General features: G+C 36.4%; 1 protein-coding gene across 1 annotated transcript; it reads left to right on the top strand.

Annotated features, from left to right (window-relative positions):
* Nucleotides 1-18,434: 18,434 nt before the first annotated feature.
* On the top strand, nucleotides 18,435-134,765 carry CWF19L2 (CWF19 like 2, cell cycle control (S. pombe)). The gene is made up of 18 exons (XM_025358338.1): nucleotides 18,435-18,563; nucleotides 20,177-20,287; nucleotides 21,370-21,489; nucleotides 32,636-32,746; nucleotides 34,024-34,143; nucleotides 36,473-36,566; nucleotides 42,289-42,404; nucleotides 46,896-47,548; nucleotides 59,743-59,836; nucleotides 61,727-61,816; nucleotides 81,742-81,858; nucleotides 84,445-84,582; nucleotides 106,619-106,831; nucleotides 111,276-111,392; nucleotides 123,377-123,532; nucleotides 126,204-126,284; nucleotides 131,102-131,203; nucleotides 134,067-134,765. Exons 1-18 carry the CDS (start codon nucleotides 18,459-18,461, stop codon nucleotides 134,208-134,210), a joined length of 2,682 nt encoding a protein of 893 aa, XP_025214123.1. The 5' UTR covers nucleotides 18,435-18,458; the 3' UTR covers nucleotides 134,211-134,765.
* Nucleotides 134,766-138,480: the final 3,715 nt, after the last annotated feature.

Below are 138,480 nucleotides of genomic sequence, written 5' to 3'. Positions count from 1 at the left end.
CTTATTTTTTGGTGGGGGAAAAGAGGCCATAAATGAATTTAAATAAATTCTTGTAACATAGGACACTATGCAGCTATAAAAAGGAATTAGGATGAGATATATATCTTGCTATGGAGTGATCTCAGGATGTATTATTTGTCTAGTAGAATTCTGGGTTTGGTCAATTGCTTCCTCGTAGTGTCCCTTAACCTTTTTCTCTAGCTCCAATGTTTCCAATAAAATAGGTCTAAAGGCTGGGTTGAATTCACTGTTTTTTGTTTTTGATAAAAATACCTTTTCAGTGATTCTATATATTTCCTATTGTATCATAAGGTACATAATGTCCGGTGTGCTTCCTTTTGTGCTTATAGTTTTAAAAAGAAACCAAAGAAGAATTACCAAAGGTTAGTAACAATCATTACCTATAGACAAGTGAAGAAAGAGTGGGAGAAACAAGCATGGAAACAAAACTTCTCTGATTCCATTTTGTTGAAACTGTCTAGACATCATTCACATGACTTAAAAAGAGCATTCCAGGCTGCGGAAATAGCATGTGTAAATGACCTGAGGCAGAAACATGGTAGGTTTTTGCAAAGAACAAGGTTGGTGATATGGTTTGACTGTGTCCCCTTACTCTTCCTTTTTGTCCCCCTTGTCCAGGGCACTGAATGATTGAATTCAAATAACTTTTTCCTCACTTATTCAACCAATATGTATCAGACATAGAATATGTGCTGGGCACTACATAAAAGCTGAGTCTCCAAAGAGACTAGAGATTTAAGTCCCCATCCAAATCTCATCTTAAACTGCAGCTCCCATAATTCCCACATGTTGTAGGAGGGACCTGGTGGGAGATAATTGAACCTTGGGGGCAGTCTCTTCCATACTGTTCTCATGGTGGTGAATAAGTCTCACAAGATCTGATAGCTTTTATAAGGTGAACCCATTTTTCTTGGTTCTCATTTTCCCTCTTGCCTGCCACCATGTAAGATGTGACTTTGCTCTTCCTTGCCTTCCACCATGATTGTGAGGCCTCCCCAGCCAGGTGGAACTGTGAGTCAAATAAACCTCTTTCTTTTATAAATTACCCAATCTCAGATATGTCTTATTAGCGTGAGAACAGACTAATACAGTTGGTGAGTAACTTCTGGTTTACTTGTTTGCCTTCCTTGCAAGATTCTAATCTTTTGAAGATGGAGCCAAAGGCTTTCATCTTTGGAGACTCAGTTTTTATGCAGTGTCTGGCACATATTCTATGTCTGATACAAGTTTGTTGAATAAATTAGTAAAAAGTTATTTATCCAATCATTTAGTACCCTGGACAAGGGGGACAAAAAGGAAGAATCAGGCACTCTTACAATATCATTATCATAAAATCATCAGTCTACAATTTTCCCTGTCAGTCCTCTCTGATGAATCAGAAGATTGGAAATTCTCTAAAACAAGATAACAGAGGCAAAACAAAAATATCAGTTTGCTATTAAATATCTTCTATGTATATCAAAACCCAAAAGCCATACTGTTCCTTGGAAAAGAACATTTCAGAGCCATCTTTTTTTCCATTAGGCGTATCTATATTTTACATTTACAAACAACAACTTAGAGTCAATAATTTAATACAAACACAAAAACTTACCATATAAAATAAACATTTTAAAAATAAATAAAATTAAAATTATAAATAAATTAGAAACTAATGATTTTAAATAGCAAATCATTACAAATGCTTTGTAAAAAGTTACAAATAAATAATAATTTAAATATATAAATAAATGTATCTATTTCCTAGGTGAGGAAAAATGAAGATCTTAGTCCTCTGCTCTTTCTCCCCTCTCCATCCACATGTGCAAACATTGTGCATCATCCCTGCTTGTCTGTCTATAGTAAACTATTTCATTCACAAGCAAGAAGTGACTCATTAAGAAAAACAGAGAAGAGGTGAAGGAGGTGGGGTTCAAGATTACTGTTGTTCTTTCAGTTTATCTTTGTCTGAGTTGAGGCACCCAACTTAATGGATTTGGTCAATTGCTTCCTAGTAGTGTCCCTTAACCCTTTTCTCTAGCTCCAATGTTTCCGATAAAATAGGTCTAAAGGCTGGGTTGAATTCATTGGTTTTGTTTTTGATAAAAATACCTTGTCTGTGATTCTATATACTTCCTATTGTATCATAAGGTATGTAATGTCTGGTATGCTTCCTTTTGTGCTTATAGTTTTAAAAAGGAACCAAAGAAGAATTACCAAAGGTTAATAACAATTATTACCTATAGATGAGTGAGGAAAGAGTGGGAGAAACAAGCACAGAAACAAAACTTCTCTGAATGTATTTTGTTGAAACTGTCTAGACATTCACATAATTTAAAAAGAGCATCCCAGGTTGAGGGAATAGCATGAGTAAATGACAGAACATGTGCAGAATAAAGGGGAATGTATTATTGGCCTCTGATGTGTTGAAGATGCATATTTAGAGTTTCTAGATATAAGTGACTGGTTAAACAAAGGTGGAGGAAGATGCCTTCTTTCCACTAGAATCTAAGCTTAGTGAGGGCAGGGTCTTGGGGCCTATCAGATAATTTGATATAAAGGACCTCAGTAAATGTTGAATTTATGAATGAATTTAGTCTATCCATTGGTGGCACTCTTTTATATTATCTTGCCCCCGTATATTTTATTCAAATGTGAAAAGCAGAAGAGGAAAAATCAGCAGCCCTTGGGGGTGAGCTGGGATAAGGGAACTCATTTGTTTGGACCTCAGTTTCCTCCTCTTTGAAATTACTGGGTTGGAGCAGATTATCTCTAAAGTTCTTTCTTTCCATATCTAATGGTCAAATTATCAAGGCACCCACTTAGTACCAATGTAATCATCCTCTCTGTGTTCCCCCTTAAGTTGATGATGGAGAAAGCAACACACTATAGCAATGTGTGAAAATTAACAGCCATATGCCATGCAAATGTGTATAAAAGGGCTAACAAAAATTCCTAGACCAGCATTGTCCAATAGAACTTTCTGTGATGCTGGAAACATCCTATATCTGTGTTCTCCAATATATATTCTCTAGCAACATGACTGAAAAACTTAATTTAAAATCAAAATAGGCACATGTGGTTAGTGGCTACCAGAGTGTCAATTTCCGACTGGCAGAAACATTAGTCTGGGAAGGCTTTTTGGTGAAGGTAATTCTTGAAAATGAGAAAAAGGAGTACTCTTGCAGTGAAAGATTAAGTAAATCTGAATTCAATCAAGAAAAGATTTATTGAGCACGTACCATGGCACCATGTTAGGCGCTGGGGATAAAGGTAGATTTGACATGATCCCTATCAAGGGTTTATGTGTCCAGGAGGAACATACATAAAAAATAAATAATTACAATGATGTGTCAAGTGTTCATGGTATGGATGGTTAATTATCCCCCAATATCTATTCCACTTTCTACTTTTTATGTATAGAACCTCCGGAGTTTTAGCTGAGCAAATGTTTGCTTAGCCAGAAACCACATTTTCCAGACTCTCCTGCAACTCAGTGGTGGTCATGGGACTAAAGTTCTAGCCAATGGGATGTGCACAAAATGATGTGTACAACTTTGGGATCACATTCTCTAATGAAACTGCTTGTCTGCCATCTGCTTATTCATGCTCCCTGTGGGCTGATATACAGATGTGGTGGCATTGGGCCAACTTTGAACTTGAATATGAGGAAATACTCTAGAGGCTGGTGGAGGCACAAGGAATCTGGGCCCCTGGATGCTAGAGGAGCGCCATCACCTGTCTCTGACTATCCTCCTGTGGGTGGACCATTAGCCAACAGTGTTCACACCTGTCTCATTTACCTGCTGTATTTTGGGGTTCCTCTGTTACAGCAGCTTAGCCTATAACCCACTAAATACAGTGATTTAGCAGAGGAAAGGAAAAGTGGTGTGGGAACAAATATTGCATCCCTGTGGAGTCAGTCAGATTCATCTGAAGAAGTGGTTTTTAGCCGAGTCTTGAAAGTATATAGATAGAGTGAGTGATCGTATGTATGAGTAATATCAATGAAATAACTTGTTTCTAAAGTTTGGGATACTGGAAATGAAATTTTAAAATCTCTGTGTAAACTTTATATTTTATATACACAGCAGCTGTCAAATCTTACTCAGAAAAAATATGAGCGTTCTGGTGCCAAGAGAGCAACACTTCATAGACTATGGTCTTCAAGAGGGAAAACGTACCACTGTGGTCATTTTGTTGCTATAATTCTTTATTGTGATAAATGCCATCATCAAAGAACCTACATTAAGGAAATCAAGGAATACCATGAAAAGATGATTCGCTTTTGGCCCCAGTATCTGAGCCCTCATTCTCCTCCCAGTGCCTGGTTCTAAAACATGCATTAGTTATGATCTTAAAGAAACGTGGATTAGACATAATCATCTGTTCCGTGTGGTCATATAAAAATAGAACAAATATAAAATAACATTTATGCACTTTAATTTTGAGTCAAAGACATCAAGTTTTATAGGCTTTATCTGTGGCTCATAATTTCGTTTTTTATCATGCAAGTCTTCCAAGTGAATTTTACAATGTGAAACTCATCTGGCACAATTAAGATTGATTAACTCATTTCTGTATCTATTAAAAAGCAGTAAAGAAAAACCTGGGTAATAACTTGTACATGGTGAGTCCCTCAGATGTTTTTAGAATAAGTAAATTAATCCTTTATTTTGTTTAAATTATTATCAAACCACTTCTACTCATTGATAAGAAAGAAATGACTTCATTTAAGACTGAAGTTTCTCATCTGTCATTGAAAAGTGATGCAGAATAGTGGTTAAGTATGTATATAGGGGGGCTAGACTACCTTAATTCAAATCCTGGGTCTATAATTTACTAATTGTGTGAACTCTGGCAAATTATTTAACATCTCCACACCTCAGTTCCTCGTCTAAAAAGTAGGTATTATAATAATAACACTTATAGCATCTAAAAAGTGGGCATTATAATAATAACACTTACAGAATTCAAATGAAATTATGAGCCACAGATAATCATTTATGGATTAAATGAATTAAGTTTTATAAAGCCCTTAAAACACTGCCTGACACATATTAAGCCCTATATGTTTTGGTTAATAAACTACCTTCAGGAACTATTATTTTGAAAATACTGATAGAAACAAATTATGTTTCTCTGTGGTATGGACGGTCTAAGTCAGGAATACTTGATCAGATGCTTGCAATTCAGGGGAGAGCATGTCAGAATCTCTAGTCTTAAATAGATTGAATAATTATATTTAATATTGTAAGCATACTTAGTACCACAACATATTTCCATATTTGGAAAACTTAATCTAGTTTTCTAAAAATAAAAACTATTTACATAAAATGTGATAGTATGCCCAGCAAGCAATTTTGAAGATATTGACAAGCTGATTCTTAATTTTATATGGAAGGAAAAAAGCCTCAAATAGGCAGCACAGTAACTGAAGAAGAACTAAGTTGGAGGACTCACATTACCCAATTTTAAGACTTACTATAGGAGAGGCTGGCAAGATGACCAAACAGAAACAGCTCCGGTCTGCAGCTCCCAGTGAGATCAACGCAGATGGTGGGCAATTTCTGCACTTCCAACCGAGGTACCCAGATCATCTCATTGGGACTGGTTCGACAGTGGGTGCAGCCCATGGAGGCAGAGCTGAAGCAAGGTGGGGCATTGCCTCACCTGGGAAGCGCAAGGGGTCAGGAAACTCCCTCCCCTAGACAAGGGAAGCTGTGAGAGTCTGTGCCATGAGGGATGGTGCTATCCAGCCCAGATAGTACACTTTTCCCATGATCTTCACAACCTGTAGACCAGCAGATTCCCTCTGGTGCCTATGTTATGAGGGCCCTGGGTTTCAAACACAAAACTGGGTGGCTGTTTGGGCAGACACTGAGCTAGCTGCAGGAGTTTTTTTTTCATACCCTAGTGGTGCCTGGAATGCTAGCAAGACTGAACTGTTCACTCCCCTGGAAAGGGGTCTAAAGTCTGGGAGCCAAGTGTTCTAGCTCAGCGGACACCACCCCCGTGGAGCCCAGCAAGCTAAGATTCACTGGCTTGAAATTCTCACTGCCAGCCCAGCAGTCTGAAGTCAACCTGGGATGCTTGAGCTTGGTGCTGGGGTGGGGCATCCACCATTACTGCGGCTTGAGTAGGCGGTTTTCTCGCAGTTTAAACAAAGCAGGGGGAGGTTCCAACTGGGTGGAGACCTCCACAGCTCAGCAAAGCCACTGTAGCCAGACTGCCTCTCTAGATTCCTCCTCTCTGGGTAGGGCATCTCTGAATAAAAGGCAGCAGCTGCAGGTGGGGGCTTATAGATAAAACTCCCATCTCCCTGGGACAGAGCACCTGGGGGAAGGGGCAGCTGTGGGTGCAGCTTCGGCAGACTTAAACATCCCTACCTGCCAGCTCTGAAGAGAGCAGTAGATCACCCAGCACGGTGTTTCAGCTCTGCTAAGGGACAGGCTGCCTCCTCAAGTGGGTCACTGACCCCCGTGCCTCATGACTGGGAGACACCTCCCAGCAGGAGTCGACAGACACATCATACAAGAGAGCCCCAGCTGGCATCTGGTGGCTGCCCCTCTGGGACAAAGCTTCCAGAGGAAGGAACAGGCAGCAATCTTTGCTGTTCTGCAGCCTCCGCTGGTGATACCCAGGCAAACAGGGTCTGGAGTGGACCTCCAGCAAACTCTAGCAGACCTGCAGCAGAGGGGCCTGACCGTTAGAAGGAAAACTAACAAACAGAATGGAATAACATCAACATTAACAAAAAGGACGTCCACTCAGAAACCCCATCCGAGGGTCACCAACATCAAAGACCAAAGGTAGATAAATCCTTGAAGATGGGGAGAAATGAGCGCAAAAAGGTGGAAATTTCCAAAAACCAGAATGCCTCTTCTCCTCCAAAGGATCACAACTCTTTGCCAGCAAGGGAACAAAACTGGACAGATAACGAGTTTGAGGAACTGACAGAAGTAGGTTTCAGAAGGTGGGTAATAACAAACGCCTCCGAGCTAAAGGAGCATGTTCTAACCCAAAGCAAGGAAGCTAAGAACCTTGATAAAATGTTACAGGAACTGCTAACTAGAATAACCAGTTTAGAGAAGAACATAAATGACCTGATGGAGCTGAAAAACACAGCACAAGAACTTCATGAAGCATATACAAGTATCGATAGCCAAATCGATCAAGCAAAAGAAAGCATATCAGAGATTGAAGATCAACCTAATGAAATAAAGCATGAAGACAAGATTAAAGAAAAAAGAATGAAAAGGAACAAACAAAGCTTCCAAGGAATATGGGACTATGTGAAAAGACCAAACCTACGTTTGATTGGTGTACCTGAAAGTGACTGGGAGAATGGAACAAAGTTGGAAAACACTCTTCAGGATATTATCCAGGAGAACTTCCCCAACCTAGCAAAACAGGCCAACATTCAAATTTAGGAAATATGGAGAACACCACAAAGATACTCCCTGAAAAGAGCAACTGCAAAACATATAATTGTCAGATTCACCAAGGTTGAAATGAAGCAAAAAATGTTAAGGGCAGCCAGAGAGAAAGGTCGGGTTACTCACAAAGGGAAGCCCATCAGACTAATAGCAGCTCTCTCTGCAGAAACCCTACAAGCCAGAAGAGGGTGGGGGCCAATATTCAACATTCTTAAAGGAAAGAATTTCAACCCAGAATTTCATATCCAGCCAAATTAAGCTTCATAAGCGAAGGAGAAATAAAATCCTTTACAGACAAGCAAATGCTGAGAGATTTTATCATCACCAGGCCTGTCTTACAGGAGTTCCTGAAGGAAACACTAAACTTGTAAAAAAACAACTGGAACTAGCCACTGCAAAAACATACCAAATTGTAAAGACCATTGACACTATGAAGAAACTGCATCAACTAATGGGCAAAATAACCAGCTGGCATCATAATGACAGGATCAAATTCACACATAACAATATTAACCTTAAATGTAAATGGGCAGGCCAGGCGCAGTGGCTCACGCCTGTAATCCCAGCACTTTGGTAGGCTGAGGCGGGTGGATCATGAGGTCAGCAGATCGAGACCATCCTGCCTAACATGGTGAAACCCCGTCTCTACTAAAAATACAAAAAAAAAAAAATTAGCCTGGCATGGTGGCAGGCACCTGTAGTCCCAGCTACATGGGAGGCTGAGGCAGAAGAATGGTGTGAACCCAGGAGGCAAAGGTTGCAGTAAGCCANAAAAAAAAAAAAAAAAAAAAAAAAAAAAGATAAAAAGTAAACGGGCTAAATGCCCCAGTTAAAAGATACAGACCAGCAAATTGGATAAAGAGTCAAGACCTATCGGTGTGCTGTATTCAGGAGCCCAACCTCATGTGCAAAGACACACATGGGCTCAAAATAAAGGGATGAAGGAATATTTACCAAGAAAATGTAAAGTAAAAAAAAAAAAAGCAGGGGTTGCAATCCTAGTCTCTGATAAAACAGACTTTAAACCAACAAAAATCAAAAGAGACAAAGAAGGGCATTACATAATGGTAAAGGGATCAATGCAACAAAAAGAGCTAACTATCCTAAATATATCTGCACCCAATACAGGAGCACCCAGATCCATATAGCAAATTCTTGGAGACCTACAAAGATACTTAGACTCCCACACAGTAATAGTGGGAGAATTTAACACCCCACTGTCAATTTTAGACAGATCAAGGAGACAGAAAATTAACAAGGATATCCAGGACTTCAACTCCGCTCTGCACCAAGCAGATCTAATAGACATCTACAAAACTCTCCATCCCAAATCAACAGAATATACATTCCTCTTAGCACCATATCACACTTATTCTAAAATTGACCACATAATTGGATGTAAAACACCCCTCAGCAAATGCAAAACAATGGAAATCATAACAGTCTCTCAGACCACAGTGCAATCAAATTATAACTCAGGATTAAGAAACTCCCTCAAAAAAAAAAAAAAAAAAAAGAAACTCCCTCAAAACTGCACAACTACATGAAAACTGAACAACCTGCTCTTAAATGACTACTGGGTAAATAATGAAATTAGGCAGAAATAAGTAAGTTCTTTGAAGCCAATGAGAACAAACACACAATGTATCAGAATCTCCGGGACACAGCTAAAGCAGTACTTTGAGGGAAACACATAGCACTAAATGCCTACAAGAGAAAGCAGGAAAGATCTAAAATTGACACCCTAACATCACAATTAAAAGATCTAGAGAAGCAAGAGCAAACAAATCCAAAAGCTAGCAGAAGACAAGAAATAACTAAGATCAGAGCAGAACTGAAGGAGATAGAGACATGAAAAACCCTTCAAAAAAGTCAATGAATCCAGAAGCTGGTTTTTTTTGAAAAGATCAACAAAATAGCTAGACCACTAGCATGACTAATAAAGAAGGAAACAGAGAAGAATCAAATATACACAATAAAAAATGATAAAGGGGATATCACCACTGATCCCACAGAAATACACACTACCATCAGAGAATACTATAAACACCTCTATGCAAATAAACTAGAAAATCTAGAAGAAATGCATAAATTCCTGGACACCTATACCCTCCCAAGTCTAAACCAGGAAGAAGTCGAATCCCTGAATAGACCAATAACAAGTTCTGAAATTGAGGTAGTAATTAATAGCCTACCAACAACAACAACAACAAAAAACTCCAGGACCAGATGGATTCATAGCTTTCTACCAGAGGTACAACGCTGAGCTGGTACTATTCCTTCTGAAAGCATTCCAATCAATAGAAAAAGAGGGACTCCTCCCTAACTCATTTTATGAGGCCAGCATAATCCAAATACCAAAACCTGGCAGAGACACCACAAAAAAAGAAAATTTCAGGCCAGTATCCTTGATGAACATCAATGTGAAAATCCCCAATAAAATACTGGCAAACTGAATCAGCAGCACATCAAAAAGCTTATCCATCACAATCAAGTCAGCTTCATCCCTGGGATGCAAGGCTGGTTCAACATATGCAAATCAATAAACGTAATCCATCACTTAAACAGAATCAATGACAAAAACCACATGATTATCTCAATAGATGCAGAAAAGGCCTTCAATAAAATTCAACACCCCTTGATGCTGAAAACTCTTAAAAAACTAGGTATTGATCGATTGTATCTCAAAATAATAGCTATTTATGACAAATACACAGCCAATATCATACTGAATGGGCAAAAACTGGAGGCATTCCCTTTGAAAACTGGCATAAGACAAGGATGCCCTCTCTCACCACTCCTATTCAACATGGTATTGGAAGTTCTGCCCAGGGTAATCAGGCAAGAGACAGAAATAAAGCATATTCAAATAGGAAGAAAGGAAGTCAAATTGTCTCTGTTTGCAGATAACATAATTGTATATTTAGGGAACTCCATCATCTCAGCCCAAAATCTCCTTAAGCAGATAAACAACTTCAGCAAATTCTCAGGATACAAAATCAAAGTGCAAAAATCACAGGCATTCCTATACACCAATAACAGACAAACAGAGAGTCAAATCATGAGTGAACTCCCATTCACAATTGCTACAAAGAGAATAAAATACCTAGGAATCCAACTTACAAGGGATGTGAAGGACCTCTTCAAGGAGAACTACAAACCACTGTTCAAGGAAATAAGAGAGGATGCAAACAAATGGAAAAACATTCCATGCTCATGGATAGGAAGAATCAATACCACAAAAATGGCCATACTGCCAAGATAATTTATAGATGCAATGCCATCCCCATCAAGTTACCATGGACTTTCTTCATAGAATTGGAAAAAACTACTTTAAAGTTCATGTGGAACAAAAAAAGAGCCTGCATAGTGAAGACAATCCTAAGCAAAAAGAACAAAACTGGAGGCATCACACTACCTGACTTCAAACTATACTACAAGGCTACAGTAACCAAAATAACATGGTACTGGTACCAAAACAGATATATAGACCAATGGAACATAACAGAGGCCTCAGAAATAACACCACACATCTACAACCATCTGATCTTTGACAAACCTGACAAAAACAAGCAATGGGGAAAGGGTTCCCTATTTAATAAATGGTGTTGGGGCAAAAAACCCTTCAAAAAATCAATGAATCCAGGAGTTGGTTTTTTGAAAAGATCAAAAAAATTGATAGACCACTAGCAAGACTAAAAAAGAAGAAAAGAGAGAAGAATCAAATAGACACAATAAAAAACGATAAAGGGGATATCACCACTGATCCCACAGAAATACAAACTACCATCAGAGAATACTATAAACACCTCTATGCAAATCAACTAGAAAATCTAGAAGAAATGGATAAATTCCTGGACACATACACCCTCCCAAGACTAAACCAGGAAGAAGTTGAATCCCTGAATAGACCAATAACAGGCTCTGATAGGCAATAATTAATAGCCTACCAACCAAAAAAAGTCCAGGACCAGACAGATTCACAGCTGAATTCTACCATAGGTACAAGGAGGAGCTGGTACCATTCCTTCTGAAACTATTCCAATCAATAGACAAAGAGGGACTCCTCCCTACCTCATTTTATGAGGCCAACATCATCCTGATACAAAAGCCTGGCAGCCACACAACAACAAAAGAGAATTTTAGACCAATATCCCTGATGAAAATCGATGCAAAAATCCTCAATAAAATACTGGCAAACCGAATCCAGCAGCACATCAAAAAGCTTATCCACCATGATCAAGTGGGCTTCATCCCTGGGATGCAAGGCAGGTTCAACATATGCAAATAAATAAATGTAATCCATCATATAAACAGAACCAAAGACAAAAACCACATGATTATCTCAATAGATGCAGAAAAGGCCTTCAATAAAATTCAACACCCCTTCATGCTAAAAACTCTCAATAAATTCGGTACTGATGGGATGTATCTCAAAATAATAAGACCTATTTATGACAAACCCACAGCCAATATCATACTGAATGGGCAAAACCTGGAAGCATTCCCTTTGAAAACTGACACAAGACAGGGATGCCCTATCTCACCACTCCTATTCAACATAGTGTTGGAAGTTCTGGCCAGGGCAACCAGGCAGGAGAAAGAAATAAGGGGTATTCAGTTAGGAAAAGAGGAAGTCAAATTATCCCTGCTTGCAGATGACATGATTGTATATTTAGAAAATCCCACTGTCTCAGTCCAAAATCTCCTTAAGCTGATAAGCAACATCAGCAAAGTCTCAGGATACAAAATCACAAGCAGTCTTAAATGCCAATAACAGACAAACAGAGAGCCAAATCATGAGTGAACTCCCATTCACAATTGCTTCAAAGAGAATAAAATACCTAGCAATACAACTTACAAGGGATGTAAAGGACCTCTTCAAGGAGAACTACAAACCACTGCTCAATGAAATAAAAGAGGACACAAACAAATGGAAAAACATTCCATGCTCATGGATAGGAAGAATCAATATTGTGAAAATGGCCATACTGCTCAAGGCAATTTATAGATTCAATGCCATCTCCATCAAGCTAAAAATGACTTTCTTCACAGAATTGGAAAAAACTACTTTAAAGTTCATATGGAACCAGAAAAGAGCCCCCATTGCTAAGACAATCCTAAGCCAAAAGAACAAAGCAGCTGGAGGCATCACGCTACCTGACTTCAAACTATACTACAAGGCTACAGTAACCAAAACAGCATGGTACTGGAACCAAAACAGAGATATAGACCATGGAACAGAATAGAGCCCTGAGAAATAATACCACACATCTACAGCCATCTGATCTTTGACAAACCTGACAAATACAAGAAATTGGGAAAGGATTCCCTATTTAATAAATGGTGCTGGGAAAACTCGCTAGCCATATGTAGAAAGGTGAAACTGGATCCCTTCCTTACACCTTATACAAAAATTAATTCAAGATGTATTAAAGACTTAAATGTTATACCTAAAAACATAAAAACCCTAGAAGAAAACCTAGGCAATACCATTCAGGACATTGGCATGGGCAAGGACTTCATGTCTAAAACACTGAAAGCAATGGCAACAAAAGCCAAAATTGACAAATGGGATCTAATTAAACTGAAGAGCTTCTGCAGAGCAAAAGAAACTACCATTAGAGTGAACGGGCAACCTACAGAATGGGAGAAAATTTTTGCAATCTACCCATCTGACAAAGGGCTAATATCCAGAATCTACAAAGAACTCAAAAAAATTTACAAGAAAAAAACAAACAACCCCATTAAAAAGTGGGCAAAGGATATGAACATACACTTCTCAAAAGAAGACATTTATGCAGCCAATAGACACATGAAAAAATGCTCATCACCACTGGCCATCAGAGAAATGCAAATCAAAACCACAATGAGATACCATCTCACACCAGTTAGAATGGAGACCATTAAAAAGTCAGGAAACAACAGGTGCTGGAGAGGATGTGGAGAAATAGGAATATTTTTACACTGTTGGTGGGGCTGTAAACTAGTTCAACCATTGTGGAAAACAGTGTGGTGATTCCTCAAGGATCTAGAACTAGAAATATCATTTGACCCAGCCATCCCATTACTGGGTATATACCCCAAGGATTATAAATCATGCTGCTATAAAGACACATGCACACGTATGTTTACTGCAGCACCGTTCACGATAGCAAAGACTTGGAACCAACCCAAATGTCCATGGATGAGAGACTGGATTAAGAAAATGTGGCACATATACACCATGGAATACTACGCAGCCATAAAAAAGGATGAGTTCATGTCCTTTGGAGGGACATGGCTGAAGCTGGAAACCATCTTTCTCAGCAAACTATCATAAGGGCAGAAAAATCGAACACCACATGTTCTCACTTATAGGTGGAAATTGAACAATGAGATCACTTGGACACAGGAAGGGGAACATCACACACCGGGGCCTATCATGGGGTTGGGGGAGTGGGCAGGGATAGCATTAGGAGATATACCTAATGTAAATGATGAGTTAATGGGTGCAGCACACCAACATGGCACACATATACATATGTAACAAACTTGCATGTTGTGCACATGTACCCTAGAATTTAAATTATAATAAAAAATAAATAAATAAATAAATAAATTGTATTGGGAAAACTGGCTAGCCATGTGCAGAAAACTGAAACTGGATCCCTTTGTTACACCGTATAAAAAAATTAATTCAAGATGGATTGAAGACTTAAACATAAGACCTAAAACCATAAAAAACCTAGAAGAAAACCTAGGCAATACCATTCAGGACATTGGCATGGGCAAGGACTTCATGTCTAAAACACCGAAAGCAATGGCAACAAAAGCCAAAATAGACAAATCAGATCTAATTAAAGAGCTTCTGTACAACAAAAGAAACTATCACCAGAGTGAACAGGCAGCCTAGAGAATGGGAGAAAATTTTTGCAATCTATCCATTTGGCAAAGGGCTAATATCCAGAATCTGCAAAGAACTTAAGCAAATTTACAAGAAAAAAACAACCCCACCACAAAGTGGGCGAAGGATATGAACAGACACTTCTGAAAAGAAGACATTTATGCAGCCAACAAACATATGAAAAAAAGCTCATCTTCACTGCTCATTAGAGAAATGCCAATAAAACCACAATGAGATACCATCTCACTCCAATTAGAATAGGGATCATTAAAAAGCCAGGAAACAACAGATGCTGGAGAGGATGTAAAGAAATAGGAACAAGTTTACACTGTTGGTGGGAGTGTAAATTAGCTCAGCCATTGTGGAAGACAGTGTGGCGATTCCTCAAGGATCTAGAACCAGAAATATTATTTGTCCCAGCAATACCATTACTGGGTATATAACCAAAGGATTATAAATAATTCTACTATAAAGACACATGCACACGTATGTTTATTGCTACACTGTTCACAATAGCAAAGACTTGGAACCAACCCAAATGCCCATCAATGATAGACTGGATTAAGAAAATGTGGCACACATACAACATGAAATACTACACAGCCATAAAAAAGGATGAGTTCATGTCCTTTGGAGGGACATGAATGAAGCTGGAAACCATCATTCTCAGCAAACTAACACAAGAACAGAAAACCAAACACTGCATGTTCTCACTCATAACTGGGAGTTGAACAATGAGAACACATGGACACAGGGAAGGGAACATCACACACTGGGGTCTGTCAGGGGGTGGGGGGCTAGGGGAGGGATAGCATTAGGAGAAATACCTAATGTAGATGACGGGTTGATAGGTGCAGCACACCACCATAGCAGGTGTATTCCTATGTAACAAACCAGCATGTTCTGCACAGGTACGCCAGAACTTAAAGTATATATGTGTGTATATAAAGTATATATATAGTATATATATAAAGTATACATATAGTATATATATATAAAGTATATATAGTATATATATAAAGTCTATATATAGTATATATATAAAGTATATATATTGTGTGTATATAAAGTGTATATATATAGTGTGTGTATATATATAAAGTATATATAGTGTGTATATATAAAGTATATATATATAGTGTGCGTATATATATAAAGAATGTGGGTACATGTCTAAAGGACACAGAAACCAACTTGAAAGGGCTCTCACTGGCCTAACCTGGACCAATTTGAGGATCAAAATACTGATAACTAATTTTTATGCCACTGAACAAAAACAGGAATCCACTGAGAAATTATGAATCCATATTATATAAAAATAAATAACTTGAAAATTTGGTACATAATTTACATAGTTTCAAAGAACCAACTTCACAAAATACTTACTAATTATAGAAGGAAAAGAGGTACTTTACAGCAGAGAAGTTTGGCAAATGCCACTTCATTTAAACGATCAGAATTAACACCACCAGTAATGGAACAAATAGAAATTATGAGCTACCCAACAGGATGCAGTAAGACCACCTCACTTCTGTGATAGTCCTGCTTAAGAGGCCTAACTTGAATTTAATCACAAAAGAACCGCCGACAAACCGAGTTGAGTGACATTCTATAACACAACTATCCTGCAATCTTCTTGAAACTTTTGTAGTTAATTGTGATCATCTGACCTATTTCTGGATCATAAGATTTAAATGAAAGAAACTGAACTAGGTTTTAGGAAAAGCCATCATTTTTCTAATAAAAAATGAGGCCAGCTTAGCTAGGATTCACTGTTTACCCTTTGTCCTTTCTCTTTATTCTTGTTTATCAGATGCCATGAACGGATGTGAAAGAAGGTGATACTCTGCTTGTGACAACATAGACTTAAGTCACAGACTGCAACAAAGCAAAAAAGGAGAAACAATTTGGCTCCTTCAGCAATTGCACCAAACCTGGACCAGCTACTTTAGGCTCCTTGTTACGTTATCCTTTATTTGATTAAGCCATGTGACTGGATTTGCATTAGGTGGGGCCAAATGCAAAACTAGCCAAAATAACCTGCTTTTTCTTTCTTTTCTTTTTTTTTTTTTTCTATTTTAACATATCTAGTTCCCCTCTCTAACCCCAACATTTTTTGGGGGCAATTTTATTTGTACTGCATGATATTTACAAATTCATTTATAGAGAAATGATTTTTTATGATGTTGTCTTCTTTAAGCACATAGCATACCTCTCTATTTATTCTAGTCTTTTTGGGGAGCTTACGCAAAATTTTAAAGTTTTCTTCATATAACTCTGCACGTTGCTCTAGACTGAATGCTTGTTTCCCCAAAATTCTTATGTTGAAACCTAATTCCCAATGTGTTGGTATATGGAAGTAGGGACTCTGGGAGGTGATTAGGTCATGAGGGCAGCACCCTTATGAATTCCTATAAAAAGAAGTTCTAGAGAGATCCCTCTCCCTTTCCGCCATATGAGACACAGCAAAAGTACTGCCCTCTAGGAACCAGGACACACCTTCACCAGGCAGCAAATCGCCCAACACCTTGATATTTTCCAGCCTCTGAAACTGTGAGAATTACTTGTTTGTTATTTATAAGCCATCCATTCTATAATATTTTTGTTATAGCAGCCTGAACTGATTAAAACACACGTTTCTAATATAATCAGTTTATTTTTATTGAATTGATGCAAAACAGTGAAATGGTTTTTCTGCATTCCAAGAGAATCTGAAAAGACGTTGATGCTAGTTATGACAAAAATCAGTTAATGTAGTCCGTTGATTAAATATTACAAGGTCAATTAGTAAATTACATTTTAAAATAAAATGAATACTTTCTATTGCATATCAAACAAGTAAGCATTGGGTGCTCAAGATTCAGACTGTCATAGAATGGTAGTGAATGTGAAACTCTTGGAAAGCTTCTTGCAAACACACATTAAATTTTATGAAACCTGAAGAGAAAGAGTATTCACCTTAACCTGGTTTATGTTACCTATTTTTAGCGTCTTTAAGGTACCGTTTATAATTAATTCCCCAGCCCTCTTCTTTATAATTATAAATGTAAGCTTAGTGTCTTTTTTTTTTTTGGAGACGGAGTTTTGCTCTTCTTGCCCAGGCTGGAGTGCAATGGCACCATCTCAGCTCACCGCAACCTCCGCCTCCCGGGTTCTAGCGATTCTCCTGCCTCAGCCCCCCTAAGTAGCTGGGATTACAGGTGCCCGCCACCACGCCCAGTTAATTTTTGTATTTTTAGTAGAGAAGGGGTTTCACCATGTTGGTCAGACTGGTCTCGAACTCCCGACCTTAGGTGATCCACCCGCCGTGGCCTCCCAAAGTGCTGGGATTACAGGTGTGAGCCACCACGCCCGGCCAAGCTTAGTGTCTTTTATTCTCAAAGCATTTCATCACTTTAGGATGTCTTATTCTTCTGAACTTAGAAGTTTCATGTTTGGGCAATACATCCGTAAAACAAAACAAAGAAATCCCCACACAAATAAGTAATTGCCCATCGTAATGAAAAATGCTTGGACGGATAAGTATGAGTAAATAATATCAGGTCAGAGGAAAAAATATAATGTAAACTTCTAACAACTTAAGTGAGCACGGATAAATTGTGAAGTGCAATGCAAAATTCACGAGTGTTTCATACATTAAATAAAACCCACGAAAACAAAACACTGAATCTTCAAAGCAATTCTGCCCTTCCTGCCCGCTTCCACTACGTTTTTGGTAGCCTCCCTTCATTCCATTCCTCCAGCACAGGGAAACGATGCTATGGCGACAAAGGGTACTTCGACAGAAAACTTTGGAGAGGTACCAACTTAACTTCCAGGAGCTTGCAACTTAGGGGATTTAAAGACGAAATCGGTGAGAAAGCTGTTAATATAGTGCAAAGTACATAATAAATGTATTCGGGTATTAATCCTGCTCACAGTCGAACCCAGCACCCGAAAGAATTAAACCCTCCACGATTCTTGGGGTCTTTAAAACCCGGGGGGCAGTAATCCTAACCCTAAAAGCCCTCAGATGTGCGCATGCCCCGTTGGTGGAGTAGTGCTCCTCCTTCCTCGGGTCCGGAAGTCCCGGTTTGTTTATTAAATTACGACCGTCGTAAACTAGAATTTCCCTACGGCTTCTTAGCTTTACGATGGCAACAAGTATGGCGGCTGCTAGTGGTAGATTTGAAAGTGCGGAGAGTATCGAAGAGCGGAAGGAACAGACCCGAAATGCCAGGGCCGAGGTGTTGCGCCAGGTACCTCTGTTTTGAGGCCTTTGTAGTTATTTAGCGTTGTGGGAGTTGAGGGTTCCCTTAAGCTAGCCCACCCATCCCTTCCCTCACCTCGTCAGTACGGAATCTCACCTTAATTTGGGTGAGGTCTCCCTTTGCAATTCCGGTAAACCCTTTTGTAGCTACCGGTTTTTTAGATGTTCTGGCAGGTGCTAGATGCTCATTCTCTTTTCAGGGAGATCTTTTTTTTCCCCAAGTTTCTTTACCTTTTAAGTTATCCATTCTTTATATTTCTGTCACTCGGACTGCACACTTTATAGGTCCCCTGCAGCTTTTAAGGACTCTGCCAGCATGTCTCGCAGCCTCAGCCATTGCTACTACCGTATCTGAAATGAAATTTTCCTTTTTCAGGAACACATACAAGGCACACTTAAATAGACTCAGTTTGACATTTCCTTCTCCTGTCTCTATTAGTATCAATTCCAGACTTACTGTAAGCTCTTACCAATCCAAACAAAAGTTAATACGAATCTCAGTATATTTAGCCTCTCACAAAAGATAGCGAAACATTGTATTTCCTTCTAAACTTCAGATACATAGAGGTAACATACAAAGAATGGAGAAAGTAAACTACTGAATTATCTGACAATCTATTCAATATGTAAGAAATGTGGCAATGAAAGAGAAAAGTTGTAGTTGGAGAGCAAGAGAGAGTTCAGTGAGGATTTTTTTTTTTTTTTTTAAATTTAAGTTGGAAGAGTTTTAAACCAGCTTAAATGCAAATGAGTAGGAGCCAGCAGAGAAGAGGGAGAGGAGACTCTAAAGAGAAAATGACTACAGCCAGATTTTAAAGCGGAAGAATGGGCGATTAATCTTGGATAGGTAAAATGTTGGTATTGTTTCCTAATTTCAACATATGTAATGTGTGTATTTATATACACACACACATATATATACACACACACATATATATAAGTCATCCTTTTTGGTATTTCAAGCAGTTTTTGGAGGGAGTAAGATTCGTAAGCTGAGATAAATCTTATAGTAGAGGTATGCGTATAATTTGAAAAGGATCAAATTCAGCTTTGGAATTACAGGGAAAGAAAGAGAGGGTAGGAATGATTTCCTAGGAAAAACTTGCTTTGTTTGACTGTCATTGAAGAATGAATAAAAATTACCAGTATGATCTTTTTTTTCTACAAAGATGATTCTTCCTGAAGCATTTTGGGGGCTGAGTATTGGGGTACAGGCATTGCATATTGAAGGCATGGAGGTCTAACTGTTGCAAAAGTGCAAGTGTAAGGCATGGGAATGGTGAAGGGAAAAGGGATTCCAAGTCATATTGAGGTAGGGAGCTTAGAGAGAGGGGAGGACGTGAACTCAGTCCCTCGATTCTCTCTGCTTGGTAACTCAAATCACTGGAGATTGGAAATGCAGAAGGAGAGATTTTTGCTTTGTTTTGTTTTTTAATGTTTTTTTTTCACACTGGAGAAGCAAATTCCTGGCAAGGAATAGACATTCATTCATGAGTTAATGTTTTTATATAAAAATGCCAGAGGTTTTTGTTTTCCTTTTTTTGTGAAAAGCAGTTGGATCAATTGCTAGTTTGTCTTTTTTTTTTTTTTTTTTGGTTGTAGGCCAAAGCCAATTTTGAAAAAGAAGAAAGGCGTAAAGAACTTAAGCGACTTCGAGGTGAGGATACATGGATGCTACCTGATGTGAATGAGCGACTCGAACAATTCTCACAGGTGAATACTAACAGGTTTACTTGATGTAAGGGTATCTGTCCTTTTTTGCACTTATTCAAGTTAATATTGGAGGAATAATTTTATAGAATGTTTTCATGAGTTACAGAATATCAATCACATAGTTGGCATTGCTGAATAGTTTCATTTCTTTGGCAGAAGGAAGATATTGTAATATTTTGGACATTATGACTCAAAATTTGTTGTTTGAGTTGGCTAGTAGAAGACTTAGCTTCAAATTTCTGGCCCACTATAGCAAGCTTATAGGCCTAAAAATTTATGCATTTTAAGCTTTATGTATTTATTGTATCTTATTTTTTTAGGTCTCAAGTCTGTTTTCCTATAATTTTTTAAAAAATTATTTTTAATTGACAAATAATTGTGTAAATTTATGGGGTACATGTGATGGTTTGATCTATGTATACATTATAGAAAGATTCAGTCAAGCTAATGAACACATCCATCACCTCATCAACTTATTTTTTTGCGGTGAGAACATTAAAAGTCTATTCTTCAATGGTTTTGAAATAGAGAATACATTATTATTAACTGGTCATCAGTAATAGATCACTAAAACTTATTTCTAGTGTCATGAAAACTTTGTATCCTTTGATCAACATCTTCCCTTTCCCTATCCCTGCTCCTTCCCGTCGCCTCTTCCTATAATTTTAGTTTGTGCTATCTTGTTATATTTTTTATGGCCTAATAGTCTTGTGTAAAATTTTGGGGGGACCATAGAGGGATATTATATGTATATGTGTTTGTGTGTATATAGATGCATATGTATACATGTTTGTGTATATGTGTGTTTATTTGATTATATTTGTCACATAAATCTACAAATAAAGCCAAAATTTTCCCAGTATTTTTCTGGTAAGAAGGCTCAGTTATATGATTTATTGATAGTGCATATATTATAGAAGGTGTGTTAAGATTTCCTGAAATATTTTATTTATTTAGACATATTCTTGGTCTTCATCAAAGATTTAAAGTTTTTTAGAATGTGGATTTTTTTCTCTCAAAATACATCCTTTTAAATTAAGATGAAATTAAATTCTTTTCTTGCCTGTTCAAAATGATTGTAGGAACACTCTGTGAAGAAAAAGAAGAAAAACAAGCATTTAAAAAAAGCAAAGAAAGAGAAGAAAAAAAAGAGCAAGAAACAGAAGTATGAAAAAAACAATGAGTCATCTGATAGCTCATCAGTAAGTGTGTACTAAAATTAATCAAAACAGCTATTTGAGAACATTGTATTTGAATGTATAACTTATGGGAACTTAAAATACAAGAAAACTTAAAAAAGATAATTACTAGTTATGATGTGAAAATATCTGGGAGACATCTACTTGGAGATGTCCAGGAAATATTGGAAATATTGATCTTGAAGTTCAGAGAAAGCTTAAGAGGATAGGGATGTGATTTGGGAATTATTGCTAAGCACAGCACTGGATCTTGCCCAAGGCCTGCTATAACAATTACCTGGCTACAGCCTGTGTTCACTCAAGGCCCTGGGGCTCTGTGATGAGCAGGTGGTGAAGCCAGCCAGGCCTGTGTCTTTCCCTTCAGGGTGGCAAGTTCCCCCAGGCCTGAGGTGGGTACAGAGGTGCCATCAGGGACCCAGGTACTGGCGTCAAAAACCTTAGAAGTGTGCCTGGTGTTCCGTTGAACTGTGGCTGAGCTGGCATTCAACCCATGAATGGCAGTTCTTCCCACTCTTCCCTCCCCTTTTCACAGGCAGAGGGGGTAGCCATTGCCATAGACCCACAGGTAGTACTGGCAGGCTACCACTGATGTTCCCTTAAGGCCCAAGAACTCTTCAGTCAGCTGCCTGACCTGGGACTCAGCCTTTAGGGCAGTGGGTCGCCCCTGGGCAGATCCAGAAATGCCATCCAAGAACCAAGGACTCGGGCTGGGGACCCCAAGATCCCTCTTGGTGTTCTACCACCCTATGGCTGAGCTGGTACCTAAGGTGCAAGACAAAGCCCGCTTTACTTTTCTCAAGCAGAAGGAGGCTCTCCCCATAGCCATCACAGCTGGGAATGTGCTGAGTCTCACCTGAATCCAGCAAGTCTCATGTTCACAGTGAAGGCCACAATGTAGTACTTGGTTATTGGTGCTGGTTATTCAGGGCCTAAGGTCTCTTTAGTGGATGCCAGCTATGGCTGAGCTGGTATCTAAGATGCAAGACGGAGTCCTCTATTTACTCTTCTGTCTCCTCTCCTCAAGCAGAAGGACAGGGTCTCTTTTGGAGCTGCACGTTGTGCAGCCTGGGGTTGGGGGAGAGGTGGTGCAAACACTCCCTTAGCTACCCCAGTTGCCCCTCCCCACCGCCTGTCCATTTGCTCTGAGGCCGTTGTAGCACTAGGAGTCACCCAGGAATTCCACATCCTTGCTAGTACTTGGTATTGTCAGTCTTAGTAATTTTTAGCTGTTCTACTGTGTGTTATATCGTGTGGTATTTCCCTGAAGAAAAAGGATGTAGAGCATCATTTTAAGTCCCCATGGGGCATTCTGTGTCTTCCTTTATGAAATCTGATTTATTAAATATTTTCTTTTTTGTTTTTCATCATTTTTTCTTAGTGCTTCTGGTATCCTAATTTTTGCACACCTGAAGATTGTGATTTCTCCTGTGTTTATGCTATTACTAAATTTAAAAAAAACATTTTTTTTTTTATTTTAGAGATAGAGCCTCACTGTGTTGCACAGATTGGAGTGCAGTGGCACCATCATGGCTCACTGCAGCCTCAAACTCGTGGGCTCAAGCAGTCCTGCTGCCTTAGCAGCCCAATTAGCTAAGACTACAGATGAAGTACAAAAAGTTGTTTTTGTAGACATAGAGTCTTATGATGTTGCCAAGGCTGGTCTCGAACCCCTGGGCTCTAGTGATCTCCTGCCTCAGTCTTCCAAAGTGCTGGGATTACAGGTGTGAACCACCCTGCTTGGCCTCCTATTTTTTTTCCCTGAAAGTTTTATAGCTTTGGCTTTTTTGCTTATTTATAATCCATTAATATTTTTAATTTATGTTATGTAGTGTCAGTTTATTTTTTTCCTACATGGATTTCCAGTTTTACTAGCATCATTTGTTGAAAAGGCTGAATTTTCCCTATTGGAAGGAATTTTGGGAGATAGATATGTTAAAATATTCTTTCAATCCATTATGCACATTGGTACATCTCTCTATCCGTTTATGTCTTCTTTGATTTTTCTCAAAATATTCTGAAGTTTTTAGTGTAGAGGTCTTACATTTCGTTTGTTGTATTTCTTTCTGTTTTGTTTTCTGGAAGTGCTATTGTAAATGGAATTTTAAAATAAATGTGTTTACAGCTAGTATATAATTATAGAAGTGATTTTGAAACATTAGGGTCAGAAAAAAAAAATGAAAAAAACTGCTTTTGATGTATTTACCTTGCGTCTTGTCACCTTGTTAATATTACTAATACTAGTGTTAGCAGCTTTTTTAGATTTCTTAGGATTTCTAGGTAAATGGTATGTCATGTGTGAAGAAGACTTTTACTTTTTTCTTTTCAATCTCTGTGCCTGTTTTGTTAATTTTTGTTGCCTTATTTCAGTAGCTAGGACTTAAAAATAGTGTTGAATGGAAGTGGTGAGAGTGGACATAATTGCCTTGTTCCTTATCTTAGGTGGAAAGCATTCAGGTTTTTACATTTAAGCATGATGTCTGCTGTGGGACTTTCGTGCATGCCCTTTCAGATTAAGGAAATGCCATTCTATTTCTAGTTTTCTGAGAGTTTGTATCTTGAATGAGTATTGAATTCAGTAAGTGCTTTTTTTGCATCTGTAAGTGTTAAAATTTGCCAGTGAAACTGTTTGGTCCTGGAGTTTCTTTGTGGAATGGGTTTAACCACAGAGTTAATTCCTTTAATAGGTGTGTTAAATGTTTTCTATTTATTCTTGAGTTAGTTTTAGTAATTTCAGTTTTTCTGGGAATTTATTCCATAGAAATTGTCGAATTTATTGTCATAAAGTTGTTTGTAATATTTCCTTTGTTCTTTTAATGTTTACGGAATCCACAGTGACATCCCCTGTTTCATTACTGATTTTGGTAATTTCTATTTTCTCTTTGTTTCCTCCATCAGTCTATCTTGAGGCTTATCAGTTCTATTAATCTTTATTTATTGCCTTTTAGTTTCCTTGAATTTTCTCTGGTTGTGTTTTCTATTTCATTGATTTAAACTATATTTATTCTTTGTGAATACTCATTTTGTGTTTAATTTGCTCTTTTTTTTCTAACTTTCTAAGATGAATGCATCGCCATTGATTCGGAATCTTCTTTTCTAATGTGTGTTTATTTTATGAATTTTTCTCTTAGCATTGTTGTATCTCTATGAAACTTTGATGTTATATTTTCATTGCTGTCCCATCCAAAATATTTTTTACTTCACTTTTTCTTACTCATGGATATATATGAGTTTTTAAACTTCCAACTATTTGATTTTACTAGTCTTCTTTTGGATTATTGACTTTGAATTTAATTATTTTATTATACTCTGTATAATTTCAGTTTTTAAAAAGTTTTTTGAGACATTTTATTTTCTAGCCTATTATCTTTCTTGGTGAAAATTCCGTATGTATTTGAAATGAGTATGTATTCTGCCGTTGTTAGGTATAGTGTTTTATAAATGTCAATTAGGGAAAGTTGATTTATACCAGTAAGTTTAGTGTTAATGATTTTCTGTTCACCTGTTCAGTCAGTTACTGAGAAAATAGTATTGAAATCTCTTAATTGTTTTGTGGGTTTTACCTACTTCTGCTTTCAGTTTTGTCAGTTTTTGCCTTACGTATTTTGAAGCTTTGTTAGGTACATAGACGGCTCCTTGACGAATTGACTATTGTTATGAGTTTTCCTCTATCTTTGGTAATACTCTTGTCTGAAGTCTGTTGTGTCTCATATTAATAAAGCCTCTTCAGTTTTCTTTCTTTGTGTGTTTTCATCGTCTTTTCAAAATTTTTTTAGTTTTAATGTATCTTTTTTATATATTGAAAGTGTATTTCTTGTAAGCAGTGTGTAATTGGGTCTTGCTTTTTTTAGCTAGCCTATCAATTTCTTCTTTTTTATTTTATTGATTGATTAACAGAGTCTTGCTTTGTTGCCCAGGCTGGAGTGCAGTAGATCACTGCAGCTTCAACCCCTCAGGCTGAAGTGACCCTCCCACCTCAGCCTGGTGAAAGCTGGGACTACAGGGGTGCACTACAACGTCCGGAATATGAGTTTTAAGTATATATGAGTTTTAACATTTCCAGATATTTGTGGATTTTATTAGGTTTCTTTGGTTATTGACTTTGGATTTCATTATTATTTTGTTATACTCTGTATAATTTCAGTTTTTAAAACTTTTTTGAGACATTTTATATTTTAGCCTATGATCTATATATATTTTGTAGAGAGATAGTTTTGCCATGTTGCCCAGGCTGGTCTCAAATTCTTGGCCTTAAGCAATCCTCCTACCTTGGGCTCCCAAAGTGCTGGGATTACAAATGTGAGCCACTGCACCTGGCCTCTTTTTTTTTTTTTTGAGATGGTGTCTCACATTGTCACCCAGGCTGAAGTGCAGTGGTGCAGTCTCGGCTCACAGCTCTTACTTTTCAATTAGGTGTTTTTTGTGCTCTCTAATCTGGTAGCTGTATATGGCTTTTAAATTTTTAATTAAAATTCATTAAAATTATATCAGCCAAATTTATGTGGCTACTATATTGGACAGTATAGGTATAGAAAAATTCTGTTGAATAGTACTGGTTTGGATTATTTATGTTTAATGTAATAATTGATATGGATGACTTTAAGTCTACCATCTTGTTATTCCATATCTATTTTTTGTTTGTTCTTTTTTCCTTTGTTCCTTTCTTTTCCTGCCTTCTTTTGGAGTGTTTTTTAGCATTCCATTTCATCTCTGCTATAGGCTTATTAGGTATACCTTATTTATTTTTAATGACTGCTTTAAGTCTTATGCATATTTTAACTTACCATACTCAACTTTCAAATAATATATAATTTTACTTTTATAATTAGACCTTCTCCAAAATATATTCCATTTTCTCCTACTATATTTTTTGCTATTGTTGTCATATATTTTACTTCTACATTTGTTATAAACTCACATTGTTTATAATTTTTAATGTCATTCTTTTTATTTTTACTTTAGTCAGTTATCTTTTAAATAAGTTACACACGTGAAAAAAGTCTTTTATATTTACCCACAGATTTATCATCTCTGATATTCTTTATTATTTTATGTAGGTCTGAATTTCTGTCTAATACCATTTTCCTTTTGTCTGTAGAACTTCCATTAATGTGTATTATAATATAGATATGCAGACATTGAATTCTCTCAGCTTTTGTTTGAAGATTTCTTTTATTTCATCTTCAGTCTTTATTTTTTTCTTTTACCACAAACTCAGAAGTTCTTACTAGCAATCTTCATTTTTCAGATACTTTGCTAGACACAGAATTTTAAGTTTATAGTGTTGTCTTTTTTTTTTTTTTTTTCACTGTAAAATGTCATCCCATTGTCTTCTGGTTTGCATTGTACATATTGAGAATTCTGTAGTCATTTTAATCTTTTTTTCTCTGTATATAATGTGCCTTTTTATTCTGGATGCTTTTAGGGCTTTTTTTTATCATTATTTTTCAGTGACTCAATTGTGATATGTCTTGGTGTTGATTTCTTTGTGTTTATTCTGCTGTCTTAGTTCATTTGCGCTGCTATTCCAAAACAAACTGGGTGGATTATAAGTGACAGAAACTTATGTCTCACAGTTTGGGAGGCTGCTAGAAAGTCTAAAATCAAGGTGCTGGCAGATTTTGTGTCTGTTGAGGGTTCAGTTCCCCATAGATGGCTGTCTTCTCAGTCTAACCTCATGTGGCAGAGTGCTCTTGGGCTATGTTTTATAAGGGCACTAATCCCATTCCCAGTCATCTCCCAAAGGCCTTACCTCCTACTGTCATCGTCTTGAGGGTCAGGATCTCAACATAAGAATTTGGTGGGGGACACAAACATTCAGAGTGTAGCATCTGCCTTAGGTTCATTGTGCTGCTTTGATTTGTGAGTTTACAGTTTCCATCAAATATGAAACTTTCAGGGTATTTTTTTCGAAGTATTTTTTTCTGTTCCTTCTGATTTTGGTAGTCTCCTTAAAATAATGTCTCACAGGTTGATGAGCCTGTGTTCACTTTCTTTTTAGCCTTTTTCCTTTCTATGCTTTGGGTTGGGTATATTTTATTGCTATGTCATGAGCTTCAGGTTCACTGGGCTTTTTTTTTCTTTTCTTTTCTTTCTTTTTTTTTTTGAGATGGAGTCTCACTCTGTTGCCAGGCTGGAATATAGTGGCACGATCTCAGCTCACTGCAACCTCCACATCGTGGGTTGAAGTGATTCTCATCCCTCAGCTTCCCAAGTAGCTGGGATTACAGGTGCCCGCCACCATGCCCAGCTAATTTTTTGTATTTTTGGTAGAGACGGGGTTTCACCATGTTGACCAGGATGGTCTCCATCTTCTGATCTCGTGATCTGCCTGCCTCAGCCTCCCAGAGTGCTGGGATTACAGGCGTGAGCCACTGTGCCTGGCCCACTGGCCTTTTCTTTTGCTGTGTCTAGCTTACTGTTATCACTATCCAGTGACATTTTCATTTCAGGCACTGTTATTTTATTTTATCTTTTTTTGTCATTAGAAGTTTCGTTTGGATCTTTTTAACGTTTTTCAGTTTATCTCCTCATTATGTTTACATTTTCCCTTTCCTGAACATATTTATGATAGCTGTGTTATAGTCTTGGTTTGCTATTTTATTCTCTCTTGTTTTTTCCTATTCTGTTTCAATTATCTCTTCAATCATTTCAAGAGAATGATTTTTCTCTTGAATATGGGTCACATTTTCTTGCTTCTTTGAATGTCTAGTAACTTTTAATTGGATTCTGAACCTTATGAAAGTTATATTGTGACTGCTGGATTTTGTTGACCTCTTTAGAGGGTATTGAGTTTTCTTTTGGCAGACAGTTAATGACTTGTGAATTAGCTTAATCCTTTTCAAGGCTTGTTTTTAAGTTTTGTTCATGTGCATCTAGAATAGCTTTACTCTAGGGCTGGTTTAACCTTTCTACTAAGGCATGACTCTTGTGTGTTCTCTGCTGATTGTCATGGATGTTCAGCGAGGTTTCTTTATTCTGGATGGTAGGAACTAGAATGTCTTCAAGCCCTTTGTGAGCTCTGGGGATTGTTCTCCTTACAGCTCTTTGGTAATTGTTTTCTCCATGGTAATTTTTCTTTGCCTGACCTTGTGGACTCTCATCCTCAGCATGTTCAGCTTGGTCTTTCTTTAAAGACTCCACGTGTCCTTCAAGTAGATTTCTGGCACTCTTTCTCTGTGTAGCTTCCCAACTGTACTTTGTCTCAGCCTTCACAGAGTTCGAATTCTGTTTCCTTGGCTCAGTGATGTTTTCATGTTCTGCTTGGGTTACCCCACTATGCCACAGTCTGGAATGTGCCTTTAGACAAAAAGCTGTAGAGATTGTAGTGTTCATTTTTATTCCAATTTGTATCTATTTCTAGTCTGATGCCATTCACTTTGTCATGGACAGAAGCAGAAGTCCTCAAGGTCCCTTGATTTTTGCTGGTAGCACTTTCCTGTCTTAGTTCCACCTTCTAGGTTTTGACCACTAGATAGAATTAGGGGTGTGGTTAATTCTGAAGGCTGCACAAGAGAAGGAGAGCCCTGAAGGCTGTGTTAGGTCAGGAGGCGTATTAAGCTTGATCGTTAATGAGTTCAAGGTAAAATGGAGATAGAAGCTAAAATTAGCAAGAGAACTGAAGTCGTAGCATGGGGAGCATTAATTTTGCTGAAGTGGTAAGGTGAGTGCATAATTATGAAAATGAGTATAGGTTACTGCTTAAAGTTTCTGACTGGTGCTATTGAAAGAGTAGAAAAAGGCATTTCATTTAATTTCAGCTTGCATTTATCAAATGCTTATTATTTGCCAGACACTGTTCTAGACATGGGGAATATAAAAACATTTTTTAAAAACCTTTGGGAAACTCATTTCCTAATTGGATAAATAGATACATAATGTTAATAATGTGATTTTGTAGTAGATTTTGTAGAAGATGATGATGGCTTTATTTTCTGTTGTTACTGAGTTTAGCATGCCATCCAACATGATGCCATGGTAGTACAGGGTATTAAGAGGGATTTCATTTGCTAACTTGTTGAAAAAATGATGCTTGAATTGAGACTAGATAGATTAGTAAGCATTAGGCAAATAAAGGTGTGCTTGGCATTTCATGCATAAGGAATTGTGAGAGCAGAGACATGGAAGTATGAAATAATATGAATGTGAGTATGTGTGTATGTATGTAAATATAACTATAAGCAATTTGATAGTACTAAATTATAAAACAAGAGGAGGGGGTGAATGGAGATGAAACTGTAAGAATTGATAGGGCCTTGCAAAACAAGAGCTTTGACTTTATTCAGTAGGGAATGTATCATCTACTTAGGTTCAGCTGCATTTATTAGAAAATCTCAGAATAGCCATTGATTATACAATATAGAAGTTCATTTTTCTCTTGTATGAAATAAGTCAGGTAGAAAGTCTAGGGCTAGTATGGTCTTCTGGAACCCAGGCTTCTGTTGTCTTGCTTTTCCATCATCCTTACAATATTGCCTCTTAGTTCAGATAACAGGAAAGAGGATGTTCTTTTTTTCTTAACTTGACTTCCAGAAAGTCCCATAAAATACTTTTGTTTACATCTAAATGGACACTTGATCATAAGGCTTCACTTTCTAGCATGGGAAGTATATTACTTCTCCAAATAAAATGAGATTCTGTTGGTAGGAAAGAAGAGGAATAACTAGCAGTCTTTGTGCTGGAAAACCCTAGAAGAGAAGTATAGTGGTCAGATGTTCCCTTTATATTACTCCAAATGTATTTGGGGTGAGGGGTTGGAGAAAGAAGGGGAGCAGGAAAGACTGGAGTCCAGAGACTAATTTGGTCTCCTGGAATCAATTGTCTAAATGAGAGATAAGATCTGATCTAGGGCTGCTACTTTAAGGATCAAAGAAGAGAATATTGGTTTGGTATTTTGGTTACAGGTAACAGAAACTAAATTTAAACTGGCTTTTGCAAAAAGGAGGGTTTATTATTAGAGTACAAAATTCTCATAGGGCATATAGATGCAGGAATGCAGCTAGGCTTCAGAGAATAGCTGGAATTAGAATTGTGAATGGTTTTTGCAGTTTTCTTGCCATTTTTCATTTCCCCTACCCTGAGTTCTAGTTTAAAAAAATTTTTTTGCTGATTTCTATTTCTCATGACAGAAATGGCCTCTTCCAGTGCCTTTCCAGTTCTTAGTTTTAGATAAGCCCATTCAGACCTGATTTCAGATTCCTGAGGAATGGCTCAGGTTGATACGAATCGGGTCGGGTGCCTACCTTTGAACTAATCAGTAGTGGCCACGAATAGAGGTAGGCTTCTGTGGTAATCATGTATTCACTGTATAGTATATTTGATAAATATTTTAGAAATGAAAATGGTAGGCTTGAATGTGTGAGGTAACATGATCCTGAGTTTCTGACTTGGTTAAGTGGGTGGTTGTTCCAGATAACTCAGTTCAATAATATACAAGGAGGAGTAGATTTTGTAGAGGAAGATGATGGCTTTATTTTCTATTCTTAGCATGCCTTCCAACTACAGTAGATAATTAGTCAGTGAAACTTTGGTTAGACAAATTTGAAAGATACTAGCACAATTGATTGTAGTTCAGGCCATCAGAATGGATTTAACGACCCAAAGGGAATATTTAGAGATTAAAAAATCTCATGGGCAAAGAATGGAACCCCAAATAACATGGATATTTAAGGGCTGAGCAAAGGAGGAAGAGTTCATGAAGGAAATGGAGAAGAAACAAAGAGTGGGAGAGCTGAGAGGTGTCATGGAAGCCAGGAAAGTGAGTCATCAACAGAGTTGTATTGAGCAGAGAGGTCTAGAGAGCTGAAGACTGAAATGTTTTGTTGAATTTGGCACAGTGGAAGCCATTGGTGAGTTTGGAGATGTTTCAGTAGATTAATGGGGACAGTAGATATATTGTATGGTTTTGAGAAAATGTATGACAGTGAGAGTGTGAAGGCAGTCCATGTAGACTACTCTTTCAAGAAATTCATCTTAGAATGGAAGCTGGAAGATTAATTCCTGCTAGAGGAGGAATATATAGGGTCAAGGAAGGTCCCTCTTCCCTCCTTAAAAAAGAAAAAAAGGATGGGAAATGCTTGAGCATATTTCTAGGCCATTAGGGATCTTTGGTTGATGCTGTGAGAGGAGAAGATAATGGATGGAGCAAGGTCCTGGAGGAACAGAAAGAGTTGATATCAAAATCTTTAGAGCAGGATCTGCCTTAAATGGGAGGAGTTAACCGGAAATAAGGATAGGCACAGCCATAAATGTGTTGGGGGTGAGTAGGAAGATAAGGTGGCCCCAGTTTTCTTGATGAGGTAAGAGAAGACATCATTTGCTGAGAATATGGGAATTGGTATAAAGCTCCAGGAGGGTGTTGAAGAAGATAATGTTATCTGCAGTTTTAGATCAAGGGAAATCTCAGAATGTGAAACTTAGGGGCAAACAGCAAACTCATTTACCTGGGTGTTGTTTCCCCTGTTCTAGTGAAGCAGAGATGTGAGTAATTATTTGATGTTGGTAGTCTCTGAAGCTCTGTGCTGAAGTGTGTTCTGTACTTGGCAGTTCCCATTTTTGGTTTTTTTTGTTTTTGTTTTTTTGTTTTTTGTTTTTTTTTGCCTTCTCTTGGCTTGATAATAAATGGATAAGAAAATAAAAATAATTTGGTTGTGTTTTGTGGGTTTAACTCAAACTAGTGGGTTTATATGCTTTTTTCCTTTAAAATTTCTTTTTTTTTTTTTTTTTGAGACGGAGTCTCTGTGGCCCAGGCTGGAGTGCAGTGGCACGATCTCAGCTCACTGCAACCTCCGCTCCTGGGTTCAGGTGATTCTCCTGCCTCAGCCTCCTGAGTATCTGGGATTACAGGCGTGCGCCACCATGCTTGGCTAACTTTTTTGTATTTTTAGTAGAGATGGGTTTCACCAGGTTGGCCAGGCTGGTCTTGTACTCCTGACCTCAAGTAATACGCCTGCCTCAGCCTTTCAAAGTGCTGAGATAACAGGTGTGAGCCACTGCACCTGGCTCTTTAAAATTTCAATGTCATTTTGTAAAGGGGAAATACAGTGTAAGAATTTTTTTCTAGGATGTTGAATTTCTACCACTTAACAGCACAGAATTTTTATATCAAAGTATGCAAATCTGAGATTTTCACTTACATGCTAAATGTTCTTAGAGCTCTGAAGATGAGTGGGTTGAGGCTGTTCCATCCCAGACTCCTGACAAGGAAAGGGCCTGGAAAGTGAAAGATGAAAAGTCAGAAAAAGATGACACCCAAATTATCAAGGTAAGCAAGCCACTTGATTCCCTTTCCCTTTTCCCTTTCCCTTTCCCTTTTCCCCTCCCCTCCCCTCCCCTCCCCTCCCCTCCTCTCCTCTCCTCTCCTCTCCTCTTTCCTTTCCTCTTTCCTTAACTTTCCCCTTTCCTTAACTTTCCTCTTTCCTTAACTTTCCTTCCCTCTCCCTCTCTCCCTCTCTCCCTCTTTCCCTGTCTCCCTGTTTCCCTGTCTCCCTCTCTCCCTTTCTATTTTAGAGACAGGGTCTCACTCTGTTGCCCAGGCTGGGCTGCAGTGGCACAATCAGAGCTCTCTGCAACCTCAACCTCCCAGGCTCAAGTAATCCTCCCACGTTGACCTCCCTGGTAGCTGGGTCCACAAGTGTGTGCCACCACCCCTGGCTAATTTTTTATTTTGTGTAGAGATGGGGTCTCCCTTTGTTCCTAGACTGGTCTCGAACTCCTGAGCTCAAGCAGTCCTCCCACCTCAGCCTCCCAAAGTGCTAGCATTAGAGATGTGAGCCACCACACCTAGCATACCACTTGATTTTAAAGAAAGAAGTAGCAACTTTTGAGAATAAATGAATATGAAAATGAAAGATGATTAAATTTCTTCAGGAGAACAATTAGATTTTGAAAACAATATACTTTATGAATAATTTTGGCAGTAATGCTGTTTGCTGAATGTTTAGAACCCCCTTTCCCTTCTGCTGTGAGAAAGTCAGTGCTTCTCTCTATTCTTGTACTTTAGAGTCTTTCATGCTTTTGATTGTTGATAGGAAGTGGCACTTTCCCCTTATATCTCTGAAGCCTTATACTGTTATCTCTGTCTGACCCTTCCATAGTGAGTAGAGTTCCATCACAGTTTTTCTTTCCCTTCACCTCATGCCTTAATTTTCTTAACAATACTTAACAGTTGAATAGTTCACAAATTTTGGGTTGTAGTTCATCTGCCTAAGGAAGAATGTAATTTGTCCACTGTTAGCTACAGGTGAAGGAAGAAAGGTGAACAGGAACTAAGTTTGATTGCTGTGTGCCAGGCCTTGGTTGGATGCTTTAGATCTGTTATCTGGTTTACTCTTTAAAACAATCCTGAAAGGTAGGGATTTTATACCTTTTTATAGAGGCGAGACTAAAGTATAGAGAGATTAAGAAACTTGCTTCAAGTTATATAGGCATGTAGGACTTGATTCAGATTTGATTGCCTCCAAAATCCCTGCCCTTATTACCAAGTGTTTATTAAATTCTAATCAGTTTGGATTGAAATGGCTGCCTTTTTTTTTTAAACAGAGGGATGAGTGGATGACTGTTGATTTTATGTGTGTTAAAACTGTGTCGTCATCATCACTCAAAGCTGAAAAGGAAACTATGAGGAAAATAGAGCAAGAGAAAACCCAAGCACTTAAACAGGTAAGAGAATATTTGAAATGCTTTAACTTTCTAATTTCCCTTTAATAAACTTATAAGACATTTATATAAATGCAGTTTAACTTGTAAAATAATATTTTATTTTTTATAGTATTTAATACAATTAGTGAGAAGAACTATGAAATATATCAGTTTAAGAAAAATAAATTTCCTATAGGAAGTGAGTTTCAAGGTTTACTAGATTTATACATCTAGGGCATATATAAAGTTGAGTGAACATTGAATTTAGGTTAATATCATTAAATTGAAAGTGAACTTACTCAACTTTTGTTTCAGTGTACATACTGAATTAGATACCATAAAAATACTTCCATTTCAAGACATCTAGAAGTTCTGGTGGATAAAGTGTAAAATAAGCATGCTTATTTTATACTTTTTGGTTGTCACCTTGCTTGTAAGGAAGCAATAGGAAATCCGTAGAGACCAAAAAATGAGGCAAAAGCATGAATCCAGAGAAGTAAGGAAGTGCCGTAGCTGATGACTTTCCCAGGTGCATCACACAATCCTGGTAATCTGGAATCCAGTTTATACTGTAGCAGGAGCATATGTTTCTTTTCCGATACTCAATATCTGTAATTGTCAAACTTTATTTTTTTATCAGCCTAATAAATGGGCAAGAAATGGTATTTCATTGTTTTTGAATGCATTTATCTGATTGCTATCAGAGAGGTCTTTTCATGTTTTTTGGTCATTCAGATTTCTTATACTATGAGCTGCTCATTTATGTTTTTTGCTTACTTTTCAACTAGGGTTGTTTGTCTTTTTCTAACTGATTTATAGAAGTTCTTTATGTTTTAAATCCTTTATCTTTTGTACATTTTCAGATAGTATCTCATAATTTGTTTAGCCTCTTGTCAATTGTCCTCCTCAGTATGCAATTCTAGCCTTTTTTGTCCTGTTGAGTATCTTATGTGTATGTTTTTGAGAGTCTAAGACCATTGGAAGAATCCTTGACTATAGATATTGAAAGATTTTGTGGTAAACTAACAAGGGAGGTGACAGAACCCTTTTTGATACAGACTAAGAAATCAAATCCTTATGGTTTTGCATATCCCTTTAGGTTAACCTTTAACTTAAATTTTGTCCTTTGAAGCTTCTTTACTTTTTCGTCAGCTCATGGATACATTTAAAAAAGCCCTTTTAAAAACAAATTTTACACAGCATTTTAATTTTCAGTAGTATATTGTATTCCCGGAAGCTAACGTTCCTGACATTTAGCTCGCTCCATTTCTTGCCATCCTCTTGCCATTATTACTTCTTGTAGGAAGGATTTTCTAACCCCCTACTCCCCAGGGTCAACTTAGGTATCATTAGTATGTAGTTCTTTAGCACCCTTTACGTTGATCTCACTTACCTATATTTATGTAGCTTGATTGTCTTTCCCCCTTCTCTAGACCATAATTTATTTAATGGCAAGGACCATGGCCACCTTACACATTACAGTCCCAGTGCCTGGCATTGTGCTTAGAACACAGGAGGCACTTGCATTGTGATTAGGCTACTATCATCTCTTGCCTGGATTACTGCCACAACCTTCTGACTGGACTTGTGCCTCTAATCTTGTTCTCCAGACTTTCCTGCATGCTGAGAGCCCAGTTTGCTCTTTTTGATATAAAGCTGATCACGTTCATGAGTGTCTTTTGGCCCCAGCATGAAACCCTCACAGCAGTTCAGAATGGCTCACATGGCCCAGTCCCTGATTGTTCTGCAACGTAATCTCTTGTCATTAGTCACAGTTCTAAGTTTTAGCCAGTTAGAATTACTTTAAGTTTGCTGAAAGTGCTGCACTGTCTCTGTTGTTTTAAGAACATGCTGCTATTCTTTCTACCTGGAACATCTTTATGTTCCCTGCCTCCACAAAAAAAGAAAATGCAGTTAATTTCTGCTCATCCTTAGGCCTAAGACTGCACATATTACTTCCTATAGGAAGTTTTTGATCCTTCAGTGTGATAGGGATTTGAATTCTTTGTGCATCCTCAGTACTGTATATTTCTGTCTTCAAAGCACATGTCTGTTTTTATTGCCTGTATTCCATACTATAGTAAAAGCTAGCAAGGGCTGACCAGGATTTTTGACAGTTAAATCTTCTGCAACTAGCACAATTTTGAGATATAGTAGGCAGTAAATAAAAACATTGAATGAATGTGAATTTAGACATTTCCTGTAAGTTACAGAACAGCATGTCTTAAGAATGTTTTAAATGATTTGTCCAGGGTTATGACTGTTAACTGGGTCTCAGATTCATTATTTGTTAATTTTTAATAATTTGTTAATTTTTTGAAATTTCACCTCTGAAAATAATTTGTTCTAGTCCAAACTGATGGAAAGAGAATTGAATCCGTACTGGAAGGATGGTGGGACAGGTCTTCCACCCGAAGACTGTGGTGTGTCGTCGATTACTAAAGGTATTTCTGCATTTTGATTATAGACACACAGGGTTTTTTTTTTTTTTTGAGACAGAATCTCGCTCTGTCACCCAGGGAATACAGTGGCACAGTCACGGCTCACTGCAGCCTCCACCTCCCACTCAAGTGATCCTCCCACCTCAGCCTCCCAAGTAGCTGGGACTACAGGTGCACGTCACCACTCCCAGATAATTTTTTGTATTTTTTGTAGAGATGGGGTTTCACCATGTTGCCCAGACTAGTCTTGAACTCCTGGACTTAAGCGTTGACCTAACTGCCTTGGCCTCCCAAAGTGCAAGGATTACAGGCGTGAGCTACCGCACCCGGCCTCAGGCATTTCTTTGATATTATAATGAGTTTACATATGAGAAAGCATTGATAAAAATTTGCAGTCTTTGGAAGCCTAATTTAAATTATTCGTCCTTTGGAAGATTGTCTTAATTATGTATTTGGGAGCAAGTTAATTAAATACATAGTTTTGTGCTTGAAAATATTCTCATATATGAGTTTCTACTTAAAATGGATTAATATAAAGTATGATTCTGTGAGTACATAATAATGCATTTGGTTTGTTATATTCTCTAACAAAATGTAAAAGTATTATCTGAAATTTCATGAAAATAATGTATAAAAACTAAAGATGTGGTTTATATATTCAGAATTTCCTACTTTTCTAGAATTCTTAAAATTTGTATTGACCTTAGGAGAGTGCTATTATTTTCCAGCAGATGGAGACAAAATATTTAAATGTCACATAAGCATACTTGATAACAAAATTTTAAAAATACTTATATTCCCATTAAGTGTTGTGTTGACACTTCAAAAGTTTATTACAATTAATCCAGCATACAGATGGTAGTATTATAAATTATGATGTTCTCTTTTTGTCTTAATGATTTATCAGTAGGATGTTTTCCTGCTTTTTATACATAGTGGATTTTTATTTTGGTTATTTGTTAAAATTCTTCTGTATTTTATGTAGAGATGACAAGTAGAGTCACCTCACACGTCCCTTCTTAATTTAGCAATTTTACTAACGTTATTGGTAATAGTTAACAGTTTTTTTGTCTTTCAACTTCAGGCAGAAGTGTCCCTGCTGAGTTATGTGATAGTAACTGTAGTCATACAAGGTTCTCTTTGAAATACTGTTTCATAGAAACTTAAAAGTTTGGGGAGTGATAAGTTAGCTCACTCAACCATGACTATGTAGGGCTGTTTTTATGATCTAGGCTTTTACCATCCCTAATGTCAGAGGACAGTCAATAAATTTCTTTGAGGAAAACCTAGAATTGACAAACCCAATCTTTGGATCTTGCCAGTTGACAGGTTCTTTACTGAGTGGAGAAGATCCGGAATTTTACTTTAGGTGGTATCTTTTAGCAGACTGAAACAGCAGAATCAAAGATTCTAGGAGAAAATGACCTTACATAAAGCTTTTAGAGAGCCCTTCTCCCTTCCTCTTCATATCATGCTTTTACCACTTCTCTTTCCCATCTTATGTTTATTCAGAAGGAGAAAAAATGACAGAAAGCTTCTCTCTGTCAGAGGCTAAGATCCCAGAGTTGAAATTAAGTTTTAAAAAATGATTGACAGGTTTTACTGCATATGTAGATAGTGTTGTCATTCTATGTAGACCAATGGTAGGAGTGGAACTGTTAGGCATCTAAAAGTATTACAATATCTGTATTAAGAAGGTGGAGGTGACATAGTGTTATTGTTAAAGGACTAGACTTTGGAGTCAGTGTACTTGGGATTAGAATGTTGGCATTTCCACTAATTAGCTTCATAATTTTGGCGACATTTTCTGGCCTCTCAGAGCCCGATTTATTAATATGTAATAGGGAATAATGATATTACGTATCTTATATAGTTAATGTGAAGATTAAATTAGAAAATGTTTTAGCACGGTGTCTGGAATATGGTGACTACTCAATAATGATGATAATGTCAAATACTTTTATGATTAAATCTTTTGGGAAGGCTTTATCAACAGGTTTTTGTAATGATTGAAGTGACATATTTTCAATAATTAATGCGTTAATCTTGATTTTTTTTCTTAGAATTCAGTGGAAAAGTAGGTTAATCATTTTCAGAGCCCATACAAAATTATTTTAAGTCATATTTTAGTAATGGGAATATTTGTACAATTTTAGAGTTTATATGGCACAGTTATATATCAGCTTTTTTCTTGGCAGCCATGTAAAGGAGAGCAGTGTAGATGTTATTTTAATATTATAGCTCAATAAACCAAAGCTTAGAGTGACTAGGTAATTTTTCCTGTAGTCATGTTAGTACTAGAACCTAGGTCTTCTGATTGCTAGTCTAGCATTGGTTACTCTAGATTCTTTAGTGGACGACTATTTTTATTACCATGTAGTTAGTAGGAATTCTTGCTTACAGACTCCTTCGATGTGATTTTGTTCTTCCTATTGATTTCTTCCCCCTCTTTATTTTTTGGCTTTTTCTGCTAGAATCTGAGTTGAAAAGACTTTGAAAGGTGGTTTAAATCGGCTGCCTTATCTTAGAGATGAGGGAGCAAAGGTCCAGAGAAGTTAATGACATACATAAGATTTTACAAATATTTAATAGTAGCAGCAAGACTAAAATCTAGGTTTCCTGTTAGTTAGTTTATCACTATTTTTATGTTAATCTGGTTTCTGAGAGAATTGGGGAATATAACCCAGATTCATTTGGTTGTATTAATATTTTGTCTGTAACAGTATAACTTTGAGTTATGATGGAAGCATATGATGGAAGTTTCTTAATTTTTTTTTACTTATAAATAACAGATTTGAAATCTAGGTGTAAAGTGCCACATATCAGTGAATTTATATAATTATTTGATATATCTTTTTCTCAGCATAGAGGACCTGAACCATGTTACATTCATGTTTGTACTTCCTATTGTACATTCATGTGTGTGTTTTTTTTCTTGTTTTGGGAGGGGGGGCATGTGGAGTCTCGCTCTCTCACCAGGCTGGAGTGCAGTGGCGCGATCTCGGCTCACTGCAACCTCCGCCTCCTGGGTACAAGCGATTCTCCTGCCTCAGCCTCCTGAATAGCAGGGATTACAGGCGCACGCCACCACGCCCAGCTCATTTTTGTATTTTTAGTAGAGACGCGGTTTCACCATGTTGACCAGGCTGGCCTCAATCTCTTGACCTGATCCACCCACCTTGGCCTCCCAAAGTGCTGGGATTACAGGTGTGAGCCACTGCACCCGGCCTTGTACATTCTTGTTTGTACTTCCTATTGTAGGAGGGTTTTTATATTCATAATAAATATTCACTAAATTTTTTTAATTGAATTTTGGGATGGTACTGCAAGTTGGTATTTTTTGTTCCCTTTTTAAATATTAAATTTGGTGATTTTTTTCTTACCAAAAGACTTCATTATTGCCATCTCTGATTATAAGATTGATAGGACTATTGAAATAGAACATATTGTCAACTGAAGGTGAAGTTATTATATAAATATTTCTAAAATTGTATGGCTTTAACTAGTGAAGGAATTGGCTGAAAATTTGTACTGCCATTGGATTTCCTTCATAAATGTCAACATAGAGGAATAAAAACAGTCTTACTTTTTTCTCTGATTTTTTTTTTCTCTGTACTATTATATTTTGGTGATTGTTCAGGAAATTTTTACTATGTCCATCAGCATTTTATCAGTTTCACATATAATTCTATGGAATAAACAATTTAGTTATGTAGCTGAGACATTCATATAGGTATTTATTACTGTGGATTTCTTTTACTTATCACTGTGTAGATTGCAGATTTAGACTAACTTCTTCAAGTGGTTACATAGTTATTTTTGAAGTCATCAGCTATATAAATAGCAACAAAAAAGCAAGAGTAAAATAAGCTTTTGAATAAAAAGTGAAAATCGTTGCATTAGTTAGAGATCTAGGTTTTGAAGTACAAAATATTTTTGGCCTATAAAGAAAAGTCATATTAGGAGAGATTGCTTAGTAAAGATAAACTTTTGAGATCTGAATGGGGGAATGGAATTAATTTGAATGCAATTAATTTGAGTCTTGAAAAATCTGTTTTTTCTTTAAGTAAACATTTATTGAAATGTGACATATATATAAAAACATTCAAAAATATTTAGTGAATATTTACTATGAATAGAAAAACCTTCCTACAATATATGTAAAAACCATCCTACAATTATATGTAATATATTACATATATATGTGTACATAAATATACAAACCATAAGTGTATAGCAGCAGACTGATTATTTTCATAAAATGAAAACATTTGTGTACTCAGCACACAGTTTGAAAAATCTTGTTAGCATCCCAGAAACCCCCTTTGTGACTCTTCTGGTCACTACCTTGCCACCAGAAGGGTAACCATTATTCTGTTTTCTAGCACCAGAAATCAGTTTGTCCTCCTTTGTGTCCAGCACCTTTTGCCCACATTTTGAGATTCATCCATATTGTTGTATATAGTTGTAGTTTTTCCATTATTTTTGCTGTATAATATTAAATAGTGTATTTTAGAAATATGTCACAATGTGGGTGTCCTGTGTACTGATGGTAGACATTTCCTGGGTTGTTTCCAGGCTGGGATTATTGCAGTGTTCTGCTATGAATATTCTTGTATATGTCTTGGGGTTAATGTGTGTGCATTTTTGTTGGTTATAGAGCTGGGGTGATCTTAAAAGCAGTCGTGTTCTGGGGCAAGGAAAATCAGCAACAGAATTTTTATTTAAGTAATTGATTTGATTTCCTCTTTACACTATCCAAAGTGTGATGTGTAAAGAAGAAAATAAAGCCAGCTTAATAAATTTGTTGAAGGCCTTCAAATGTTCATGGTTGGTAATTATGACTAAAGTAAAATAATTTGTTTTAACATCCACTTGGGCATTATCTTCCATAGCTTCCTTATTTATTCTTTGTTCTGCAGCTGAGGTAGCTTTTTTCCTTCTCCCTTTCTCTGTGTGTCCTTTGTTTTTTGAGATGGAGTCTAGCTCTATCACCCAGGCTGGAGTGCAGTTGCACGATCTTGGCTCACTGCAAGCTCTGCCTCCCGTGTTCATGCCATTCTCCCGTCTCAGCCTCTCGAGTAGCTGGGACTACAGGCGCCCGCCATCATGCCTGGCTAATTTTTTTGTATTTTTAGTAGAGACGGGGTTTCAGCGTGTTAGGCAGGATGGTCTCAATCTCCTGACCTCGTGATCCGCCTGCCTCGGCCTCCCAAAGTGCTGGGATTACAGACGTGAGCCACCACGCCCTGTCCCTCTGTGTGTCCTTTTATTCCTTAATTATTTCTTGGAATGTTCTCTCTACTCTTACCTTTTTGAAATAGAAACCCAACTCATTTTTTTGAGCCCGGTTTGTGAAATTTTCCCTGACCTCCACTTAGAAATAAACCTTTACTTTTTTTCATTTTCTAAAACCCGTTATATCTTTTTATAATAGTGGTCACATTATTTTTATTGTAATTAATTATGTCCTTTTATTCTTATTCTCTTAGATTGCAGTTTTCTTATAGATAGTTTTATTTATCTTTTCCTTCTTCCTAGTGGCAAAACTCTGTGACTTACATATATAGGCACTCAAATATATATATGTTGAGTTCCAAATGCACTTATATATTTAAAGAAAAATATTTATTTTTGTATTTTAGAAGTCGTTATAGAAGCAATACATATTAATTGTATGATAACCACATTAAAAGTATAACTAATATTTAGTATTGGAATTTAGTTTCAGTGGTAGAAGATGGTGGATTAAGCTGGCTAAGGAAGTCTTATCTAAGAATGAAGGAACAAGCTGAGAAACAAAATAGAAACTTTGAGGACATTGTAGCCGAAAGATATGGGGTGAGTATCTGTATTAAGGAGATGCCTCTTATTTTCAGAATTAGGTGAAAAATTAAGTGCCTTTAACTTTGTTTTGTGCCATGAAGAATTGAATTAATATTAAATTTCATGTCTTTATACTAAAGTAATTTTCTGTTTTTCGTTATTATTAAACGTGGCATATTTTTATTGACATAATGAATGTAAAACTTAAGTATATAAAACTTAAATGTGGGTGTATTTAATGTAAAAATAACATTTTCTCATTGTGAGAAAATTTAAACAATGCTGGAAATCTGCATGGTACACTTCTGGAGGTAACCACCATTGAAAGTTTTGTATATTCCAGAGTTAGGTGTATTCTACAGTTTGGGTACTTTATGGAATTTTTTTAAAGAGTGTATATATACTCTTAGTGAAACTGTGCAACAGTATATATTTTAGAAACAGTTTCCCCATTTTTCTGGACAATCTTTCTATTGCAATAATTATTGATGTTCTTTCTTTTTTTCTCTTCAATTGCCGGAGGAAAGCAGGTTTAGAAAGTAGTAAGATTTCTGGAATATATTTTTCCAGATATTTTCCCCAGAGTTTTATTTATTTTTTTTATTTTATTTATTTATTTTTTTTGAGAGGGAGTCTCGCTCTGTCGCCCAGGCTGGAGTGTAGTGGCCGGATCTCAGTTCACTGCAAACTCCGCCTCCCGGGTTCACGCCATTCTCCTGCCTCAGCCTCCCGAGTAGCTGGGACTACAGGCGCCCGCCACCTCGCCCAGCTAGTTTTTTTGTATTTTTTAGTAGAGACAGTGTTTCACTGTGTTAGCCAGGATGGTCTCGATCTCCTGACCTCGTGATCTGCCCATCTGGGCCTCCCGAAGTGCTGGGATTATGAGCTTGAGCCACCACGCCCGGCCTTCCCGAGTTTTAAAGTAGACTCATGGAATATGCCCTGGCTTTTTAAACTTAATAATGTACACATAGTTGGTTGCCAGTAAATACAGACATTTTAATGACCTCTTAATGTTTTCTTATACATTTACAGGCTTTTCCTTTATCTATCAGTTTGTCAGTAGATGGACATTTATATGCTTTCCCTTTCCCCTGTTAAATAGCGCTGTGCTATGTCCAATGCATTTTCCATATTTTTCTTGGTGAATTACCAAAAATGACATTGCCTGTTTAAAGGATATAGACATTTAAACCAAGGTACATATTCCCAGATTTCTCTACAGAAAGAATGAACAAATTATACTTATAAATATCTGTTTATCACATAATTTTCAACAGTAAGATTCTTCCTTTTAGTTTATGCTGTTGTGATTGGCAAAGTTTTTAAGTTTTGCTTTTGTTTTTATACATTTGTTTACTGGTGAATTGGAATTTTTTTTCCTTTTCTTTCTTTTTTTGAGATGGAGTCTCACTCTGTTGCCCAGGCTGGAGTGCGGTGGCACGATCTCAGCTCACTGCAACCTCCACCTCCTGGGTTCAAGCGATTCTCCTGCCTCAGCCTCCCAAGTAAGTGGGACTACAGGAGCATGCCACCATGACTGGCTAATTTTTGTATTTTTAGCTTTTAGTAGAGGTTGTGTTTCACCATATTGGTCAGGTTGGTCTTGAACTCCTGACCTCGAGATCTGCCCGCCTCGGCCTCCCACAGTTCTGGGATTACAGGCATGAGCCATTGCTCCCGGTCGAATTGGAATTTTTTTTTTACATTTATTTTGGCCATTTGTACTTTTTAGTGAATTGACTATTGATATTATTTGCCCATTTTTCTTTTGGGATAATGATTTAAGACTTTTTAATAAATCTGTTCAGATTTCTCCCCCTCAATTTCATGTTTGTTTTTTACTTCATTGGTAATTTGCTATGGATAAATTTTGAATATTTTTACCTATCAAAATCCCTCATATTATTTTTTCATGAATTAATACTCTTGGTATAATTCATTGACAGGCCTTCCCCACTCTACAGTCGTAAAAATGTGCAGCTGTACTTACTTGAGTACTTGTTCAGTTTTATTTTTTATGTTTTATCTTTAATTTTTCTGAAATATGTATTTGTGTATGATATGTAATAGGCATCAAACTTTTTATAAGTCTTATATAGTTGTTTACTATATATTGAATGAATTTTTTTCTCACTAATTTGAAATGACACATTTGTTATACATTAAATTTTCTTATATACATGGGTCTGTTCCTTTACTCTCAAGTCTGTTTCATTGATTTTTCTGTCTTTTCCTGGAATTTGTATCATACTGTTCTAATTATTGTGGTTTTCAGTAAATTATTCAGATAGCAAATAATATACACCTACTATGTGGTAGTCACTATGTGACTAATAAGTCTCTTATTAGTCACTAAAATATTAGCTTTGCTTTCCTATGTGTTTATTTTTCTTAGTAAATTTAGTTTAAGCTCTACAGAAATTAACATTTTTCCAAAATTTGTTACAAATTTACAACTTTTTGGAATTTTGATTTAAATTTAACTAAATGTATAGATAAATTAAGGACAACTAGTATCTTTATAATATAGAGTCATCTCATCCCAAAACACTGAGTATTTATTTATGCTCTTCAGTATTTTTCTCTGTGCATTTATTATGCATATGCCATTGAGGTTAATTGAATTTTAAAAACGTTTTCTGACTTGGTGTTGGTGCTGTTCAGCCCTTCTTTTAAACTTTTATTATTCTAATTTTTAAAATTTTGGGTTATGTGGGAAGGTAGTTATATGCAAATAATTATTTTGCTTTTTTCCTCTCTGTTAATATTTAAACTTTCTTTTCTTGAAATAGTTATAATTTTAGAACTTTGGTAACAGGATTGGAAGCCGGTATTCTTGTCTTTTTGTCTTTAAATAATGACTTTTGCATTTAAGATTAAGAGTATCATGTTTAAGTATCCTTGTATTCAAAGTTGAGTAAAAGGTGCTTGTTTTTTTAATTTTTATTGTTTTAATTTATGTTGTATATGTTTAAGGTATGTATTCCATCATGTTTTGATATACATAGGGAAATAATTACTAGAATTAAGCAAATTGGTGTATCATTTATCTCACATAGTTATTCTCCTTTTTTGTGTGTGGTAAAAGTACCTAAAATCTACTCTTAGCAAATTTTTGGTATATAATGTGATATTATTAACTGTAGTCCTCATGGTGTACATCATATCTCTGGACTTAGTTATCCTAAATAATGGAAACTTCTCACTCTTTGACCTCCATCTTCCCATCCCCTCTCCTTCCAGTAACTACCTTCCTACTTTCTGTTTCTATGTATGATGCATCTTTTCCTTGAAAATTGTTTTAAAGTTTGCAACTACAAGAACAATTATTTAAACTTGACCAGTGCATTTGCCATTTGGTTTTTAGTATCTGTTCTTTTTTTCAGAGATCTTTGCCCTAATTCATTTATGGTGTGACTTAATCATCTTGAGTAATTTTTTCCCTCAGAATTGCTAGTGATATGCCCCCTGATTCCCTGCATTTTTGAAGATGATTTTCTTTTGCCCATACCAAAGAAGGATAATTTGACTGTGAATTGAATTCTCTATATAGAATTATAGCTTAATTTTGTTTTCAAAATTTAATCTTCATTCTAATATTTATTATTATAGATGAACAGCTGTAAGTCTGTCTTTCCTTTGTAGATAATTTGTTGTTTATCTACCCCTATCCATATACAGGCTCACACTTATTCACTCCTCCGATCTAGTCCTTGTAGTCCTTGTAAAGGTTTTTTTTTTTTTTCCCCCTTGAGTTTTGAGATTCTGGTGTTAGGGTTTTTTTCTGTGTTTTTCTTCTTTCTCTCCCCCACCCGAGGCTATTGGATGAGTCCTTCTGAGAAATTGGCTGGGGAAATTTTCTTATATATTTTTAAAATTAATGCTTTTCTCCCATCATCTTTGCTCTATCTTTCTGGAAGTACTAATAAATGCATATTAGATTTTCTAGAATCAATTGTTCATGTGTCTTTTTTTTCTTATAACTTACATTTATTTATTACCTTTTCCTAAAATGTAGAGAATTTCCAGGTTAATTTAGTTTTCAGCACTTTCTTTTCTTCCTTTTGGTGTATCTGTACAGCTTTTTGGGACACATGATTTTTTATTTCCAAGTCTTTCTTGTTCTTGAACTATTCTTTTTTTTTTTCTGTGAGAGAGTGTTTTAGCAGTTTAACCTCTTGAATCTCACAACCAGTAGGAATTAATTATTTTTTGAAAAGTTCGTTTCTACTGTTTTCTGTGTTATACTTTGTGTTAGTGCAGAGCATTTGGTCTAACTGGCCATCCTTTTGGAATCTTTTTTGTTATTTAATAATTTTTAATTGTTTACACAAGGTTTTTAAAAGTATTCGTTTCAGTGTAGGTTGATTGTATGGGTCTTCTTTCACCCCCTTAGTGGGCTTTTCAGTGTGCCACTTGGCAGTGAGTCGTGCGGTACGTGGGGTGCAAGTCACTGAGCCGTTCCTAATTTTACATATCTTGTTTAATTTTTCTCCTTTGTAGTCAATGGAAATATTTCAGTCGAAATTAGAAGACGCTGAAAAAGCTGCATCCACGAGAGAAGATTATAGACGGGAGCGGTGGAGGAAACCCACATATTCAGATAAAGCACAAAATTGTCAGGAAAGTAGAAAATCAGACTTAGTAAAATATGATAACAGTTCAAGGGATAGATACGCTACAACAGATACTGCAAAAAATAGCAATAATGATAAATTTATTGGTGATGAAAAGGATAAGAGACCTGGGTCTTTAGAAACATGTGGAAGAGAATCTAACCCAAGGCAAAATCAAGAGTTTTCTTTTGGCAATTTGAGAGCTAAATTCTTAAGACCCTCTGATGATGAAGAGCTGTCATTTCACAGCAAGGGCAGAACATTTGAACCACCTAGTTCATCTTCAGCATTGGTAGCTCAGGGCTCTTTACGTAGTGGTTTTAGAAAACCCACCGAGAACAGTGAAGAAAGATTAACATCATGGAGTCGCTCTGATGGGAGAGGAGGCAAGAAACATTCAAATCAAAAGCCACTGGAAACCAGTACTGATGAATACCAGCATGTTCCAGAAGATACAAGAGAAAAATCACAAGATGAAGACTTGAGAGGTGACCCTCCAAAAAAAGAACATCTACAGGACACAAAGTCTACATTTGCTGGGTATTTTATCATTTTTTAACCTAATAAGTGAATATTAAGATCCAGAGTTCAAAGAACAGAGCTATATTTTTAGAACATCAGTTATTAGCTATGACTATGGTCTCACATTTCTTAAAATTGATAGAAGGGGTAAGATATGCAGATTTAACAATGCAGTATTGTGTTATGGATTGCATTTTATTTCATAGGTTTTTTTTTTTTTTTTTAAAAAGAGCTGAAACAATTCAGTAGCTATATTTGTTCAAAATATGTTGCTTCTTTGCAATTTAAAAAACTGAATGAGTTAATGTTTTAAATGTATGTGCTGCTGGAGATATTTTGGTAGATTTTGTTGCCAATGCTATTACTTTCTAAGGAAATTATCTTATTGTTGAGTATAATCATGATCATAAATACTGCATATCTACAGGAAGTCTAGGAGACAAAAGGAAAACATGCTGCCACAGCCCACATATAAAGTGACACATACATGCCAGAGATCTTGCAGAGGGGAGCATGAATTATGGTTGTTATTTTGTACAGAGAAAGAAATAATCCACTTTGGGCAATTGACAGATTTTAAAGATAATGTTAGAGTTTTAAATGTAAAATATATGTTGCACTTATGTAGGGCTGGGTCAGAAGGTGGGGAAACCCAGGTTGAACGGGACTAAACCTAAGAGAATTTGCTTTAGAAATTTGCTGGTCCTGTTGGAGATAGCCAGAAAAAACAAAACAAAACAAAACAAAACAAAAATAAAAACAAGTGTCCAAAGGGTAATAACTTACACTTGAATGATCATTAAAATATGTTTTAAAATAGCACCAAATGAGTGGGACACTAAAGGAAGAGGTTTTAGGAAATAATAGAAACCCGTGGTTGTAGTAGATAAAAGCACTGTGGTTTGGGGTTGTGAGTCTGATAAATCACTTTTGTTAATGACTCCATCTGAAGCAGTGGATTAGAAAACTCAGTGTGTAATTTTCAGTGGGAGGAAGCTGGCAAAATCTGAACTGAGTGATTAAGCCCCAGTCAAATGGGCTCTGGTTCACGTCAGGGCTTTCCTCCCAGGAAATGGAAGGAGAAATCCAATTGTATTGACTAAACAAACATGGCAGGGATTAGTGTCTAAGTCTGTGTGCATATATAATTGTCCAGTCTTCACTCCAGGTACCCTGGGTGGTAGACTGTTTCCAGTTCCCAGTCGCTACGGGAATGAGGCTGTTATTTCCTGATACCATTAGGATTGGATTAGAGTTTGGATGATCTGAAGGCTACCTTCTGTGATTCTAGCTAAGCAACATGTCTGCAAAGTAATACCACACAATTAGTATTCCAACTGGTTGTCTGATTGCTGCATATTTGTATGTCTTGTTTAAGTTGTAAGCTTCTGATAGATACACTATAATATAGGCACTCACTGAAAGCTGTGTATGTACGTGTGTGTGTATATATATATAATTTTTTGGTTTGAAGACAGCACTCACGAAAAGCTATATATGTATGTGTATATATGTATGTATATATGTAATTTTTCCTTTGAAGACAGTATTTTCTGTTCGCTGTGTTGATTTGATAGTACAGAGGGTTTGAAGCTTTCTATGAATTCTGCGATGGGCTAGAGAGGGGAAAAAAAATCTAGGAATCATCCAAAAAAAAAAAAAAAAAAAAAAAAGATTCCTGAGAATGTAGAGTGGTTGTAAAGTAGGAGACCAAGACGACAGGACCTTGAAGAATGCCTAGAGAGATCCAGTGAAAGATTGTTAGAAGTTATTCATTTGTCTGAACATTATCCTGGGAATATGTTGCATTTTTTATAAAATGCTAGAATTCTAGAGAGTTTTAGGACTAATGAATTTTAGAACTAGAAAAAAAATCATAGAAATGATTTAGAACTAGAAGAAATAGACTGAGCCCCTGTATTTTGCAGATGCAGAAACTGAGGGGAACTCAGGTTATGACTTACACAGTGTTTATGTAACTAGGGTTTCCAGATTTTTTTAAAATAAAAAATAAATTCCTTGTAATATTTGGATATATGTATGCAAAAAAAAAATTATTTACCTGAAATTCAAATTTAGCCAAGTGTCATGTATTTTATCTAGCAATCCTGTGTGTAACACTTAAGCATTTCCTGGTCTGTCACCTTTTGTAAGAGTTGACACTTGACCTTGCTGTGCTTCAGTTTCCTTATCTTAAACCAGGATACCAACGGGATCTATTTCATGGGGTTGTCGTGTGAGTTAATGTGTATGAAAAACTTAGCATAATATCTGGCACTTAGTAAGGGCTCCATAAATCTTAGCTGTTATTGTTACTATTGATATTATTATGTAATTAGTTATTTGCAGAACTTAGGCTCTGTATTCTGATGTCTATTTAGCTTGCTTGCAGATAAGGTTAAAAATGGAGAACCTTGAATTTGCTTGGAAAGAAAAATCTTTTTCTTTTATACATTGATTATGGAAAAGTTATTGATACGCTCCATGAGAGTAATTTTGTTAGAATACAAGAAAAGTTGATCAGTTTAGAGGCATAGGAGAGAGGAAAAAAGATAAGCTGCAAGAAGGGAAGAATTTTCAGTGAGGGACTAGGAAATAACTTTGTGTCTTGTAAAATGGATATTACCATATATCATGGGTCAGTCTACCAGACTGTAAGTTGTTACAAATCATCTTTATCTTATATGAATGGTCATGATTGGAAAAATTAGTTGAATTGGTTTTTACTTACTTATATGTATTGTTTATATATCTTTAACTTTCTTGCTATATACACCAGTATTATTTTTTAGAACATGCCGTTTGTAATCTTAATAAATATATATGTATAAAATTTAAACAATGTAGACAGAAGAGTATAAAACAAGAATATAAAACATAGATGAGTATAAAATGAAAATGTAAATCTACCTTTCATGTCACTTCTAACCCTAATCCCATTTGCCAGGTTAACAGTGTCAGTAGTGTCTTTCTAAATTTTTTAGTGTATTTGAAAATGTGTAATATATATATTTAACTTAATGTATAAAATTTTATAAAAAACATATAAAAACTTACATATGATGTATTTAGTATATGTGTTAAATAGCTATACAATGCATATACCATTAAAAAATCTTGGTTTTTTTCCCCAATATCTTAAAGATCTTTTTACTTTAGCCCATATGTACCTACATTTTTTATTTTAAAGGCTCTTTAATACTCCATTGTAAAACTTAGGCATAACCTAATATTTTTCACCAGTTTCCTATTGATGGAATTTTAGGTTGTTTCCAGTTTGTTGCTCTAAGAAACAATTCCGCATTTAATTTTTTGTGTGTATCTTTGCATGCTATTTAAATATAGCTGTAACATACATTCCAAGGAGTGGAACTGTCAGGTCAAAGAGTACATGCATTTTACTTTTTACATATTTTGCAGTATTAACCAATTTAAACTCTTATAGTCATATATGGGAATGACTTTTCTCCTACTTCCTGCTGATAGCATTATTGAACTTTTAAAATGTTTGCCATATGTGTAATTGAGAAACAGACTATTTCTTTGATTTTTATTTCTTTAAATGTGAGTAAAGTTTGCCATACTTTCATGTGTTGTTTATTTGTAGTTTTTTTGTTAACTAGTCATATGTTTCGCCCTCTTTTTGAATTATTGTTTGTGAGAGCTCTTTATATTTGTCATGTAATGCAAATAGATTTTTCATCATTTGTAATTTCCTATTTTTCTTTTTTCATTCATTCTTTCTTAAATATGTTCAAATTTGTCACTCTTTCCTTTATTCATTTTAGGCCCTGCGATTATGTTAACTAGCAGAAAAACATCCACTGCAGTGGCCTATGCAATTAAGAACCTTAAACTTTTTATTAGAAATGAAATGTGCTTTTGCATATATTTTTCTTTTGTTAGAAAATATATTGGCTAAGTATTTCCAGGAATTTCAAACTTAGAGTAGTATGTAATGTGAACAAAAATTAATGAGAAGTCTTTAATTTTGATTTTACAAGTTTAATATCAGAAACTAACCCTTTTTATATAATATTTTAACCTTTGGATGTCATTCTTGGCAATTTGTTACTGTAGCCCAGAAGGGCAAGCAAAGGATGCTAGATTCTGAAGACTTTGAGTATAGTTGTGAGATCTTTAAGCAAGGAAGCAAATATGAGGGCAATTGGTAAGAAAATAATAAGGGGGATCTGTGAACACTGCCGGCACAAGAATAATAAAATCATATGTGGCTTAACAATGGGGATATATTCTGAGAAATTGTTGTTAGGCAGATTCATTATTACGTGATTTTGTCATTGTGTGGACAGCATAGTGTGTACTTACACAAACCTAGATGGTATAGCTTAGTACATACCTTCACTATATAGTACAGCCTATTGCCTCTAGGCTACAAAGTAGAGCATGTTACTGTACTGAGCACTGTTGGCAGTTGTAACACAATGATAAGTATTTGTGTGTCTAAACATGACATAGAATAGGTACAGTAATAATACAGCATTATAATCTTATGGGATCACTGTCGTATGTGGTCTGTCATTGACTGAAATGTCGTTATACTATGCATGACTAATTGCAGGTTTTAAAAATGTTATTGGGCTAGAGCTCTTTTAATTACTTATTTCTCAAAGGTTTTCAACCTCTGTCTCTGTGTGTGTTTCAAAGAGTACATTTTAATGTGAAAATAGGGTTTGCTTTTTGGAAATTAATTATAAAAAGGACTTCAGAAATATAGCAGTAATTCTTGAAATTGAGACATGTTTGGGCTTTTTTTTTTTTCTTTCTTTTTGCAGGATAATTGCAGGTGTCATGGTGATGTTTCTTTCAAAGCATTTGCTCATCATTATAAATGCTTAGGGAAAGAAAGGAAGAGCCCATTCCCTGATTTTTGCTGTAGAACAGTGTCTTTGCTGTGGTGTTCACAAAATAAAATAGAATAATATTTTCTTCAGTTACTTTGTGCTCAACAACATTCATTTAAATGTCTTTACTTGACAACTATTACTGTTATATTGTGTAGAAGTAACTGTTAATGTTGAAATTACTAGTATAAAAGATGTTCAGAATTCTTGTATATTTTTTGTCGTTTATCCTCATCTACTAATAAACAATTTAATTCTTGTTAGAAAATACTAAAAAAACTTGTGTGGAGTATTCCATTTCATGACAATGGAAATCACCACTTTTAAAGATCCATTGAGATTCTAGTTATCGTCTGGAAATGTGTGGGCTTTAAATGGACTTCAGCTACCTTCATTGGCCTTCCTTGATTGAATCTCTAAACTTGCATCCTGGGAAGTGAGGGGAAGAGGAAAGTAAAATGACAAAGATGTGCCCCTTGGATGGATAATAACAAACTTCTTTGGCTACTTAATCTGGGATTTTTTTTTTTTTTTTTTTTTTTTTTACATAAAAGAGGGTATAGAAGCCAGATTTTAGTAGACTAAATTATTAAGAGTTATGGAATGGCAGAGATGGAAAGTATATTTATACTAGAACATGTTTAATGGAAAAGAGTCAGTATCCATTTTAGAAGAAGCAAGACAGATAGGCAGATGATAGATGGGGCAACTGAGCAAGATCCCTGAGGTTAATGCGGGTGAATGTGGGGTCCAGTTTACTTATAAAAGTAGAAGGATTAGCTTTGGGTGGAAATAGTTAAAACAAAAGGAAAAGTGTGGCTACAGATTGTAGGTGGCAAGGGAGAAAATTTAGGAATTCTTTCTTAATGACTTAATGCCAGTGTTGTTTTTTTTTTGACACATGATTCCCAGAATATCTGTGATCCTCTTGATCTATATATGGAGAGTCAGTTATGATTGGTGTTGGTATTATAAAGAAACAACTTTTAGTTCTTCATGAGAAGCTTGCATTAGAAACTGAGAATTTGATTAGTACCCTGTTTTTAGGTATTTATACTTTTATTTTTGGTCATATCTATTAGTAGGCGTGAATCTATTGCCATATTGACATTTGATATAGTAGTTTGTGTTGATAGTCCTGAAACATTTCTCCTTGAGAGGAGATGGATTGATGGATGGCTTGGTCTTTGATTCTTCTGATCCTATCAGACTTAAGGTTGCTTGCAAGGTGACTTATTTCTGGATATGGAGCTCAATAGAAGATTATGTGTGAACTTGTTCTACATCTGGATTATAGTAAGCATCTACTGGAATAACAGAAAAGATTGTAGAAATACTGGGTAAATCGCTTCCTTATCCTAAAGAACCTTTCTTCGATTCTTTGGTTTCTCAGTTGGCTGATATTGAGATGAGAAATGGAGGAACTAGACATAACTTTAGTTGGAAAGAAAAACCTGGTCAGGTACAAATAGCAGAAGGAAAAGAAGCCAAGAAGTTTCTCACTTAGGAAACAAGAATTTGAGAGACAGACCCTGGAGAAAGCGACTTCATAGGGGAATAATTGCACTGGTGCTCTTTAGAAAGGGCACGAACTGTGGTTATTTAATTTGCATTATACATACATGTAAAAATATAATATCTATAATTCCACATAATAAACATAAGTTTTTAAAGCAGGGAATGTTGGAAAGTTGAATGGGAAAGAATGCAAATTGAGAAAAGTTGTTTTGATTAGTAAGTAAAAGAGAGATATGATTAGATTGCCAGAAATTCTGGTAAATTATATTTGCAATACAATGAAAATGACATGTACCTTAGCATTTAATTTTAAAAAGTACTGAAAAATATTTTCCATACAAAAAAGTACAACTAATAAAACAAGCAATAACTCAGCCCACGGATGCATATAAAAAGCAATAATGTTCTCCTGCTTACATGAATGCAGTGTCCCTACTGTTCATTTTAATTGTTTTTTAAAATGTAGACTGAAAGAATATGAGGGGAATGAAAATATGTTACTTTCTAGTGTTGCTTTACCTCACATATTTTAGATTTTTTAAACACCAGAGTATTGTCTTTCCTTTCAACAATATGGGAAGAAATGGCTACTATAGATTTTCTGTAGAGATTGTTTTTTTTTATTCCACTGCTGTCTATCTGTTAAAAGATTCCCCTCCCAGAGGAATTAATTATTTAAAAATAATTTCCATATATTGTTGGTAGATCATGTTTTGATTTGGAAAACCAAATTTGTAGAAAATATGATTAAGGTTAATTTTCATAGAGTATTATGGAATCTGGGAATTCAGGAAAACTAATAATATCAGATATATCCTTTATATTTAAGATTATGACAAATTAGTTATACTCTAGTTTTAAAATGTATTACTCCCTTTGAGGGTTAAAAAACTTTGAAGTATGATTGACATATAGTAAACTGCAAATATACAAAAGTGTACATTTTGGTATATTTTGAAATGCATGTATTCTCATTAAACCATCACCCCCCCAAAAGCCTTTGTGCCCTTTCATCATCTCTCTCTCCTGCTTTCCCACACCCCTGCTCTCCACTCCTAGGCAACCACATCTGCTTTCTTTTATTATAGACTACATTTGTCCCTTGGAATTCGTGGGAGTTGGTTCTAGGACCACTCAAGTATACCAAAGTCGTACATACTCAAGTTGGAACCCACATGTATGAAAATGTCACTCTGTAGTTTTTGCATCACATGAATGCTGTATTTTTGATTGACGTTTGGCTGAAAAAAATCTGTGTATAAGTGGACCAGGGCAGTTCACCCCTGTGTTGTTCAAGGGTCAGCTGTAGTTTGCATTTTCTAGAGTTTGATGTAAATGGGATCATAGGTTATGCACTCTTATTTTGGTCTGTCTTCTTTCACTCAGCATAATTATTGTGAGCTTCATTTATGTTGTTGCATATGTCAGTAGTCCATTCCTTTTTATTGATGGGTAATATACTATTGGTGGGTACATCACAATTTGTTTTTCCATTCTCCCGTTGGTGAATATTGAGATTGTTTCCAGGTTTTGGCTGTTATAAATTATGTACAATTCTGAACTTTCATGTACAAGTCTTTGTATTGACATATGCTTTCCTTTCTCTTGGACAAATATACCTAGGAGAGCAGCAGCTAGATCGTATGGTAACTGTATGTTTAAATACTAAGAAACTGCTAAACTGTTTTCCAAAGTGATTGTACCATTTTACATGATCAGCAACAGTGTATAAGAGTTGCAGTTTCTCCAGATCCTTGTAAGAACTTGAAATGGTCAGTGTTTTAAATTTTGGCTCTTCTAGTGGACGTGTGGTGGTAGCTCATTGTGGTTTTAATTTTTATTCCCCTAATGGCTAATGACTACTGATGCCGAACATCTCTTATGTGCTTATTTGCCATCTGGATATCTTTTTGTAAAGTGCTTACAACGTGTAGTGCTGTTACCTCTCTATTAGTAATTTAGATGTCTTTGTTTTATGATCAGGCTATAGGTTTATCAATTTTATTGCCTTAAATATCAGCTTTTGGTTTCATTGAATTTATTGTTTTTCTATTTTCTATTTATTTTACTCTGATTTTTATTGTTTTTTGAATTTATTTGTACTTTGTTTTAATTTGCTCTTTTTCTGTTTTCTTAAGGTGTAAGATGAGGTCATTGATTTGAGATCTTTTCTAATATAAATATTTAGTGCTATGAATTTCCCCCTAAATTAGCAGCATTCCACCAGTTCGAACATGTGTTATATAGTTTTCCTTTGGTCTTATTTTTGACCAATGGGTTATTTACAGGTGTGTTATTTAGTTTCCAAATATTGTAGTTGAGAATTTTCCAGAGACTTTTGTTAATGATTTCTAATTAATTTCATTGTGATAAAAGAATATAGTTTATATAACTTGAATTCCTTTAAATTTATTGAGACTGTCTTTATAGCTTAGAACATGGTGTATATTGGAAATATTTTGTATGTACTTGGAAAGAATGTGTTTTCTACTCTTGTTGGGTGGTGTGTTCTATGAATGTCCATTTGGGCGTGTTAGTTGATGGTATTATTCAAGTCTTCCATGTGCTTGCCGATTCTGTTTATAGTAGTCCCCCTTTACCCATGATTTTGCTTTCTGAGGTTTCAGTTACCCATGGTCAACCATGCTCTGAAAATATTACAGTATTTTGCAAGAGGCACCACCTTCACATAACTTTTATTACAGTATAATGTTGTAATTGTACTATTTTGCTATTAGTTGTTGTTAGTGTCTTACTGTGTCTTATTTATAAGTCAAACTTTAACATAGGTATGTATATATAGGAAAAAAAATGCTATAGATAGGGTTTGGTACTATCCAAGATTTCAGGCTTCCACTGAGGGTCTTGGAACATAACTCCTGCAGATAAGGGAGGACTGTTATATTTATCCTATCAAATATTGATAGGTATTGAAATTTATAGCTGTAATTGTGGATTTGTTTATTTCTCTTCTTTCAGTTTTTGCTCATGTATTCAAACGCTCTTGCTGGATTGCCTCCTTTTTCATATGAAATGACCTTTGTCCCTGGTAATATTTTTTCTCCATAATCTTGTTTGTTTGATATTAATGTAGCCATTTCAAGTTTCTTTTGACTAGCATTAACATGGTATATCTTTTTCCATCCTTTTATGTTTAACATACTTATGTCTGTGTGTTTATAGAACATTTCTTGTAGTTGAGTTTTGCTTTTATATCAATCTGATAATTTCTGCCTTTTTTTTTTTTTTTTTTTTTTTTTGAGACGGAGTCTCGCTCTGTAGCCCAGGCTGGAGTGCAGTGGCCGGATCTCAGCTCACTGCAAGCTCCGCCTCCCGGGTTCATGCCATTCTCCGGCCTCAGCCTCCCGAGTAGCTGGGACTACAGGCGCCCGCCATCTCGCCCGGCTATTTTTTGTATTTCTTAGTAGAGACGGGGTTTCACTGTGTTCGCCAGGATGGTCTCGATCTCCTGACCTCGTGATCCGCCCATCTCGGCCTCCCAAAGTGCTGGGATTACAGGCTTGAGCCACCGCGCCCGGCCAGTTTCTGCCTTTTAATTTAGGTATTTGGACCATTTATATGTAATGTTATTGATATAATTAGGCTCAAATATGTAACTTTGCTGTTCGTTCTCTACTTTTCCCATCTGTTCTTTGTTCACTTCGTCCTCTTTTTCTCACTTGTTTTGGATTATTTTTATGATTCCATTTCATTTCTTTGGTTGCTGTAATCTTTTTAAAAAAGCATAGTGGTTGCTTTGTCTTTGATGGTGTACTACACCTTTAACTTGCCATAGTCTGTCTTCAAGTGATATGCTGTTCCTGAATGGTGTAAGAACTTTATCATTGTTTATTTACATTTCTCTCTTTCTTTCCTGTCTGTTAGTGCTGTCATACATTTTACTTATACTTTTTATAAACCTCAAATATATTTTTAAAATAGTTATCTTCAGTTACATGTATGGTGGGATACTTAAGGTTGCCCCACAGCCCTCTGATGCTGTTTTCATTTTTACAGATTCTTTTCTGTGTTCCATTTTTCATGCAGAAAATTGCTTCAAGTTCACCAAACTCTACTTCTGCAGTTTAATTTTCCATTAATCTTGTGCAGTATATTTTTTATCTCACACATTGTAGTTTTCATCTGTAAAAGTTTATTTTGGATCTTTTTTATATCTTTGTTGTGTCTGACTTTTTGAACATATGGAACACAGTTATAATAATCACTTTTAGTATCCTTGTCTGCTGTTTTTTACATCTGTGTCAGTTCTGGGTTGATTTTGACTGATAGCATTGTGTTCTAATTATGGGTGTTTTTCTACTTATTTGCCTGTCTGATCATCGTTGATTAGATACTAAGTTTTACAGACTACCTTGTTGAGTGCTAGACATTTCTGAGTTTCTATAAATACTCCTGAACTTTGTTCTGGAATATGGTTAATTGGAAACCATTTGATCCTTTTAACTTTCGTTTTAACATTTTTTTAGGTGGGCCCAGAGCAGCATTTAGTCTAGGGCATGCTGTTTCCCACTAATGAAGCAAGACTGTTAATACTGTGTCTAGTGCTTTTTAAGTTACATGATTTCCTAGTCTGGCTAGTGCGACTGAACATGCAGTTCCCAGGAGTGCCAAGTACTCTACCTCCAATCCTTTCGGCTGGTTCTTTCCCTGACTGCAGGTAGTTTCTTGCTGAGTACTCAAGGGGAACCCTGTGCAGTTCTCTGGGATTTTCTTATGGTGCAGCTTTCTCTTCTTTGGTACTCTGTTCTGTGAATTCTAGCTGCCTTGGAATTCTTGGACTCCTGGCTATGTCTCCTTTACTCAGAAGTCCTTCAGGCTCTTGACTGAGGTCACTGTCCTGCACTGTAGCCTTGAATTATTTCTTAAGGCAGTTAGCTAGGGAAATCTTTTTATTTATTTATTTATTTATTTATTTATTTATTTATTTATTATTATTATTATTTTTTGAGACGGAGTCTGGCTCTGTCGCCCAGGCTGGAGTACAGTGGCCGGATCTCAGCTCACTGCAAGCTCCGCCTCCCGGGTTCACGCCATTCTCCTGCCTCAGCCTCCCGCCTAGCTGGGACTACAGGCGCCCGCCACCTCGCCCGGCTAATTTTTTGTATTTTTTAGTAGAGACAGGGTTTCACTGGGTTAGCCAGGATGGTCTCGATCTCCTGACCTCATGATCCGCCCGTCTCGGCCTCCCAAAGTGCTGGGATTACAGGCTTGAGCCACTGCGCCCGGCCAGCTAGGGAAATCTGACCTTGGCTGGCGGTTTCTTTTTTTGTGTGAGACTTCCATAGTATAGGTTTGGCACATGGTATCAGTTTTAAACTAGTTTATATTATTTGACTATATGTTATGTTCTGGACTGACTTTACAAAAAAGCACGTGATCATTGCTTTTATTCTTTGAATGCAGTTAAATATAGTTTCTTAGATTATTAACAACTTATCATGTCAAATGAGAAAAGTTTCCAAAGATGTATAGAATTATGGCCTGGTTTTAGTTTTTTGTTTGTTTCCTTTTTGAAATAACGAGCATGGGGATATTAAATAAGAAGAGTTGATAAATGCTATTTATCTCATTGTTATTGAGATTTTGATCAGTTGTTATAACTGCCATAGTTGATTGTGGCATTGTAACAGAGAATTTTAAACTATCGATTTTTGGAAGAACATTTAGTTTAATTTACATGTATTACAATCATGATCTCCTATTGGTGCTGAATGCTTTGAGGTCAGTTAAAATAACATTTGAGTTTTGATGTTATTGCTTGCATTACACCTATATTTCATATGCTGTTAATCTGTCCTGTTCCAATAGAAGTCCAGAGCATGAGTCCATTCATATCCTGAGTGTTGATGAGAAGAACAAGTTGGGAGCCAAGATTATCAAAGCAGAGATGATGGGGAATATGGTAAGACTTTTAGATGTTGTTTTGGAGAATAGTGATCAAATATTTAACTTCTTATGAGTAATTTTAGAAGTTCCTTAGTAGTGTGGATATAGCACACTGTGAAAGTAACTGTTGATTATTGATTCCTTAAAGAAATTCTCAGGCCTGTAATCCCAGCACTTTGGGAGGCCGAGGCAGGAGGATCACTTGAGGTCAAGAGTTTGAGACTAGCCTGGCCAAAATGGTGAAACCCCGTCTCTACTAAAAATACAAAGATTAGCCTGATGTGGTGGCGTGTACCTGTAATCCCAGCCACTGGGGTGGCTGAGGCAGGAGAATCGCTTGAACCTGGGAGATGGAGATTGCAGTGAGCCAAGATCATGCCATTGCACTCCAGCCTAGGCGACGAAGTGAGACTGTGTCTCAAAAAAAAGAAAAAAAAAATTCTTGAACCTTTCTGTGAACAGTACTATCTGCCTACTTGTAAATAAATGATCTACTTTCTCTGTCAGATCTCTGAAATTTAAGATCCTAAGGAACTTCATGCTTTTAAATTTCTGTTTTTACTTTGTTATTTGCTTTCTTCCTGCATTTCTAACTCATTGAGCATATTTAAGGGAGATAAAGATGTCACTTTTTCCACCTCATTTTTGTCATGTATTTTTAAGAATGTTTTTTACTTTTCCAAATTACTTAGGAACCTAAAAAAGGAGGATTAAGTCATTCAAGTTTTCAGTAAATGTGCTGTGCCTGATAGCCTGATACTGTGTTAGATGCTTTGTGTAGGCTAACTCATTTAATTCCTGTAGTAATGTTTGATTTACGACTAATTTACCTCAGAATTGTAAGAAATAGGGATGATTTGGTAAGAGCTGCATTTATCCATTCGTCCATTCATTTATTGTCACATGCATATTAAAATAATATACAGTGAGACGTATATATTAAAGTGCACATAGCAGAATAGCACAGCCAGATATTCCACATCTTGATAGAATAGATTCGGTCATGGTCATATGTATGCACTCATCTCAAACCCAAATATAAGGGATCTTTAGGTAATCTTATGTTTTGGCAAACTATTAGTACAGTACTGTAGTAGAACAAATGGTAACCAAACAAGATATTTCTGTGTTATGTCTAATAAAGGGCATATCTTGCATATGCTGCTCTCTTTGAATCTGATCCTTGGAAACACTGAATTTCCACTCATCCTAGAAATTGATAAGGAAAATAAACAACAATAACGATAGCAAGAAAATAAAGTTTGAGCTTTGAAAGTACGGAGGAATTAGTTAAAATAGTGAAAGAGAGGTCATCTAGGTAAAAGGGTAAAATATGTGTTCTTGTATTCAAGAAGAGCACTGTGGTGGCGCTTGCTGTTCTTTGCATGTCACATAAATCTACTTATTTAATTTATTACTTCATGGTTTATTGCTTTATATGACAGTTGTTTTATATAAATTTCTGTAAGTTTCCTAGAGTAAAAATGAAATATATTCAGAATTTTCGTCCAAATTATCAGCAATAAAGAAGGTAACATTTTAAATCTTGTGATAGCTTTTTGTTACCAATAACTGAAGTTGAAAGTATTGAACTTTTATAATATTTAGTAATTATTAAAATGTCATTAAGGTTATGTATTTCCTTCATCTATGTCCTCCAAAATATATGTCCTTGTAATTATTTATCTTTGAAGCATAAACACATCACAGGTATTCAAGGAGTTTGTAACTGAGATAAGTTCATTAAAAAGTAATACACTAGGCTGTGGGTTGGTAGTTGAAATTAGATGGTGGCTACATGAGTGTTGGTTATACTATCTTTCCTTCTGTTGTGTAAATTTGAACATTTTGTTGTAAAGAATTAAACTACATATTGCACATATTTTACTTGTTTTTTTTTTTGAAGGAATTAGCTGAACAACTTAAAGCTCAACTTGAAAAGGCAAATAAATTCAAAGAAACTGTAACACAGACATCAAAAAAATCTGGGGTAGAGGTAAGTAATAAAAGTTTGGAGAAAATTACCTTGTATAACACTACTACTGGGCAGTGGTAATATTTTATTTTATTTATTTTTTTGAGACAATGTCTTGCTCTGTTGCCCAGGCTGGAGTACAGTGGCGTGATCTTGGCTGACTGCAACCTCTGCCTCCCGGGTTCAAGCAATTTTTGTGCCTCAGCCTCCTGAGTAGCTGGTACTACAGGTGTATGCCACCATGCCTGGCAAATTTTTGTATTTTTAGTAGAGACGGATTTCACCATGTTGGTCAGGCTGGTCTTGAACTCCTGACTTCAAATGATCTACCCCCCTCAGGCTCCAAAAGTGCTGGGATTATAGATGTGAGTCACTGTGCCCAGCTGGCAGTGGTAATATTTTAATGTGAGATGTGTCTGTATATGTGGCTGTGTGTTTCTGTGTATGCATGCTTGTTTAAAAAAATTTAGTTTTCTATGTATTCTCTTACATTCTATCAGTGTGCCCTAGTGGAAAAAAGCCTCAGGCTGAGACCAAGGGGACCTGCTTTTATTCTGGACTGTGCTGCTTACTGATTGCTTCTGTATGAGTCAGACTGCTCCTTAACTTGTCTCCTTCAGAATGAAGGACTTGAATTAGATATTCATTTCATATAAAACAAATTACTGGCTGGGTGTGGTGGCTCAAGCCTGTAATCTCAGCTCTTTGGGAGGCTGAGGTAGGTGGATCATGAGGTCAGGAGATCGAGACCATCCTGGCTAACATGGTGAAACCTCGTCTCTACTAAAAATAAAAAATAATTAGCTGGGTGTGGTGGCGGGCGCCAGTAGTCCCAGCTACTCAGGAGGCTGAGGCAGGAGAATGGCATGAACCTGGGAGGCGGAGCTTGCAGTGAACTGAGATCGAGCCACTGCAGTCCAGCCTGGGCGACAGAGCGAGACTCTGTCTCAAAAAAAAAAAAAAAAAAAAAATTACTTTGGTCTATGATTAATTCATCTATCTGTTAGTGAACAAAACAAAAACACCTACCTGCATGGAACTTTCATTTGAGTAGGGAGGGAAACAAATTATAAAAATGATAAGCAAGTTAAAAAATAATACAGTATATCAGAAAGTTACTCTATGGCAAGGTAGTGGCAATTTTGAGTGACAGGTGGGTTGGTGGCTTGGGATGCACAGGCCAATTCTCTTGAAAAAGTGTAAGGACTTTATGTAAGGACTTGTAGTTAGTGGAAGAGCGAATTTCTGTGTAGTTGAGTGAAGAGTGCTGTAGTCATAGGGAACAGATTTAAAGGCCCAAAGATGGAAATATGTCTGATGTGTAGGAAGAATAGCAAGGAGACCAGTGTTGCTGGAGTGGAGTAAATGAGAGAGGTTAAGTAGGAGATACAGGTTAGAGAGACTATACGTGGCCAGATCATGTTAAGCTTTGAAAGTCATAGTAAGGAGGTGGGCTTTTTTTTTTTTTTTTTTTTCTGACTGAGATGGTGAGAAACTATTAAATAGTTTTAAGCAGAAAACATATTTTGACAGGACCGTTCTGGATTCTCTATTAAGAATGGTTTGCAGAAGCTGAAGTAGAGGTGGGCTTTTGTAATAATGCAGATAAGAAATGATAGTGGCTTTGACCAAGATAGATAGTAGCTATGGAGATGGTTAGAAGTGATTGCATTTTGTATTTTATAAATACTTGCCGTATATATTTTGAAAGAAAAGCTGACAGGATTTTTATGGTGGTTTAGGTGGGGGGTGGGTAATGGGATAAAGAGAGGAGGCAAAGAGGACTCCCAGGGTTTTTCGCTTGAGCAGCTGAAAGAATAGCCGTTATTTGAGTCGTGGAAGAAAGAGGAAGAGTAGGTTTTGGGACAAATCAGAGGTTCTGTTTTGGATATGAGTTTGGATGCCTGTTAGATATGGAACAAGTAGAGATGTCAAGTAGGCAGTTGGATGGTTGGGAGTAGGGAGAAGATAGAATTGGGTAGTTGGGGAAAAGTCCTTTGTACTGGAGATAGAAATTTGGGAGTTATTAACATATGGTGATATTTAAATCTATGACACCACATGAAATAATCACAGGCATAAATGTAGATAGAAGTTGAACAGTTGAGTTCAACTTCTGCATGACAGATTTGGATGTATATGAATAACTCTAGCTGGGTGTGGTGATGTGCTCCTGTAGTCCCAGTTACTTGGGAGGCTGAGGTGGAGGATTGTTTGAGACCAGGAGGTCCAGGCTGCAGTGAGCCATGATTGCACCACTGCACTCCAGTCTAGATGACAGAGTGAGACCCTGTCTCTAAAAAATGAATGAATGAATAAATAAATAAAAATAAAAACACTAAAAACAAAATCCTCCCCCTTCCCCCAAAATAACTCATGCAATTTTCACAGTATCCTTTGAGATAGTCCATGTCATTATTACAGATTTATAGATCAAGAAACTGAGGCACAGAAGGTTAAGTAACTTGTCCAGGTATACAACTAATAAGTGCAGGGCAAGGATTTAAACCCACGAAAGTACTTGTGTTTACATGATACCTCTTTTTGATGGTTAAGGACAAAGTCAGCAGCTCTTTTGAGAATCAGGTTTGGGATATAATGAAGTTTGTAAATGATTTTAAAGGTCTGTTCTCAAAGATTAATTTACATAATTTACTGTCAGTGTGGGAGGACATGAGAATGTATCAAGTCAACTTTCCTAGAATTTTCTTCAGGCTGAAGTCATTCATGACTTAGATAACATTATACAGAGTATGTTTATGAAAATGGCTGTTTACACTGAGTTGTGGTACCTAAAAAGTTTCTCACACAGATTAAATGGAGAGTGAGAAATTACTGGTAGGATTAAAAAGTAGGGACTGGGAGAATAGCTAGAACTAGGTGTACTGTGAAGCTGATCTTACACACTTTTGCCAAATTATTGTTTTCAGGTGTCCTTGTGGTTAACTAATTTTGTACTCTGAAACTTTAAGTGGTTTATTGGTGCTAACCGTAAGTACCAGGTCTTCCTGCAGCATAGTCTTCCACAGTATGGCCCCGTTTTCCAGTCCTACCTCCAAGACTGTCTTACACATAACCAGTGTCTCTTTCACATTTACCTATGCTATTTATTATTTGTGCCAGACATCACCCTTCTTCATTATGGCTGCTTTCTAATCCTCTCATGTAGTTGCAACATTTTCCATTTTTGAAACCTCAAAGACATTTTTCTTTTTAAGATTTTATTTTTTAGAGCAGTGCTAGGTTCACAGCAAAATTGAGAGGAAGGTACACAGATTTCCCATATACTTCCTGCTCCTACATAAGCACAGCCTCCCCCATTATCAATATCCCCTAACGGAGGAGTACATTTGTTACAATTGATGAACCTGCATTGACACATTATATCACCCAAAGTCTATAGTTTACATCAAGGTCCTCTCTTGGTATTGTACATTCTCTGGGTTTGAATAAATGTGTAATGACATGTATCCACCATTGTAGTATCATACAGAGTAGTTTCACTGTACTAAATCCTCTGTGTTCCACCTGTTCATGCCTTCCTATCCCTTAACCCCTGGCAACCTCGGATCTTTTTATTCTCCATAGTTTTGCCTTTTCCAGAATGTCACGTAATTGAAATCATACAGTATGTAGCATTTTCAGATTGGTTTCTAATATATATTTAAGATTCCTCTCTGTCATTCCACGGTTTGATAGCTCTTTTCTTTTTAGTGCTGAATAATATTTCATGGTCTGTAGGTGGCACATTTTACTTTTTCATTCACCTGTTGGAGGACATCTTGGTGCATCCAAGTTTTTGCAGTTATGAATAAAACTGCTATAAACATCTGTGTGCAGTTTTTTTGTGTGGATAGACGTTTTCAACTCCTTTGGGTAGGCTGGGCGCGCTGGCTCATGCCTGTAATCCCAGCACTTTGGGAGGCTGAGATGGGCAGATTGCTTGAGGTCAGGAGTTCGAGACCAGCCTGGCCAACATGGCGAAACCTTGTCTCTACTAAAAATACAAAAATTAGCTGGGCATGGTGGTAGGCACCTGTAATCCCAACTACTGGGGAGGCTGAGGCAGGAGAATTCCTTGAACCTGGGAGGCGGAGATTGCAGTGAGCTGCAATTATGCCACCGCACTCTAGCCTGGGCAGCAGTGAGGGACTCTGTCTCAAAAAACAAAAAAACAAGAAGACAAAAAACTCCTTTGCGTAAATATCAAGGAATGCAGTTGCTGGATCATTTGGTAAGAGTATGTTTGTCAGAAACCTCGAAGAATCTTAAAGTATCCTCTATGGCATGTATCTTTTCAAATTATATATATGTGTGTACACTTGTTACCACCTTCTCATTTATTTCTGTTTCTTTCCTGGCACTTGTCAGTTTTATTAAAGGTTCTAAAGCTGTGGCTGGACTTCAGGGGATTCCTGAACAGGCATTTTTTTTCCCTTTGATTTGGTTGGTTGAAAAATTATCTTTGTAAGAAAAATTTCTTTATATCAAATGCTGTTCGTTTCAGACAACTGTAGTGACGTGACTGTTCCACAGCCTGGTAGCACAAGCTTCATGGGAGCAGTGCTGAGGCCGCTAGAATGACTTCCAGTCGATGGGACTAAGAGACCATTGTGACATTTTGATCTTTTGACAGTCCATCTCTGCCTTTGTCCCTCTCTTTAAATATTAGGCCTATTGAAGAAAATATGAATCATAAATACTCTTCTATTTTACTTTGATTGTCATATATTCTAGAATAGAAAAAACAGTATTTTTGATGATCAGATTTTTAAAATATCTGAAGGGCATTAAATATGTGTGAGTATAGGAAGGAATACTTAATTTTAATTAGCATATTTATTAAATTTATTAGCTTAAATAACCTGCCCTTCCTTAAGCATTAAATACTCTTGGTAAATTTAGCAAATCACTCAATTATTTTAATAAATATATCAGACTAAAATTCTTTACCATTTTCATGGTTAGCTTAATTAAATTATAAAATTTAATTAAATTTAATAATTTAATTAAATTGTAAAATTTTAAGCTGTTACTAGCTTTTTTACCACACTCTTGTAAAAGAATAGACCTCAGCCTGAGATTTTTGTGTTGCTTCTTGTAGTCAAGCTTTGCTGACCCTATGAAATGAATTGACCGTTTTCTTCTTATCTTTTGACTAAGGTTGGCCATGTCCCACCAGATTTTATTCCATACACCTCCTAACGTGAAGTGCTTTTTCCATTATCCTGTGCAGTTGTTTAATGTAAAATCAGTTTTCAAAGTATCTCAGGCAAGCAAAAGGAGCCACATAGGGAAACCTTCCTTGAAATGTTTGAGCTGGTTTGCGGCTTGGAACAGAAGGAAAAAATTTGAAGCAGATATTCTGTTAAATAACATTTCTCCTATGGTTTTGAGGATATGACACAATAATTGACAGGCTATATCTCATCTCTTGTGCACATGACTCTGATATTACTCATGTTTTTAAAATTTCTAGCTCCTCCTATCTTTGAGCAGTGGACTTCAGTACTCAGTAGATTAGTATTTGAAGTATCATACAAAATATAATTTCTGTTTGTTAGTCTCTTTGGGGAACTGTTTAGCCCTTTGAGACTTCAAATAGAAAGTTTTTTTTTCCTAAGGATTCTTTGACCAGAAAGGCATGTTTTCATCTTCTCTGCAGAGAAGGTTCAAGCACATTTGCACATCTGGTTCAAGCTTTACTAAGTATATATATATATATATAAAACAAATCTTTGCCAACAATTCTGAAAGAATTCTCTACTGCAACTAAAGTAATTTATTCCATCAGATCCAGGGCCTTGATTACCTTTCAAAGTGGTTTTTTTAGAAATTAGAATGGAATACAAAGTTGTTTACTACTATGGAGATTTGATGGTGTTCTAGAGGAAAATCATGTAATACTTCTGATGGAAATTTTGCTCTTTGAGAGAAAAGAAAACCCCATGCATAGAACGCTTGAACAGGGAAGAATTCTTTCATTGCTTAGCTCGTTTGTTGGAAGTATTAGGTTACAGGAATAAGGTAAATCTCTTCATTCGTATATCTATGAATATCATTTTGGCTTTAGTGAAAAACCATCAGCACTTTTAATTATTAGTTTGCTTATCCCTCTTCTCCTTTAGAGGGTGAACTGTTTAGTATTTAGGACGAGAGTTATTCTTTCAGTTCATATCTAGTACGTAGAGTAATATTTGGCATCTTGTAGACAACCAAGACATACTGAAATACCTGTTTCATCAATGTCTTTATTTTATTCTCTATAATATTTTATTGTAAATCTTAAAAATGATCCATGATCTTCGACATCATCTAGTCTGGCCATCACACAAGTGCAGCTTCTTTATTTTAACATTAAGCCAACCACATAGCTTCTCCATCTAACTTGTGCTTGAACACTGAGGTATGAGGTCTCACTGAGTTTTGGATATTGCTAGTTTTATATCAGGAAAAATCTAATCCTAATTCTTTAATATCTTAGTCCTAATCTTCCCTTCCATAACTTGGGCCTGTTAATAATTCTTCAACAGAGTCACATTATGTATACATTTAATCTAAAGGAATTTAGCTCTGTACTTTATAAGAAAAGATAATGCAGGAAATTAAGCTCAACATTTGTAACAAAGAATGAAATAATCTTTGCCTAATGGTGTAGTAGCTTTAAAATTTTGTCTACACTGCTGGTAAGGAAGGGAAATGCATTTTGATCCCTGTTCATGTACGTAGAGAGGGTTTACGGACATTCTCTTTAAAGAAATTGAAGAGTTAACTAAGGGCCATAGAGAAACATTAATAAATAGATACATTCATTTTGTATATAAATCAGGTGCTTGACTAGTTATTTGAAGTATTTCTAGTAGTAGTTTGACCATATTCAATTACTGCTTTAACACTGTCTTTTAGATCTGATTCTTGGGTGCATCATTCGCTGTGTTCACAAGTTCACTTGTCATTGCTGTGATTCCCAGAATATGTGAACTCTTAGACTGTGTCTTTTAAAAAATGTTTTAGCTTCCCAATCTTTGCAGTCGATCCCGTAAGCATAGTACAACAGAAAAAAAGTTACAAGACTATAAAAAACTTGCTTGTGGTTTACTTTTAATATTTAAACAGTGAGATTTGACCTTTACTCAACGAATACTTTGCAGTTCCTTCTTTGTAGAAGGCCTTTGCACTCTCAATTTTCTAGGTCAAATATTTTAAATCTGAAGTAAACATTATTGTAGCTTTGCATTTATTCTATTTACCTTGCCGTGTTACTGTAGGCACACTTTACTTGAGGTATAGTCTTGCTTGACACAGAGTAGGTGTACAAAAGTATTATTTCCTTTTAGTCATTTAGCTAGTTTTTCCCCAGCCACGTAAATGTGGTCAATAGATGTACCTATTTTCTATACAGTTCAGCTTGTATTTTTTAACCCTCCTTAAAGTATCGCTCATTTCTGTGCTGTGCAGTTAGAAATATCATCTTAGGCGTTACTAGAGGGCTTATTTCTTGAAATAGAGTATTACTATAGGAGCAAATATTTTAAGCAAAAATGAATGAAAGCAAATGATGTATAAATAAGAACTAGTATTAGCATACAGAATCTATCTGTTCTCTAGTCTCATACCTCACATGAAATTCATCGTGAAATGGTGTCAATTTTACCTGCTAAATATTTCTCAACTCTACTCTTTGTGTTTTGTATCTACCACACTAAGATGACCATCATCTCTTGTCTTGACGTCCTCAGTAGCTGTTTTCCCTCCTGCCTCAGTGCCTTTACACAGTCTTTCTTTGCCTAGAATATTTTTCTTGTAGTTACCTTCTGTATATCCTTGAGATCTTAATTCAGACATCATATACTCCTTATAAAAGCTTTCTGTCAGGAAAGAGAACATACAAATAAGATTAATTATACAAATATATAATTACAGTCCTTTGACGGTGCTTCAAAGGAAAAGTATAGAAATATGGAGGTATTGAATAGGGCCTAGTGCAATCTAGGCATCCAGAGAACGTTCTGAGGCTATAGCCATTATTTTGGGATCCTATTACCATTTGTAACTTTGCCAAAGAAAAAGCTATACTATTTATGACTACTCTCTGTAAGCCTTATTTGTTTACCACAAAAATAATCTTTAGCATGGTATTATCCTAGCTAGGAGTGTTGACCTGTAGGCTTCAGTCATGGAATAGGAAACACCCAGTCGTATGACTATAGGATGTGTTTAATTCTCAATGCTTTCTGGGGTAGTTAAAAATTTTTTTTATTGTTTTATGAACAGTATTTTCTCAAGTATAATAATTTAGAGAAATTGTAAAGTAGTTGTTTTGGATAGTTATGATTGTATATTTATTAATGATCTAATTTTGGGATGAAGAATTACGTCATAGACTATCTCAAACTCTGAACAGGGCTCTGTAACAGATACTGAAGCCACAACTAATTGATTTCCTTAGAGAGGGAAGAATGACCCAGCAGCAGCCTCTCTCCTTCCCCAGTTTGCTTCTATTCCCTCAAATGCTCATTATTTTTTTTTTCTCACTAACTCTACTATTAGCATTTAATTCCCTTTTCTGTTGTTAAATTTAAGGGGAAAATGAAATATTACTGCATATGAAAAATATTGAGTCCTTATGCTGTTCAGTAGCATTTGAGACTTAGGTTTTGTCTTGGAGGGATGGATTCATACATGTTCTGTTTCCAGATTTTTTTTTTTGTACGGGGAAGGGTTAGATGGAGGGACAACATCACACAATTATATATTTTCAGTTTAAAGGGAAAACATTTTAAGTGGAAAAAATACAAACCCAAAGTAAATTTTCTCCTTGTACATATTTTAAAATTAACCATATTGTAGAATGCATAACGAATTGTTGAAGATAGAAATCAAATTTAATGTGATTTTAGAAAAACTGAAAATACAGTTTTCAATTTCATAGTGTGTAAATATGCAGGTACCAAAGAGGTTCTGAGTAGAATAATTATAGTAGACAGTTGTTGATGAAGATTGATGAGGAAGAGAAATAAAATTAGTTGAGTGAAACTCCACAGTACTGAAAAAAAGGAAAGAAAAGAAAAACACTTGCTATACCACAGTGAATCATAGAAAAATCTTATAGTATTTATTATGTTCTTATCTACTCAAAAATAGTAAATAATCTGTGTGTCATTCTTTGATTTAACAGAAAATTAAGTTATAATTAGTATAGCTATTTATTAATAATTAGTAATAATGTCTGTGGCATTAGCCAATAGTAACACAAAAGAGATAAGAGAGAACATAGAGTAGATACGGTATACAAAGGATAGATTAAAAAAACTGAAATTACTAAAATAGAAAATAAAAAATAAATAGAAATGATTTAAGAAAAAACCTAAGAATTTATTCTTTGAAAAAAGTTAATAGGTAGCCTCTAGGAAGGCCAATCTAAAAAAAAAGGAAAGCACAATAGTATATTAAGAATTTTAAAAGTGAGACAGTATGGACAAAATTGAGAATTTAAAAACATTTTTAAAAGGGCTGCATTGAGCCTGTATGATGCCTTCATGGAGTTAGAAAAAGATGTCTTCTTTGGGCAGATGCAGTCCTGTGAATGCTTTTGTACAAATTAAATAGTAGCCTTGGGTTAGGACATTCGTCTCAGTGATCAGAGTGTAGCTTGGTGTTCAGTCCACCCACTGCCTTGGCCAGGTACTTGTGTGTAGGGAACAACTTGTGAACATAATTAGAGATAAAATAGAAATTATTCAAAAGCCATGAAAATACTAAGAATAGTAATAAGTGATTATGGAAATTTTAAAAGATAAAAGTTGAAGCATGCTTTATGGCATTCAGTGATAACAAACTTGCAGGCTACCATCATGAACTCTGGAAGTTTGTAGACTACTGATAGGAAAATCTGATTTAGTAGGAGAGTTTTGCTTTATTTCCCAATGCTAGAAAGGCTTTCAGACATTTACACTTTTTAATAATAGCTTTGAATCAAAGCAGTGTATGCTTTTTCCTTTTCTTTTTAATCAACGTATTACATACAAGTAGCGCTAGGCCTGCCTATACCAAATAATAACAATGTCGTGAGCTCTTTCCAGACCTTCTTCCAATCCTGGTGGAAGCCACTTTGGTTCTTAGTTGTTTCTTTGCTTTACTTCTGTATTTTTAAATTAAGTTATCTCTTGATCCAGTAAATAGATACTGTTAGGCCAAATAGTATTTTATAATTGCCTTTCTTTTATGTAAATAAATAAAATTTCTTAATTTGCATTGTTTTCTTCTTCTTCTTCTTTCTTCTTTCTTCTTTCTTATTCTTCTTGTTTTTCTTCGTTTGTTTCATATTCTTTGCTAGTTTTTCTCTTACTTCCAGCAGCTTGTTAAATATATCCCAATTCAGTCAGCAAGGAAGCTGAGGTCTGATTAGATTCCTTTGTACTGCAGTCTATAAACTGCCTCTTAGTAGAAAGCTGTGGCCATCCTAGGGCTCATCTCATTTGTTTCCCTTCTTTTAGGGATTACACTCCTCTAGAGGTCAATGTCTAAAAATGGTTGTTTCATGTATTTGTCCTGTTGTCTAGTTTTTTTAAACAGCAACAGGTTATACTGTTTTTTTGTTAGTCCATCATGGCCTGAAATGAAAGTCAAGCATAGATATTTTAACAAAATAAGAGTACCAGGTCCTATTTTCTTCCCCTCATTGTTACCAACATGGATCTTGTGTAATACTATTAAGTAATTGCAAGTTTTAATCTTGTTTGTTATTAGGTAGTAGGAAAAATCAATAAAGTGATTTTGAATTAGTTTTATTAGCTAGATAATAATATAGAACCAAGACTGGCAGACTTTTGTAGAGATCAAACAGTAAATGTTTTAGATTTTGTGTGCTGTACAATCTGTGCCACAACGATTCAACTGTTACTGTATCATGAAGGCAGCCACAGATAACACATAAATGAATGAGCATGGTTGTGTTCCAATAAAACCTTATTTGTGGACACTAAAATTAGAATTACATAGAATTTTAATTTGTCATGAAATACTCTTGTTTTGATTTCCCCCCAGTCATTTAATAATGTAAAGACCATCCTCAGCTTATGGGCTGACAAAAAACCAGCACAAGACTGGAGTTGACCTGTGGCCCATAGTTTTTTGACATTGATACAGATTCTGTATTCATATTCTGTATTTTTTCTAATTCTGTGAAGACTGATGGTGATATTCTGATGGGGATTGTGTTGAATTTGTAGATTGCTTTTGGCAGTATGGTCATTTTCACAGTATTGATTCTACTCACCCATGAGCGAGGGATGTGATTCCATTTCTTTGTGCCATCTGTGATTTCTTTCAGCGGTGTTTTGTAGTTTTCCTTGTAGAGGCCATTCGACTCTTTTGTTAGGTGTATTCCTAAGTATTGTATTTTTATTTTAATTTTTGCAGCTATTGTAAAAGGAGTTGAGTTCTTGATTTGATTCTCTGTTTGTTCACTGTTGGCGTGTAGAAGAGCTACTAATTTGTGTACATTAATCTTGTATCCAGAAACTTTGCTGAATTCATTTATCAGTTCTAGGAGCTTTCTGGAGGAGTCCTTAGGGTTTTCAAGGTAAACAATCATATTGTCAGCAAACAGTGACAGTTTGACTTCCTCTTTACCGATTTGGATGCCCTTTGTTTCTTTCTCTTGTCTGATTGCTCTGGCTAGGGCTTCCAGTACTGTGTTGAAGAGGAGTGGTGAGAGTGGGCGTCCTTGTCTTGCTCCAGTTCTCAGAGGGAATGCTTTCAACTTTTCGCCTTTCAGTATTATGTTGGCTGTGGGTTTGTCATAGATGGCTTTTATTACGTTAAGGTATGTCCCTTGTATGCCGATTTTGCTGAGAGTTTTAATAATATAGGGATGCTGGATTTTGTCAAATGCTTTTTCTGCATCTATTGAGATGATCATGTGATTTTTGTTGGTGAATCACATTTATTGACTTGCGTATGTTAAACCATCCCTGCATCCCTGATATGAAACCCACTTGATCATGGTGGATTATCTTTTTGATATGTCATTGGATTCGGTTAGCTAGTATTTTGAATGTTAAGGATTTTAACATTTGTGTTCATCAAGGATATCAGTCTGTAGTTTTCTTTTTTGGTTATGTCCTTTCCTGGTTTTGGTATTAGGGTGATGCTGGCTTCACAAAATGAATTAGGGAGGGTTCCTTCTTTCTCTGTCTTGTGGAATAGTGTCAAAAGGATTGGTACCAATTCTTCTTTGAATGTCTGGTAGAATTAATCTGTGAATCCATCTGTTCCTGGACTTTTGTTGTTAATTTTTAAATTACCATTTCAATCTCTGCTTGTTATTGGTCTGTTCAGGGTGTCTAATTCTTCCTGATTAAAGCTAGGAGGGTTGTATTTTTCCAGGAATTTATCCATCTCTTCTATGTACGTAAAAGTGTTCATAGTAGCTTTGAATGATCTTTTGTATTTCAGTGGTGTCAGTTGTAATGTCTCCTTTTTTGTTTCTTAGCAAGGTTATTTGGATTTTCTCTCTTCTTGGTTAATCTTGTAATAGTGTGTCAATTTCATTTATCTTTTCAAAGAACCAACTTTTTGTTTCATTTATCTTTTGTGGTTTGTTTGTTTCAATTTCATTTAGTTCTGCTCTGATCTTGGTTATTTCCTTTTTTCTGCTGGGTTTGGGTTTGGTTTGTTCTTTTTTCTCTAGTTCCTTGAGGTGTGACCTTAGAACGTCACTTTGTGCTCTTTCAGACTTTTGATATAGGCGTTCAGGGCTATGAACTTTTCTCTTAAGCGCTGCCTTTGCTGTATCCCAGAGATTTTGATAGGTTGTGTCATTATTGTCTTTCAGTTCAGAGAATTTTTAAATTTCCATCTTGATTTTGTTTTTGACCCAATGCTCATTCAGGAGCAGGTTATTTAATTTCCATATATTTGCATGGTTTTGAAGGTTCCTTTTGGAGTTGATTTCCAGTTTTATTCCCCTGTGGTCTGAAAGAGTGCTTGATATAGTTTCAATTTTCTTAAATTTATTTAGGCTCATTTTATGGCCTATCAAATGCTCTATCTTGGAGAAAGTTCCATGTGCTATTGAATAGAATGTGTATTCTGCATATATCTGTTAAATCCATAGTTTAAATTCATTGTTTCTTTGTTGACTTTCTGTCTTGATGACCTATCTAGAGCTATCAGTGGAGTATTGAAGTCCCCCACTATTACTTTGTTGGTGTCTGTCTAATTTCTTAGGTCTGTTAGTAATTGTTTTATAAATTTGGGAGCGCCACTGTTGGGCACATATATGTCTGGGATTGTGATATTTTCCTGTTGGACAAGGCCTTTTACCATTATGTACTGTCCCTGTTTGTCTCTTTTAACTGCTGTTGCTTTAAAGTTTGTTTTGTCTGATATAAGAATAGCTACCCCTCCTCACTTTTGGTGTCCATTTGCATTTCCCACCCCTTTTTTTTAAGAGTATGTGAGTCCTTATGTGTTAGGTGAGTTTCCTGAAGGCAGTGGATAGTTGGTTGGTGAGTTCTTATCCATTCTGTGTTTCTGTATCTTTTAAGTGGAGCATTTAGGCCATTTACATTCATTCGATGTTAACATTGAAAGGTGAGGTACCATTGCTTTTCTCATGCTCTTTGTTGCCTGTGTACTTTTGTTTTTGTTTTTTCCTTTTAACTTGTATTTTTTTTATAGATCCTGTGTGATTTATGCTTTAAAGAGGTTATGTTTTGATGTAAAAGATTTGCATCAGGATTTAGAGCTCTTTTTAGCAAAAGGAACCTTCAAAACCATGCAGAAGGTGGTTTGGTAATGGTGTATTCTGTCAGCATTTGTTTGTCTGAAAACGGCTGTATCTTTCCTTCATATATCATGCTTAGTTTTGCTGGATACGAAATTCTTGGCTGATAAATTTTTTGTTTCAGGAGACTGAAGATAGGTCTCCAATCCCTTCTAGCTTTTAAGGTTTCTGCTGAGAAATCTGCTGTTGTTCTGATGGGTTTTCCTTTATAGGTTACCTGGTGCTTCTGTCTCACAGTTCTTAAGATTCTTTCCTTCGTCTTAACTTGGGATAACCCGATGACAGTGTGTCTAGGCAAAGATGTTTTTGTGATTAATTTCCCAGGTATTCCTTGTGCTTCTTGTATTTGACTGTCTTCGTCTCACAAGGCTGGGAAGGTTTTCATTGATTATTCCACCAAACATATTTTCCGGGTTTTTAGAATACTCTTCCTCAGGTATACCAGTTATTCTTAGGTTTGGTTGATTAACATAATCCCAGACTTTGGAGGCTTTGTTCATATTTTCTAATTTTTTTGTCTTTGTCTTAGTTGAATTGGGTTAATTTGAAGACATTGTCTTCGAGCTCTGGATTTCTTTCTTTACTTGTTCAGTTTTATTGTTGAGACTTTCCAGAGCATTTCGCATTTCTAAAAGTGTGTCCAAAGTTTCCTGAATTTTTTATTGTGTTTTGTTTGTTTAAGCTGTCTATTTCCTTGAATATTTTTTCCTTCACTTCTTGTATCATTTTTCGAATTTTCTTGCATTGGGCTTCGCCTTTCTCAGGTCCCTCCCTGATTAGCTTAATAACTAACCTCCTGAATTCTTTTCCAGGAGGTTAGAAATCAGGGATTTCTTCAATGATTTGGATCCATTGCTGGTGAACCAGTGTGATTTTTGGGAGGCGTTGAAGAGCCTTGTTTTGTCATATTGCCAGGGTTGGTTTTCTGGTTCCTTCTCATTTGGGTAGGCTCTGTCAAAGGGAAGGTCTAGGGCTGAAGGCTATTTGAAGGCTATTGTTCAGATTCTTTTGTCCCATGGGGTATTCCCTTGATGTGGTACTCTCCGCCTTTTCCTATGGGTGTGGCTTCCTGTGACCCGGACTGCAGTGTTTGTTGTCTCTCTTCTGAGTCTAGCCACCCAGCAAGTCTACCAGGCTCGGGGCTGGTACAGGGGGTTTTCTGCACAGAGTCCTGTGATGTGAACTGTCTATGGGTCTCTCAGCCGTGGGTACCAGTGGTTGTTCTGGTGAATGTGACGGAGTGTGCAGTGAATTCCATGAGTGTTGTTAGCTTTGGTAGTTTAATGCTCCATTTTTGTGCTGGTTGGCCTCCTACCAGGAGGTGGCACTTTCCCGAGAGCATCAGCTGTAGTAGGGTGGAGAGGGACTAGTGGTGGTTGAGGCCCTAGAACTCCCAAAATATGCCCTTTGTCTTCCACTACCAGAGTGGATAGGGAAGGACCATCAGGTCAGGGTGGGGCTAGGCCTGAGCTCAGACTCCCCGTGGGCACGTCTTGCTGGGCTGCTGTCGGGGATGGGATGAGATTCCCAGGTCACTGGAGCTGTGTTACCTAGGAGGATTATGGCTGCCTCTGCTGAGTCATGCAGGTTGTCAGCGAAGTGGGGGAAAGCTGGCAGTCACAGGCCTCACCCAGCTCCCACGCACACTGAAGGGCCGGTCTCACCCGCACTGTGCTCCCACCCACACTGTGCTCCCACCAACAGCGCAGAGTCTGTTTCCAGGCTGAGGGCAAGATGGTCTTGAAAACTTACCCGAGGATATCTGCCTCCCAGCTGCGAGAGAAAAGGGCTTTAGTTCTTCCCCTGCCTGTGAAGTCTGTACACAAGATTTGTGCCCTCCCGAGTTCTGACCAGGAGGCTTCTCACCCTGTTCAAATGGTTACAAAGTTCAGCTAGATACTTCCTTTTCCCTGTGGAGTTTTACCCCCTGCTCCTCTGGCCACCCTCCTGTTGGATCCCTGTGGTGCTAGGCAGGAACGGGCTGTTTGGGGACCCAGCGAGCTCCCAGGGCCTTTCTGCTCCTTCCTCTACCCCTGTATTTTGCTTGGCCTCTAACTTGACTTAGCTCCAAGTAAAGTCAAAAACTTATCCTGAAAACAACTTCAGCTTCTCCAGTGGGGTGTGTGTTCAGGAGGAAGTGTGTTCCCACTTCCACAGTTGGAGCACTCACAGTATTTGGGGTGTCTCTCAGGTCCTGCAGGAGCAGTCTGCTTCCTTCAGAGGGTCTGTGGGTCCTCTTGGGATTGCTGGTTTGTTCTGCAGTCGATCTGGAGCTAAAATTCACAGTGCAAGCCCCTGCATGCTGCTCTGTCCAGAGCTACAATCTAGTCTTGCCTGTGACTGCCACGATCTCCTGAATCCTCAATTTTTTATTTCTGTAAAAATGATATGCACTTGTGGGAGAAATTTATGATCTCACAAATATGATAGATACCAACAGGGAAGGTTTATTCTGGTTATGTTAGCAAATTGATTTTGTAGCTTTATATGAAGTGTTTTGTTTTCTCCTTTCTTCCTTTAAAATAAGAATCCATGATTTTTGTCATCCAGAAGGCTCTTTTATGGATTAATGAGTAAATGATCCCAGAGCATTTTGGGATTTGTTAATTAAAGTGTTCGTATAAAATGCTTTAATAAATTATCAGTTTTGATGTTTTTAAAATATAAAGTCCTCCAGAGCAAACTGTAATTGTTGGGAATAATTTAAAAACCTGGAGCATTTGGCATTCTTATGAAAATGGAAAGAGTTTATAAATGCTTTTTAGTTATATCAAGAAGTGCTTCTGGTTTCTTTTGAGATAAATTGCAAAATTACATGGATGATGAAAATGTTTTTGCATATTTTCTGTGTAGAGTGAACTTCTCATTTCTGTCTTGTATTTTAATGCCATGTAGATGGTTAGATGCACTCTGTCTTGGGTACCCAAAATAGAACAACTTGGGGTCTTACGTATTGGCAGTCCTAAGGAACAGAAAGTTTGCAAAGGGAGGAAAGAAGGAGCTCACTGAAGGGGAGAGTGGGTTAGTTTTGGGGTGCAGTTAATCCGTCTGAGGCGCCAGCTTGTTAGTGACATTTATCAAGCATTTATTGAATTCCCTTTATTGTTTGACACTGTGACAGGTCCTATAGGTACCAAGTAGTGTATAGCTTAGTCTTTGTCCTGCAAAGAGAGATAAATATAAGTAGACAAATAGTTACTGAAAATATTACAGTCTAGGAACATACATGTGCCGAAAATTATTGGGAACAGAGCATTGGCTGTGACTAAATTCTTAATTTCCTAGTTGAGCAAGAAGGGGTAATTGTTCTGTGCAGAGGAAATACAATTTACAGTATGTTTACAAAAATTACAAGGAACTAGAAAAGTCTAGGGCCAGAATTTGAAGGCTTTGTATACTGTGTGAAAATGCTTTACCTTTATTTCACTATTTAGACTGTGTTGTAGGATCAGGGTTGTTTATATATATTTTAAAATTTTACAGACCATGATAGATTAATAGTTTTATAAAATACAATAAAAAGTAATCATAGAAAAATGAAATATTTTCTATGAAATAAAGTCCCAAGTTTTTATTTAGATTGAACCAACATAAAATGATTCTTACTATTCTTGTATTTGTCTGTTTTCATGCTGCTGATAAAGACATACTTGAGACTGGGCAATTTGCAAAAGAAAGAGGTTTAATTGAACTTACAGTTCCACATGGCTGGGGAGGCCTCACAATCATGGCTGAAGGCAAGGAGGAGCAAGTCACATCTTATGTGGATGGTAGCAGGGAAAGAGAGAGCTTGTGCAGAGAAACTCCCGTTTTTAAAACCATCAGATCTCGTGAGATCCATTCACTATCACAAGAACAGCACAGGAAAGACTTGCCCCCATGATTCAATCATCTCCCACTGGGCCCCTCGTACAACATGTGGAAATAATGGGAGCTACAAGAAGAGATTTGGGTGGGGACATGGAGACAAACCGTATCACTTCTATACAGTTTTTATAAAACACTCAGTTTCTGTAGTTACCTCATCATGGATTAGTAACAAATATTTAATGTCTAGTAACTCTTGGACTTGTGATGGCCTGTGGGCCATACTTGCAGTGGTGTTGATCTTCCGGTGATAAATGGTCCCTGCAGATTTTTAAGCAAAGAATAGCATGATTGTATTTGTTTTTCACACAGTGAATTATTTTGCAATATGGGTGATGATTAGGTTTCAGGCTGAAGGGCTGGAAACCAAGGAACCCTGGAATCATCAGTATTTGAGGGATAGCTGGAAATGGAGGAGACAGTGAAGGTGACTTTGTTTATATTAATAATTCACCTGGGGAGTAGTTTCACCACTAGGCCATAAGCTTATAGAAGGCAGGGGTTATATTTCTTTTAGCTCCTAAGATTAAATAGACATTTCAGAAATATTTGATGAATGAATGGATAAATGGATGAATTAATAAATGAATGAATGTGTCCGAGAGGTAAAGGCAGAACCAGGAGGGAGTAGAGTGTTTAAAACTGGAATAAGAGGAATTTCAGGAGAGAGAATGTAATAAACAGAACCAAATGCTTTCAAATCAGGGAAGATGACAATTTAATAATTATGTATTAGACTTAGTAATTTGAAAGTCCTTAGGGAAGAGACCAGCTTTATCAGTGGGGCAAAGTTAGAAGCCACATTATAATGTGTTGCCTATCTCTACTATCTGGTAAGGGAGTGAGTAGAAAGATCTTTTAAAAGATGGCACTTCATTAATTAATGTTCATTTATTTATTGAGGAAGAAAAGTAATGATAATCTTTTGTATCAGTTTAGTATTGGGTGTGAATGTAAGATCAGTAATAGGTATATATTATTTTTCTTCCATTTCAGCAGGGAAACTAACATCTATTAAATGGAATTGGGTTTGATTTTTTCTATATTTGATTCCGATTGAGAAGAAAACTAAAATGTGAATAGTTTGCTTGGTCTTGTTTCCAATGGATTTTTAATGAATTCATCCCTTAATATTATTTTTGTTTTTAATTTTTTAAAAATAGATTCAGGGGTTGCCTATGCAGGTTTGTTGCAGGGATATATTGCATAATGGTGAGGTTTGGGCTTCTGTTTTACCCATCACCTGAATAGTAAACATTGTTCCCAATAAGTAATTTTTTCTATCATTACTCCCTTTCCATCCCCCCTGCTTTTGGAGACTGCAGTGTCTCTTATTTCCCTCTTTATGTCCATGTGTATCCATTGTTTAGTTCCCACTTTTAAGTGAGAACATACAGTATTTGATCACTTAGGATAATTGCCTGTAGCTCCATCCATGCTGCTGTGCAAGACGTTTCTTTTTTTGGTGATTGTGTAGTATTCCATGACATATATACACCACATTTTCTCTATTCAATCATCCGTTAATGGACACTTTAGTTGATTCCATGACTTGGCTATTGTGAATAGTGCTGTGATAAACATACAAGTGCAGGTGTCTTTTTGATATAACAATTTCTTTACCTTTGTCATTCTCTAATATTCTTTATTGATTATTAGAATCCCTCCAATCACATTCCATTTCCATCAGAGAATAAAATTTACTCTTATTCTGTACTGTGCAAGGCTTATATTTGTCCAAAAGTTTGTAGGGAAAATATTATGGCTTGAAAGTATGTGGGATATAATTCCTTCTGAAGAGTCAGAAAACTGAATAGCATTTGAAGGCTGTTAATAGAAAGAATAGAAGTTACGGGTAGTGTCATTATATTTGCTAATTTAGCAAGTTTGTCTTTAGTTGCTTTATTCTTATAATCAAATTTTAATAGGATCTTTAAGAAACGTTACATGTGCTGTATAAGTGATGGGCATTCTCATACAATGCCGCATGGACTATTGATACTTCGTCATCTTTTAACATTGTCTAGATGAAAACTTTATTTGAAATTTTCTTCTCTTGGTTACTTTTTAAAAAATACTAAAATAAACATTGGGTATTTTTCACTCTTTCCCCAAACGATTATGTTCATTTTATAGTATAGAGAGGAATGAAAATCCAGGAGATTTAAGGCAATCCACAGTATTATGTGAAAATGTTAATCATTTTAATGCTTTTTTTTGTTATTAAATAAAAACGTTCAGCATTCTTCACAATAATTTCAATAGTTATCTCTAAATCTTTTTATAGAATGAAGACCAGCAAGAAGTAATCCTTGTCAGAACAGATCAGTCTGGAAGAGTATGGCCTGTGAACACACCCGGAAAATCTCTGGAATCACAAGGAGGAAGAAGAAAGAGACAGATGGTATGTTTAACATATGTCTTTGTTTATTAATTCAGAATTCCTTCTTTCCCTTGGGGCTTTCTTCATATCAGATTACAAAATATTTTCTGAAAAGTAACTTTTGAATGCCAATATTGGAAGGTAGTAAATGATGTTGTTCTTACTTTTATTCTTAGTTATATCTTTTTGCCTTTTACAGAATGGAAAGTAATCCAACTGTGTTTTTTCAAATAGTTGTTAACATTGAATGTTTAAGGCAATTTTAATTTTGGTTTACATTTCTTTGATGTTGTTTTCAGCTGCTTTTGGCATACTTGCTATAGCTCTTAGGGAAAACTTTGGTCTCCCAGAGCTGTTACTAGTATTAGACAGCTTGAGACCTGGTGATGGGGTATCCATACACAATAATGGCTTAATTATGTAGGTGCCATAATCCTTTATAAAGCTAATTTTCTTTTCCATTTTCCAACTCTAGTAATTAGTTTTTAGCACTACCTTGAGGCTCTTGAGATGGCAAAAACAACATATTCAGCTTTCCCAAATTAGGTTTTTTATTTTAAATTTGGAAGATCAGACAAGTGATAATTGCATATACAAAAGAACTGTTCATTCAGAATATTTCTGTCAAATGTTTATTTTTTGCCTGTTCAGTGCCTGTGTTGCTAGAGATTCTAATTAATTCATTCAACAGATAGAAGTGGGATAGATATGTCTTCTAATGTAATGGGAGGAATTTGGTGGTTGGAGAGGAGGTACAGGAGGAGAATAGTAAAGGTTTGAATTATATGAAATGGTGGAACTGACTAGGGATCCATAAATGCATTGTCAGAAGGCATCGAGGGCCCTTTTTGAGTTGCATATTACTTAACAATTTAGGTATAGGAGTAAAGAAGGTAGACACTTTCACAAGTAAAGTTTGTTCTTTGAGTATGATGAAAAGACAAGAGGGCCAGAAATTAAGTGTCTGGAGCCAGGGGGTGATTGAAGTCAAGGGATATGAGGTTTAAGCTAGTAAAGACAAGAATAGTAATGTTGGGAAATGTAGTTGCACCCCTGTTCCAAAGATCTCAAAGAAGTTAAAGATGAGGTTTTATTTGGATAAGGGAATGTGAGAGCAGCATTAGAAAGATGTGATTTGGGAGGAAATAAATAGTATTTTTCTGTTCTACACCAGGGTATGGAACCAACTGATAGGAACATCGGGACTGAATTAGATGGAGACCAGAATATCAGCTTTGCTTTTGATAAAGCTGTTTACAGAACAAGGGTTTAATAATTAGAAGTTGGTGTCTTAGTTCGGGCTACTATAACATAAACTGGATGGCTTAAACAACAGAAATTTGTTTCTCACAGTTCTGGAGACTGAGAAGTCCAAGATTAGGGTGCTGGCAGCTTCATTGTCTGATTAGGGCATGCTTCTGGGTTTGTAGATGATAGTCTTCTTGTATAATCAAATGACAGAAGAGAGAGAGAGAGAGAGAGAACAAACGCTCATGTCTTTTAATAGAGGTACTGTATTAGTCAGGGTTCCCTAGAGGGACAGAACTAAGAGGATAGATGCATATATGAAGGGGAGTTTATTAAGGAGTGTTGACTCACATAATCACAAGGTAAAGTCCTGCATAGGCCATCTGCAAGCTGAGGAGCAAAGAAGATAGTCCAAGTCCCAAAACCTCAAAAGTAGGGAAGCCAACAGTGCAGCCTTCAGTCTGTGGCCAAAGGCCCAAGAATCCCTGGCAAACCATTGGTGTAAGTCCAAGAGTCCAAAAACTGAAGAACTTTGAGTCTGATGTTTGAGGGCAGGAAGCATCCAGCCTGAGAGAAAGATGAAGGCCAGAAGACTCAGCGAGTCAAGTTCTTTCAGCGTCTTCTGGCCACCCTGGCAGCTGATTAGATGGTCACCCACCCTGAGGGTGGGTCTGCCTCTCCACTAACTGCCAGTCCACTAACTCAAATGTTAATCTCCTTTGGCAACACCCTCACAGACACACCCAGGAACAATACTTTGCATCCTTCAGTCCAATCAAGTTGACACTCAGTATTAACCATCACAGGTTCTGATCCCATGTCTGAGTACTTCATGCTCATAGCCCAGTTACTGCCCAAAGACCAGTTACTTCCCAAAGACCTTGCGTCTTAATACCTTCTTATTGAGATTTCAACATGTGAATTTTGGGGCAACATAATCATTAAATTCATAGCAGTGGATTTGCTAATACTTCACCTCTGTTTTTGATATCCTTACTCCATCTCTGGATAACTTCAGTCTTCCCACCACAGTGGTAAGGAATTTTAACTATAAGGAGAAGAAGAGCAGAAAAGAGAGAGGAAGGGGTAAAGCAGTGTTGCTCTTTCATCAAAACTCATAAAGCAGTTAATATCATGCTTCCATCCCCAGGGAAGAGGAGAGTAAAGAGGCAGAAGTAGGGAGTGTAATTCTAATGGAAGTTTTTTCACATGGAAGCTGGCAGACTAGGGATGAACTGGAAGGAAAGGTTGTGATTACATAGTGGAATTTTTACATTTAACATCAGATTTTTATGTAATCCATTAAATGCTTCAGAGACTCATGTTTTCATTAAATTAATAATGTTCATTTTGTCATAGATTTCAACCCATGAGGAAAAAGAAAGGGTCAGATACTTTCATGATGATGATAATCTAAGCCTAACTGATTTGGTCAAAAATGAAAAGATGGGAACAGCAGAAAATCAAAACAAGCTCTTTATGAGAATGGCATCTAAGGTAAGATATATTCCTAGGATACCTCTGAATTTTGAGAAGCTGGTTATTCAATGTAACAGGGATCTGCTTTTTGGAGAGATCCGATTCTCTCTAATCTTGGTTCATTTTATTAAATTAAATCCTTTGTAAGACTTATTAGAAACATGCATTTTGGAATTGATCTGGTTGAGAAATAGACATTTGAAATTTTGTTTGTTTTTAAATATAGACTATGGTTTATTGCTTTAATGCATTCTGTGGAGATTTTAATTATACATTTGATCTACCATTTAAGAGAAAATTTTAAGCCAGAGTTAATGATTGACAGTGCGCTGATAGTTAGGTTACCACTCCGTCTTGTCTTAACGTTCCTCCAATTCTTCATAATTGTGCCATGAAGAGGTAGAAGAAAATATTTGCACTGGGCTGGGTGCGGTGGCTCACGCCTGTAATCCCAGCACTTTAGGAGGCTGAGGCGGGCATATCACGAGGTCAGGAGATTGAGACCATCCTGGCCAACATGGTGAAACCCCATCTCTACTAAAAATACAAAAATTAGCTGGATGTGGTGGCAGGCGCCTGTAATCCCAGCTACTTGGGAGGCTGAGACAGGAGAATGGCTTGAACCCAGGAGGTGGAGGTTGCAGTGAGCCAAGATCACGCCACTGCCCTCCAGCCTGGTGATGGAGCAAGACTCTTGTCTCAAAAAAGAAAAGAAAAAAAAAAAAGAAAGAAATTATTTGCACTAATATATTATGAATTATGGAGAGGCATCTGCGAATAATCTTAAATCTATTTATATGAAAATATATATTATTTTGGTACATCATTATGGGTAGGATGAATTTTTGTTTCAAATAGCATTCTTTGTTGCAGTCTCTTCCACTGAAGTCTCTTCCAAACACTACCATTAGCATTTTTTATAAAAGAGACATTGGTATTTAAACTGTTCTGTAACAGGTTTTGGCAAACTGTGACCCCCATGGGAAAAATTCAGCCTACTGCCTATATTTGCAAATTAAGTTTTATTGAAGTACTACTCTACACATGTGTTTACATATTTTCTAAGGCTGCCTTCACTCTATAATGGCTGAATTAAGTAGTTCTGACAGAGAGTGGGAGTCCATAAAGCTGCAGATATTTCCTGTGTGACTTTTTAAACAAAAAAATGGCCAACTTCCACCCTATAATAACAATGGTTACTTTTTGGTAGTGGGAGTTTGAACTGACTCATTGAGATACAGCCATGGGATGGGGAGACTTTTCACTATTTCTTTTCAGACTTACAATCTTCTATTTTTTTAACCTTTTAGATTCACACAATTATATAAGTATGTTACCTGGTAAAAAATTAAACTTAAAACTAAAATAAAGTAACCAAGATATCTGTATGTGTATGTGTGTGTTGGGGAAGAGGGCAGTAAAGTAAAATTGAGTTTAAAAGGAAATGGCTTTTGTACCTATCACCAAGAGTTACATGAGATCTTACATTTAGCCCATTAAGATAATTTTACTTCTGTTTATTTTGGAAAAAAATGCCAGAAATTTCCTAGGGTCTGGAATTTTAATGCAGAAAAAAGGAAGACATATTTTTATTAGAGTTTCCTTTTTAAAAGTGGTACGTCTGTGTATGAAGTCTGAATTAAATAGTTTTAGTAATCTTATAAACCATTCAAGTTTATGAATCATAAACCATTCAAGTTAAAGAAAAATCCTTCTTAAAAATTGTAATAGCGCTGGGCGCAGTGGCTCACCCCTGTAATCCCAGCAATTTGGGAGGCCTAGGTGGGCGGATCATGAGGTCAGGAGTTCAAGACCAGCCTGGCCAACATAGTGAAACCCTGTCTCTGCTAAAAATACAAAATTAGCCGGGCATGGTGGCACACACCTGTAGTCCCAGCTATTCGGGAGGCTGAAGCAGGAGAATCAGGAGGTGGAGCTTGTGTTTACCTGAGATTGCACCACTGCACTCCAGCCTGGACGACAGAGCAAGACTCTGTCTCAAAAAAAAAAAAAAAAATTGTATAGCCATTTATCAATTCAGCAGTTATTATTGAACACTTAATTAGTGTCAGATGTCATTTTAGTTGAGGGATACATAGAAGCAATTAAGTCAATATTTGTGCCCTCAGGTGCTTATATTTCTAGTGGATGAGAAAGTGAACAAATATGTAAACTATATAGCAATATATTATAAAATTGAAAATAGTTTTGTAGAAAATGAAGCAAAGGAGAAGGAACTGGGATGATATTTTCAACAGAGTGTTGAGGGAAAGTCTTTCTGTATAGGTGATGTTTCATCAGACTGAAAAAAGTGAGCGAGAGGTCCTTGTGAATATCTGAGGGAAGATTATTTCATGTAGAAGAAACAGCAAAGGATCCAAAGCAGAGACAAGCTTGAAGAACATCAAGAGACTGCAAAAAGACAAGTGTGACTGGTAGTAGAGGGAGGAAGAGAAAGAGAAGTAGAAATGAGATAGGAGACAGAAGTCAGATTACGTAAGGCAGGGAGTCCATATCCCTGGACCACAGATGGGTACTGGTCTGTGGCCTGTTAGGAACTGGGCCGCACAGCAAGAGGTGTGCGAAGCGGGCCAGCCAGCATTATTGTCTAATTTCCACCTCCTGTCAGATCAGTGGCAAGATTCTCATAGGAGCATGAATCCTGTTGTGAATTACGCATATGAGGGATCTAGGTTACACACCCCCTTACGAGAATCTAATGCCTGTTGATCTGAGGTGTAACAGTTTCGTCCTGAAAGCAGCCCCACCCCCACCCCCACCCCTGCTGCCCTGTCTGGGGAAAAATTGTCTTCCACGAAACTGGTCCTTGGTGCCGAAAAGGTTGGGGACTGCTGAGGTAGGGTCTTACAGGCCATGGATAACTTTCACATTTGTTTTAATGATGGCGAGCCATTTGAAGGTTTTTTTTTTTTTTGCAAGGCTGTGTCATGATTTGGTTTATATTTTTGACAGAATTTTTCTGGCTGCTCTTTTGAGAAGGCAGCATAGAGAGGCATTAGTGGAAGCAGGAGATCACTTAGGAGGAGAGTGTTATATTAGTTCAGATAGAGCCATGGATGGATTACAGTGGTAAAACTGGTGAAAAGTGTGGATTTGGGGCATTCCTGGTGCCATATATTGAAATGGGAAAAATTGCAGGAGGGACACATTTTGAGGGGGTGGGAAATCAAGAATACTGTTATGGATGTGTGAAGTATGAAATGCCCAGTCACATGGTAGTGTGGGGTGACTGCCCCTAGAGTTCTGGGTAGATGCTGGCTCTCCCATATAGATTTGGATGTGTTGGCTTTTTTTTTTTTTTTTTTTTTTTGGAGACAGAGTCTCCCTCTGTCACCAGGCTGGAGTGCAGTGGCTGAATCCCGGCTCAGTGCAACCTCCGCCTTCCGGATTCAAGCGATTCTCCTGCCTCAGCCTCCCAAGTAGCTGGGACTACAGGCGCGCATCACCACGCCCAGCTAATTTTTGTATTTTTAGTAGAGATGGGGTTTTACCACATTGGACAGGCTGGCCTCCATCTCTTGACCTCGTGATCTGTCAGCCTCAGCCTCCCAAAGTGCTGGGATTACAGGCATGAGCCACTGCGCCTGGCCCTGTGTTAGCATTTAAATAGTATTTAAAGCAGTGGGATTGAAGAAATTATTAATGAGGAGAGTCTGAAGACTGTGTCCTGGAGAGGACAGAAAGGATTCAGCAAATAAAACTGAGAAGTGCAGCCAATGAGGCAGAAGGAAAACCAAGGGTGTGGTGTTTCAGAAGACACAGAGGAGGTTATGAATGACTCTGTCAGCTGCTTCTAAGAGGTGAGGAAAATCTTTGAAGATGGGAAATGGCCACTGGATTTGGCAGTGTAGAGGTTTCTGGTGACTTTAATTAAAGTATGGGTTTTTTTCTTGACCAATAAGGAAAAAAGCCTGATTATGTTGGGTTCAAGAGTGAATTTGAGAAGAATTGACCTTAGAAGGGAGCTGATTACCATCCATCAATTATATAAGGAGGAAACGCAGAGTATTAGTATATAGATGTAGGTGGCTTCTTAAATTTGGTAGTAGAAAAATGAACAAGGGCCAGGTGTGGTGGCTCACACCTGTAATCCCAGCACTTTGGGAGGCCAAGGTGGGAGGATCACTTGAGGCCAGGAGTTCGAGACCTGTCTGGGCAACAAAGTGAGACCCCCCATCTCTACAAAAAATAAAAAATCAGCTGGGTGTGGTGGTATGTATCTGTAGTTTCAGCTATGTAGGAAGCTGAGTTGGGATGATCACTTGAGTTTAGGTGGATGTCCGAAACTGTGGATGGTACCAAACCATGTGTATGCTATGTTTTTTTCCTATTCATACATACCTATGATAAATTTTAACTTATAAAGTATAATTGATAGACATAGTAAGAGATTAACCACAATAATCATAAAATACAAGTATAACAATATGCCAGCATCGCTACTCTTGGAATTTAAGGCTGTTATTAAGTAAAATAAGGGTTACTTGAACACAAACTCTTTTATGCTACAACAGTCAGTCATAACTGAGATAGCTACTGAATAACTAAATGGACAGACAGGTAGCATACACAGTAGGGGTGTGCAGGACAAAGGGCTGATTCATGTCCTCTGGGGGATGGAGTAGAATAGCGTATTTCATCACACTACTCAGAATACCACATAATCTAAAACTTATGGAGTGTTTATTTCTGAAATTTTCCCTTTAATATTTTCGAACCACAGTTGACTGCAGGTAACTGCAGCCTCAGGAAGTGAAACCACAGATAAAGGGGGGTTACTGTATTGTATAGGATTGCTTATTTAATATTAGCTGATTTGGCAATAATTGCATCTTCATTACCTTCCCTAAACATTTTGCATCTTTGATTTTTTTTTTTAATTGAAGTTTACTAAGCTAGAACATTATAGAAGCTAGAATATAAGAATTTACCAGTGACATCTGGCCCTTAAATTTCTATTTCTGGTCTGTATTAGCTGAAATAGAAAGTTTTGACTTACAAAATAATGTCCCAATTTTATAAGATGACTTGTTTTGGATTAAATAGTTATATGAAACCATTCCTATTAAAATCTATTTATGAGAGGTCTTACTAGGATAGACAGTAGGCACTCAAATGTTTCTTCCTCACCTTTTGTTCATTTTTTACATTATTTATAAATATATGCTTGTTTTGTTTTTTATATGATTTAGGTATTACCCATTAATTTCAGCAGGAATCAACCAGAACTGGTAGCATTAGTAAACCTACAAATTAGATAAACTATTGAATGTGCAGCTAATAGTACACATTCAATCCACACTTTTAAAAAATTTTTTGATTGACCAATTTGTATATTATCGAATTTGTAGCAGTGTTGTTAATATGTTGACAAATGTGTTATTTTTGTCCAAGCAATTTTTCTTTGTATTATTTAATGGAGGTGTTTTTTCTAAATATACAAAACAATGCCAGTTCCTACCTATGTACAGTGGGGCCAATGGAAGTACAGGTTGCTGTGGAAATGCTGATTTTGCATTGGGGTTTTTAGTTCATCCTGCCTAATAATTACAGCAGAGTAGCAATTTATTTTGTATGTTTAATAATTAAAATCAGCTCCGCTAAAAATTTGAAATGTTACTAAAAGCATATAAAAAAAAAGTATTTGAAGTGTTGGCCATTTCTAAGAATACTGTGCTTAATCCTTTCACTCTTATAAGTTTATGAACTAAAGTAGCTAAATTATTGAATTTTTGATAGTAATATTGCTGGTATATAGTTTAGTTATGTCAGATGTTTTCATGAATGACCACAAAAGCTCATTATCCTTTGTTTCTTTTTATTATTAGTTTAAAGTCATTTGTCTAGTTTAAAGTCATTAGACAGAGGTTGGCACACTTTTTACATTTCTTTTTGTTATTAGTTTAAAGTCATTAGTCTAGTTTAAGGTCATGAAACAGAGGTTGGCAAACATTTCTTGTAAAGGGCCAGATAGTAAATATTTTTAGCTTTCTGTTGGAATTACCAGCACTGCTGTTGTAGCACAAGAGCAGCCATACACAGTATGTAAATGAATGGGTTTGAGTATATTCCAACAAAACTTTATTTACAAAAACACGTGGATGGGCCGGGCGCGGTGGTGATCCCAGCACTTTGGGAGGCCAAGGTGGGCGGATCACGAAGTCAGGAGATCAAGACCATCCTTGCTCACATGGCGAAACCCCCGTCTCTACTAAAAATACAAAATAATTAGCCAGGTGTGGTGGCAGGCACCTGTAGTCCTAGCTGCTTGGGAGGCTGAGGCAGGAGAATGGTGTGAACCCGGGCTGCAGAGCTTGCAGTGAGCTGAGATTGTGCCACTGCGCTTCAGCCTGGGCAACAGAGCGAAACTCCATCTCAAAAAAAAAACAAAAAAACAAAAAAACAAAAAATATGTGGATGGCCTGATGTGGACTGGAAGTTGTTGTTTTTTAGTCCCTGGACTAGGATATAAAATCTTCAATGCAAATGTATTTGAATTTGGGTACAGGTTGAACATACCTCATCCAAAAATTAGAAATCTGAAATGCATTAAAATTCAAAATTTTGGGGGCACCAAAATAGTGACCCATTTGCTTTTTGATGGTTCAGAATATACAAACTTGGTTGCATGTACTATTTAAAACATTGTGTAAAATTACCTTCAGGCTATATGTATTAGGTATATATGAATCATAAATGAATTTCAAATTTAGACTTAGGTCCCATCCCCAAGATGGAATGTGTATGTAAACATTTTAAAATCCAAAGCAATTCAACATCTGAAACACTTCTGGTTCCAAGCATTTTGGATAAGTGATATTCAACCTGTATTTCTCTTACTTAGTAATTCCCCTGAAAATGGATCTTAGGCCTTGGGAAAAGTAGCTAGTCAGGAATAGTTGATATAAATTTATGAAACAAGACTCTGCTTATTTATTTAGTCAACAAATGTTAATTGAACTCATTCAGTATATGAGGTGTTTGTTCTACTGGGGACATACTGGCACATGAAGAAGAAATGATCCTTGACTTTATGGAGCTTATTAGGCTAGTGGGGAAAAGGAAGCACTAAATAAAGAGCTATGAAAAATAGTTCAGTAATTTTGGACGTACAAAGAACTGTGACAGACAAGTGAAAGTCTTTTGGAAGTAACACCTGGGTGACCTGATTTAAACTAGGGGCACAGGAAAAGTTTCCTGTTGAACAGAAGTCTGATACTGCCTGTGCTCAGTATTCAGATCTGCCCTATTGCTTTTTGCTGTTGATGTGTATTTTACTTTTTTTTTTGAGGTGGAGTCTCGCTCTGTCACCAGCCTGGAGTGCAGTGGCGTGATCTCGGCTCACTGCAAGTTCCACCTCCCGGGTTCATGGCATTCTCCTACCTCAGCCTCCCGAGTAGCTGGGACTACAGGCACCCGCCACCACGCCCGGCCAATTTTTTGTATTTTTAGTAGAGACGGGGTTTCACCATGTTAGCCAGGATGGTCTCGATCTCCTGACCTCGTGATCTGCCCGCCTCGACCTCCCAAAGTGCTGGGATTACAGACGTGAGCCACCGTGCCCGGCCCTTATTTTTTATTAGTACCTTATATTTGTTTATTTAATTTTTAATGCCCATTCTTTTCTTGCAGTTCCAAAATTCAGGTTATATTTATGTTCTTTCCAGGTGTGTTTTGCCATTAAAACTTTAATAGCATATCTTTCTTATAACAAAACCACGAAAGGTATCTCATGACAAATATGAACTTAATTGTGTTTTTTTATAGGGGAATTATGATTCTTGGTTTTTTATCCTTTCTATATTTTCCAGGTTTTTTGAGTATGTACTGCATAATTAATGAAAAGAGGGGAATAAAAAAATCCTGAAAAAGATGCGTAGAGAAAAATTCTCTTTTAAACTGTGTTTTTCCTTTATTCTTACATCACAATCATCAGCACAGAAGACTTCTGTGACCAAATGTGTGGGGTGTTTTTCTCCACACACCGAGCAGTGGACACCAGCAAGATGTCCTGTCATTCAATTCCAACACTGTCTACCTGGAGATAGTGTCTGATTCCATAGGTTGGGGGCTCAGGCCCCAAGTCTGTCCCCCAGATGCCCAGACTGGTACCAGTCACAAGCCTGGGCTTCCAGAACTTCTGACCACCCAGCTTCAAGTTGGGGTTTGCATGACCCCCACCCCCACCCTTCGGGTTCGATTAATTTGCTGGAGCAACTCACAGAATTCAGGGAAACACTTAAATTACATTTACTGGTTTATTATAAAGGTTATCACAAAGGATATAGGTGAAGAGACGTGTAGGGCGAGGTATGAGGGTGCAGAGCTTCCTTGTCATCCCTGGGAGTGCTACCCTCCAGGAACCTCCACATGTTCAGGTATCCAGAAACTCTCTAAACCCAGTCCTCTTGGGTTTTTGTGAAGGCTTCATGGCTTCAGTATTCCTTACCCCATTGCGTAGGGTGTGACCCTCTCTGGGGATGGTCTTAAGACCCACAATAAAAAAGGTAGGAGAAGATGAGAGTCCTGCCCCAAGGAGGGCAGGAGAGAGACTCTATTTCCTGAGGCCTGCCTCCGAGGCTTGAGATACCCAACATTATAATACAAGACTGTAACAATAGCTATGGGAGTTATGAATCAGGAACTGTGAATGAAAACCAACGCATTTCATAACACCACAGAAGTGTATGTTGGTCTAATTTTCTTACCATAGATATGCTAGTATGTTTACTATGTTATGTTACTTTATTATGTTCTAGAACTTAATAGGTATATAGTAACTTATTTTTGATAAAGAAATTTCTTCCTTTGAAATCATAGAACCAAAGAATTTTAGATTTGGACAGGGACCTTACTAATCTTGTTTCACTTTTCACTTTCACAACTGAGGGAACTGAGACTTTGAGAGAATGAAAGGACTTATGCAAGGCTGAGTAACTTTCCTAGTCCCTACAGCTAATGAGTTGCAAAAGCCAGCACCAGAAGCTTCAACTTTACTTTTCAGTCCACATTAAACAATACTGTCATTCAAATAACTCACATTAATGGATATTTGTTGACTGTTATCTACATTTAATTGTCTTTGTCCAATTTCCATGTATCGTTTATTGGTATTTGAGAATAATGAGCTGTGTATGCTTTGCTCTTTCTTAAAATACATTCTATTGACTCTAACATTCTTTAAATATAAACTCTTCCATTTAAAATTTAAGACGTCAGTGTTACCTTGGCAACGTAAACTCAGGCACATCTTCAAGAGATCTATATACATCTTTCCTCATTAATTTTGTTAGCACTGTGGGCAGTAATTTTATCCTTTTTGTACTAATAGAGCATTAATCATGGGCTGGAGGGGAGGAAAAATGAAAGGTACAAGAGAGGAATGATAAGGGAGAGAAAAAAGACTCTAATAATTAGGATTTTACCTTAAATTATAAAAAAAGGATGATTTTATTGTCTATTAAAGTGTTTGTATTTTTACTGATTTATTTTCTCTGTGTTTGTAACACTTAAGGCTTAATATATTTTCCCCTGGAAGTAATCTTTAAGATACATATTACATGTTTCTCTAATAATATACAGTTGAAATCCCCTACTTTTTTATTCCCAGTAAACTGTAATAATATCAAATTTTGAGAGATTAAGTGATATACCATTCTTAAATGTATGATTAGAATAAGGTAAGGAATATTGAAATTGCCATCTTATTGCAGCAACCCCTTGGTCATTTTAATTCTCATAGTAGTCATTTTCATTGTCACAGACTTTAATAGATACACAGTGAAATTATCTTTGGAGGAGACCAATTCAAGAGTGTGAAATCATGTATATGTTCCTGTGATATCCCCTAAAGGAAATTTGAAATTTGGATGTCATAAAATAATAAATGTGATATTTTGCCTTTTATAGAACTGAATAAGATAAATATTGACTTAGTTGATTCATTTTCCAAAAGATGTAAGCTTGAATCCAGTTCAAGCTGCTGAACAAAATAATATTTGTTTTTCTGAACCTCACCTGTGGGTGAGGGGAGTGGGAAGAAGGAGGGATCACAAGAAGAATTTATTTAATGTTTTTTAGTTCAGGTCCTAGTTGGGTTTTGTTATGATAAAATATACATAACATAAAATTTAACATTTTAACCATTTACAATATACAATTCAGTGGCATTAAGTATTAAGTATTAATAAATTGACAATATTTTGCAACCATCACCACTATCCATTCCAGAACATTTTTTCATTATCTCAAACAGAAGCTCTATACCCATTAAACAGTAGTTCTCCTTCCCACTGTCTTGCTCACTTCCATCTACCCCAACCTCCTGGTCACCTCTGTCTCTGAATTTGCCTGTTCTAGATAATTAATGATAAGTAGAATCATATAATACGTGTCCTTTTGTATCTGATTTATTTCACTTAACATAATGTTTTCAAGTTTTCCAAGTATTTAGCATGTTTCAGAATTTTGTTGCTTTTTAAGGCTGAATAACTCTATTATATGTATATAACACATTTAAAGACTCCATTCATGGACACTTGGGTTGCTTCCATCTTTTGGCCATGTGAATAATGCTCTTATGAACATTGGTGTATAAGTGTCTGCTTTCAATTTGTTTGGGTATATATTAATATCTAGACATGGAATTGCTAGACCGTATGGTAACCGTATGTTTAACTTTTTGAGGAACCACCAAACTATTTCCCACAGTTTGAACAATTTTACACTCCCACTAGCAATGCACGTAGGTTCCAACAGTGTCTCCACATTTTTGCCCACACTTATTTTTATTTTGTTTTGTTTTTTGTAAAAGCTATCCTTGGTGAGAAGTGGTATCAGTTGTGATCAGGTCCCAGTTCTTGACCCTGGTGAGATTTTATGAGTTCTGTTGGACAGTTCTCACAGATTTTAATTAAAGTTTAAATTGTTGATAGTTGAGCATGCTGGTTTAATAGCTTCACTATCCATAGAGTCCAAAATGATATGAAGTTTATATTTAATCAACGAATTCATCTATTTCCAATGGATTTACGGTCTTGGAGCTTGAAGGATAGTTTCACAGTTATGATTAAAATTTTGACTTAATAAACATTGTCATAAAATTTGAAATGGTTTTGTAAGAATTAGACTGCAGTCTGTTTTTCATTGTTGGTAATCCTTGTGTAATAATGCAGCACTAATTAAATAGATTCATTGCAAACCATTTTTTTTCTACAGAATGACACTAAAAAAGCTTCTAGTTTTCATAGAGTTTTTTTCAAGGATCTGAATATCTGGTTCTTAATAAAATGACAATTAATTTGTAGTATTTCAGGTTTTTCTTTATGCAGACATCAAAATGGGAAAACAAATTAGCTTTCATGGTTAGAAGACATTAATATTTTTGTATGTTTAGAATTTAGGTTATGAATTCACTTCTGGTAACTTCTTCTATAACCAGGCTTGAATTTGGAAACTGAACAGATTATCAGTAATAAATCAGTTTAACTCCCTAACTCATGTGGATGGTTGGTATCATTAGTGGATACAAAAGAACTTTTCATGTGCAATTATCAGAATCAGAATCCCTCTGGAACATGGCTTCACAGCCTTAGCAGTATTGATATTTTGGGCTGGCTAAGTCTTTGTTGTGGAATGACTGTCTGTGAACCACAGAAGGTTTAGTAGCATCCCTGGCCTCTGGCCGGTAAATACCAGTGGCAACCCCTCTCACCCTAAGTTGTGACAGCCAAAAATGTCTCCAGATATTTTGCCAGATGTGCCAAATAAGGGCCAGGAAGCAAAATTGCTTCATTTGAAAACACAATCTTGGGAGAATCTGGAGAAAATAGTAATAACTACAAATTTTTGAGGACTTGCTAGGTGCCAGACCCTTTACATACCATAATACTTATAATTGTCTCTCAGCAGTGGTATAATTATCCGCATTTAATAAAAACTGATGCTCAGAGATATACAGTAACTTGCCCATGATCACGTATCTCTTTAACGAATCTAGCTTGTTTTCAGTATTTCCTACATCATTGTGTAGTACTACTATCTAACCTAGATTAGAAAGCTAGTAGTTATCAGATGAGGGAGAAAGATCTCTCCTTTGTTCTCCACATCCAATCTGTCACCAGTCTTGTCTTCCTACACCCAATTTACTTCTCTTTGTATCCATGCTACCTTTGTTTCTTATCTGGTCTATGAAATAGCCTTCTAACTAGTTTTCTAGCATTCCTTCTTATCCTTTTCCACTTCTTTCTTAACTCTTATCTCCCTGAAACCAGAATAATTTTTTGTTCAAAATGTATGTCTCATCCTTTAGTCCCTAGGTTAAAACAGTTTGAACAGTATTTTGTTGCTGTTAGGCTAAAGACCACATTTTTAAATGTGGCCTAACAAGACCTCGAATGGCCTGGTCATTATCTCTGTAGCCTCATCTTGAATCACACCCTTTTGTTTTGCTTCTGCTGGTCCATCCATGTTGACTTTCATTCAGTTTCTCAAATTAATTTGCTTTCTCCTGCCACAAACTGCATATGCTGTTTCCACTTTTTTTTTTTTTTTTTGCCACCTTTTATCTAGTTCATTAAACAGAAGATTCATACAAATCTCATCTTCATCATAACTTTTTCAGGGAAGCCTTTTCCTCTGACTCGTTTACTTCCTTTATTAGCATCTCAAATTGCCATCACAGCTATAACTTGACAGTTTTGAGTAATGCTTTAGTTAGTGTCTTTCCCACTATTCTGTAAGTTTCATATGATTGACTCACCAATATATCCTATCTAGTATAGTCATTAACACATAATAGCATTCAATAAATATTTGTTTTCTGGAATCTCATATTTGAGACTTGAAGTCAAGTGCATGGAATTCCAGAAACCCCCTTTTCACTATTATACAAAATTGCTTAGAAAATTTAGATATATTCTGTTGTTCCCATTGATGTCCGTGGTTTTGATTTTGCAACAATAATATTCACAAATAAGCACAAAAAAAGGATAATGAATAAAATGTTGTCTTGGACATGGAGGTGGGGGGACTGTCTTTCATCTCTTACTTTTGTTGTCCTTTTTTGTTGACTTTCTCCACTTTTTTTCGGGTAGAGATCACTTTTTAAGAATTTCAAAATGGTGGCAACAATGAGCTGTGAAGAAATTGTCATCTTCAGGTTTTATCATCTAGAACTGCAGTCACAGGGACAGTCAGATCCTGAGGCAGGTTTCCTGGAACATGTGATTAATTTGTAGTGCACAGAATCAAGAATTGAATATAAACGTTTTTAAATTTCAAAAATAATGTTATTCTTTCAGTATATTTTAGTGTATAACTAGAACCTCAAATGCTTAACAAATGGCATGAGCATATTATTAGCTTGCCTGAATAAAATTAGCAAGGTTTTAATAGCACCTTTTAAAAAAATCAGTCTGTAATTCATGCCTTACTTTAAACATTGAATACATAAAATTAAACAAAAGTCAATGTCATGTGGGAGAATAGTCTTGAGTCCTGCTTCTAATTCCTATCATTGTCTCTTTTCTATCAAGGAATTCAGGTAGGAATTAGGATTTTTATACATCTTGGCATAATATGCATGACCCATTAACTCTAAAGTTAGAAACTAGAGGCCGGGCATGGGGGCTCACGCCTGTAATCCCAGCACTTTGGGAGGCCGAAGCGGGTGGATCATGAGCTCAGGAGATCAAGACCATCCTGGCTAACTTGGTGAAACCCTGTCTCTACTAAAAATACAAAAAAGTAGCTGGGCATGGTGGCGGGCGCCTGTAGTCCCAGCTACTTGGGAGGCTGAGGCAGGAGAATGGTGTGAACCCGGGAGGCGGAGCTTGCAGTGAGCCAGGATTGCAACACTGCACCCCACTGTGGGCGACAGAGCAAGACTCCCATCTCAAAAAAAAAAAAAGAAAAAAAAAATGAGAAACTAGAAATCTTAAAATCATGAAATAGCAATTTTCTCAAAAAAGAATAATTTTTGTTAAATAGTTTTATTAAAGGTATTGTACAGACTAAAATGAAAAAAATAAGTACTTGTGTCTCGCAGTAGTTTAATGTTAAATTATCTATATTACAAAACAAAGATGACGGGACTTACTTATAATGCTCCCGATTCTTTTGGACATAGAAATATTCTAATGAAAAACATTGCTACCTGTTCGTCAAAGTCAACATTAAAGTTTATTTTCATTTACTTAGATGGTAAGAGAGTGTAGAATTAAAAACTGTCCTAGATTTTGGTCGCTAACAGGTCAGATCTCATGCTATTTATGGCATCTGAAATATCCACTTCCATTTTCAGTGTTTAAGATCAGGTTTTCTCAATTCCGTGACTCAACTTCAGTGATTTCTTCTCTTTTCCCAGGCCGTGCTGATGGTTTTTTTTTTTTTTTTTTCCCTTGAAGACAATCACTTATGAAAGAATGACTCATTCTTGTGCCATAAACTTCTCTCTCTAATATGTTGGTTTTAATTCTCAAATGTTTTGTGAGGAACAAGGAAGACAAGAAGTCAATTTAAGGGACTCAGATAATCTGGAAGTGAAAGAATTTGGTTCTGATGTCATGATAACTCACAAGATTTTAATACGATTTAATGGAATTCCATTGGTGTATCTTGTCTTACTCCCCTCCCCTCTTTTTTAAACAGGCTTGGTTAGTTAGCATGATTTATTGAGCATATCTGTTTAGCTGCTGACTTTTTAGCATTGCAGTGGTACATGACTTAATAGAAGAACAACTTTTAGAAATACAGTCACCTGAGAGTTTAGAAATACAGTCACCTGAGAGTTCCTGTAGTAGGATGTATTTTACTTGCGATTTTTCCCAGAACTTAAACTTAATGGTTATTTAATTATTAGTAGGCTGAGTATCAAAGGACTGTTGACTTTGTTGGCTGCTTATTTGATAGTTATGTCAATAATTGAAACATGTGGATGTATTTCTAACCATATCCAAAAGCTAGTTTTACAGTTGCATCACTGCACTCCAGCCTGGGCTACAGAGTGAGATCCTGTCTCTAAAAAAAAAGCTAACACTTGAAAGTTAGTTTTAATTATTTGTAAAAGAGCTAGGTAATATTATATTTCATGTAGTGTAAATACATAAGGTGAAGACTAACACCACAGTTTTAATTATGCTGTCTTAATACATCATTATTTGCTCTTCTGTGTCTTTATCAAGTCAGCAGTTGGCTCTAGTTCCACTCTGAAAAATAATTTCTTGTTGGAATCATTTCCTTTGGTTGGGTTTTAAATCTTAATTTTGAAAATGTATGTAATCAGTGTCCTTACTTTCTTCTAGTAATAAGTTATTGTGAATATTTTGACATAATAATGCAATATGCAAATGAGAATTAGTAGTAAAAGGGACAGTATTCAAAAAGTTGCTTCTAGCTAGGATGTCACTGTGGGCCAGAGAATAAGACAAGCATATGTGTCTCTTTTTGTGGTTTGTCATTATGGTTTTAAAAGTGTGACATTTTGTGTTTCTTCTCTTGATACTAGTCAAATGTTTATGGATTGTAGACTAGCTTTTCTATTTTTGTTCCAAATGTAACAATTATTTATTGATTACCTAGAGAGGGTGCCTCTGAAGCTCTACTTTTATATTATACATAATTCTAATGTACGTGGTTATCCAGTTTTAGAAAAGAAACATGATAAAAGCATCAAATTATAAGTGAAGAAACAGACTACCACAAGGAGCTTATGGCAGTAAGAACTGACAACAGACTTTATAGAGAGCACCAATAATGAAGAAAAAAAATGGGTAACTAAAAACCATGTAACTCTTGCTGATATAGTTAGCGTAGAAGTAACTGGCGTTACATTCTGGCCAAGCTAAATTCTGATTTGGAGGAGTTGCTGGAAAGGGAAGAAAGGCCAATGGTTCAATCTTGGGAGGTTATGTTTCCAGGAAAGTATCCATTTTCCCTAGGTTTTCCAGTTTGTGAGCATATAGTTCATCATCATAGTCACTGATGCTCTTTTGTATTTCTGTGATATCAGTTGTAATGTCTCCTTTTATATTTCTGATTTTGAATGCACCTGACATTCTGAAGCACCATTCCTAAATTAAAACACATTATTATCACAGTAATTATTGTGTATTATCAGGAAAAGATTAAAGTTTCATTAATTGTATTTTAAAAGGCAGGAAAGCTTGTAACACTGTTTGGGAATATTTCCTTTCAAAATGACTACAAAAGAAATGTTTTTATACTTAAATGGTAAACTTTTAGCTATTTGGAAAATTTTGCTAATTAGAAAAACACATTCTGCCAGTTTACATTAACCAAGGTTGTATCCTGAATATCAATCATAATTTGACACCTCACACATTATCAGTTGTCAGTTACTGTTTAATAAAATCATTATATCTTTATATCTTTCTTCTCTTCTGTATGTGATTTATTCATGAAGTTTAGTAGTTACTGTGATGGGAAGTAGATGTGTATGCCAGACAAATTTTCAAAATAGAAGAATCTTTAGCATGTTTAAATACTTAAATTCTGATTTAGAAGAGTTAAAAAGGGAAGAAAGGTCAGTGGTTCAATCTTGGAAGGTTTTATGTTTCTAGGAATTTATCCATTTCCTCTAGGTTTTCTAGTTTGTGAGCATATAGTTGATCATCATAGTCTCTGATGCTCTTTTGTATTTCTGTGATATCAGTTGTAATGTCTGCTTTTACATTTCTGATTTTGTTTGTTTGGATCTTATCTCTTGGGTAATTTAGCTAGCAGTTTATCAATCTTGTTTATCTTTTCAGAGTCAACTTTTTATTTTATTGATCTTTAGTATTTTTGGGGGAGGTATCTCAATTTATTCTGCCCTGATCTCTCTTTTCTTCTGCTAATTTCAGGTTGGTTTCTTCTTGCTTTTCTAGTTTATTGAGGTATAGGTTATTATTCATTTGTTATTTTTCTACTTTGTTGACGTAGGCATTTAATGCTATAAAATTCTCTCAGCATTGCTTTTGCTGTGTCTCACAGGTTTAGGTATGCTGTATTTGCATTTTCATTTGTTTAAAAAAATTCACTAAATTTTCAGGATACAAAATCAATGGACAAAAATCAGTAGTATTTCTATACATTGATAACAGTGTAGCTGAGAATGAAGTCAAGAAGGCAATCTCATTTACAATAGCTATAAAAAATAATACCTAGGAATATATTTAACCAAGGAGGTGAAAGAGCTCTACAAGGAAAACTATAAAGCACCTGTGAAAGAAATTGTTGATGACACAAATAAATGGAAAAACATCCCATGCTCATGGATCAGAAGACTTAATATCACTAAAATTACCGTACTGGGCAGAGTAATCTACAGGTTGATTGTAATCTCTATCAACATACCAACAGAGTTTTTTACAGAATTAGAACAAACAGTCTTTAAATTCATATGGAACCAAAAAGGAGCCTTAATAGCCAAAGAAATCCTAAGCAAAAACAAACAAAAAAACCCAAAGCTGCAAAGCTGCAGGCATCTGATTACGTGACTTCACATTATACTAAAAAGGCTATGGTAACCAAAACAGCGTGGTACTGACATAAAAAAATAGACATACAGATCAATGGAACAGAACAGGAAATACAGAAATAAAGCCACATAGTTACAGTCAACTGATCTTTGACAAAGTTGACAAGAACATACACTGGGGAAAGGGTACCCTTTTCAGTAAATGGTGCTGGGAAAATTGATTTGCCCTATGCAGAATAAGTATGAAACTAGACCCATATCTCTCAACATACACAAAAATCAACTTAAGATGGATTAAAGACTTAAATGTAAGACCTGAAACTATAAAATCCCTAGAAGAAAACCTAGGGAAAACTCTTCTGGACATTGATCTAGACAAAGAGTTCATTACTAAGACCTCAAAAGCCTGAGCAATAAAAACAAAGACAGATGGCAGTAAATTAAACTAAAAAGCTTCTGTGCAGCAAAAGATATAATAAACATAGTAAACAGACAATCTGTACAGTGTGAGAATTTGCAAAATATGCATTTGTCAGGGGTCTAATATGCAAGAATATACAAAGGACTCAATTCAGCAGCAACAACAAATAATCCCATTAAAAAGTGGGCAAAGGATATGAATAGATATCTTTCAAAAGAGGATGTGCAAATGGTCAACAGGTAAATGAAAAAATGTTAAACATCACTAATCATCTGAAAAATGGACATTAAAACCACAATGATATATTTTCTTACCCCAGCCAGAATGGCTACTATTAAAAATAAAATAAAAAAAATAACAGATGCTTGTGAGGATGTGGAGATAAGGGAACTCTTCTGCCCTGTTGAGGGGAATGTAAATTGGAACAACCTCTATGGAAGATGGTATGGAGATTTCTCAAAGAATTAAAAGTAGACCTATCATTTGTCTCAGCAATCCCATTACTAGGCACCTACTCAAAGGGAAATAAATCATTATAAAAAAATACCCACACTAGGCCGGGCGCGGTGGCTCAAGCCTGTAATCCCAGCACTTTGGGAGGCCAAGAAGGGCGGATCCCGAGGTCAGGAGATTGAGACCATTCTGGCTAACATGGTGAAACCCCATCTCTACTAAAAAATCCAAAAAAAAAAAAAAAACAAAAACCTAGCCGGGCGTGGTGGCGGGCGCCTGTAGTCCCAGCTACTCTGGAGGCTGAGACAGGAGAATGGCGTAAACCCAGGAGGCAGAGCTTGCAGTGAGCTGAGATCCGGCCACTGCACTCCAGCCTGGGCAATAGAGCGAGACTCTGTCTCAAAAAAAAAAAAAAAAAAAATACCCACACTTATATGTCTATTGCAGCAGCGTTCACAAGAGCAAAGAGAATGGAATCAACCTGTGTCTATCAGTGGACGATTGGATAAAGAAAGTGTGGGATATATACACAATGGAATACTCTTCAGCCATAAGAGAGAATGAAATCATGTTTTTTGTGTTTTTTTTTTGTTTGTTTGTTTTTTTGTTTTTGCTACAACATAAATGAATCTGGAAGCCATTATCTTAAGTGAAACAAGTCAGGCACAGAAAGACAAATATCACATGTTCTCACTTGTAAGTGGGAGCTAAATAATGTATACACATGGACGTAGAGTATGGAATAATAGGAAATAGAGACTCAAAAGAATAAGGGGGTGGGAGGAGGACATGATGAGAAATTACTTAATGGGTGCAATGTACATTATTTGAGTGATGGATACTTTAAATGCCCTGACTTCATCACTATACTCAATCTCTGTATGCAACAGGAGAATACTAAGAGGCACCCTTGAGGATCTCCTACGTTCCAGACATATTTCCTCTTACCTCCGTTGTGTAGTCCAATCCAATTTTCCCTTGATAGGATCAGTCGCTTCAGCCAATACGATGCCTTTTCATTCAACGGAGTGAGGAGTCAAAGTAGCTAAGTAGCAGTCTCAACTTCAAGTTCAGTGAGTCATTGTTGTGTCCCTTGGTGGAAGCATTTCTCCTTTTTTTTTTTTTCTTTTTAAAATGTAGATGAGGTTCTGCCATGTTGCCCAGGCTGGTCTTGAACTCCTGTGTTCAAGGAACCTTCCCACCTCCTACCTTGGCCTCCCAAAGTGCTGGGATTACAGGTGTGAACCACTGTGCCTGGCCCTGTATTTCTCTGTTTGAAACTAAAACCTCTAGACCAGTAGAGTCTAAAGTCACAGGAATGGGAAGCAAACATTTTGCTAGCTTATCCCAAAGTGTAATAGTCACTCCTGTTTTTTCCCTAAGATTTCCCGACATGTGGATCCTAGTTGTGGATCATCATTGTTTAGATGCTACTTAGAGCATGTACTGTATCCTGGAAGACATAACCCAGCCCTACAAGGGGTGGTCACCTGGCTGGTTCTTGTAATTACACCTTCAAAAGGACAGTTCACTGTTTTGTCCAGCCAAGTACTTAAGAATGGTGGGGGTTTTGGCAGAAGCATGGCACGCTAGGAAGGCAAATCCATATCCAAAGTACCTATTCCAGTGAGAAGAAAGCACTGCCCCTTCCAGGATGGAAGCGGTCTGTTGTATTCACCTTGCTGCCAGAGGGACAGTTATCATATCAGGGGCTCAATGTTGGTCTTTGTTGTTGGCAGACTGGGTATTCAGCAGTGGATGTAACCCAGTTGGCTTTGGTGAGTTGAAGCTCATGATGGTAAGCTCATGTGTAACTTTTATCTGTGCATGGCTGTTTTGTTCACAAGCTTTGAGACAATGGTAGAAGTAGCTAATGGCATAAGTATTGTCATGTGGGATATAAGTATCCTTGCACTCTGTATCTGTTTGCATACCTCTTCCCCAGACCTCCTTGTCATCAGTTCTCTATTTGTGTTCTAAGTCCCTGACCATCCAGCCAAACATGATGTTGGGGAGTCCTCAAGACCACCTTTACTCCTGACACCAACTGCAAGTTCAGAGGCCCCTAAGGCCACTCTTGGGTTCAATATTTTACTGAAAGGACTCACAGAATTGACTAAAAGCTGTTACTCTCATGGTTAAAGTTGATTACAGTGAAAGAATGCAGATTAAAGTTAGCGAATCCTCTCAACTCTTCCTCATTAAGCCCTAAGCAGCTACTAATCTATTTTGTCTATAGATTTTCCTGTTCTCAACGTTTCATATGAATGGAATCATAGAATAGTGTTTTTTTAAATGACTGACTTTTTTCACTTAGCATGATATTTTTATAGATCATCCGTGTTGTAACAAGTATCAGTACTTCATTCTTTTTATGGCCGAATAATACTGCATTGTGCGTACCACATTTTGTTTATCCATTCATCACTTGATGGACATTTAGAGTGTTTCCACCTTTTGGGTATTATGAATAATGCTGCTGTGAAGATTCATGTACAGTTTTTTGTGTGGGCATGTTTTTTCGTTTTCCTTGGGTGTATATATCTAGCAGTGGAGTTTCTTTGTCATGTGGTAACTCAACCTTGTCCAATCCATGGCTTGTGGGCCACATGTGGCCCAGGACGACTTTGAATGCAGTCCAACATAAATTTGTAAACTTTCTTAAAATATTATGAGTTTTTTGCGATTTTTTTTTTTTTCTAGCTCATCAGGTATTGGTAGTGTTAGTGTATTTTATGTGGGGCCCAAGATGGTTCTTCTTCCAGTGCGGCCCACAGAAACCAAAAGATTGGGCACCTCTGTCGTAAGCTGTATGTTTAATATTTTATTAATTAATCTATGTTGAATTTTTGACGAACTACCAGACTGTTTTCCAAAGCAGCTACACTATCTTACATTCCCATCAGCAGTGTATGAGGTTTCTGATTTTACCACATCCTTCACAACACTTGTTATTATCTATTTGATTGTAGCCATCCTAATGAGTGTGAAATGGCTAACTCACTGTCATTTAGTTTGCGTTTATGGTGCGCCAAATTGATTTTGTATAATATAATCGGCTTTTTTTTTTTTTTTTTTTTTTTGAGACAGAGTCTCACTGTGTCTCCCAGGCTGGAGTGCAGTGGCGCGATCTCGGCTCACTGCAAGCTCCGCCCCCCGGGTTCACGCCATTCTCCCGCCTCAGCCTCCCAAGTAGCTGGGACTACAGGCGCCCGCTACCGCGCCCGGCTAGTTTTTTGTATTTTTAGTAGAGACGGGGTTTCACCATGTTAGCCAGGATAGTCTCGATCTCCTGACCTTGTGATCCACCCGCCTCGGCCTCCCAAAGTGCTGGGATTACAGGCTTGAGCCACCGCGCCCGGCCCGTGAATTTTTAAAGTTACAGTTTTAACCTCTCTGTGATTCAGTTTCCTCATCTATTAGTTGAAAATGCTAATGGTCCCCACATGAACAAGTCATACAGAATTATATATAGTAAGTATTCAGTAAATTTTAGCTGTGGTGATGATGATGATAGATTGACTCTAGAAGATCAAACAAATATCAGTCATGTTTTTTCTTTTCCTTTAAATGTAAGAGTTTTATCATAGAACTTACAGATACTGATTTAGGATACCACAGTACAGTAAAATCCTAATCACGACCTTCTACTCTCTGTTACTGTTATTTTGGTTTTTCAGTTTATGGGAAAAACAGATGGAGACTATTACACCCTGGATGACATGTTTGTCTCCAAAGCAGCTGAGAGAGAACGTCTTGGTGAAGAGGAAGAGAACCAACGGAAAAAGGCTATTGCTGAACATCGGAGTCTTGCTGCACAAATGGAAAAATGTCTGTATTGTTTTGACAGCTCTCAATTTCCCAAGCATCTTATTGTTGCAATAGGTGTTAAGGTAAGAAGTATTTATTATCCTTTGCTTACATTCTCATAGAACTTTTTTGTTTCTTCATAGAGTAACTTGAAGAAGTTTATTATTTTGTTTGCTTTACTTGTTTATTGGGTCTTTCCCCTAATAATTTTTAAGCTCCGTGAAGACAGAGGTAACTTTGGTCTCCATTGTATACCAAGCATCTAGCCCTGGTGGTAGTACATAATAGTAATTCATTCCAATAAACACTTACTGATTTAATTCTATTATAATTTAATTCTTATCTAATATTATAAAAAATAATTTTTGTATACCTAATATATGCCATACCCTAATTAGTCACTGGGGAAAAGTTGAAAATCGGATAGACTTTTGGACCTTATGCCTGGGGAAATAAGGCAGTAAATAAAGTAATAATTGCCCTGATTTGAAAGAATTAATCGTCATAAAGCAAGTAAAGTGAAGAAATGGGAGAAAATGATGGGGGTATTTTTTTCACAAGGTAGTCTGGAAGGCTTCTCTGAGGAACCTGAGTAAAGATGCATAAAATGGGAAGGACAAGTAACATGAAGAGAGGAATGGATGATGTTTCAGGAAGGACCGTCAGTGAAAAACCCTGAGGAGAAAAATGAGCTTGGCATTGATGTAGCAGAAAGAAGGCAGGAGTGGAGTCAGTGAGAAAAGTAGAAGACAGTGAATGAATGAATGAATGTTAGTTTCTGGAATGAATAGTTTGGGAAACATACATATACCTATTTATGTTGTTTACTGTATACATACACGTATATACACATACCCCTAGTCTTTAATATCTTTAGGTTGTTGAGGTGGTTAATTAATCAGTGTCCATTCTGGCTTCTTTTGATTTATTTTCTTTTTTTTCTTCTCTTTTCCTTTATACTTAACAGAAAGATAAATGTCAAAATCCCATTCAAAATTAAATAATTTTTAAAAATCCATCTTAACTAGTTACTTATATTTATTTTTCTAAGTTCCTTTCCCAACTTTCACATGAACGACATGGTTATAACTTAAATCAGAGTTATGTTCATTCTTTTATATTTTTGCCTGATTCTAGTCATCTACTTTTAATTTGATTTAGAAAAAGAAACAAAAAACTGCTTGGTAATTCATTCATTTACCAGGTATTTACTGAGTATCTAGTGTTTGTCAGCCTCTAGTGCTAGGTACTAGAAATATAAATATGCCTACAACCTCCTCAAGTTGCTTGCAGCTTTATGGGGAGCAGGCAGACATAACCAGATCAATTTTAATGCAGTGATATAAATGCAGGAGTGTCATGAGAACACGAAGGAGGAATATTTAAGTTACTGCGGAGTTATCAAGGAAGGCTTTCTGGAAGAAGTATGTCTTGTGCTACATTTTAATGGTGGAATAGGATACATTGCAGTATTTAGGAAGTACAGGACAACACAAGCAAAGACACTGAGGTGCACAACCACATGGTTCATTCTGGGAACTGCAAGCTGTCTGAAGTGGGTATTACCCTTACTGGATCTCAGACCTCAGGAGTGTAAAGACTTTGTACATCAGACCTGAGAATTATCTAGTCTTCCATTTATACCTTTAAGTGGGGGAAGAGGAGATATACTAGCATTCATACATAAACAAACTACACCAAAATTTAGTGGCTTGAGACAGCATTTAAATCACTCTGTTTTGTATGGTCTGTCGTCTTCCAGTAGGCTAGCATAGGCTTCTTCACATGGGAGCTAGGCTCGTTCCAACAGAATTAGCCGAAGTACACAAGGCCTCTTGAGGCATAGACTTGGAACTGACCACCATCATTTCTACCATGTTCTGTGATGTCCTTCATGAGTCATAAAGCCAGTTTGTAACTCCACCTCTTGATGGGAGGAGCTACAGAGTAACATCGTGAAGGGTTATATGAAGTAGTGAATAACTGGATGCATTTGTGCAATCTACTACAGAAGACTTTCAGAATTTTTGCTTACACTCTCTTAAAATGCTATAATAGAGATGTCTTTGTCTGAAATGTTCTGTTCATTTCATGACTACTGTTTTTAGACCACTAGCAAATTCACCTTTTAACCCAAATATCTCCTACAATTCTAGGTGCATGTATCCAACCTACTTTTGCACTTGGATATCTAATAAACATCTCAAACTTAGGTGAAATTCTAATACCCGTCTCCACCTTTACCTTTAGCTAACACTAACCTTCCCATAGTCTTCCTCTTTTTAGTAAATGTCACTTTCATCCTCCAGTTGCTTGCATTAGACCTTGGAGTAATACTGAGTCCTTTACTTTCCCTCACTCCTTACTGTCCATTTCTAAATTCTGTTGGCTGTATTTCAAAATACATTCCTGTTCTGACCACATTTCATAATCTTTATTTCTACCACCCTGGCTAAAGTCGTCATCATTTATTACTGGACTCCTGTAATAGTTTCCTAATGGGTCTTTCTGCCTCTTTCCTTTGCCCTTTCTCCATGCAGTAGCAAGTGGTCTTTTTGACTTTAAGTCAACATTAGTCAGATCTGGCTTTCAGACCAAAGCCAGAATCCTTATTGTCGCCTATGAGGCCTGCAGGCCCAATTCTTTGTGTCACCTCACTGTCTGTCAGCCTTCCTCTCATCCTCTCAGCTTAGCCACACTGGCTGTCTGACAATCTGGAGAACACACTTGGTATGCATCCTCCTCATATGCTTTCCCCTTTGACTGGGGTTTCTTCCTGTGTATACTCTTCCTTCCTTCACATACCTTCTCAAATGTTACCCTAGTAGGTAACTTTAAAGGGGGGCTTCCTAACTTCTCCCTAGACACGATCTGTACCTTTTTCTGCTTTATTTTTTTAGTACCCCTTATCACCATCTGACATATTATACATTTTACTTTACATTTTCATTGTTTGTCTTTCTTCTTTCATGTCTTAGTTTGGGCTACTATAAAAAAATTCCATAGACTGGATGGCTTATCAGCAACAGAAATTTATTGAAGCCAGTTTTGGAGGCTGGGAAGTCCAAGATCAAGGTGCTAGCAGGTTCAGTGTCTGGTGAGGTCCCACATCCTGGTTCAGACAGCCATCTTATTGCTGTGTCATTATGTGGTGGAAGTGGCAAGCACGTTCCCTGGGGCCTCTTTATAAGGGAATTAATCCCATTCATGAGGACTCTGTCCTCATGACCTAATCACCTTCCAAAGTCCCCTACCTCCAAATATTATCACCTTGGGTGTTAAGGTTTAATGTATACATTTTGGAGGCACACAGACATTCAATCTGTAGCACCCCATAAGCTCCTTATGGGTAGGGATTTGTGTCCCTGCTCATTGTTGATTCCCTAGCATGTAGAACACTGGGCCCTCAGTAATTATTGATCAGTTAATCGTAGCTCTGCTGTCTCTGTCAGATAAAAAAAGTATTTCTTTTTGTGTGTTCTAATTTATTTAGGTGTTATTTTATTTTCTCTTTTATGTTTCTATTATTGATTTTGATACCAATTTAGGTGATTTTTATGTTTACAATGCATTTAAAAATGAATTTTATTACAGCTCATTTGACCTATCGTTGACACTTGGACCTGGCTCTTTATCTCAGTGATTATGCAGAAAATTCAGTCATTTCTTTAAATATTTTATTTTCTAAGTCTTGTAAGTTGTCTACAGACATATCCATGGCCCTTAATTTTTATTTCTTTTTCTTTTTTTTCATGAACATGTTTGTGAGGTTACTGTAATTTTAGGTAGATATCCATGTGCACTCGTACTTTGTTCTCAGCAAAGTTTTAAACATTTGAGTTATTCTATTAAATAAACAATGTCTGCTTTGCAAAATATTTCTAGCTAAAACCCAGCAAAATATAACAGAAATAAGAATAAGATCAAGCCCTTTGTAATGCTTTTGTTCTCTGTATACATACCGATTAACCTTTTTTTTTTTTTTTTTTTTTTTAAAAAAAAAAGACAGTTTGTATATAATGGAAAAATAGCGCTAGTTTTTAGGTAATAGATGTTTGTAAATAAATAGCAGTAAGGTCATTCCAAGGTCATATTCTCTTCCTTTTAGCTCAGTTTATTCTCTTTTCTCAGCTAATCAGAGAAGGAAGGCCTGATAAACAGGCATCAGTTAGACCATTACCAGGCCATGTGTCTTTTTGTTTTTGTGAAAATTGTGTTGTTTCAAGGATTTTCAAGTATCTAGCTCCTTCAGATTAAGGATATTGTGTCATTCATTCTGCTCTTCTTTGCCTAATCTTAATCCTTGTCTGATGTATAAGATCTGTGCTCTAAATTTTCAGTTTATTAAAAACCATCCTGATGCCTTTAAAAATATTAAATATCTTTAAAAATATTAACATTTACAAAAGCAATTCTTAAGTATTCTTCATTAAATATTCATCTTTTTTTTTTTCTACCAAGGGTTCATCTGTTACAACTGAGAATAAATAGCAGTAACATTTCACCTTTTGTACTTCTCCCCCATAGGTTTATTTATGTTTACCCAACGTACGGTCTCTTACTGAGGGACACTGCCTGATAGTCCCTTTGCAGCACCATAGAGCAGCTACTTTATTGGATGAAGACATCTGGGAGGAGATCCAGGTCAGCATGATAAATGTTCATTATCATTTTAAAACTCATGAGCAATTTTTGTAAATTATTGTGATACATTCCAATAGGTTTTATACCTTCATTTAATGATTTTAGTTTCTAAACTTAAACACGTGTGTTTTCATAGTTGTATCCATCTGTGGATCATGGTGTTTCCATCATTTTATTTCCTTGAGTGCTCCAGATTTTGAGACCATTTATCTTCGAAATAAACTGGGACAAAGTAATAATTATTTTTACTTAAAAAATCAGCCTAAGATTTCAACACCTCTTTTGTAGCATGAAAGAATCATTCTTACCACAGTAAGCCAATAAATTGCAGCTAAAAGGAAAGACATTTTCAGATAACGAAAATAAATTTGAGGAGTCAGAGGTTTATATTTAGCAGTTGCCGTATTTTCCTGTGATAGAATTGGCCTTCTCTGCTGCTGTGTTTTTGTGGTGGTTTTGTTACTAGCCTTAATTTCTGCTCTTTTTCCTTCATAATCTGGCCCAGCTTTTGGATTCACGGATTTGTTTTTGTGGCTGATGCTTTAAGAGAGTGAAAGGCACAACATGGGTGAAATTGTTGCTGAATTATTTCAAGACCTGATAATGACCAGGAAAGAAAGGAAGAAAACACTTTATTTTTTTAATGCCAGACAACTGAATAGGGGCTACAGGGAGCCTTAATTAGAAAATGTGAAAATTGTAAGTTAGCGCTGCACAAGAGACGACTGGTCTTTGCAGCATGCTGATAAGTATGTCAAAAGAAGAGATGTTTTGATGGCATTTGATGAAATTTAGTCTTGTATACCTTGTAATTTTAAAGTTTATGCTGTGACAGTTAAAAGGGTAGATTGTTTTATTGCATCTGCAACCAGGCAAAAGTAAGAATATAAGTATTTTTGATGTGAAAGTTTGGGTTTTCCTAGCAGTGGATGCCAGTGCCAGTAGGTAATTTAAGGTGGAAAGTATGGGCATTCAGTTCTTAGAATTATTTTAGAACATTTCCAGGATGCCTTTTAAAAATGCATACATATAAAACTGATTTAACTTAGAGCAAAGTGCAGTACCAAAAATATTTTAAGAAATTAGGAATACAGTGTGTATGTTTTATATTTCTATAAGAAATCAAGCTGCTTGATGAAAACAGTTTAAGTGGATGAAGATTTTTATTCAATTTAACAGATATTGAGTACATGAATATCATATTTTAGGTGCTGTAAGAAATGAAGAGATCAAGTAGTTCATTAATTCTGCCAAAATATATGGTGTGTTTCCAGTATAGTTTACATTATAGTTTAGCAGATTTTGGAAGCCAAATATATTATGGAAAACTGGGAAAGAGGAAAAGCCAAATTGTTTTATGCAGATAATGGTGTCATAACTCCTTTTGTGTGAGAAAGGAAAATAATTGTTAGAAGTTATAAATTATTGTAGGCTAGTGAACTAATGAAATATTTGAATCCTAGCTTGAAGAAGTACAGTTTGCTGCTGTTGTTGTTGTTGTTATTTTACTTTCAAAATATGTACAACTCAAATTAATTCTACTCTAGTGAATATCTTTGATTATTTACCTCTTTTATTGGATATATGAAAAAAAAATTTGACTTAGCACAAAATGTTGTTGCCAAATGTTGTAATGCAGGAGCCACTTCTTTCAAGTGGTTTTAAAAATCACTAGTATCTAGTAATATTTAAATGTAGTTTTAGACTTCCTATTTAATACAAAATGCAGAGATGTTTCAGCGTAGCATACTTGGCTAATCACACATTTTAAATAAGATCCAAATTGCTGGTTTTGTTAAATATATAGTGAAACTTGGTTCCCTCTAAATTTATTGTTACAATTTTTACAAATTTTCTTGAATATATGCTGTAATCAAACACTGTAAGCCCATTTAAAAATATCCCAAATTGGTAGGTGGGGATAAAGGAGGATCACTGATGCTTACATACAGTGAACTTCAATGTGGAGTGATATGTGGGGCCATTTCATTAGGAAACAGCCAATGTTAGTACCTTTAGATCTTTTTCTTGGGGCTATAGCCAGACCTTCAGAAAAGACTCTCAATCTCCTGCCATCTAAGCCTGCTTGCCAGTGTTCTGGGAGCTGAATTGGGGAAGAAGACTGGAGGTGGCAGTGTTGAACATGTATGGACATTAAGTAATCTTTCTGATAACACCCTTGTTTTCAGACTGTAAACTCTCAGCTGTGTCTGGTTTTCTAGCTCAGCTACTTTGTTTTACTTTTTCCAGAGGATAATCCTATAGCATTCTGATGATGAGGAGGGGATCTGGCATGTTGATTGCTTTTTTAATAGGCTTTCCTCTAAGTCATCTGTTTTTAGCCACACCTTCACCTCCACTTCCATAAGTACTTGGTGCTGCCAACTCCTGAGTCTGTTGAAGGTTCTGCAGTGTCGCATGGGTTTCTTCTTTGCTGTCCCTGCTAACTTTCTTTCTCCTCCCCAAGGTATGAGCCAACTTTCTAGCATTTAAGTCAGTTCTTATGGAGTGATCTGATTTGTCATTGCGTTTTCTCTCATTTCCTTTGTTCAAGTAGCTTATGCCTTTTAAACAATTGTTTAAATTCATTTTTGAGGTGTTACTCTGTGGAGAGAGTAATAAATGAGGTCTGTTCTATCGCATAACATTTACCTTGGGATAACTTGATAACTTTATATTTAAACATGTTATACTTTAAATTGTAGCATTAATATTCCAAAATCAGTCCTACATAACATTAATAGTTTTAAGGAGTACTTTAATTTTAATGTCAAAAGTATGTATTCATACGTACTTGATTTTTTTTATACTGTGGTGATACAAAAGGACCTGCAACATTCTGCAGTATAGTTTCCTTAAACTGATTATAAGAAATTGTAGTCTGGATGCATTGACTAAATGAGGAATGGGCAATTAGATGAATAATGGTAGGTTAGAAATGTGGAAAGTAGTGGTTACCCAAAGAATGAAGTGTTTTTTGCTAGGAATATGGGAGTTTCATGTCATCTCCATAACATGGAAACTCTATGTCTCTCTTAAATATAAAACAGTTGATTTATCTTATGATATGGAACTACAAAAAATTCCCCATTGTTTAGTTGTTACATAACTTTTTAAAAAATGAATATTTTTATATAGCGTATTTCTTATTGAGTATGGAGAACATCATGCTTTTGGTAGAGTTGATCAAACTCAAATTATTCCATTAAACTCGTATTTGTAAATTAAAATGTTCTATATATATGTATGTGTATAGAGAGAGAGAGAAAGAGGAGAAGTACTTAAATGTGTGTGTATCCTCCTTGGAGCTATTAGTATGAGGTTTATATATTTTATAATACAGAACCATTCTTGCAACACTAATTTAGTATTTTTTCAGTATTTGTTTATAATTCATGACATTTTGAGTCTGCCTTCTTCGCTGTTCTCCAGATAAATCTAGAACAGTCATCCAATAATTAAGCCAGAAAGGGAGTATGAACAAACATGAAGTAAGGATGTTTGTGAGGTAATTTTTGGATTATTTAAACATGTATTATTATTGCTGTTGCTTTCTATGTACATCTTTTCTTTGAAAAAGTTTGGGTTACAAATATATAGTTCCACTCTGTTAACAATTTTCCTTTTTCTAGTATATAAGGTTATCTTCTCACTCTAGGACTAGATATTGAAATAAGTAACAATAAAGTTTTTTTAATAAATAAAAGTTTGTAAGCATAGTAACAAGTAACAAAATAGAGACATTCTGAAAAGCTGTCATAATACCAAATTTGTATTTTTTCCTATTTGATTCTGTTTTTTAGTTTTTTTGTGTGCAAGTAACACTAGGCATGTGAAGGTATCGATGAGTGGAAACCATGTGGGAAGGAGACACAAGGCATGCCTCCTCTTCCCAGTCAGGATAGTATCAGTGGAAGCCTAATGGGAACCTAGAACTCACATCTGCTACCCAGCAGTAATGAGTCGCCTCTGCCATTTTTGAGTGTCAACAGAGGCCAAGTTGGGAACCTGAACTTCCATCCCCATATGGCAGTAATGAGGTAGTATCTCTCTTTCTTCTGATGGAGCAGTATTAGGAAAAGCCGTATAAAATGGAAAATTTAAACAAGATCCAGTCTCTTAATTCTCAAAATGTTCAGATTTCAATTGAAAATTACTTATAGAGACAATCTCAACTAGGATGGAAAAGGTAATCAGTAGACACCAAGATAACAGACACATCCTAATTATCTGACAAAGATTTTAAAGCAGCCCTCATAAAAATGCTTCAACAAGCAATTAGGAAAATACAACAAACGCTATAAGGAAAATACGATTTGAATGACAGCATATTTCTCACTAGAAACCATGGAGGCCAGAAGGAAGTAACACATTTCTCAAGTGCTGAAAGAAAATAACTGTCAAGCAAGAATTCTGTTTCTAGTGAAAATATCCTTCAGGAATATGGGAGAAAATCAAGACATTGTTAGGTGATGGAAAGAGAAATTGTCATCAGCAGAGCTATCCTAAAAGAATAGCTAAAGGAAGTTCTTTAATCTGAGAGGAAATGATAAAAGAAAAAATGCTGGAAAATCAGGAAGGAGGAAAGAAGTTTTGACTAAAGAAGAGGAGAAGCTAATATGATAGAAGCAGAGACTGAAATGTTGCAGCCACTAGCCAAGAAATGCTGGCAGCCCCCAGAAACTTTTTTTGAGATGGAGTCTTACTCTCACCCAAGCTGGAGGGCAGTGGCATGATCTTGGCTCACTGCAACCTCTGCCTTCTGGGTTCAAGTGATTCTTGTGCCTCAGCTTCCTGAGTAGCTGGCACTACAGGCATGCATCACCACACCTGGCTAATTTTTGTATTTTTTGTAGAGACGGGGTTTCACCATGTTGTCCAGGCTGGTCTTGAACTCCTGACCTCAGGTGATAAGCCTGCCTCGGCCTCCCAAACTGCTGGGATTACAAGCGTGAACCACGGCGCCTGGTGTCTCATGTGTTTTCAAATGTATGTAGAGAAAGTATTTAAGACAATTCTAACTGAGGGAGAGTAAAGGGACATAAAGAGACATAAGGTGTCTATATTTTATTTGCATTGGTAAAGTGGCCCCAGTAGACTGCAATTAAATATATATGTATGTATATGTAATGCCTTAAAGCAACTCTTAGAACCACTTTAAAAACTGTACAAATTGACAGACTGTGAAACACTACTGATAAATCAAAATGGAATTCTAAAAATGTTCAAGTAACCATCAGAAGGCAGGAGAAAGGAACCAGAAAAACAATAGAAAGAACAAACAGAAAACAAAAAAATAAAAGTAGAATATCTCTACTATATCAATAAACAGTATATCAGTTAAAAGATAGTTTGGTAGAGGGGATTTCATAGCTCAACTATATGCTGTCTGCAAGAACTCGTTTCAAATGTAATAATACCACAAGTAGAATAATATAAAAGGATGGAAATATATATATTATGCAGCCATTAATGAAAACAAAGCATTTATGCCAGATAGAGTAGACTTCAGAGCAGAGGAAATTACCAAAGAAGAGAGAGACATTACATAATGGTGAAAGGGTCAATCCACCAAGAAGACATAGCAGTCCTAAATGTGCATACGCCAACACTGAGGCACAAAATGTGTAAAACAAAACTGAATGAACTGAAAGAAAAAATGGACAAATTCATAATTATTGTTAGAGACTTCAGCACCTCCCCCCATTTTAACAATTGATGCAACAACCAGACTGAAAATCATCAAGGATATAAAAGAACTTAAAAATGCCATTGCATGAGTTTCCTGTTGTTTCTGTAACAAATTACCATAGAGTTAGTGCCTTAAAACTATAGAAGTGTATTTTCTTATGGTTCTGGAGGTCAGTTTCCAAACGAGTCTTACGGGGCTAAAATCAAGGTATCGACTAGACTGGTTCCTTCTGGAGACTCTGGAAGAGAATCTATTCCTTACCTCTTCTAGTTTCTAGGGGATGGCAGCATTTCTTGGCTTGTGGCTGCATCATTTCAGTCTCTGCTTCTGTCATCATATTGCCTTCTCCTCTTCTTTAGTCACAACTTGCTCTGCCTCCCTCTTATAAAGAAACTTTTAATTACATTTAAGATATACCCAGGCAATCCAGGATAATCTTCCTGTCTCAAGATTCTTAATTATATCTGAAAAATCTCTTATGCCTTATATGGTAATGTTGTTAGGTTCTTGGAAATAGGACCTGGATATCTTTGGGGGCCATTAGTCAGCCTACTATAACCATCAGTCAGCAGGATTTAATCAATATTTGTATAACACTCCACTCAACAATATTAGAAAACATTTTTTTCAGAGCATAGACTCTTATCTTGCCACAAAACTAACCTCAACAAATTTGAAACAATTGAAATCATACAGAGTGCATTCTCTAACCACAGTGGAATCAAACTAGAAATTAATAACAGAATGATAATAGAAAATTTTCCAAATACTTGGAAATTAAATAGTACATTTCAATAGAGCTTAAAAAGAAGTTTCAGGAGAAATTTAAAAAAATAATAATCGAATTGAATTACAGTGAAATTACAACATGTTAAGATTTATGAGGCACAGCTAAGTGAGTGCCAAGATAGAAATTGATAGCACTAAGTACTTACAGAAAAGAGGAAAAACCTTCACCTCAAGAACCTGGAAAAAGGAGAGCAAAGTATATCCAAAGCAAGCAAAAGGACAGAAATAATAAAGATAAGAGCAGAAATCTATGAAATTGAAAATAGAAAAATCATAGAGAAAATCAATGAAATGGAAGTTGGGGTTTTAAAAAAGATAATAAACTTCCAGCAAGACCAACAAAGAAAAAAAATTGAGAAAAAACAAGTTACCAATATCAGAAATAAAACAGTATTAGTATAGATTTTCATCAAAAAGATAACAAGGGAATAATATGAACAACTCTGGATGTAATGGATCATTTCCTTGAAATGCAAACGGTTACAACACACTCAATATGAAATGGACAATTTGAACAATGTTTTAACTAATAAGAGAGTGGACTTCATAATGTAAAACTTCTAAAAAATTAAATCTCCAAACCCAGATGGTTTCATTGGAGAATTTTATGAAACTTTTAAAGAATTGACACCAATTTTATATAATTTCTTGAGGAAAGAACACTTTCCAATTCATTCGTATTGGGAGTTTGTATTATCCTGATACCATGAGTTAGTGTTATCCTCATAGCACAAGACAGTTAAATAAAATAACTACAGCTCAATATCCTTTGTGAATAGAGGTGTAAAACTTATTAACAAAATATTAGCAAATAGAGTTTGGCAATATATAAAAACAATAACACACTATGTCCAAGTGGGGCTTATACCACATATGCAAGACTGGTTCAATATTAGGTAATAAATCATTATAATCCACCGTGTTCATATCAATCAGTGAAGAAGAAGCAGCATTTGATGAAATTCCTACTCATTTATGATAAAAACTCTCAGAATCAAAGATTAAAGAGTGCCTGAAGGAAGCTTATCTAAAGCTTATTCTCTCCATAAGGCACATCACATCACAGTGTTGTGTTAAGGAACACCAAATGGTACTTCAGTAATGTGCTTAGGGTCCAGTTTGAATAGAGAAATCAACAACAAAAAGCACAAATATGTGGAAATATGGCACTAAATAGACCCTGAAGAGCACACGTGTTTACGTTGAGAATTGAAACAGGGCAGACCATTGCTTTGTTCAACTTTGGTTGGGAATGTGTATGTCAGGTGACTCAACTGTTTCACCACTCTGCAGTTGCCTGTGAAAGATCTCAAAAATGACATGAGAATTGATTTGGAAGGCAAATTTGTAAATATGGAATCCACAAGTACTGAGGATGGACTAAGGTACAAATCTAACAAAACATGTCCATGTTTTGTATGCTACAAACTACAAAACACTGATAAGAGAAATTTCAAAAATAAAGTAAATGTAGATATACCATGTTTATGGATTAGGAGAGTCAACATAGTAAAGATGACAGTCTTTCTCAAATTGATATACTAGTTTAACACAATTTTTATCAAAATCCCAGCAAGACTTTTTATAGGTATAGATAGAATTATTGTAAACTTTATATGGAAAGGCAAAGGAATCAAAATAGTGAAAACGATTTTGAAGAAGAATAAAGTTGCAAGAATCAGCCTTACCTGATTACTGGAGATACATAATAAGCAAGATTATTACATATCTACAGTAATCAAGATTATGTGATACTGGTGAAGGGATAGACATATAGATTAATTAAACCAAATAGAGAACCCAGAAATAGACACAACCAAATATTCTTAACTGAATTTGACAAAGGTGCAAAAGCAATTCAGTGGAAAAGGGATAGCCTTTTCAGTAAATGGTGCTGGAGCAATTGGACATGCATAGCAAAAACTGAGTATCAGCTTAAACCTCATACCTTATATAAATATTAACTCAAAACGGAACACAACCCTCCGTTGTATAGTGGAGCCCAGCACTCCAGTGTAAAGTGCAAAACTATAAAACTTTTGGGGAAAAAACAAGATAAAATTGTCAAGATCTTGGGTACACAGAGTTCTTTGACTTGACACCAAAAGTATAATCCATGGAAACAAAAATTGATAAATTGAGCTTTGTCAAATTAAAAACTTTTGTTCTGCAAAATACTCTGATATGAAGATGAAAAGACAAATTATAGACTAGGAGAAAATATTTGCAAACCACATACCTGATAATGGATTTGTATATAGAATATGTAAAGAATATTTTTATATCTAGAATGTCAAAAGAGTGAAAACAAACAGTCCAGTTAGAAAATTGGCCGAGCACGGTGCCTCACACCTGTAGTCCCAGCACTTTGGGAATTCGAGGCGGGTGGATCACCTCAGGTCAGCAGTTGGAGACCAGCCTGGCCAACATGGCGAAACCTCGACTCTACTAAAAGTACAAAAATTAGCCGGGTGTGGTGGTGCACGCCTGTAATCCCAGCTATTCGGGGGGCTAAGGTGAGAGAATCACCTGAACCTGGGAGGCAAAGTCTGCAGTGAGTTGAGATCGCACCACTGCACTCCAACCTGGGTGACAGAGCGAGACTCCGTCTCAGGAAAAAAAAAAAAGGATAAATGACATGAAGAAACATTTTGCCGAAGAGGATATGTATTAATAGATGGCAAATAAGCATATAAAAATGCTGTTAGGAAAATACAAATTAAAATCACAGTGATAAATTAGACCTATCAAAATATCAAATAAAACACATTGACAACCCCAGATGCTGGCCAGGATATGGAGAAACAGAATTGCTCTTCTGTTGTTGGTAGAAATGTAAAATAGTCTGACCACTTTGGAAAACAGTTTGGCAGTTTTTTAAAATATGAAATATGCAACTATCATAGGACTGAACCCTTGCACTTCTTAGCATTTATTCCAGAGAAATGGAGTTATATTTCCCCAAAAACCTGTGCACAAATATTCATAGCAGCTTTATTTGTAATAACTAAAAACTGGAAATATCCCAGATATTCTGTAAAGGTGAATGGTTAAACATACTGGGTACATCCATTTCAGGAATACACTCAGCAATGAAAAAGAATGAATTGTTGATACATGAAACAACCTGGGTAGATCTCCAGAGAATATGCTGATTGAAAAAAGCCTGATGGCTACTATTAAAAAGTCAAAAAACAACAGATGCTGGTGAGGTTGTAGAGAAAAAGGAATGCTTATACACTATTTGTGGGAGTGTAAATTTGTTCAACCATTGTGGAAAACAGTGTGACAGTTCCTCAAAGAGGCAGAAATACCATTTGACCCAGCAATTCCATTACTGGGTGTATACCCAGAGGAATATAATTCATTCTGTTATAAAGATACATGCACACGTATGTTCATTGCAGCACTGTTCACAATAGCAAACACATGGAATCAACCTAAATGCCCATAAATGATAGATTGGTTAAAAAAAATGTGGTACATATACACCGTGGAATAGTATGCAGCCATAAAAAGGAATGAGATCATGTCCTTTGCAGGGACACGGATGGAGTTGGAAGCCATTATCCTCAGCAAGCTTATGCCAGAACAGAAAACCACACACCACATGTTCTCACTTATAAACGGGAGCTAAATGATGAGAACACCTGGACACATGGTGGTGAGGAACAACACACACTGGAGCCTGTCGGTGGGTGGGAGGTGGGAGGAGGGAGAGCATTAGGAAGAATAGCTGATGGGTTACTAGGCTTAATACCTAGGTAATGGGATGATCTGTGCAGCAGACCACCATGGCACATGTTTACCTATGTAACAAACATGCACATCCTGCACATGTGACATTGAACTTAAAATTTAACAGTTGAAGAAAAAAAAAAGCCTACCTCAAAAGATTATATGGTTCTATTTATGTAACATTCTTGAAATGTCAGAATTAAAGAAACCAGGAACACATTAAGGGTGAAGGCAGAAGAAGGGGGAATGGGGACTGGGTAGGGTGTGGAATGACTGTGACAGTAAAAGGGTAACAGGAGCTGGCCATGGTGGCACGCATCTTTAGTCCCAGCTACTCAGGTGGCTAATGGGGGGCGACTGCTTGAGCCTGATTATGAGGTTGTAGTATGCTGTGATTGCACCTGTGAATAGCACTGGTACTTCAGCCTGGGCAACACAGCATAACCACATCTGTAAAAATAAAAGAAGAAGAGGAAATAAAAGGGTAACAGACAAGATCTTTATGGATGGTGTTGGAATTGCTCTCAATGTTGACTGTATCAGTGCCAATATCCTGGTTGTGATATTATAGTATAGTTTTATAAGATGTTACCTTTGGGGAAACTGAGTAAAGGGTACATGGAATCTCTCTGTATTATTTCTTTTAACTACATGTGATCTGTAATTACCTCAAAACAAAATGTTTAAACAAAATATTAAAAAGTTATAAATCAAGCTGACGAATCTAAATAAAATACATTTTGTCTTTCTACTTGAATATACTTTCATAACATCTTACAAGGCCAACTTTAGCTTGGAATTCTTAGCCACCTTGATCTTGAACTCCTGATCTCAGGTGACCTACCCACCTCGGCCTCCCAAAGTGCTGGGATTACCCACTGCGCCCATCCAGAATTCTTAGACACCTTGAGGGGTTCACAGTAAGACATGGTGATGTGGACAGAACTGGGCTCTGGCATCCAGCCTTCAGCCTGCTCCCCTTTCTTTCAATCCCTAGCTCCATCCTGTATTATAAGGGGTGTCATGTGAATGCATGCAGACATCCTGGACCACTCAGCTCCGTTCAGCCACCCTCTACAAACAGCTGCCCCTTAGGCCTAGGAGTGTGAAATACACACACACAAAGACAACTGATTATATGTGTATGTACAGTTGTATATAGTTGTATAATAATGGTTAGTTCCTTGGGAAGAGAAAACCCTATTTTCAACTTTAGTGTATTTGGCTTTCATATACTTTATAGGACTTCATTATATGTGAAAATAGAGGACTACCTGAATATGCAAGATTATTAGTGATGGGTCAGCAGAAATAGGGAACCAACAAATGCAGATGCTATGAGCATAGGAAAACAATTGGGAGTGAATTCTCATGTATTTCTGAGTTTAAGGATGCCCATCTGCTCAGAGTACCTCTTTTGGCTTATGGATGTTTTCCTATGATTGTTCTGGCAGTTCTTCATATTTTACCACCTAAATTTGATTTTTATCTCTTCTTTCTCTCATTTTACTGAAACTATTTCTAATATATACATAGTGGGTTTCAGTTTTTTAAAAGAATCTTGCTTAAACATATGAAATTATATAGTAGATTTAGAAAGTAAAGCAACTATAACATTGCAGAGTTTAGATATTACTATTTATTTATTTTTCATTTTACAGGGATGTGTACTTTTTTATTAAAGTTTTCATATTTCAAATCTCTTGAAAATGCGTTATTTTGAATCACCTTTGAGTGTTTTCTTTACGTAGTTCTTTTGTTTCAGATGTTCAGAAAATCATTGGTAAAGATGTTTGAAGATAAAGGATTAGACTGCATCTTTTTGGAAACTAATATGGGCATGAAGAAACAGTACCACATGGTTTATGAATGCATTCCTCTCCCCAAGGAAGTGGGCGACATGGCTCCCATCTATTTTAAGGTATTTATAAGTAGTCTTTGCATATATGCTTATTTTTTGCTACAGTGCTATTTTACAAATATTGTTGTCTTGATTAATGTATTTTTCTCCTATATACTTACATCAAAATTTATATAAAGAAATGAAATAGGCCAGGCACAGTGCCTCACTTGGGAAGCCGAGGTGGGCAGATCACCTGAGGTCAGGAGTTCAAGACCAGCCTGGCCAACATGGTAAAACCCCATCTCCACTAAAAATACAAAAATTAACTGGGCATGGTGGTGGGCACCTGTAATCCCAGCTACTCGGGAGGCCGAGGCAGGAGAATCACTTCAACCTGGGAGGTGGAGGCTGCAGTAAGCTGTGATCGCACCACTGCACTCCAACCTGGGCAACAGAGCGAGACCCTGTCTCAAAAAAAAAAAAAAAAAAGAAAGAAAGAAATGGAAGCACAAAATACTCTGCTGTATAAATTTCTCTCAGAAGAAATTTTTGATTTTGACCTTTTTAAAAGCATGCTTATTTGGGCGTATGAATATACTATCAAATGGTAACTTATAATAATTTCCCATTTCTCAGATGAAATCATTATTTTACTTTGAGGTACTTTCAAGTCAAAATTATAGTCACAACTCTAGAAAACTGATTACTGAAATACACTAGAGCCAAAGATAACAACAACAAATAGTACACATTACAATGCTGAGGCAAGTTATTGCTGTAAGTTTTAGCATTTAATATTTCATGCTATTTGTAAAAAGGAAAATTTCTAACCATGATATGCAATTTTGGACATACGATAATGGCTAGAGGTCATAACCAACGAAGTGTCATTTACGGTATTCAGAGAGCTTTTATAAAATAGCATGTGTTTGATCCTGACCTGAATACATTGTAATTTATAGACTAATATAGATGTGTAAATGTAGAACCATATATGAAATAGCAACACGTCCAAAGATAAAGGAAAGTAGTGTTTTGTGAGCTGGTATAAGAAGATTGCATATAAAATGTTTAGACAGCATGGAATGATAAAATTTATTAATATGAACTGTAAGTTCCAAGAAAAAGAATTATAAAATCTGTTAAGATTTATGAATTGGTAAAATTCTACTTTCTTTCTAGAAATCTTTAAAGACAACCTGATTATTTGATGTGAAAAATTATGCTATTAAGGTATAAGAGAATAAGCCAGATAATCCCAAAGACCCATGCCAGTCCTGTGTTGACCAAACTTAGTTGAAAAGAGATTATTATACTTTTCTTTTCAGAGTGCTTAATTTTGTACTTCCTCAGTAGAGTCCTAGATGATTGTGACTAGAGTCATTTGAGGAATGTGACCTAACATAGAGCAGCCACTTTTGCTCATATGGGATGACAGAAATGTCATCTCTTAGAATGGTGTATCACTTTAACACACTAAACCTTTTTTTTTTTTTTTTTTTTTTTTTTTTTGAGACAGAGTCTTGCTGTGTCTCCAGGATGGAGTGCAGTGGCCTGATCTTTGCTCACTGCAACTTCAAGCAAGTCTCCTGCCTCAGTCTCCTGAGTAGCTGGGACTACAGGCATGCGCCACTACGCCCAACTAATTTTTGTATTTTTAGTAGAGATGGGGTTTCACCGTGTTGGCCAGGATGATCTCGATCTCTTGATCTCGTGATCTGCCTGCCTCAGCCTCCCAAAGTGCTGGGATTACAGGCATGAGCCACCACACCTGGCCTACACTAAACCTTTTATGTGATCATTGAAGACGCTTTTATATTGAATGTGCTGTGTATTACAGTGTCAACCCAAGCAACTGGTACCTTTTAAATAGGGAATAACGCTGTATCTGTTCTATTTAAATTGAACTTATTATTATTTTATCTTTAAAATTTGCTTTGTTAATAACAGTACTGTAAAAATATGAGGTTATTTTATATTTATCACTCTGGCTTTTCTTTTTTTTAAATATTTATTTACCATAAATAGTAATTACATTGTTTAGCATAGGAAGTCTTATTCCATGTATATGTATTTTCTCCCTGCATTTAAAACAATTCTTGTTTTTTAAATTACAAATTGACAAATTGTAGTTATATAAATTCTGACATCAAAAAGTTAAAATGTGTGAGGGGTAAATAAAAGCGTTGAGTTGCATGCAATCAAAGTTAAGTTGCTATCTGTTTGAAATAGACTTATGCTTCCTGCACTTTTAAAAAATTGGCTTTATTTTCTAGAGCACATTTTTTCCTGTATTTTTACTTCTTCATTATATGAGCAGAAATAGTTCAAGTCCTTGGTTGCCAGAAAGCATGTAAATTACTCTGTTGCCTTTTGGAAGAAGAGCAGTAAAACTAAATGAATTTATTTAGTAATCTTTATGAATGCAGTGCTATAGATTGAAATTTATGATCACAAATTATGTTTCATATTAAATTGATTGGTCTTATTAAGGATTGTCATGTAAAGTTGAGCTCGTTAGTACAACAGTTAATGAGTAAAAGAGTATTATCTTTGGCTAACGGTAGGATTTTAAAAATTTAAGAAGTTCGTATTTTAAATATCTAAAATTAAAGCCTTAATCAGTTCAGAATAATGGCCTACTATGTATAATATACCCCATAATTAATTTGTTATATTACTTGTTATAAACTGTCTCTTTTTATTTCTTACATGTTCTTTTTTCACTTAACAAATGGATGTTTCTTAGAAAGCCATAATGGAATCTGATGAAGAGTGGTCCATGAACAAGAAGTTGATAGATCTCTCTTCCAAGGATATCAGAAAGTCTGTAAGTATCATTTTTTTCCTGGTAAAAGAAATTACCCTAGTGCTCAGGATGTTTATTAATTTCCATGTCTTGGTTGAGAAAGGGACCATTTGGTTGAGTGACTGAAGGCAAAATTACTAATTTCACAAATGAAGAAGTTATTTTTATCCTACCTGGTCTAGAAAATGCTTATTTGTTTGTAGAGGGTTTTTATTTGTTCACATGAATGTTTCTTCCTGAAACATTCCTTTGGCCTTCTGCCACTGTAGTCCCTGTAATTGGCTATGGCAGCTATTAGAATCTGCCGTTGAGAACTCCTGTGGTGAGCTTCCTAGCCCCTGTGGGACAAGTGGTGAGAAGGGCCTTCTTGGAATATAGTGTTCTGCAATTATACTGAGAGAAAAATTTTCCTAGAGGTTCCATTTTAAATTTGGAACTCATTTTCTTTTTCTTATACAAAGGTTCACTATTATGTTCCTATAAAACTATAAAATAGTAGCTGAGTTAGATTGTGGGTTCATTTGGAGACTTGCCTAATCATACCTCATAGTTGAATCTTTATTTGTAGATCAACTTTTATGTACAAGGTACACATAAGTTGAGCATGTCTGGTAATGATTTTTTCTCTTTTCTAGAAATACAAATTAAATGGAATAGAGATTTAATAGAAATGTGGTTCCTTTTTGTTTTTCTATTCAAAAAGTAGTTTATTTACAAATATTTATTGTGTGCCTAATATTTACCAGGCACTGTTCAAGATGCTTTTGGTACATAGTGGAACAAAACAGAAAGATTCCAGACTTGATGGAGCTTATAGTCTAGTCCTGGGGTTGGCAACTCAAGCCCTGCACCCTAAACCCAGTCTTCTGCCTGTTTGTGTAAATGCACTTTTATTGGAACACAACCACACTCATTTGCTTATGTATTGCGTATGGCTGCTTTCATGGTACAAGGGCAGATTTGAGTAGTCCCTGCAAAGAACGTATGACCTGCAAAGCCTAAAATATTTTATTATGTGGTCGTTTTCAGAAAAAGTTTGCCAGTCCCTATTCTAATAGGTGTCTCTGGAATACTTCTCCCCCATTTCTTCTTTTGGAAAGCCAGACTCCTGTTACATGTCACATAACTAATAGGATTCCTTATTACACTTATTATATTCTAGTCAAAAGATTCCATTTTATTACATTATTCAAGATACATGGTTTTATTTTAGAGGTAAAACATTGTCTATAATCATTTTCTCTTCTCTGCTGGTGAATTGGGCCAGACAACATATTAAAAAACAACGTAGAACAAAACAGAAACTCTAAATGTACTGTTTACTTCCCTCCTTTATGTGCCTATAGAAAAAGGCATTTAATGTACATACATCTTTTGTGCTAGGTTTTTCACTTCTCATGTTATAATTTCTCTTGCTGTTAAGTATTCTTTCACAACACAATTTTAATGACGGTTGAAAATATTTCAAAGGAGAAAAAATTTGATGTATTAGTCCTCATTTTCTATATTGTATATACATTTTCTTACTGGTGAACTATCTAGTAACTTATTATTTGTTTCTTTTTTAAAAGCTCAGTGAGTGCCTGTATTAAGTAGCCAGGAGGTCTTAATATTTTTACTTAACATTATGAAACATAGGAAACACAGATCCTGTAAAAATGGCAGTTGTATATTCAACCTTAAAGCATTTCAAAGATAGCAGCAATTGCCTTTATTAAGGCATCACTTAGTATTATATCTGAGACTAGCTGAGGTTCACTGTCAATGAAGGATGAACCAGATAACCTCTTGAGATCCCTTTTACCTTTTTTTTTTTTTTAGACGGAGTCTCACTCTGTCGCCCAGTGACGATCACTCCACCTCCTAGGTTCAAGCGATTCTCTTGCCTCTGCCTCCCGAGTAGCTGGGAGTACAGGTGTGCACCACCACGCCTGGCTAATTTCTGTATTTTTCGTAGAGATGGGGTTTCACCATGTTGGTCAGGCTGATCTTGAACTCCTGACCTCGTGATCTGCCCGCCTCCCCCTCCCAAAGTGCCGGGAATACAGGTGTGAGCCACTGTGCCCAGCCCCCATTAGCTTTAAGATTTTATAATTATGTGGATGGAAGTGAGAATGAGAAGAGTATATAAGAATTATTCCAAAGGAGGTCACTTTTTAGTTAATAAGCTTTCCATTATCTTTTCAAAAATTAATAAAAATATTTTTGAACACGAAGTTAACAATACTGAGTTATTTTAACATTATTATTACATCTGAAAGAAACTTATTGTACTTTTTTTGAAAACTTTATGTCCTTAATAATTTCATGAAATATTTTGCCTGCATCCTTGAGGGTGGGGTGGTTTTTTTTCACTGTGTAAATTCTTGGCTTATAATAGAGGTTCAGGTATATGTAATCCATTCTGATTTTTACAAATTTATGTTTTTCTTTGCTATACGAAGGTAAGCTTCTCTTTATCCGCCCATTTTGTTCATTTTCTCTGGCCCATTTGCTTTCTTTTCAGTGTAATGTGAAGTTCATGGAAATAAACAGGAAAAACAGATCTGAGTGTTCAATGCAGAAGAATTGCATGATAATAAGTAACTGTCAAGCAATCATTTTTCACAAGGCTGTTTTAGTGAGATTGCATGAGAATTCTTTCTGAACTTTAAAAAATATAGGTATTTTAAGTTTAATTTTGTGATAACTATAGCAATAGAAAAAACATCCAACATTTAGAAATTGATGTTGTAAACTAAGGAAAGCACTTCTCACGAAAATGTGGGTTTACCAGAGGCCTTCAAACTCAAGGATACTTATAAGAAGTCAGGAGTAACATCTGGAATAAAAGTGAAAAATCCAAATACTTCTATTTTTCTACCATAAATGAAAAGTTTTGCTTTAGTTCTGTCAGTGCCTTTAAAGAGTGGTGCCAGAGTTCCAAATGCATTTCCTCTGACTGGCCAGTGCAGAAAAAAGTGCTAAATGTACATACACTTTGATACTAGAGCTTTTGCAATGCCTGCTAACAACTCTTCTAGCAAGCAGCAGGTTGTACCTTTTGCAGCCTGCAGGGAGAGAATAGAGAAGCTTGTGGCAGCAGTTGCCTTTTGTGTGAAAGTAGTAGTGTGTTCATTGTGCCATCTTGGCATATATGCCATAGGTTGTTGAGCCTTGGCATGTATATTGGTTTCCTATTGCTGCTGTAAGAAATTACCACAAACATATTGGCCTAGAACACCACAGATTTCTCTTAAAAATCTGGTGATCGCAAGTGCAAAGTGGGTTTCTTTGGGCTAAAATCAAGGCGTCAGCAGGCCTGCATTCCTTCTGGAGGCTCTAGAAAGAATCCTTTCATTTGCCTTTTCTAGCTCTTAGAAGCCACATGCATTCCATGGCTTATGGCCCCTTCCTTCCTTTTCAAAGCCAAGAGTGTAGTATCTTCCATCTTTCTCTGACTCTGACCTTCCTATCTCTCTCTTATTAGTGTCCTTATGATTACATTGGGCCTATTTGGAAAACGCAGGAAAATCCCCTCATTTCAAGATCCTTAATAATATCTACAAAGTCCCTTTTGTCACCTAAGGCAGTATATTCTTGGCAAATTGGGGACTAGGGCATTTCTTCATGTTTTTCATGAGACTCAGAGATGTTAATTAACTTGTCTGGGATAACACACTTACAAGAATCAGAGTTGCAATTGGAGCCTTGTCTGCCTCATTTATTTTGCTTTTTCCTAATAGTCAAGGTCATAACATCATTATTATATTTAAATATGTGGAAATATAGAAAAATTAAAGCCACAAATGGTAACCCATTTCTCTGTATTTAATGTTATATACTATTTCGTGAACAGATTTTTACTTGTGCTTTTTAAATAACATGAACAACTTTATAAGCCCTAATTTTAGTTGCCTTAGATTTCAAGGTGACCACTCTCCACTATACCATACTGTGCCCTCCCACGTTGTACCTTTTAAAGGACACAATACGCAATTTGTATAATTAAGTAGGACCGTGTGATTCAGTGCTCAAATAAGTAAGTGCAGACTATATGAGGGGGTTAGAGAGGAGAAATGTTGCTATAAATTGACCTACTTGGATAATTTCTAGTGGCAAAGTTTGGGCTTTGAAGCAAAACTTGCAAGGACACGGAATTTACTTACTTGATAGAGAAAACAAGAATTTATGGCTTTTCCTAGTCATGAGATAGTTTAAAATGTGTGTGTCTGTGTGTGTGTGTGTGTGTGTATAGAGAGAGAAAGAGAGGGAGGGAAGGAAGGAGTAAGGAAGGGAGAGAAAAAGACAGTAGGGATTTAATCCTGGAGATATTTTGAAATAAGACTGGTAAACTAAGTGTTGCTGTATCCACCTCACTAGCTCATAAAAAATTATGATTGTTTTTATATAATTTATCTTTGATAAATATGTAACTGTAAAGATTCAGGGAGAGCTATAAGTATGTGGCCAGGTCCCTCTTGCTGTTCTGCATTGTGATTAGAATACAAGAAGGCATATACTTCTTCTCTATTTGTGTAGTCTAAGGGAAGTTATTCTGCATTTGCATTTTTTAAAAGTGTAGTTTTCCCCCTTGGTTTTCCCCAAGGACAGCAAAATAGTTGGATTTGATTATAATTCATAGATAATGATGAACTATCTGGCTGAAAGGCTACCAAAATGAGATATTTTACTCAGAAAGTTAGGTCATTGTTTAAATATCTCTAGAATTGGAAATTCGTTTTATACATTTGTTTTGAGGAATGCTTAAGATTACTGTCCTTCCAAAGAAGGGAGGGATTAAATATAACTTTCTGGTTTCATACTACATTTCATTTGTGATTTGTCTGTTTATTTAGGTACCCAGAGGGTTACCTTACTTCTCTGTGGATTTTGGCCTTCACGGAGGGTTTGCTCATGTCATTGAAGATCAGCACAAATTCCCTCATTACTTTGGAAAGGTATGCTCACAAATTTGATAAAATCCCAGAGTTAGCAATTTGGTAACATTTTTCTTTTGAAGGGAAATAAAAACTTTGGGCACAGTATACAAAGAAGTTGGTGAGTACTGCTCCACCCAGTTTTTAGAGAGAGAATACCTAGCAACTATAAATAAAAATATCCCGGAATGTATATAACAGAGCCAGGAATGTTACTTTGGAACCAAACATTTCTTGACAGTGTCAACAATTACTATAATGGTTGTTTTTGGAGGCAGCCAGGCTTGTGTTGAGAATGATGATAATTGCTAAAACTTATTAAGGGCTTACACTGTGCCAGCTACTGAGCTAAGCATTCATTTAATGCTCACAATAATCCTATTGTATGGATATTATTATAAATTTCACTTTACAAATGAAGAAACTGAGCTACAGAGAGATTAGGTAACTTGCCCAGGGTAATGCGCTCGTAAGTGACAGAACTAGGGGTGCATATAGTCAAGGTTGAACTAGAGAACAAGTTTTCTCGTTTTCGTTTATAATTAAGCAAGGTGTAGTCCAAGAAGAACACATGACTCATTTTATGCTGATAGTTTCTGGGCAGATATTAGCATACAGATCTTTTGATCCACTGCCACAGATGCCTTCTTATATTCTGTGGTGTATAGTCTTTAAATTAAAGTATACAAAGTATCTCAGAATTTTATTACTTGCTATCAGGAAGTGGAGTAAAGTTAATGCAGTAACTGAAACAGTTAAAAGTAATCTGGGCAATGATAGTTTTAGAAGTGAACCTTTCATCTAGTGTAGATCAGGCCTTTCCACTCGTATTTATCCCTATGTAGTCAGGCCCTCTAAAAAAGAGGGGCCTTAATGAGTTCTGCTTGGGATTCCCTGTTTTCCACCCTGCTCCCCACTTTCATCTCCTGCAGAGGACCATCTTCTGCAATGAGTAGAAATGTCTCAAGAGGAATCTCAACTCCAGAGGTTTGACTCAACATTTTTTAATGCGCTTGATCTTAATGGTTTAACCAGCGTAACAAAGTTACATGCATCTTTGAACTGTTGCAACATGTTACAGAAAGTTGTTTGAGAGGTGTTCAGAATTTTTTTTTAACTAGAAGGAAATGTTTTCCCACTGTTCTGAAAAATCCTGTTGTTACTCAATAGAGCTTTATAACTAGAAACTCTATGGCTGGATTTATTAAAAACAAAAACAAAATAAAAAAACTTGGTCCTAGAAAAAAGAAAGTAAAATACCCAGTTTTTAAAAGTTGTATATATTAAACTGGGAGATTGCCCTCTCTTCACATATTATTCATGCATTCTGGTTTATATGATACAGTTTTGGAGTTAAAAGTAAATTTTCTCTGTCAGCATTGTGTCACTGAGCCATTTTCCTCAAAATTTGCTTTTTAAGAAATAGCCTGTGGGCTCGAGACCTCCCTGCAGTCTGCTACTGAAGCAGTTGTTCAGAGAGCTAGAAGAGATTAGGGGGGCACCGTTTCCATGAACAGCTGCTTTGATAACAGAACAAGAGTCAAGCTTATATGGTACAGATAAGACAAACCTTGGTATTTTATAGACAATTTTAGGTAAACTTTTATAAGCTAGGCTTTCTTAAACTACATTGTTTATTTGGACCAATGCTGAGAAGCTCTCAAACTAAATCTAAATTTGCCCCATTTCTCTTTTCTACTATCTCTGTTGACCCCTTTATTTCCCTTCCCTGATGATAGGAGATTCCCTTTTCCATGAAGCATCTCTTGGTCTATCCAACAACTAGATTTTTGTTTTGTTTTGTTTTTGAGTCTCCAAATGGTCTGCTTTGGCACTTACCTTCTACTTTATGAGACAGTCTGTTGCACAGCTGGATTATTACAGCTCCCACCACAGCTCCAGATTCTATTCTGTCTGAAGACAACTGTGTGTTATCTCTGTATCCCCTACAACATAAATGCCATTTGCTTCTGCATAGTAGGTCCCCAAGTAAGATGAAGAACCTGCATCTGAAAGATGATGTGCTTTGTGCAGGATCTCACCACACAATCCAGTGGAGCTAGACTGACTATGCAGAATTTGATCCTTAGTCTGTTTTTTGTTGTTGTTGTTGTTTTGTTTTTTGTGTTTTTTTTTTCTTTGTTACCATACTGCCCTCCCTCTAAGCATGTAAGCATTAGGAGTCTCCCCGATGTCTTTCTTACATGGATACTCACATGACTAAATTTGATTTATTTCTATAGCTAACAGCACAGGAAGAGGATCATGAAGGAAATCAAAAATAATATGCAGATAACCAAAAAGCCATTTATTACAGGACTTGAGAATGTGATTTTTTAAATGAAAGTAATATATAATTTTTAATTCTATCAATAGGTTTACTTAGACTAGTATTACAATAGGATTTTGTTTCCTGAAAAAAAGATTTCCTGCTAATAGTGGAAGAAACTAATTTATAAATATACTTGGTAGCAGAGAGAGAACATTAGCCTGGGTTTCACCTGCAGTTGAGCAATAAAGTTAATAATTGCTACAAGTTGATTAACATTTTTGCAGAATTGTTTACTGGAGCCTCTAATAGAGATCAAATTAATTAAATTTCACTTTTTCTGCCTCCCCTTTGTTACCATCTAGTAGATGTGCTAATAAGCAACAAAATGGACAAATTGCTTGATAGGAGGTGCGGCTATCTTGGACTCTTAGAATCACACGGTTTGCATAGTTAGAATTAATTGAAAACATTTTTTTAACTTCAACTAGTATTTATGCTTGAACATTGTCATGGAGAACTACTTGTTATATTTTATAGCAGAATAAACAGAAGTAGTTTATGTTTTCATTATTTATACATGCTTGTGTTTGTGCTTTTCTCTTTCTTTAAAAGGAAATCATAGGTGGGATGCTGGATATAGAACCAAGACTTTGGAGGAAAGGCATCCGAGAAAGCTTTGAGGATCAGAGGAAAAAAGCACTGCAGTTTGCTCAATGGTGGAGGCCATATGACTTCACCAAAAGTAAAAGCTGTTGAGGTGTACCTTCCATTTTAAAATTTCTCTTCAGATCCCGTTCAGTTTTATTTCCACTGCATCTAATGAAGCAACTGACCCTCAGGTCACAGGCAGAGAGTCACAGCAGCAGACTGCTCTGGGTCTGTGACAGCTGCACATCAGGAGATTGTGTTATTTTTTTCCTCACCTGCTTCTATGGACTTCATTTTAGTCATCATGGAGTAAAAACATGTATTCGATGATCTGCTCACATTCCTGCTCTCTACTTACTTCTTGATATTCCAAATTGTTCAGTTAATTTAGAGAAGGCCTTTTCTGAAGGGATATCTAGAAAGCATAGGAAATCCTTGGTTCAGAGGGAAGTGGGTCTGCTTCATGGTCGTTAAGTCTATTATCTGGCTTCTTTTGCATTTTTAAAAATAAGACTTGATTTAATTTTAATTTCATAGGATTTTATAGAAAAGCTCTTAATTTTCTACTAGCAGTATATAGTATCACTTCTATTCTTTTTGTTAAAGGAAAAGGAAATGTCCCCCAAGTATTAAAGAATTAAATGATACTGAAAATATGTATGATTCAAATTTGTTTTTCTTTCTGGATTTTTAAATAGTATCTTTGAATTTTGATGGTTCTAAAAGTAACTTCCAAATAACACATTTTAGGGTTGTTTGGGGTTTGCATGAAAGTTAAAATTTGTAGCTAAATCATTGGTTTTGAGTTGTACTGATTGTCTTAAAATCTTAAGTAATGAGAGTTTTTATCTTTTTGTTTTGTTTTTATTTATTGAGACAGAGTCTGGCTTTGTCACCCATGCTGAAGTGCAGTGGCCCAATCATAGCTCACTGTAGCCTTGAACTCCTAGTCTCAAACTATCCTCCTGTTTCAGCTTCCCAAAGTGCTGGGATTGCAGGTGTGAATGCCTGAATGAGAGTATGGGGCATTCTGTTGTCCCTTACTTGATCCAAGGGACGTAATTTTTATTTGTTCTCAACTCACACCATAGTCATTTTTTGTAAGTATAGGGTTTTTATGTTTTGAGTGCTCCTACTTTTTTTTTTTTTAAATGGAAATTATTGTTGTAGTAACTTTTTTTTCAGCTATTGGCTTTTTGGAAGCTGAACCTTTTTGTATGAAATGTTGGATACCTAGATTCAGTGTGAGGTATACTCCAGTGTAACTTACAGCTCTACACATTGTTTTTTCTCTTTTTTAAATTATATTTTAAGTTCTGGGGTACATGTGCAGAACGTGCAGTTTTGTTAAATAGGTGTACACATGCCATGGTCGTTTGCTGCACCCATGAACCCGTCATCTACATGAGGTATTTCGCCTAATGCTATCCCTCCCCTAGCCCCCCAACCCCCTGACGGGCCCCGGTGTATAATGTTCCCCTCCCTGTGTCCATGTGTTCTCCTTGTTCAGCTCCACCTTATTAGTGAGAACATGTGTTGTTTGATATTCTGTTCTTGTGATAGTTTGCTGAGAATGATGGTTTCCGGCTTCATCCATGTCTCCACGTTTTATGTTAGTATCTCATTACTTCCTTAATATGTTAAAAAAGTTTGTGTTCTGTCTGTAGTTTTTTTTTTAAATTTCATAAATAAGTTGAAGTTTAATGTTTTCAGTTTTTGAATATTTGCAACGTACACTTAGGCATGTATATCAAGTAGATGTTTGACAGTATTTTATTGATTGCTATTTTAGAACTCGACTTTGCTCCCAAATCTTGAATCAGTAACACTAATTTATTCAATCAACAAATTAACAAACATTTGTTTGTAGAGCACTGTGTTATGTGCTGGTAATGCAAAAATGAAAAGTACTTCCTATACCTTAAATTATTTTATAATGTAGTGGAAAAAGAGATATGTACGTAAATAATTACAGCACAATGTGGTAAGTTCTCAAGTGAGATATGTGCCAAGTATATTTGAGTACAGTGCTAAAGGACTATTTCACATCTCCCCTCTCTTCATTCTGAGATTATGACCATGCTTCCTATTTTACTGCGAAAATAGAAGCAAATAGAAGGAAATTTGTAGCACGTCTTGTCAGTATACCTGCATGCATACCTATGAACTCTACTTTTTCTCTTCCTAATTCCAGATAAATTTTTTTTGTTGTTCTTATCTAGGACCAATACACTCATTTATGTGCTGGATTTTATCCCTTCTCAACAACTAAATTGCCTCTTCTCTCTGTATTATTATTTTTTTCTCTTCTTTGCAGGATTATTCTTATTAGCATGCAAAAATATTTTTATAATATATCAACAGCAAATCTTGGCATTGCATCTCCCCTCTAGTGCTTTCTGCAGTTGACAGGAAACTCATTTTTTAAAAGTCTGTTTTATCTTCCTCCATTCTAATTCTGTTCTCAGTGCAGTGAGGATGAAGTCGAACTTCATCCTCATTATTCTACTAAACTCTTCAGGTCAAGGTCATTGGTGACTTTCCACGCTAGCAAATCCAGAATTAATGCTCAGTGTTCGTCTTTATCTATCAGCATATCCGTGACATACTTGATCATTTCCCCTTTATGAAACACTTTCTTTACTTTGATTCTAGAACACTTTCTTATTTATTCTTCTTTCTTACTAGTTGTATTCTCTCAGTCTCCTTTGCTGGTTCCTCTTCATCTCCTCAGCCTCTAAATGTTGAAATGCCTACTTTCAAACCTTATTTTTTATCCATTGCACTCACTTTCTAGGTGATCTAGAAATACCATTTTTAAGTTGGCTTACAACAAATACTTCAGTGTCTTTAATATGCCAGTCACTGTTCTGCATGTAAGGGATACATTAGTGAATAAAAATTCCCTGCCTTAGTGGCTTATGGTAATAGCCATTTTATTATATCTAGTGTTTTATAGGTGAGGCATTTGATAAGGGCTCAGCTGGATGATATGCCTCTGCTTCATGGTGTCTGGGGCCTCAGCTAGAGTGGTTTAAACATCTGGAGATGACTGAAGCTATATGTCTAGGGCCTCTGTTCTCCATAAGGTATATGTTGGTGTAGAATATTCAACATGGCTCCTTCACTCACATGTCTGGTGCCTGGGCTAGAATGACTGGAGCAGCTAGGGACTAGCTAGTATGATTTTCTCCATATAGAGCAATTTCATGGCTGTTGGACTTGCTATATGGCTTTGGCTTCTGCCAGAACAACCATTCCAAAGGACAGTTCCAAGACATAAGAGGTAGAAGGTGCCATCTTGGGGCCTGGGCCCAGATAGTGTCACAGTGTCATTTTTTTCTGTGTGTCAGAGTTGTCACAGAGCCCATGTATTTTCAAGAAGTGAGGTCATAATTCTACCTCTTGAGAGAAGGAGTGTAAACACCAGTTTACCCTCTGGCCACAAATTTATATTTCTCCCACATGAAAATATATTCAGATCCTCTCAAGAAAATTTCATCCCAGTCAGTCATTAGGCTTAGGCTTGAGGTTTAGGTCTCTTCTGAAGCAGACCCAGATGGAGATGAAACTACTCAGGTGTACTTCCACTCAGTCTGAAGATTTGTGAACTTAAGAGACATAAGATCTGCACCCCCTCCACACACTCACTCATCAAACACAATAGTAAGAGAAGCATGCATTAAGTGCAGTAGGCACACTGATGGAAAAGTAAGAAAATAGGAGGACTATAGCAGTCACTGTTCACTAGAAATTTTAAAATTAAGCATATATTGCCAGTTTCTTGATTAGGTCATCTGTCGTGCTTCATGAGAAAATTCTGTGGCTCTTTGCTCTGTCCTCTGTGCTCTTGTTTTAACCCCGAGTCAGCCTTTTTCATAAGAAGTAGCTCAAGTATTACGCTTCCAGACAAGATAATGGCCCCATTACCTTGCTGCCTAAAACAAACAACCAACAAACTGCATATGAAACAATGATTTCAAGACATGGGACATCATACAACAAGGTACAGTGATCCCTGTGAGATGGGAAACAAATGAGATGAGTCCTACAGTTGTCCCCTCTTAATGCTTTGAGAGAGTTTCCAAGCGGTAGTCTAAGGTTGGGAAACAGCTTGTTGACTATCCAAGTTGAGGAAATGGAGCTGTGAGCCCAGATGTACCAAGTCAGAAAAACAGATTACTAGAGGAAGGAAGGATTGCCTTACAGAGAGAAAACACTAGAGGTATGCAGAGGGTCACCTTTGAGCATCTGTGCACTGATTAGTGCATGCCTTGAGGAAACTACTTGAGGCTAGGCCAAGACTGACCTATGCTAAAAGAGTTAGAGGTGACATTTTCCACAAACTAGAATGGAAAATGTCATGATTGGGAATTGG

The sequence above is a fragment of the Theropithecus gelada genome, chromosome 14 (genome assembly GCF_003255815.1).
Source record: "Theropithecus gelada isolate Dixy chromosome 14, Tgel_1.0, whole genome shotgun sequence".
NCBI classification, from domain to species: domain Eukaryota; kingdom Metazoa; phylum Chordata; class Mammalia; order Primates; family Cercopithecidae; genus Theropithecus; species Theropithecus gelada.
Note: the sequence above shows the minus strand (reverse complement) of the source record. Positions and strands in the feature narration are given on the sequence as shown.

Bases quoted from the DNA above. Each gene is read 5' to 3' on its own strand.
- CWF19L2 (XM_025358338.1), top strand. From the start codon at position 18,459: ATGGCAACAAGTATGGCGGCTGCTAGTGGTAGATTTGAAAGTGCGGAG. The intron at 111,393-123,376 runs GTCAGCATGATA...CTTTTGTTTCAG, and splicing joins ACATCTGGGAGGAGATCCAG to ATGTTCAGAAAATCATTGGT. The intron at 123,533-126,203 runs GTATTTATAAGT...GATGTTTCTTAG, and splicing joins TGGCTCCCATCTATTTTAAG to AAAGCCATAATGGAATCTGA.